The sequence below is a fragment of the Aegilops tauschii genome, chromosome 6 (assembly GCF_002575655.3).
Source record: "Aegilops tauschii subsp. strangulata cultivar AL8/78 chromosome 6, Aet v6.0, whole genome shotgun sequence".
NCBI classification, from domain to species: domain Eukaryota; kingdom Viridiplantae; phylum Streptophyta; class Magnoliopsida; order Poales; family Poaceae; genus Aegilops; species Aegilops tauschii.
In genome coordinates this window covers 306,051,377-306,195,555 of record NC_053040.3, presented here as the reverse complement: position 1 = coordinate 306,195,555, position 144,179 = coordinate 306,051,377, and positions in this window count along the sequence as shown.

Sequence of the window (144,179 nt, the reverse complement as noted above, 5' to 3'; positions counted from 1 at the left end):
CCCCCACCCTCGTGGATGGTGGGTGGCCCCCCTCTAGTACTTTCTTCACTCAGTATTTTTTATTAATTCCAAAAATAACTTCCGTGGAGTTTCAGGACTTTTGGAGTTGTGCAGAATAGGTCTCTTATATTTGCTCCTTTTCCAGCCCAGAATTCCAGCTGCCGGCATTCTCCCTCTTCTTGTAAACCTTATAAAATAAGAGAGAATATGCATAAGTGTTGTGACATAATGTGTAATAACAACCCATAATGCAATATATATCAATATCAAAGCATGATGCCAAATGGACGTATCAACTCCCCCAAGCTTAGACCTCGCTTGTCCTCAAGCGGAAGCCGATAACGATAAATATGTCCACATGTTTAGAGATAGAGGTGTCGATAAAATAAAATACAGACATGAGGGCATCATGATCATTCTTATAACAGCAACATATATATATATATATATTGTCATATAATTTCGTATGCTAAAGTAACAATCTATTCACAATGTCAAGTATGAATCAGAAACTTCATTGGGAACTAACAAACTATAATCTCGGTCATTGAAGCAATTGCAATTTATCATAACATCGGAAAGAGTCTATGTAAGAGCTTTTCAGCAAGTCCACATACTCAACTATCATTTAGTCTTTCACAATTGCTAACACTCACGCAATACTTATGGGTTTGGAGTTTTAATCGTACACAGAGAAAGATAGGGGCTTATAGTGTTGCCTCCCAACTTTTACCTCAAGGGTAATGTCAACAATTATAGTTCATGCTAACTTACATCCAATTGGATATATATATCATGATCTTTCCAACACAATGTGCTTGCCAAAGGATAAAATGTAAAAAGGAAAGGTGAAGATCACCATGACTCCTGTATAAGGTATGAGACAAGAATAAAAGATAGGCCCTTTGCAGAGGGAAGCAGAGGTTGTCATGTGCTTTTATGGTTGGATGCACAAAATCTTAATGCGAAAGAACGTCACTTTATATTGCCACTTTTGATATGGACCTTTATTATGCAGTCCGTCGCTTTTATTTCTTCCACATCACAAGATCGTATAAAGCTTATTTTCTCCACACTAATAAATCATACATACTAAGAGAGAAATTTTTATTGCATGCAACAATGACAACTTACTTGAAGGATCTTACTCAATCCATAGGTAGATATAGTGGACTCTCATGGCAAAACTGGGTTTAAGGATATTCGGAAGCACAAGTAGTATCTCTACTTGGTGCAAAGAGTTTGGTAGCATGAGGGAAAAAGGCAAGCTCAAGATGTTGGATGATCCATGACAATATACTTCATTTCGGATATAAGAAAACAATAGCCCATTACGTTGTCTTCCTTGTCCAACATCAACTCTTTAGCATGTCATATTTTAATGAGTGCTCACAATCATAAAAGATGTCCAAGATAGTATATTTATATGTGAAAACCTCTCTTTCTTTATTACTTCGTATTAATTGCAATGATGACCAAAACTATGTTTGTCAACTCTCAACAACTTTTATTCATCATACTCTTTATATGTGAAGTCATTACTCTCCATAAGATCAATATGATCTCTTTATTTCTTTTTGTTCTTTCTTTTTCCTTTATTCCCTCAAGATCATAGCAAGATAATCAAACCCTTGACTCAACACTAATCTTTATTATATATATAGCTCACGGACTTGATTACATAGAAGGATCACAAAGGAAAACTCAAAACTAGATCATACCAAAACTTTATTCTACTAGATAAAGATATTACCAAAAGGATCGAACTAAGAAAAATGGTAAAGATAGGAGTGTGATGATGATACGATACCGGGGCACCTCCCCCAAGCTTGGCAGTTGCCAAGGGGAGTGCCCATACCCAATACTCAGTTCTCCTTTGCTGGTGAAGAAGATGGTGGTGATGGTGGATAGTCACACATCGAGCGTAGGAGATCCTCCAATTTGCGGATAATGCCCTTGAGTGCGGAGATATGCTCCTTCAACAAAATATTTTCACATGTGAGATACTTGTTTTGTATACGAGCTAACTCAATGATCTTGAAAGCTTCAATCTCAGTTGAGGTAAGAAGATTGTGATGAGGTTGAAGGATGTCTTCTTCTTCTGCTGCCGGAGCTTGATCCTCCATGGCCTTCTTGATTCCATCATCTTTGTTGATCTCCCCGAGTTCTTCTCTCTTCAGCTCTATCTTCATTAGCCAAGCATCGTTGCCCCCATTGTTGGAGGGGGGGACGACATGATGCCTGGCCTTGACAACCCTGGCAGAAAACAACTCGAAACAAAAATAGAGGATATTTGCGTGATACGAGGGTCAAAACCTTCAGGAAATTATATAATAAATTTTACCGACCAAAAGAAGTATCGTGCAAGAAAACAAAGTCCGGAGAGCACACGAGGTGCCCACGAGGCAGGGGGCGCTCCCAGGGGGGTAGGGCGTGCCCTCCACCCTCATGGACGCCTCATGTCCTTCCTGGACTACATCTTATATTCCTATTTTCTTAAATATTCCAAAACAGAGAAGAAATGCTATTAGAACTCTTTTGGAGTCGGTTTACTTACCGTATCACATACCTATTCCTTTTCGGAGTCTGAAACGTTCTGGAAAGTGTCCCTTATGTATTCCTCTGGGGTTACGGTTTCTATAAGATTGGTTTCAACATTTATAGGATTACCTGAGATATAATGTTTGATTCTTTGACCGTTCACCACCTTTGGATTTGTGCCTTCGAAGTTTTTTATTTTTATGGCACCAGAACGATAGACCTCGTCGATAACGTAAGGACCTTCCCATTTAGAGAGAAGTTTTCCTGCAAAAAATCTTAAACGAGAGTTGAATAGCAAAACATAATCACCTACATTAAACTCATGCTTTTGTATCCTTTTGTCATGCCATCTTTTAACATTTTCTTTAAACAGTTTGGCATTCTCATAGGCTTGAGTTCTCCATTCATCAAGTGAGCTAATGTCAAAAAGACTCTTCTCACCGGCAAGTTTGAAATCATAATTGAGCTCTTTAATGGCCCAATATGCCTTATGTTCTAGTTCGAGAGGTAAGTGACATGCTTTTCCATAAACCATTTTACACGGAGACATACCCAGAGGATTTTTATATGCAGTTCTATAGGCCCATAATGCATCATCAAGTTTCTTGGACCTATTCTTTCTAGATCTATTAACAGTCTTTTGCAAAATTAATTGGAGCTCTCTATTAGTCAATTCTACTTGACCACTAGATTGTGGGTGGTAAGGAGATGCAATTCTATGATTAACATCATACTTAGCAAGCATTTTAAGAAAATTACCATGAATAAAATGTGAACCACCATCAGTCATTAAATATCTAGGGACTCCAAACCTCGGAAAAATAACTTCTTTAAGCATCTTAATAGAGGTCTTATGATCAGCACTACTACTTGGAATAGCTTCTACCCACTTAGTAACGTAATCAACAGCAACTAAAATATGTGTATAGCCATTAGAGGAAGGAAACGGTCCCATATAATCAAAGTCCCAAACATCAAATGGTTCAATAACAAGTAAATAATTCATAGGCATTTCTTGACGTCTACTAATATTACCAATTCTTTGACATTCATCACAAGAGAAAACAAACTTACGAGCATCCTTGAAGAGAGTAGGCCAATAAAAACCGGATTGCAATACCTTATGTGTAGTTCTATCTCTAGCGTGGTGTCCTCCATAAGCCTCGGAGTGACACTTGCGTAGGATCTGTTCCTGTTCATTCTTAGGTACACAATGTCTAATAACTCCATCTACTCCTTCTTTATAAAGATGTGGTTCATCCTAGAAGTAATGTGTTAAATCATAGAATTTTTTTCTTTTGTTGGTATGTGAAATTAGGTGGTATAAATTTTGCAACAATGTAATTAGCATAATCAGCATATCATGGAGTAGTACGAGAAGCATTTATGGCAGCTAGTTGTTCATCGGGAAAGCTATCATCAATAGGTAGTGGGTCCTCAAGAACATTCTCTAACCTAGATAAGTTGTCTGCAACGGGGTTCTCAGCTCCCTTTCTATCAATAATATGCAAATCAAATTCTTGTAGCAAGAGAACCCATCTAATAAGTCTAGGTTTAGCATCTTTCTTTTGCATGAGATATTTAATAGCAGCATGATCAGTGTGAACAGTTACTTTAGAATCAACAATATAAGGTCTGAACTTATCACAAGCAAATACAACCGCTAAAAGTTCTTTTTCAGTAGTAGCATAATTTCTCTGGGCACTGTCTAGAGTTTTACTAGCATATTGAATAACATTTATCTTCTTATCAACTCTTTATCCTAGAATAGCACCTACAACATAATCACTAGCATCACACATAATTTCAAAGGGTAAATTCCAATAAGGTGGCTGAACAATAGGTGCAGAAATCAAAGATTTCTTAAGTATTTGAAATGCTTTTACACAATCATCATCAAAGACAAAAGGAATATCTTTTTGTAAGAGATTAGTCAGAGGCCTAGAAATTTTTGAGAAGTCCTTAATGAACCTCCTATAAAAACCGGCATGACCAAGGAAACTTCGTATACCTTTAATGTCCTTGGGACATGGCATCTTTTCAATAGAATCAACGTTAGCTTTATCAACTTCAATACCTCTTTCAAAAAATTTATGCCCCAAGACAATACCTTCATTAACCATAAAGTGGTACTTCTCCCAATTCCAGACAAAATTAGTTTCTTCACATCTCTGCAAAACTCGATCAAGGTTTCTCAAGCAATCATCAAAAGAAGTTCCATAAACGGAGAAATCGTCCATGAAAACCTCAACAATCTTTTCAGAAAAATCAGAGAATATAGCCATCATGCATCTTTGAAAGTAGCAGGTGCATTGCATAAACCAAAAGGCATATGTCTGTAAGCAAAGGTACCGAAAGGTCAAGTAAAAGTGGTCTTTTCTTGATCCTCTTTTGACACAGTTATTTGAGAGAAACCAGAATAACCATCTAGAAAGCAGAAATGTGTATGTTTGGATAATCTTTCTAGCATTTGATCAATAGAAGGTAAAGGGTAATGATCCTTTTTAGTAGCCTTATTTAATTTGCGGAAATCAATTACCATCCTATAACCTGTAACAATTCTTTGTGGGATCAATTCATCTTTATCATTAGGAACAACAGTAATACCTCCCTTCTTGGGGACACAATGGACAGGACTTACCCACTGACTATTAGCATCGGGATAAATTATACCTGCCTCCAGAAGCTTTAGTATTTCTTTTCTCACCACTTCTTTCATCTTAGTTTTTAACCGTCGTTGGTGATCAACAACTGGTTTAGCGTCTCTCTCCAATTTTATTTTATGTTGGCATAGAGTGGGACTAATGCCCTTAAGATCATCAAGAGTATATGCAATGGCAGCATGGTGCTTCTTCAGAGTTTTCAATAATTTCTTTTCTTCATGCTCTGAAAGATTAGCACTAATAATAACAGGATATATCTTCTTTTCATCAAGATAAGCATATTTAAGAGTATCAGGTAATGGTTTAAGCTCAAACACAGGATCACCCTCGGGTGGAGGAGGACCCCCTAGGATTTCAACAAGTAAATTGTGTTTGAAAATAGGTCCCTGTTTAAAGAATACTTCATCTATTTCTCTTCTTTCATTCATAAACATATCATTTTCATGGTCTAGCAAATATTGCTCTAAAGGATCATTAGGAGGCACGACAATAGAAGCAAGACCAATAATTTCATCTTTACTAGGCAATTCCTCATCACGGGGTTGTCTACGAAATTTAGCAAAATTAAACTCATGAGACATATCACCCAAACCAATAGTAACAACATCCTTTTCGCAGTCTATCCAAGCATTAACAGTATTCAAGAAGGGTCTACCAAATATAATGGGACAAAAGTTTTCTCTTGGGGAACCAGGAACAAGAAAATCAGTAGGATATTTAACTTTCCCACACAAGACTTCAACATCTCTAACAATCCCAACTGGTGAAATAGTATCTCTATTGGCAAGCTTAATTGTAACATCAATTTCTTCTATCTCAGTAGGTGCAATATCATGCATAATTTCTTTGTATAAGGAATGAGGTATTGCACTTGCACTAGCACCCATATCACATAAGGCATGATAGCAATGATCTCCAATTTTAACAGAAATAACGGGCATGCCTACAACAGGTCTATGTTTATTTTTAGTATCACCTCTAGCAATTCTAGTAGCTTCATCACATAAGTAAATAACATGCCCATCAATATTATCAGCCAAGAGATCTTTAACCATAGCAATACTAGGTTCAACTTTAATTTGCTCAGAGGGTTTAGGTGTGTTAATATTACTTTTGTTGACCACAGTTGAAGCTTTAGCATGATCCTTTATTCTAACAGGGAAAGTTGGTTTCTCAATACACTACAAAAGAAGACACATCCGTGACATTTTGGGCCGAACGAATTTTTTTCTGTCATACATATGACACTTCTATGACGATAATTGTGACAAAACCCGGTATCATCATAGATGTGGTGGGCTCCTACTTCTATGACAAAAATATCATGACAGAAAATGGGCTTTTCGTCCTGGGCGGGCCGGAGACGCAGCTGCATGACATTCTTTGGGCCGTCCATGACGGAAAAAACCATGGTAGAAGCGAGGGCGAGGAAAATTTCGGCGAGTTCCCGATTACGGTGGGAGGTCGGGGGCCGAGCGATGCGTGTTTCTCTCGTACACATACGCGCATGTGTGCGAGGCGTTGGCTCTAACTGAACCCGAGCGAGGCGTTGGGCTCTAACTGAACCCGAGCGATTGCACTATAGGCTACGCGTTACTGAACCCGAGTGATCGATCGATGGCTGTTAACTGAACCCGATCGAGTGATTCCTTCGCTACTGGTGCTAACTGAAGCCGATCGATTGGATGAACAGTGAGCGTTGCGGGGGGGGGGGGGGGGGGGTTGGATGAACAGTGAGCGGTGGCTATGCCTCTGGATGAACAGGACCCCATGGTGTGGTAGAGGGCTGGATGAACAGTAGACGGTGGAGGGGTGCCCGTGGAGGGGTGGTTGAACAGGACCCCGTGGTGTGGAGGGCTGGATGAACAGTAGACGGTGGAGGGGTGCCCGTGGAGGGGTGGTTGAATAGGACCCCGTGGTGTGGAGGGCTGGATGAATAGTAGACGGTGGAGGGGTGGTTGAATAGTAGCCGGTGGAGTAGCGCGCGGTGGAGGCTGGATGAACAGGAGCCCGTGGAGGCTGGAGGAGGTCGACGGTAGCCCGTGGAGGCTGGAGGAGGTTGACGCTGGAGATGAACAGTATCCCGTGGAGTCCCATTTTGCGGTACGCCACACCCCTCCCGATGGACAGGACCCCCGTTTCGACCGTAGGAGATGCGTTTCGTCCGTTTTGCGGTACGCCACACCCCTCCCGATCAACAGGACCCCCGTTTCGACCGTAGGAGGTCCGTTTCGTCTGTTTTGCGATACGCCACACCCCTGCCGATCAACAGGACCCCCGTTTCGACCGTAGGAGGTCTGTTTCCTCCGTTTTGCGGTACGCCACACCCCTCCCGATCAACAGGACCCCCGTTTCGACCGTAGGAGGTCCGTTCGTCCGTTTTGCGGTACGCCAGACCCCTCCCGATGAACATGATCCCGTTTCAAACATGGCCGGTCGAACACAAGGCCGTTTCCTCCGTTGTGCGGTACGCCAGGCCTCATTTCCATCGCCTGTTCTGTCCAAGCCCTCCCGATGAACACGACCACGCATTCCGTTCCGGCCCAGCCGGTTGGCTCCCACGTGTTCCGTTGCCACCCGATGAACACGACGCATTCCGTTGCCTCCCCATGAACACGACGCCTTCCGTTGCCTCCCCATGAACACGACGACGACATTGTTTCTCCGTTCCGACCTACACGAGCCCTCGCCGTACGTATGCGCGAGTAGGCGTTCGAGACCCCGCCCGTATGTACACATACGTGTCCGTATTTTCTTTCTTGCACCCTGGCCGCTGTACGTACGTGTACCTGCTACGTGTGCGCCTCTACTATGACACGTGCGCGCCTCTACTAAGACACGTGCGCGCCTCTACATCCACCAGTATATATGTACGTACACGTTCGCGACCAGAATGACAACGCTACGTACGCTTCGACCAGGTGGGTCCCGACTGTCAGGCACTTCCTTGCGTGCGAAGATGTAGTTGGTGGGTCCCAGGAGTCAGGGGGGCAAATCATTTTTTTGCCCGGACGTACTTCCTTGCGTGCGAATATGTAGCTGGTGGGTCCCAGCAGTCAGGGGGGCGAATCGCTTTTTGTTGGCCGGACGCACTTCCTTGCGTGCGAAGGTGTAGCTGGTGGGTCCTAGTAGTCAGGGGGAAATGTTTTTTTCGCGAAATACAGTGGCCCGTCCGGTGGGTCCCAGCTGTCAGGTGGAGCAATCATTATTTTTCGCATAATAAGGAGGCACTTCCTTGCTGCGGCCGTGGACCCAGCTGTCAGCTTCTCCACATACAGTCCATGTTCGATGGAAGTCGTTCCTTGACCACGTTGACCACGCCGCGCCGAGAGCACCAGGGTGGTGGACGACGGCGAGGCCTAGGAAGGGGACGACGCGGAGCCGGGGAAGACGCGACAGTGGAAGCGCGCGCGGAGAGGAGTACGAGGGTTCACTGGTTCGGCTGCGGTGTGAGGCTGCCGTCGCCGCAGGGCCTTGCCAGCGGTGGAAATAGTAGGGGGTGGTTAGGCATCCGCGGCAGCACATCCGGCCACGGGAGGCAGGAGCATGCGGCACGACCGGCGCTACTTTGGGCGGCTGGAGCAAGAAAACCAGAGGTTGAAGAAGCACTACGGCCGTTGGATGGACATCGTACGGTCACTAGAGCTAGAATCGTTTATATTGACTAAGTTGACAAAGCCCTCCGTCCCCGTCAACTTAGTAGGCCCACAAGTCAGCCTCCCACCAAGGTGGGTCCCAGCTAGTAGGGGTATTCATTTTTTTGTGCGTAATAAGGAGGCACTTCCGGTGTGGCCGAGCTGACAGCAGGGGGAACGTTTTTTTCGCGAAATACAGTGGCCCGTCGGGTGGGTCCCAGCAGTCAGGGGCAAATGTTTTTTTCGTGAAATACTGGTGGGCGTCCGGTGGGTCCCTGCTGTCAGGTGGAGGAATAATTATTTTCCGCGTAAAAAGGAGGCACTTCCTTGCGGCTGCCGTGGACCCAGCTGTCAGCCTCTCCACGTACAGTATTCTTCTAATGGAATTCGGTCATTGACCACATTAACCATGCCGCGCCAAGAGCACCACGCCGGTGGACGACGGCGAGGCCTAGGAAGGGGACGACGCGGAGCCGGGGAAGACGCGGCAGTGGATGCCCACGCGGAGAGGAGTACGAGGGTTCACTGGTTCGGCTGCGCTGCCGTCGCCGCAGAATAATAGGGGGTGTGGGTGAGTGGAGTGGAGGGATGGCCTGGCCAGCGGTGGGAGTAGTATGGGGGCGGTGAGGCCTCCGCGGCAGCACAGCCGGCCACGGGAGGCAGGAGCAGGCGGCACGACCGGCGCTGCTTTGGTCGGCTGGAACAAGAAGACCAGAGGTTGAAGAAGCACTACGGCCGTTGGATGGACATCGTACGGTCAGTCGAGCTAGAACGTGCATATTGACTAAGTTGAAAAAGCCCTTCGTCCCCGTCAACTTAGTAGGCCCACTATACTGGGTCCCATCTAGCAGGGGGAGCATTCATTTTTTTGTGCGTAATAAGGAGGCACTTCCTTGCATGCAAAGATATAGCTGGTGGGTTCGAGCTGTCAGCGGCGGTAACGTTTTTTTCGCGAAATACAGCGGCCCTTTCGGTGGGTCCCAGATGTCAGGTGGAGGAATCATTATTTTGCGTGTAATAAGGAGGCATTTCCTTGCGTGCAGCCGTGGACCCAACTGTCAGCCTCTCCACGTACAGTCCACTTCGGATGCATGTCGGTCGTTGACCACGTTGACCACGCCACGCCGAGAGCACCAGGGCGGTGGACGACGGCGAGGCCTTGGAAGGGAACGACATGGAGGCAGGGAAGACTCGGCAGTTGTTTTTGTTTCCCACGCGGAGGGGAGTACGACTGTACGAGGGTTTACTGGTTCGTCTGCCGTCGCTGGAGAATAACAGCAGGTGTGGGTGAGTAGAGGGATGGCTAGGCCAGCGATGGGAGTATGGTGGGGCGGTGAGGCCTGCGCGGCAGCACAGCCGGCCGCGGGGAGGAGGGAGCAGGCAGTCCCGCCGGCGCTTGTTTGAGCGGCTGGAGCAGCAAGAGCAGAGATTGAAGAAGCACGACGGCCGTTGGATGGACATCCAACAGTATACAGGCCATCTGTGGAAAACAGCATACAACCCATCTGCCATTATTTCAAATAATTTACAGCCCATTTGCTAATTCTTACGGGTTTTTTGGGAGCCCATATTCTTTTTGTTAGCATTACAGCCCATATTGTGGCCACAGTTAAAAAATTATACGAAATTTTGCATATGTCAGTGCGGTCTGAACTGTTTTTAATCCCGAAATTTCGAGTCACATTCAGACTGATTTTAAAAAAAAATGTATATCAATATAAAATCCAATAAATTGTCCACGCATAAAAATCAATGCAATTTAAAATATCGAAATGAAAAAAAGATATTTGAAACTAATTGCCAGTTTGATGTGTTTTAAATGTACAACCCATTTCTCATTACTGATAGGCCATTTTCTCGGCCAGCCGAATGAAGCTCTCCTCGTCTTGAACGATTTGCAGCCCAACAGGCCTGATAAAGCGACTTACTTGACAAATCACAAAAAAACTGGGATAGCCATTTTCAGAAAGAAAAAAAACTACTGGGCTGGTCTATGGTAAACATAAAAGAAAAGGCTGTCTAGACAGGCCAGAGTGTCCCGCAAAGCCCAGTTGACACCCTGCTTCCGTCTCAAAACAAATTAGATAAATGCCACTCCAATTATGGCGATTCATAAAAATGCCACTGCAATTTCCAAACTTTGAAAAATGCCACTGCAATTTTTGCAAACTTTGAAAAACGCCACTAAAGTTTGCAAACTTTGAAAAACGCCACTCCAGACTTCAAAAAATGCCACTAGAAATGGCATGAAATGGCATTTTTCAAAGTTTGGAAATTGCAGTGGCGTTTCTCGGATACACCAGATTTGGAGTGGCATTTATCAAATTAACCCAAAACAAAAATAACTGGGTGAGCTGCTGGGTCCCTGGTGCCAGCCGCTCGTTGTGCAATTCTCTCGTTTATTGACTACGTTGACAATGGCATGGGACCCAGATGTCAGAAATCCACTAGGAGGAGCCATTTTTTTATTGGCTTGAAATAAGGAGGCACTTGCTTGCGTACTGCCATGACGTTGGCGGGTCCCTGCTGTCATCCTCTCCATGTAGAATCATCTCCTGATTGTGTATGCGTCAACTTGCTAGGCCCACAAGTCAGCCTCTAAACCCGTGGAGGACAAATACAACCCATTTAAAAAAATAACAGCCCATTCCATACGTTTAACCGGAAAGTTCAACATTCAGACCAAAGTATCAGGTCTGATCCACATATAGAGTACTGAACTTCCACGTTGACAACCATCATAGCCAAGTTAACTATCTATTCCCACTAACACTCTAGTAGCGTACAAGTACTAACTTACTCTTAGCTAACTAGACGATGCCGGCCGCCATCTGCTGTCCATGCTAAACGCCGGCACCCGCGTCCTCCGCCTCGCCTCTGACTTGCCAGAGGTGCGATAGGGCGCGTTGCTCGCGCGCGTTGGCCCTTTCCATGCCGGCGTGGTCCACCGAAGCTTCGGCTTCCAAGCGGGAAACTGTAACACCCCAAAATTTTGACCTTGATTTATTAATTACAATTTTGCCAGGAAATTAAATTTTTATTTTCTGGTTTTATCTTTTAATTTCACACCACTCTGTCCCTCTGAATTTTTGAGTTTTTCCTTCTAGGTGGAAACCTTTAAAAAATATTGAAGGACTTGTATATCTTCCCATTTCTTTTTATCAGTGGAAATATTTCTACAATTATTTTTCCTGAGCTTTATTTCTTTAAAAATGATTTTTCATAAGTTTTAGAGTTCCATTTGCACTACAACACTTTTAAATAATTCTTTAAGAATCCCACCATAATTGGGGGATGTTAGTAGTAGTGTATAATTCAACTTTATGCAAAACCCATTGGTGTTCTTTGAAAAATTTGAGCAAATCATCCTCATCTTCATTCTGGTCCAGTTTGGTGTTTTGCACTGTAACCATATTTTGTCTTGCTCTTGTTGCCTTGGGATTTGTCCTGCTTATTGACCACTCTACCAAACCCTTAAGTCCAGGAGATTGGACCCTTTGGAATACTTTTGGTCCATACAATAGTAGCCTTCATTTTCTGTCCAGATTTGGTTTTCTCAAAATTTTGCACTAACAAGTTTCTGGTTTTGCCCAAATAGCCTTGCCACCATCACCTACATCTAAAGAGAGTCTGATCTGGAGATTTTGGCCACCAGAAGGGATGCCCAGATGCCCATGGCATTCTGTCGAGCACCCTGTGTGCATGGCCAGATTTGGCATAGTTTTTAGTTTGCATTATGAACTTGATCCCCTGACCCAACAACCATGTCCACTAAACTCCTAGCTACCTCTAACCTGGCCCTGTTAATTCCCAGCCTCATCCAAGCCCCCTAGCATGCTTTAGCATTTTGCTGAACACATGGCGTGCGTGCTCTGGGTGCGGCGAGAACGCTCGTTTTGCACGTGTGTGCGCCCGAGACGCCGCGTCTCGCTGCCGCCCTCCCCGTGCCCGTTCTGATCCTTTACCACTCACCGCCAACGCGCCTGACCCCTCTCACGTCGTAGAGTCGCCCTAGCCCCTCCTGGCACCCCACATCGCCACCACCGCAAGCCGCAGCTGTCGTCCCGCCAGCCTCTGCCATGGACGGTGCCGCCCGAGCCACTCCAGCGCGCCAGCTGCCCTCTAGAACAGCTCGAGCACATCCACGAGCCCGTCTGCTAGCGCTCGTCGCCGCCACGTCGCCCTGGTAGCAACAGAACGGCGGTTCGCCGGCGTTCTGATCCGTAGCTGCGGGAACCGACCTCGACCGCCTATAAAAGGACCACCGAGCTCAACCAGACCCTCAGACGACCTCGGGCCACCCCTCTAGAGACCCCACAGCGAGCAATCGACGGAGGGAGGCCTTCCTCCTCGTCTCCGGTCAGTTCGGCCGCCACCACACCCCGGTCTCGTCCGTCACGAGCAGGGCCTCCCTAGTCCTTCCAGCGCCACCGTCCGACTCCCCTCGACCGTACGGAGCCGCCCAACCTCTCAGCTTCGACTGGGAGCCACCATAGGCCGGGACCCAATTGTTCCCGAAGATGTCGTCCGCCGCGGAGCTCGCCGCCGGCGACCCCCTTCGTCCCCACGACCCTCTCGACCACCGGGAGGATCGTCCTAGTGCGGTGAACCTGTTCCCGCCGTCGGAGCCGCGCGAGGAGCCGCCAATCGCCAACGTTGGTCGCCGGAGCTCCGCTCCGCTCGGACAGGGGAGGAAGGAGGCGCGGGCGACTGGTCAAACCCGACCAGTGGGCCCGATGGACCCACTGTCAGTGATACAACGACGGCCCGCGCTGGCTTAAGTGGAAACGTATTCCACCGAATACACCTTCGCTAGGGGAAAGCGTAAGCCCCCGAACCGTTTTCTTTTTCTGATTTTTTTTAAAACAGAATTTTGACTAAACTTTGACTGGCTATAACTTTTAAAATACAAGTCCAATTGATTTGATTCTTTTTCTGTTGTTTCTAAAATTTTGTCTAGTTTATTTTCATATTTATTTGAAAATTTTCCAAACAAATTTTTGTACTGTTTTGGAACTATGTGTTAATTCAAATTTTCGTAAAATAGGATTTTTGAAGAAGAAGGCAACTTTCAAAAAGTGCACCCCCACTTGCATACTCTTGAAGGCAAGCATTCTGAACCCCGGCATAATATTTATTGTGTGTCGTTCGATGCTAATACGACACCGCCTTGACATGAAGCGTTCGGTATTTTATGTGATGATGTGGCCATGTTCATGAGTGCATAATGATGATTCCTTACTATTAGACTTTGATATGCTTCCGATAGTAATCACCCTCGTATGCCTTTCATGCCTATTGGGAGGAATCCAGGGAAAGTCTCTGTCTTGGGTAGACACAAACTTGTCTCTAATAATTCGTTGAGACAATTATGTCCGGTAAGGCATGGTGAGGTATGATGAGTGGTGATTCTGTTTGCTGGTGTGAAATATATTTGTTATACTAATCCTGCAGGGAATGCCTTAACCTCCTGAGTCGACCGTAGATCGAGTCTTGTTCCAGTAACCCCCATACTTGTTTCGTACTACCACTTGTCCCTGCCATAGGTAGGGTATGGTTCTGCAAGTTGTCAACCCCCTCCTAGCACACACCGTACAGAGAGGCCATGGTGGAAGATACCGGCTGCATCCGGTAGGCATGCCACCTGGTCCGGGGGCATGGGTGTTTCCGGTTGGAGCCGAGGGGGTAGCTCCCCTAGTTTGCTCGCGTTATAAATTTTGTGATCCCATGCTAGTCGAGGTTGTAGCATCCCCACTTAGAGTTTTGCTTAACGGGTGTCGTGGGTGATTCTAGACACCGGTAAGTTAGGCTGGTGTGTGCGGTCAGGTGTGTTTTCAATTAAAAGACCGTAGACGGAATTAGTCCCGATGGACTAAAGGAATCCGTTACTCGTGGGTAAAGAGTACACCCTCTGCAGAGATTATATCTATTCGAATAGCCGTGTCCATGGTTAAGGACTACAGTCTGGGATGGGTCAAGTGTCGGTCTTAGTGTCGGTCTTCGGAGGAAAAAATTGCTAAACCAGAACATGGATCATGACTTGTGACTCATGACGATTATGATTACTATTATCATGGACTAACCATTTACATTATTTGAATTATTGAGTAACCCTGGGACGGTTCTACCTCCTGGATGTGCACTGTGATTATTCACTTATAAGCCCTTTATGTGGTGTCGCTCAGACGCCCAACTGTGGCATGCTTATTATTTAAATTATTTATAAGCCCTTTATGTGGTGTCGCACAGACGCCCGACCGTGGCACGCTTGTTATTTAAATTATTTATAAGCCCTTTATGTGGTGTCGCTCAGACGCCCGACTGTTGCATGCTTATTATTTAAATTATTTATAAGCCCTTTATGTGGTGTCGCACAGACGCCCGACTGTGGCATGCTTGTTATTTAAATTATTTATAAGCCCTTTATGTGGTGTCGCTCAGACGCCCGACTGTGGCATGCTTGTTATTTAAATTATTTATAAGCCCTTTATGTGGTGTCGCTCAGACGCCCGACTGAGGCATGCTTTATATTATTATCCTTTCAAGGCATCGCTTCAGACACCCGATCGGTGCATGCTATTTCTACTCCCTTATTGCATATTCATGTCGTATATGAATAACCTGCTTGCGTGCATCATGAATTTTTATTTCGTGACGGACGTTGTGATCATGAAATATTTCAGAGCATGATTACCATTCAGTATGTTATACCTGTGTTCATAATGTTTGTGAGTACATTCAAAGTACTCACTGGCTTGTCCCTGGCTATTTACTTGGCCAGATTTCTTGCATGGAGAGGAGCATTGCGATGACAGCCCCGGAACCTACGCAATGATGATAGCAGCCTCGCGAAGATAGGAGTGTTGGGGAACGTAGTAATTTCAAAAAAATTCCAACGCACACGCAAGATCATGGTGATGCATAACAACGAGAGGGGAGAGTGTTGTCCACGTACCCTCGTAGACCGATAGCGGAAGCGTTATCACAACGCGGTTGATGTAGTCGTACGTCTTCACGATCCGACCGATCAAGTACCGAACGTACGGCACCTCCAAGTTGTACACACGTTCAGCTCGATGACGTCCCTCGAACTCCGATCCAGCCGAGTATTGAGGGAGAGTTTCGTCAGCACGATGGCGTGGTGACGATGATGATGTTCCACCGACACAGGGCTTCGCCTAAGCTCCGCAACGGTATTATCGAGGTGTAATATGGTGGAGGGGGGCACCGCACACGGCTAAAATATCGTATATCAAGTGTGTGTCAAGCGGTGCCCCCCTGCCCCCGTATATAAAGGAGCAAGGAGGAGAGGGCCGGCCAAGGGGAGGTGGCGCGCCCAAGGGGGGAGTCCTACTCCCACCGGGAGTAGGACTCCTCCTTTCCTCGTGGGAGTAGGAGAAGGGAAGGGGGAAGGAGAAAGAAGGAAGGGGGCGCCCCCCCTCCCTAGTCCAATTCGGACTAGCCCATGGGGAGGGGTGCGGCCTCCCTTTGGGGCCTTTCTCTCCTTTCCCGTATGGCCCATTAAGGCCCAATACGAATTCTCGTAACTCTCCGGTACTCCGAAAAATACCCGAATCACTCGGAACCTTTTCGAAGTCCGAATATAGTCGTCCAATATATCGATCTTTACGTCTCAGCCATTTCGAGACTCCTCGTCATGTCCCCGATCTCATCCGGGACTCCAAACTCCTTCGGTACATCAACATACATAAACTCATAATAAAACTGTCATCGTAACGTTAAGCGTGCGGACCCTACGGGTTCGAGAACTATGTAGACATGACGGAGACACCTCTCCGGTCAATAACCAATAGCGGAACCTGGATGCTCATATTGGCTCCCACATATTCTACGAAGATCTTTATCGGTCAGACCGCATAACAACATACGTTGTTCCCTTTGTCATCGGTATGTTACTTGCCCGAGATTCGATCGTCGGTATCTCGATACCTAGTTCAATCTCGTTACCGGCAAGTCTCTTTACTCGTTCCGTAATACATCATCCAGCAACTAACTCATTAGTCACAATGCTTGCAAGGCTTATAGTGATGTGCATTACCGAGTGGGCCCAGAGATACCTCTCCGACAATCGGAGAGACAAATCCTAATCTCGAAATACGCCAACCCAAGAAGTACCTTTGGAGACACCTGTAGAGCACCTTTATAATCACCCATTTACGTTGTGACGTTTGGTAGCACACAAAGTGTTCCTCCGGTAAACGAGAGTTGCATAATCTCATAGTCATAGGAACATGTATAAGTCATGAAGAAAGCAATAGCAACATACTAAACGATTGGGTGCTAAGCTAACGGAATGGGTCAGGTCAATCACGTCATTCTCCTAATGAGGTGATCCCGTTAATCAAATGACAACTCATGTCTATGGCTAGCAAACATAACCATCTTTGATTAACGAGCTAGTCAAGTAGAGGCATACTAGTGACACACTGTTTGTCTATGTATTCACACATGTATTATGTTTCCGGTTAATACAATTCTAGCATGAATAATAAACATTTATCATGATATAAGGAAATAAATAATACTTTATTATTGCCTCTAGGGCATATTTCCTTCAGTCTCCCACTTGCACTAGAGTCAATAATCTAGTTCACATCGCCATGTGAATTAACATCAATAATTCACATCACCATGTGATTAACACCCATAGTTCACATCTCTATGTGACCAACACTCAAAGGGTTTACTAGAGTCAATAATCTAGTTCACATCGCTATGTGATTAACACCCAAAGAGTACTAAGGTGTGATCATGTTTTGATTGTGAGATAATTTTAGTCAACGGGTCTGTCACATTCAGATCCATAAGTATTTTGCAAATTTCTATGTTTACAATGCTCTAAACGGAGCTACTCTTAGCTAATTGCTCCCACTTTCAATATGTATCTAGACCGAGACTTAGAGTCATCTAGATTAGTGTCAAAACTTGCATCGACGTAACCCTTTACGACGAACCTTTTGTCACGTCCATAATCGAGAAACATATCCTTATTCCACTAAGGATAATTTTGACCGCTGTCCAGTGATCTACTCCTAGATCACTATTGTACTCCCTTGCCAAAATCAGTGTAGGGTATACAATAGATCTGGTACACAGCATGGCATACTTTATAGAACCTATGGCCAAGGCATAGGGAATGACTTTCATTCTCTTTCTATCTTCTGCCGTGGTCGGGCTTTGAGTCTTACTGAATTTCACACCTTGTAACACAGGCAAGAACTCTTTCTTTGACTGTTCTATTTTGAACTACTTCAAAATCTTGTTAAGGTATGTACTCATTAAAAAACTTATCAAGCGTCTTCATCTATCTCTATAGATCTTGATGCTCAATATGTAAGCAGCTTCACCGAGGTCTTTCTTTGAAAAACTCCTTTCAAACACTCCTTTATGCTTTGCAGAATAATTCTACATTATTTCCGATCAACAATATGTCATTCACATATACTTATCAGAAATGTTGTAGTGCTCCCACTCACTTTCTTGTAAATACAGGCTTCACCGCAAGTCTGTATAAAACTATATCCTTTGATCAACTTACCAAAGCGAATATTCCTACTCCGAGATGCTTGCACCAGTCCATAGATGGATCGCTGGAGCTTGCATATTTTGTTAGCACTTTTAGGATTGACAAAACCTCCTGGTTGCATCATATACAACTCTTCTTTAATAAATCCATTAAGGAATGCAGTTTTGTTTATCCATTTGCCATATTTCATAAAATGCAGCAATTGCTAACATGATTCAGACAGACTTAAGCATAGATACGAGTGAGGAACTCTCATCGTAGTCAACACCTTGAACTTGTCGAAAATCTTTTTGCGACAATTCTAGTTTTGTAGACAGTAACACTACTATCACTGTTTGTCTTCCTCTTGAAGATCCATTTTAATCTCAATGGCTCGCCAATCATTGGGCAAGTCAATCAAAGTCCATACTTTGTTCTCATATATGGATCTGATCTCAGATTTCATGGCCTCAAGCCATTTCGCGGAATCTGGGCTCATCATCGCTTCCTCATAGTTCGTAGGTTCGTTATGGTCGAATAACATGACCTCCAGAATAGGATTACCGTACCACTCTGGTGCGGATCTTAATCTGGTTGACCTACGAGGTTCAGTAATAACTTGATCTGAAGTTTCATGATCATTATCATAACTTCCTCACTAATTGGTGTAGGTGTCGCAGAAACTGGTTTCTGTGATGATCTACTTTCCAATAAGGAAGCAGGTACAATTACCTCATCAAGTTCTACTTTCCTCGCACTCACTTCTTTCGAGAGAAACTCCTTCTCTAGAAAGGATCCATTCTTAGCAACGAATGTCTTGCCTTCGGATCTGTGATAGAAGGTGTACCCAACTGTGTCCTTTGGGTATCCTATGAAGACACATTTCTCCGATTTGGGTTTGAGCTTATCAGGATGAAACCTTTTCACATAAGCATCGCAACCCCAAACTTTAAGAAACGGCAACTTTGGTTTCTTGCCAAACCAAAGTTCATAAGATGTCGTCTCAACGGATTTAGATGGTACCCTTTTTAACGTGAATGCAGCTGTCTCTAATGCATACCCCCAAAAACGATAGTGGTAGATCAGTAAGAGACATCATATATCGCACCATATCTAATAAAGTATGGTTACGATGTTCGGACACACAATTACACCGTGGTGTTCTTGTTGGCGTGAGTAGTGAAACTATTTCACATTGTTTTAACTGAAGGCCAAACTCGTAACTCAAATACTCTTCTCCACGATCAGATCGTAGAAACTTTATTTTCTTGTTACGATTATTTTCCGCTTCACTCTGAAATTATATGAACTTTTCAAATGTTTCAGACTTCTGTTTCATTAAGTAGATATACCCATATGTGCTCAAATCATCTGTGAAGGTCAGAAAATAATGATACCTGCTACGAGCCTCAATATTCATCGTACCACATACATCTGTATGTATGATTTCGAACAAATATGTTGCTCTCTCCATAGTTCCGGAGAACGGCGTTTTAGTCATCTTGCCCATGAGGCACGGTTCGCAAGCATCAAGTGATTCATAATCAAGTGATTCCAAAATACCATCAGTATGGAGTTTCTTCATGCGCTTTACACCAATATGACCTAAACGGCAGTGCCACAAATAAGTTGCACTATCATTATTAACTTTGCATCTTTTGGCTTCATTATTATGAATATGTGTATCACTACGATCGACATCCAACAAACCATTTTATTGGGTGTATGACCATAGAAGGTTTTATTCATGTAACCAGAACAACAATTATTCTCTAATTTAAATGAATAACCGTATTGCAACAAACATGATCAAATCATATTCATGCTCAACGCAAACACCAAATAACACTTATTTAGTTTCAACACTAATCCCGAAAGTATAGGGAGTGTGCGATGATGATCATATCAATCTTGGAACTACTTCCAACACACATCGTCACCTCGCCTTTTACTAGTTTCTGTTTATTCTGCAACTCCCGTTTCGGGTTACTACTCTTAGCAACTGAACCAGTATCAAATACCGAGGGGTTGCTATAAACACTAGTAAAGTACACATCAATAACATGTATATCCAATATACCTTTGTTCACTTTGCCATCCTTCTTATCCACCAAATAGTTGGGGTAGTTCCGCTTCCAGTGACCAGTCCCTTTGCAGTAGAAGCACTTAGTCTCAGGCTTAGGACCAGACTTGGGCTTCTTCACTTGAGCAGCAACTTGCTTGCCGTTCTTCTTGAAGTTCCCCTTCTTCCCTTTGCCCTTTTTCTTTGAAACTAGTGGTCTCGTCAACCATCAACACTTGATGTTTTTCTTGATTTCTACCTTCGTCGATTTCAGCATCACGAAAAGCTCGGGAATTACTTTCGTCATCCCTTGCATATTATAGTTCATCACGAAGTTCTACTAACTTGGTGATGGTGACTAGAGAATTCTGTCAATCACCATTTTATCTGGAAGATTAACTCCCACTTGATTCAAGCGATTGTAGTACCCAGACAATCTGAGCACATGCTCACTGCTTGAGCTATTCTCCTCCATCTTTTAGCTATAGAACTTGTTGGAGACTTCATATCTCTCAACTTGGGTATTTGTTTGAAATATTAACTTCAACTCCTGGAACATCTCATATGGTCCATGACATTCAAAACGTCTTTGAAGTCCCGATTCTAAGCCGTTAAGCATGGTGCACTAAACTATCAAGTAGTCATCATATTGAGCTAGCCAAACGTTCATAACGTCTGCATCTGCTCCTGCAATAGGTCTGTCACCTAGCGGTGCATCAAGGACATAATTTTTCTGTGCAGCAATGAGGATAATCCTCAGATCACGGATCCAATGCGCATCTTTGCTACTAACATCTTTCAACATAATTTTTCTCTAGGAACATATCAAAAATAAACACAGGGAAGCAACAACGCGAGCTATTGATCTATAACATAATTTGCAAAATACTATCAGGACTAAGTTCATGATAAATTTAAGTTCAATTAATCATATTACTTAAGAACTCCCACTTAGATAGATATCCCTCTAATCATCTAAGTGATTACGTGATCCAAATCAACTAAACCATGTCCGATCATCACGTGAGATGGAGTAGTTTTAATGGTGAACATCACTATGTTGATCATATCTACTATATGATTCACGCTCGACCTTTCGGTCTCCGTGTTCCGAGGCCATATCTGCATATGCTAGGCTAGTCAAGTTTAACCTAAGTATTCCGCGTGTGCAACTGTTTTGCACCCGTTGTATTTGAACGTAGAGCCTATCACACCCGATCATCACGTGGTGTCTCAGCATGAAGAACTTTCGCAATGGTGCATACTCAGGGAGAACACTTTTATCTTGAAATTTTAGTGAGAGATCATCTTATAATGCTACCGTCAATCAAAGCAAGATAAGATGCATAAAGGATTAACATCACATGCAATCAATATAAGTGATATGATATGGCCATCATCATCTTGTGCTTGTGATCTCCATCTCTGAAGCACCGTGCTTGTGATCTCCATCTCCGAAGCACCGTCATGATCACCATCGTCAGCAGCGCGACACCTTGATCTCCATCGTAGTATCGTTGTCGTCTCGCCAACTTTTGCTTTTACTACTATCGCTACCGCTTAGTGATAAAGTAAAACTATTACATGGCGATTGCATTTCATACAATAAAGCGACAACCATATGGCTCCTGCCAGTTGCCGATAACTCGGTTACAGAACATGATCATCTCATACAACAAATTATATCACATCATGTCTTGACCATATCACATCACAACATGCCCTGCAAAAACAAGTTAGACGTCCTCTACTTTGTTGTTGCAAATTTTACATGGCTGCTACGGGCTTAGCAAGAACCGTTCTTACCTACGCATCAAAACCACAACGATAGTTTGTCAAGTTGGTGCTGTTTTAACCTTCGCAAGGACCGGGCGCAGCCACACTCGGTTCAACTAAAGTGAGAGCGACAGACACCCGCCGGTCACCTTTAGGCAACGAGTGCTCACAACGGTGAAACCAGTCTCGCATAAGCGTACGCGTAATGTCGGTGCGGGCCGCTTCATCTCACAATACCGCTGAACCAAAGTATGACATGCTGGTAAGCAGTATGACTTATATCGCCCACAACTCACTTGTGTTCTACTCGTGCATAGCATCAACGCATAAAACCAGGCTCGGATGCCACTGTTGGGGAACGTAGTAATTTCAAAAAAATTCCTACGCACACGCAAGATCATGGTGATGCATAGCAACGAGAGGGGAGAGTGTTGTCCACGTACCCTCGTAGATCAACAGCGGAAGCGTTATCACAACGCGGTTGATGTAGTCGTACGTCTTCACGATCCGACCGATCAAGTACCGAACGTACGGCACCTCCAAGTTGTACACACGTTCAGCTCGATGACGTCCCTCGAACTCCGATCCAGCCGAGTGTTAAGGGAGAGTTTCGTCAGCACGACGGCGTGGTGACGATGATGATGTTCCACCGACGCAGGGCTTCGCCTAAGCTCCGCAACGGTATTATCGAGGTGTAATATGGTGGAGGGGGGCACCGCACACGGCTAAAATATCGTATATCAAGTGTGTGTCAAGCGGTGCCCCCCTGCCCCCGTATATAAAGGAGCAAGGAGGAGAGGCCGGCCAAGGGGAGGTGGCGCGCCCAAGGAGGGAGTCCTACTCCCACCGGGAGTAGGACTCCTCCTTTCCTTGTGGGAGTAGGAGAAGGGAAGGGGGAAGGAGAAAGAAGGAAGGGGGCGCCCCCCTCCCTAGTCCAATGTGGACTAGCCCATGGGGAGGGGTGCGGCCTCTCTTTGGAGCCTTTCTCTCCTTTCCCGTATGGCCCATTAAGGCCCAATACGAATTCCCGTAACTTTCCGGTACTCCGAAAAATACCCGAATCACTCGGAACCTTTTCGAAGTCCGAATATAGTCCTCCAATATATCGATCTTTACGTCTCGGCCATTTCGAGACTCCTCGTCATGTCCCCGATCTCATCCGGGACTCCGAACTCCTTCGGTACATCAACATACATAAACTCATAATAAAACTGTCATCGTAACGTTAAGCGTGCGGACCCTACGGGTTCGAGAACAATGTAGACATGACCGAGACACCTCTCCGGCCAATAACCAATAGCGGAACCTGGATGCTCATATTGGCTCCCACATATTCTACGAAGATCTTTATCGGTCAGACCGCATAACAACATACGTTGTTCCCTTTGTCATCGGTATGTTACTTGCCCGAGATTCGATCGTCGGTATCTCGATACCTAGTTCAATCTCGTTACCGGCAAGTCTCTTTACTCGTTCCGTAATACATCATCCCGCAACTAACTCATTAGTCACAATGCTTGCAAGGCTTATAGTGATGTGCATTACCGAGTGGGCCCAGAGATACCTCTCCGACAATCGGAGTGACAAATCCTAATCTCGAAATACGCCAACCCAACAAGTACCTTTGGAGACACATATAGAGCACCTTTATAATCATCCATTTACGTTGTGACGTTTTGTAGCACACAAAGTGTTCGTCCGGTAAACAGGAGTTGCATAATCTCATAGTCATAGGAACATGTATAAGTCATGAAGAAAGCAATAGCAACATACTAAACGATCGGGTGCTAAGCTAACGGAATGGGTCAGGTCAATCACGTCATTCTCCTAATGAGGTGATCCCGTTAATCAAATGACAACTTATGTCTATGGCTAGGAAACATAACCATCTTTGATTAACGAGCTAGTCAAGTAGAGGCATACTAGTGACACACTGTTTGTCTATGTATTCACACATGTATTATGTTTCCGGTTAATACAATTCTAGCATGAATAATAAACATTTATCATGATATAAGGAAATAAATAATACTTTATTATTGCCTCTAGGGCATATTTCCTTCAAGGAGTTATCCAGGTCAGCCGTTCCTGTGGGAAATGGAGTCCCATAGATGTTGATGAACCGCAAACCGCTTCCGCCATCAACCACTAGAAACCATTTGTTGTACTCATAGGCCAGAATGGTCTTGTACTACACATTTTGTATTTTTCTTGGAGTTTCTGTATCAAGTTGGTGTCTCATCAGCTAACAGTAATCCTGGGTCTGGTGAGCACAAGGGCCATTTTCTGGGAAATTAATATCCTGAAAAACCCGATCCTGACAACCTTGGTATCAGAGCCAGGCTGACCATCGGCTAATCCTATCTTTGCCAGGTCAATAAACCTAGGTTAACCAACCCACCAGACCTTGACCTAACCCCGACCAAGCTTCTCGTGTAAGATAGCCACACAGTGACCCCGACATCTTTTGGCAGTCGGTGCCCAACCTATCAGCCTGGCCTGTCGATCACGCGCCAGTGACCGACATCTAAATAGTCTCTTTCGCAAGCGTGCGAAGGAAGACTCCGTCCCCTTTTTCTATAAAAAGGGCACGCTAGCCTCAACCTAGCACAGCACAGCCTCTTCCCCAAACCGAGCTATACTGCCTGGCCCCATTGTGCACAATGAGACCACAGCAACCAACCTTAGAGGTTTTGTGACCGTGCTAGTAAACCTCACCCGCCGTGCCTTTGCATTAGAAGAGCCCCCAGAATATGTTGTGTACGAAGGGCCCATGAGCGGTGAGAGCCGTCAATTCTGGGCCACTGTGCACGTCTATGGTAGGGGTCTATCGCCAGAATGCCCCTACAGGTTCACCGGAAGGACAACTTCCTTTGAGCCATAAGCAATCCAACTAGCTGCTCGAGAAGCTATAGTTCAACTCCGGCACTTGTCGACCAGAGTTAACTGTCGCTCGTTCTACTACTACCCCAGCCGTGACCGGTATGGTAGGCCACCCCAGGTTGCCAATGGAGATCACGAGATGGACCCTGCATTGTTGCATCCGGTGCGCTATGTAAGGGCACTAGTGGAACTGTTCGATCAAATCACCCTTGATCTGATCGCAGCTCGTGGAGAACTGGTTTGCCGAGTCCCGGCAAGAGGAGAAGATGAGCCCGACGCCAACAACCCAGTCGTGCTGTTCGGACAACCGATCGAGTCCTTGAGGTCTGCCCCAACCATCGACCAAAATACTTTGGTGTCCCCAGAAGTGCTTCGTCGCCTTTTGGGAACACGCTCCAACGGGATTGTGGTCAACAACCCCCACGATGGTCATCATCGCTACCCCAACCCTGCAGCCCCTCAACTCCATTCAGCTAACCCCGATGGTGAAGCCCATGGAGAAGCCTCGACGTCCACAAGGCACGCCCGCTTAGATATTAACGAGGTAGACTAAGTCACTCGAGTAGTACCGAGTCTTAGTATGTCGACGCCCTGTAATTGTGTGATCTTGTATCGCCATAATTAAATGCAGCCTACTTGTGTGCCTCTGTTTTGAATAGTAGCCATGCATAAGTATGTTGGTGTACGGTTGCATTTTTAATCCCGGGCGCAGCTACCAAAAACCACCCCGACGATACCCACAGTAATACATCACTTTTGTGGGATTTGTGTATCTGTAGCATTGACCCCGACCCCATAGAGCAGATTCGACAAACTAGTTGCCCCTCACCGCGATCAATAACCGAGCCCCAATGCTATATATATAAAAGGCCACCTCGTGACCTTACCAAGTATCACTCACCTTGTGCACAACTCTCACAGCCATTCCTTGCCATGCCGAGCCCTATTATTTATCTGAGAACTCCAGATGCAACTCCAGGTAGTTTTGTTAAAATATTGTGGGACTTTACCTGCAGTACCATGAGTTCTACCCATCCACCCCAGTACGAGTTACTCAACTCGAGGGTCACCCCATCCACCTCAAAATATTGGGCAGTGGTGCACATCCCTCCCGCAAACCCAAACCAAGACCCAACGGAAGTCTCCTTCATGGGGAAATCTATGCCGACTCCGCAAATGGCCATAGAAGCTGCTGCGTATGAAGCGCTTGCTCGCCTTCGATTCGCGGTACCCTATGCCAGCGAACGAGGGTATTATTACTTCCCGAGTCGTGCAGCACCCGGAGCAGTAGAATCTTTTCCCGGTGGACGAATCGAGAGAGACCCAGTACTGGCCAACCTTGCCCAGTATGTCATCGCTCAAGAGTGTCTGACCCAACGAGTAATGGGTTATCTCCAGAGCCTCGCTGATTTAAATCCTCAGATCGCCATCGGCAGACCACTGAGGCCCGACCAAGAGAGACGCGTTCTTCGACTAGTCAACCCGCTTCCCCCGATAGAAGAGGATTGTGCCCCAGTACCAGAGACGTTTCCTCAGGACCCTGTCTATTTACCGTTTTCGTTGTAGACGTCACTGCTATGTTTATTGTCCCAGCATTTATTTACGTGTTGCAACTTATGCGTGGTATTCTGAATTTGCGCGATGAATTAAATATTTGGTTTCAATTAATGTGAGTAGTTTTTACTGCTGTTAATTTGATTAACTGTTTTCACTCTCGGTAAATTCTGAAGTGAGATTTTTCCCTGAGTTGTTGCAGCGTATATCTCTTCACGACATAGATTTTTATTCATGCAGCACCACGACAGTAGACGCACAACCACAACCACTCGACCACATGCACTAATTGCAAATCCACGTGCACATTTTGCACCTAACTGATCACCTCCCTAGCACACCACAGTCTCTGAAGGAGAGATTTGTGGGTAATTATTCGGGTGCAAGTTGCCTCCAGCACACTGACAACAGTTAGCACCCGACACCGCACTTAATCCTCATGATCACTGCCACCGCGGAGAGCTAACACTCGAGAGGCAGCATCACGACGATCATCGAGGATCATCACGCACAAGAGCACGGAGAACCCCAGCAATGCCGCCAACCCTCCGCACATCAGGATCATGTACCAGTCCAGCATCACCTTCGCCATTAGAGCCTCGTTTCGAGCTCCTGCAAACAGAAATGGAGGAGAACGAAGAAGAAGGAGAAGCAAGGCCAGGTGTGAGGGAGAAGAAAGGAGCACCTCGGACATTTTATAGCTCGAGATTGGTGTACGGTGGGAAAAGTCCACCAGCGCCGCTCGTCGCTCAATCACCGGTGTTCGGAGGCGAATCCGCGAGCAGTGGCGACAGCACACTGGCCCGCGAGGTGAGTGCACGCTGCACCGGCAGCTAGCGCGCCACGCACTACCGCAGTACGGTCTAGATGCCCTACGCGCTAGACGTCGCCGGTGGAGAAAAGCGCGGGAAAGCGCGCGAGAGAGAGGAAGAAGAGAGAGCCAGAGGTAGAAGAAGAGACTGACAGTGAGCCCCGGGTCCATCTGTCAGCCAGTGAGAGCACTGTGCTCTCGGGTACGACCAGCGTATTTTAGAAATTTAGAAGTTTATTCTAAATTTAGTGTAACCAAAAGTAGAAATTTCTCGTTTTGCCCCCAACCATAGATTTTTCCACGCAGCGCCAGTATTCCACACTGTAGTTTTACACCACTTAATTGCCCATTCACTGTAGCTACATTTTATTGCATGAGTAGGATGCTTATTTTTGTGACATTGCTTTGAGATAGTAGGAGTAATTCTTTTCAAAGCAGCCCTTAGCAAATCTCGAGGACGAGATTTTTTTTCTTAAGGGGGGTAGTGTTGTAACACCCCAAAATTTTGAACTTGATTTATTAATTAAAATTTTGCCAGGAAATTAAATTTTTATTTTCTGGTTTTATCTTTTAATTTCAGATCACTCTGTCCCTCTGAATTTTTGAGTTTTTCCTTCTAGGTGGAAACCTTTCAAAAATATTGAAGGACTTGTATATCTTCCCAAGACCATTTCTTTTTATCAGTGGAATTATTTCTACAATTATTTTTCCTGAGCTTTATTTCTTTAAAAATGATTTTTCATAAGTTTTAGAGTTCCATTTGAACTACAACCCTTTTAAATAATTCTTTAAGAATCCCACCAAAATTGGGGGATGTTAGTAGTAGTTTATAATTCAACTTTATGCAAAAACACATTGGTGTTCTTTGAAAAATTTGAGCAAATCATCCTCATCTTCATTCTGGTCCAGTTTAGTGTTTTGCACTGCAACCATATTTTATCTTGCTCTTGTTGCCTTGGGATTTGTCCTGCTTATTGACCACTCTACCAAACCCTTAAGTCCAGGAGATTGGACCCTTTGGAATACTTTTGGTCCATACAATAGTCGCCTTCATTTTCTCTCCAGATTTGGTTTTCTCAAAATTTTGCACTAACAAGTTTCTGGTTTTGCTCAAATAGCCTTGCCACCATCACCTACATCTAAAGAGACTCTGATCTGGAGATTTTGGCCAACAGAAGGGATGCCCAGATGCCCATGGCATTCTGTCGAGCACCTTGTGTGCATGGCCAGATTTGGCATAGTTTTTAGTTTGCATTATGAACTTGATCCCCTAACCCAAAAACCATGTCCACTAAACTCCTAGCTACCTCTAACCTGGCCCTGTTAATTCCCAGCCTCATCCAAGCCCCCTAGCATGCTTTAGCATTTTCCCGAACACATGGCGTGCGTGCTCTGGGCGCGGCCTGAACGCGCGTTTTGCACGTGTGTGCGCCCGAGATGCCACGTCTCGCTGCCGCCCTCCCCGTGCCCGTTCTGATCCTTTACCACTGGCCGCCAACACGCCCGACCCCTCTCTCGTCGCAGAGTCGCCCTGGCCCCTCCTGGCACCCCACAGCGCCACCACCGCAAGCCGCCACTGTCGTCCCGCCAGCCTCTGCCATGGACGGCGCCGCCCGAGCCACTCCAACGCGCCAGCTGCCCTCTAGAACAGCTCGAGCTCATCCACGAGCCCGTCCGCTAGCGCCCGTCGCCGCCACGTTGCCCTGCTAGCAACAGAACGGCGGTTCGCCGGCGTTCTTATCCGCAACCGCGGGAACCGACCTCGACCGCCTATAAAAGGAGCCCCGAGCTCAACCAGACCCTCAGACGACCTCGGACCACCCCTCTAGAGCCCCCACAGCTAGCAATCGACGGAGGGAGGCCTTCCTCCTCGTCTCCGGTCAGTTCGGCCGCCGCCACACCCCGGTCCCGTCCGTTACGAGCAGGGCCTCCCTAGTCCTTCCAGCGCCACCGTCCGACTCCCCTCGACCGTACGGAGCCGCCCAACCTCTCAGCTTCGACTGGGAGCCACCATAGGCCGGGACCCAATTTTTCCCGAAGATGTCGTCCGCCGCGGAGCTCGCCGCCGGTGACCCCCTTCGTCCCCATGACCCTCTCGACCACCGGGAGGATCGTCCTAGTGCGGTGAACCCGTTCCCGCCATCGGAGCCCCGCGAGGAGCCACCAATCACCGGTGTTGGTCGCCGGAGCTCCGCCTGCGCTCGGACAGAGGAGGAAAGAGGTGCGGGCGACTGGTCAAACCTGACCAGTGGGCCCGATGGACCCACTGTCAGTGATACAGCGATGGCCCGCGCTGGCTTAAGTGGAAACGTATTCCACCGAATACGCCTTCGCTAGGGGAAAGCGTAAGCCCCCGAACCGTTTTCTTTTTCTGATTTTTTTAAAAACAGAATTTTGACTAAACTTTGACTGGCTATAACTTTTAAAATACAAGTCCAATTGATTTGATTCTTTTTCTGTTGTTTCTCAAATTTTGTCTAGTTTATTTTCATATTTATTTGAAAATTTTCCAAACAACTTTTTATACTGTTTTGGAACTATGTGTTAATTCAAATTTTTGTAAAATAGGATTTTTGATGAAGAAGGCAACTTTCAAAAAGTCCACCCCCACTTGCATACTCTTGAAGGCAAGCATTCTGAACCCCGGCATAATATTTGTTGTGTGTCGTTCGATGCTAATACGACACCGCCTTGACATGAAGCGTTCGGTATGTTATGTGATGATGTGATCATGTTCATGAGTGCATAATGATAATTCCTTACTATTAGACTTTGATATGCTTCCGATAGTAATCACCCTCGTATGCCTTTCATGCCTATCGGGAGGAATCCGGGGAAAGTCTCTGTCTTGGGTAGACACAAACTTGTCTCTAATAATTTGTTGAGACGATTATGTCTGGTAAGGCATGGTGAGGTATGATGAGTGGTGATTCTGTTTGCTGGTGTGAAATATATTTGTTATACTAATCCTGCAGGGAATGCCTTAGCCTCCTGAGTTGACCGAAGATCGAGTCTTGTTACAGTAACCCCCATACTTGTTTCGTACTACCACTTGTCCCTGCCATAGGTAGGGTACAGTTCAGTAAGTTGTCAACCCCTTCCTAGCACACACCGTATAGAGAGGCCATGGTGAAAGATACCGGCTGCATCCGGTAGGCATGCCACCTGGTCCGGGGGCATGGGTGTTTCCGGTTGGAGCCGAGGGGGTAGCTCCCCTAGTTTGCGCGCGTTATAAATTTTTTGATCCCATGCTAGTCGAGGTTGTAGCCTCCCCACTTAGAGTTTTGCTTAACGGGTGTCGTGGGTGATTCCAGACACCGGTAAGTTAGGCTGGTGTGTGCGGTCAGGTGTGCTTTCAATTAAAAGACCGTAGACGGAATTAGTCCCGATGGACTAAAGGAATCCGTTACTCGTGGGTAAAGAGTACACCCTCTGCAGAGATTATATCTATTCGAATAGCCGTGTCCATGGTTAAGGACTACAGTCTGGGATGGGTCAAGTGTCGGTCTTAGTGTCGGTCTTCGGAGGAAAAAATTGCTAAACCAGAACATGGATCATGACTTGTGACTCATGACGATTATGATTACTATTATCATGGACTAACCATTTACATTATTTGAATTATTGAGTAACCCTGGGACGGTTCTACCTCCTGGATGTGCACTGTGATTATTCACTTATAAGCCCTTTATGTGGTGTCGCTCAGATGCCCGACTGTGGCATGCTTATTATTTAAATTATTTATAAGCCCTTTATGTGGTGTCGCATAGACGCCCGACTGTGGCATGCTTGTTATTTAAATTATTTATAAGCCCTTTATGTGGTGTCGCGCAAACGCCCGACGGTGGCATGCTTATTATTTAAATTATTTATAAACCCTTTATGTGGTGTCGCACAGACACCCGACTGTGGCATGCTTGTTATTTAAATTATTTATAAGCCCTTTATGTGGTGTCGCTCAGATGCCCGACTGTGGCATGATTGTTATTTAAATTATTTATAAGCCCTTTATGTAGTGTCGCTCAGATGCCCGACTGAGGCATGCTTTATATTATTATCCTTTCGAGGCCTCGCTTCAGACACCCGATCGGTGCATTCTATTTCTACTCCCTTATTGCATATTCATGTCGTATATGAATAACCTGCTTGCGTGCATCATGGATTTTTATTTCGTGACTCACGTTGTGATCATGAAATATTTCAGAGCATGATTATCATTCAGTATGTTATACCTGTGTTCATAATGGTTGTGAGTACATTCAAAGTACTCACTAGCTTGTCCCTGGCTATTGTCTTGGCCAGATTTCTTGCATGGAGAGGAGCATTGCGATGACAGCCCCGGAACCTACGCAATGATGATAGTAGCCTCGCGAAGATAGGAGTTATCCAGGTCAGCTGTTCCTGTGGGAAATGGAGTCCCATAGACGCTGATGAACCGCAAACCGCTTCCGCCATCAACCACTAGAAACCATTTGTTGTACTCATAGGCCAGAATGGTCTTGTACTACACATTTTGTATTTTGCTTGGAGTTTCTATATCAAGTTGGTGTCTCATCAGCTAACAATAATCCTGGGGCTGGTGAGCACAAGGGCCATTTTATGGGAAATTAATATCCTGAAAAACCCGGTCCTGACAGAAACCCACTTGACGAGCTGGTACTAAAAATTGGTGTCGCGAACGCGTGCGTGCCCGACAGCCTCCAGGGCTATTTGCCGGGCGCCGGCCTCCATGTAGTCGGCCCAGTTGTGGGCGCTCAGCTTGCGACTCAGAGTGTCGATGCGCTGCTGCTCCATGTCCCGCGGGCGGCGGAAATCGGTGATACGCTACTCCTCCGCCAGGCGATCGCGCTCCAACAACTCCTGCTCCTCTGCCATGCGGTCGCGCTCCAACAACTCCTCGATCTCCGCATTGCGATCAAAAGACAGATAGAATGCCTCCTCCCTCCGTTTGTCTTCCGGTGAAAACCCGAACACTAGTTCCGGCGGTGACCGCCTTCGGCGTCACCTACCGCGGACGGGCGGGGGCATGGTGGACGTGGCGAGCGACGTAGGGCCGGTGGGGGCTTATGAGGATATGGCGAGTTGGGTCACGGTGGCACCGGAGAAGGCCGGGAAATAGTACTTATGGGCGGAAGGTAGCGCGACGGTCATCGGAATTCAATGCATAATGGCTTAGCGCGCCAGCTTGTCGTGGAAAACTAGAGAAACTGAAATTATGACTGTGCCGTCCCATCCCGTCCCGTCTGGGTCGCACGCCGGCATGGCGGTCAAACGAGTGCACTTGAATCATCTCCCTCCTTGTCAATAATGATTCCACGGATTTAAAAAGCCCACAACAATTAATTCATATCTTTTTTCGCATCAGTTAGCTGCCTTAATTATGGTCGGCTGCATGGAGGCACTCAGAATCGCTCGCAGGCAGTACGCGAAGCAGCATGCAGCCACTTAAATCACTGGAATTAATTAGGCTTAAACTTCAGCATGCCGAGGGCACGCATGCAGCCACTTAAATCGCTGGAATTAATTAGGCTTAAACTTCTGCATGCCGTTAATTATTGCCATGCCTTGGTCTTACTGCTTTGCTCATGGGACTAATAAACCCGGACGGAGGGAGTACCTTGGTTGGTGAGAGGTTTGAATTAAGCCCTGCAAACCGGAAAGGAGGTACTAGTACGTGCGTGATCCGCTATTTATTCGTGTAGGATCGAGTAGGTCGTTTCTTGAATTGAGCCCTGCAAACCGGAAAGGAGGTAGTACGTGTGTGATCCGCTATTTATTCGTGTAGGATTGATAGTGTAGCTTGTCAGTTTCTTCAGAGGTAGGCATTTTTATCCGTGTAGGATCGATAGTGTAGCTTGTCAGTTTCTTCAGAGGTAGGCATTTTTATTCAAAAAACTGCCACTTCGCATCTTGCGTCGCAAATAAAACTGCCAGGAGCGCATTTGTAGGCTAGCTAGTGATTGGACAGTAACTTGTAAACACTGAGCGAACAGAAATAAGTAACTGTTACTGCATCTCAATGATTCACAGATCATATACAAATATGTAGCTCCAAAAGCAAAGATCAACCACTTCGGATCTTGCGTCGCAACTAAAACTAACTAGTACGATTCCCATACATAAGATCAACATGTTAATGCATCTCAATGATTTACAGATCATATACAAATATGTAGCTCCAAAAGCAAAGATCTAGAAAAAACATCTGTTCTTCCTACTAACATGGATGCTTCTCTTGGCCAACATTCAGTACAGACTGAAAGACAAATTTGTTTGTGAAGTCTTCAATTCCTCTTGCAAACGTAAGTGGTTTCACCAATAGCTGGAACCATGAGAATGAACCACACATGATGGAGGAACATCCACTGCAATATGATTTGGTCTTCTCTCAATCACACCGCGAGACTATTTTCGGAATACAAACTTTAACTTAGGCAAAATGATGCCCATTGTATAATCAGACCAAAGCAATGAAGCACCTAGTGTTGGCCAATAAATAGTACAGTACTACTTTTCTGCAGTCCATGAAGTGACTATCCAATCTTTCTGTGTCTATTTTCAAATGGTAATGCATGCAGTAACTATACTATTCTCTTGTGCAGTTCAACCAAAATTGCGGACACTTTGTTTGTTTGCCAAATAGCAACGGGCAGACATCTCTGTCTGCACAAATATCAAGAAGCTAGGAAACATATACCACACCTTGTATTTTCGGTTTAAACATGTGTCTTCCGCTTAGCATCTGTCATGTTTTGCACTGGACAATCTGATACAGTTATGTTTTGCCCTGGACAATTTCATATTGAATTGATTTTCTGGTTCAGAGCAGAAATATAGCGCCTATTCTTCATCAGACCAAGGATATCGATGTTCACAGTGATGGAAGAGGTGAAATCGATACAACCGAAATTGAGCATCCAATCATTGAATCCTGTCCTGCACCTCCAATGTAGGTCCACCCTGCCAATAAATTCACATGCAAACCACTAGTATTACTATCTAATGACAGTACAAAAAGAGTAGCAAGATAGTAGCAAACCATGTACCTTCGTAATGAACAGCTCATAGTGCCACCAATTGGATATAAAGGTTTGGAAAAAAACATGCTCCTAATGTTGAACCAGTTGGACTTTTTGTGCAGTTCCACTCAAATCGAGCATCCCTATTTGCATAGATATTGAAAGTGTGATTACTCTAAAAGTGGCACTAGTTGAAGCATAGACTCACAAATATAAGCATTCCAATTTCTTAATGGGAAAAGGTAGCAAGACTGTTTCTAACCACCTGTTTGAAGGAATAAATAAAGCAACAGCGATTGATGTCAGGAAGGCATACATAGTTTTTTCTGAAAAACTGAGCCATTCCTGACCTTTCCTCTTCTTTTAAGCAAATTTTGTGCAGTTCTACTAAAATAAAATGCCATCACCGCCTTGACAAATTCAGTGACACTGCACAAAAGGAAATGACTTAACATTACATCATGATGTCAGGTATGTAGTCGACAGGCATTAGAGACAAACATACAGACCTCCTCCGATAACATAATGAACATTAATTTTAAGAAAGGTGTGACTAGCTTTACCGGGATAATTTGAGTGAACTCTACACCCTTTGTTCCTTAATATAAGACGTTTTCGCGGTTCAATTTAAAGTAACCAAACGTCTAGTATTTAGAAAAACAGGTAGTAGTTTTCTTGAGCACATATCTGGGAAAGCTTGCCACACTTTATTTATGTCCATACGCTAATGCAACACCATTCGAATACTACAAATATACACTAATCCAGTGGCTAGTGCAACAGTAGAGTAGTTAGTTTATTACAGGGTACAGTACAATGGTTTTACTGAACAGATTTCAATAAACTCTAGCACTGGAAGGTTTCTATAAGAATTAACAATACAAAATGTAAAGGTAACAAGTTTCAGCATTGGTATACTAGTTGTGCATGAGCATTAAACCAAATACAAAAGTCTGAAGGTAACTAGCATTATTAACTAATGACAGTATAAAAAAATTGCAAACCATGTACCTCCAAGGTAAATATCATTTCGAACTTGGGGGGACCTTAAAAATTGCTATCCCAATCTTGATAATCGATCAAACATAAAAACTTGATCGAACGAATCAAGAGAACAGCCGGAGGAGGAGGTGCCCACTCTTGACCTTTCCTCTTGTCTTCATAATTGTCTGTGCAATTTCACCAAAATAAAATGACATCAGCGCCTTGGCATTTTGGTGACACTGTACAAAAAAATTAACTTATCTCATGAAAGTGAGGTATGTAATCTATAAGCATTAACAGTGCAAAAATCTGAAGGTAGTAACAAATTTCATCGTTGGTATACTGGCTGTGCAACAGCATTAGAATACCTTAGCTGAAAAATCTTTAATACATCCACAATCAACAGCTAACCTGAAATAATCCAGTGACATTAAATGGCATTGCTTAAATTTATCGGTGGCATTAGACTGAGAGCGGCATTAGTTAAATGTGGCATCACTTTAGCAGTAGCATTGCTTGACTTGACTGCTGGCTTTATACTAACAGCAAAAAAAGTGGCAATAAGAGCATGGGAGGCCCATTCGGATAGTGGGTGCACCAGTACGATGTACCTCCACGGACGCAGAGTGGTGAGGGAGGTATGGTTGCCCAGAGCAAGAAATATCCCGGCAGCATATGTGGATTACGTCTCATTTTTGTTCTCTTTAGCCACCTTTTTCCTATGCGAGGACAACAAACTGATCGACCTGGTCATTCTCTATTGCGTTGTCATGCCTTTCTACCCTTCTTCAACCAAGAGACACGAGACTCGTTCCTTAGCTACTGATTCCGCTTTTCAACCTAGATGCGGGTTCGATGCCTACTGTCTCGGACAGTATAGTCTCCCTTCCTTTCCTTATTCAACCCAGACATGGATTAGTCTGAATGAAGTAGGGTTTCCTTTAATAGTGCAAATTATGGTTTTCGCCTGCGTGGCCAGCAAAGCAGAGGATAGCAAATTGGGAAGATGGTGGAGTTGAAAAAGATCCACATGCAACGACGTGGCAGATGGGGCAATAGAACAAGGTTATGGTTCAAAAAGAGGTAGCATACCTGAGGGTCGGCGGGAAGTGGCTTCGCTCGTGGTCGTCGTCCTCCGCACACACTACGGCAGCGAGCTTGGGGACGGAGGCCATCCCGCGCGGGCGCTAGGTCTGAGAGGACGGCCTTGTCGTTAGTGCATGACCTCGCTTGCCGACGACGAGTGCGTCAACACTGCACGTCCTTTTCTTCCCCGGCGGATCTGTGACCACCGGTTAGGAGGGAGAGAGGGGCCGTCTTTTTAGATCTGGAGAGAGAGTGGTAGTGTGAGAAGCAAGTGGGCAGCCCTTAGCAAGAAAGCGCTGAAGCTCCAGCCTATATATATTTTTTATACTGTACTACTAGTACTGGAGGTGGAGTAGTGGTAGAGTAGTTTATATTTTCTCTGCGTACAGTACCAGTTAGTCATGCTTCAAAACTAATCGGCACGCCATTAAAAAATAAAGGTCGATAACTAATGCGGCACCTCAGGCCAACGCGGCCAGATCGCATTTTGCACGAGAAATTACACACCATGTTTCGTTGACATGTGGTCCCGTTCCAACATATCAGTGAGACGACGGCGAGTAGTAGGAGTATTTTTGAACGGACGTGCAGGCCGGGGCGCCTCTTCGTGAACCGTGGCAAACTCGCAACCGTCCACCGACTCTTCGCCTTTCCCTCTCGATTTGGAACTGCTGTCGCACGCTCTTCCTCTCCCTCCTCCATTTTCCTTCAGCCCTTCACCCTTTCTTCTGCAATTGTTCGATCATCTTCTCCATGGAGGGAACAGGCCGGAAACGACCCCGTTATTCTTGCCCCGATCGGAAAGATGACGTGGTGGAGGAACTCATTGATCGGTGTGACGTCATCACCTCGGCTAGCATGGCAGGTTCGTTCAAGCCCATACAAGGAACCCAAGAGTCAAGGAGCGGTTTGATCTCCCCTATCTTCTTCGCCGTGACCCTGATGACTGGCGCCGGCACGACGGAGGCCTCTCCCTGTGCAAGTTGATGCCGCTTGATAATGATACGTATGATGTTAAGATGCCATCGCTTGAGGGCAAGGCTTGGGCGGGCGCAAATGGAGATTGGGTTGTTTACATTGGGTCCAACTGCGAGTGGGAACTTGTGAATGTGTACACTCGTGACCGGGTTCCACTTCCAAAAATCTCAGCAGACTGCCCAGAGGTTGAGCACACCAGTATTGTACGCACGTTCAAATACGATCATGGTGACTGTCTTCTACGGAAGATAGCAATTTGTCGAGTTCCCAACCACTCTTGGAATTACAACAACTATGAAGTTGTTGCTATCTTCGACAAGCTTGTTGCCGTCCTTGGTGGTTTGACTCGATGGATATTGCTCAAAAGTCAGTTTCTATACACGGATGAGTACTGTGATGCAATTAAATACGAGGGCCTTGTGTTTGCTGCCACCACTCGTGGCACTGTTTTTGCATGGGATCCTTATAGTTTCAGTACGTTTGTCTTCCACTGTAATTATAATTGTTTCATCCACATGCATGCGGGTTAGCAAGTTTCCCTTTAATAATTAACCTTCTTCTTGTGTTTCCAAGATCCTGTGAACATCCCGCCACCTATACTTGAAAAAATTTATAACCAAGGGGGAGATGACGATGGTGATGATCACGAGCTTGAGGATGAGTAGCGCCCATATACTCTGTGGCGCCTGGCAACTAATTCTGATGGATCACCTCTTCTTGTGTGTATACAGCCCACTGATGATGTTACTTCTAAGCAAGCAGGTGTAGTCTCCCATGGTCGCACTCTCCGGACTTATTCCAACACCCGTTGCATGGTATTCGGGATGGATACTAGTGTGTTAGCGCCAACACCTTCTCCCTGGTACAGAATTGATAGTCTTGGAGAAAACTCGCTCTTCCTTGGACAAAACTATCTGATGATGGTGAAAGGCGATCCAACTGCTGTTGACACAACGTTACTAGTACCATTTATGAGAAGCAACCGTGTCTATACCTCGGACATTTGGGTAGTTCCCTACCCTGATACTTATATAGTAGCCCACTTCAGCCTGGATGATCAGTCCTGCATTGGTCTCCAAATCGACAATGGATGACCCGTCCCAGAGAATCACTTGTGGTTCAAAGCAAGCGTTTCCAACGCCGAGGAATGGTTGAGTTGAAGTTCATTTCATTGCTTGTTATTTGTTGTGTGGTGAAAACTTTAGTATTTATAATGTATCCTCGTTGTCGATGTGGGTTGATGACCTGCTGTATGTAATAAAATGATATGCCTGTGATAAACTTACTAAATTTATGAATGGCTTTCGAGTCGCTTCTCTGAGTGAGTGGTGCGACGAGGCAAAAAAGTATTTTCCGAATACATAATTGTACGTGCATTGCAACAGGTTATAGGATGAGGCCAATCAACAATAGTAGTACACTATTTGTACTCCCTCCGTCTAGGTGAGTAAGTCACCTTACGAAAATTAGATTTTCCCAAAATGTTTAGGCGTCGTTCATTAACTTTCCATCTCGATGCCCGCCCTGCCTTGTTCGCCAGTGAGCGCTTCCACCTCTGCCTCGTTGTCTCCCGTGGAAACCTCTTTCCTCCCTTTTTTTTGCTCGGGCAAGGATCAATGCATGCAGCACGTCCATGCGGTTATTAGGCAAGAAATAAAAGCACTTTGCATGCTATGAATTACGATGGCCTGCATGGGTAGCTAATAAGGCATCCTCTTAACTGCTGTGATTAAATGTTGTGTTTAGAAGAGAGAAATATTCTTTTTTTCCACCAATCTGCTTGCACCTAGGTCGTGATGCACCTTCTAATACGACTTATTCACCTAGACGGAGTACTAGCTTCACATGCTTCGCGCGTCGGGCGGGTGTTTTTACTGTAGCCATATGTTAATGTGTTCGTTGTACGTAACCAGCACCTCGAATCCTCAATACTAGTACTATATTATAGGAGTAATTAGTAGGAGTAGTAGGGTGGCATGGGCCAGAACAAGCATTCACGTCCAGGAGTACGGCACACGCCACCACTACGACATCCATCTGACACCATATTATTTCTTGGAGTCCGTGCTAGAGCAATCTCTTCATCCTCGTCGTTTCTCTAACTTCAGCCATCGCGCGGCGGACGAGGTGGGGGTTTGCCGATAGTCGGTTTCCTTAACTGCGGTCCCACTTGTAAGGCCAACTCCAATGCACGACCCCAAACGGACCTCCGTTTTGCATGAACTCCAACGATATTTTTGACTAGAAAAGCAAGACCAAAGAAAACAAGAACCACAAGAATACATTTTACTACTCCTATAAGTTGGATTAGTACCTTCTCGATGCATTCATTGTTGATCTGCGGAGGCTCGCTCTTGCGTGCTTCTTTCTTCTTCGAGTGTAAAGAAGTAGACGTTGCTTCCTCGCATCTAGTCTCATGTCTAGCCTCTATTCTAGTAGGAGTATCAACAAGTGCACTAATCTCATCTCTAGCCCCTGTGCTAGCTAAAAGTGATAGAACATCTACTAAATTGCGCTCTATCAATATATGGATGTACTCTTCTTCCCAATACAAAAACTTGCATCCATTCTACTCCCTCCGTTGCACAATACATGCCTTCTATTTGTCAAAATATATATGTATCTAGACATGTTTTAGTATATAGGTACATCCATTTTTGGACAAATGGAAGTCAAGTATTTTGGAACGGAGGGAGTACACAATAAAAAATTTAAGTTAGCACAACTAGTCTAATCCGAGAGCACAACCAAAGATTTGGTCGGGTTCTTCCTCCTTTTGCCGACACGTGGGACACCCAGCATCCAGGTCGTGTCATGAAAGAAAATAGAGTGGTAGTTGAAGCCATGAGATGTGCATCTTGGGTTAAACTGTAAATAGAATCTTACTACTCTTGACTAACTCCAAAAGCGGCCACCGAAGATCTTTATTGGATTTGTTTTTCATCACCAGCACGTCGAGGTGAAAGATGTGCAGGTTCAGTGGGTCCTCTTGCGTTTTCACTGACATGTGGGGCCGCATGTGAGCAAACAGACGATGGGCTCCGCGCGTCCGCTGGCTGGCTGAGAAGAGAGATAGAGGAGGGCTGAGCACGGACTGCAGGAAATTTGTTCGACGTACCTCGATATAGGCTCGATATAGTGGGGTGGCATGGGCCATAACTAGCATTGATGTCTAGCAGTACAGCACATGCCACCCACACGAGTCCCATCCGACACCAATATTCTTGGAGTCCGTGCTACAGCCATCTCTTCTCCCTCCTGTTTTCTCAGCCATTGCGCGGTGGGCGGGGTGGGCGTTTGCTGTTAGTCGGTTTGCTCAACTGCGGTCCCACTTGTAAGTGAAAATGCAACAACGCACGCATTCCCGCTTGAGCGGCGTGCCGGACCAACCGTGTGGGGGTGCGACGCGAACACGGTAGGCTTTTCCTTTCCGATAGATAGAAAATAACGATTTTGCCTAGAGTAATGAGAAGTTTGGTTCTGGCGCCGTTCATGCATGGAGTACGTACGAAAGTTATGAAGTTGATGCGAAAGGTAAGATAATTACTGTAGTATCATATACTACTACATGGATTTGACGGAAAGATAAAAATACATATGGATCCATGAACGACATCCTCACTCCCTAGTGCGCCGGGTCACCAACCGACGTGTGAGGAGCCGCGGCGTTGGTGGCGAGCTCAACGTGCTTTGGAACAGTGCCGTCCAAGGTTGCCCTATGGTCCAAGAAGGCTAGCGTCCTATCGTCCTCCTCTTGCATGTAGTAGTCCTTGTGGACGATTTGCGCGTAGACGTGGGTGATTATGTTGATGGTGTCTTGCTGCGCCAGGCACTGCGCGGTGAACGCGAGCTCGAGGTGGACATTCTCCGGCGCGACGGCGGGCAGTCGCAGGGTCACCAGTGCGTCGAAGAGGTTGTCACCATAGTGGCCTTTGAGGGTGGCGGGCATCGCAGAGCCTGGGCGCGTCGGCTGGAGGCTTACGTCAAAGTCGTCCGCAAGCTTCTTGACGACGGTGAACTTGTTGAGGAAACCGACGAGGACCTAGTCGAACAAGGAGACGAAGTTGTCGTCCAAGCGGCCCCCCGCCCTGGCGGCCTCAAGCAATACTACCTGGAGACGTTCCTCGGTGCCAGGCCACAGGCCGGCGTCATGGACCATTTGGCACAGCCGGCTGATGCTCGCGCTCATCGCCTCCATGGGTCTAGCTTAGCTTCTAGTCAACTGATCTTGCGATTCGAGTGATCACTCTTGCCCTTGGTTAGCGTGCGTAGGTGCGTAGGATTTCGTACTACTCCTCGGCCCTCTACTGCACCTGCCTTTGGCTGTAAGATAGGTGGGCCAGCCACCCCCTGGGCCCACGTGTCATTCACCCAAAGGCAGTTGCCGTAAGTCAATGAAGCTGCGTCCCCTCCATGCCAGTGCAGTATAGTCATCTCACCGGACCTCTAGTTGGGGCCAAACGAGAGAAGTTTGATGTTTACTGGTTTATTGGTCCCCTTTGCATTTTGCACCAAGTTTTGTCCTTTGATTTAACTAATAGAATGTTAATGCATGTAAACAAAAATGTTGTGTAAGTCACCTTACGAAAACCAAATAATCCCAAAATACGTAGGCACGGTGCATTAACTCCCTCCTTGTTTCTTATTTCATGACATATCAACCAATGAGAGATGTGGGCCGTGCATGCTTTCAATGACTTGAGACTACCAAACATGACATGCAGTGTTTAGTTCATTGCATGTAATCCTATTAGTACTCTAGTTAGCAAAAAAAATTAAGTTCTCTCGCTGATAGGAATAAAACACCATGTATTTATTTACAGAGGGAGTAGTACATTTTTTGTGACATGCATTACTAGATATTGCTAGTCAAATACTAAAATCCAGATGGACGTGGTAGTACTCCTAAATCCAGACGGTGGTGCTACTAGTACTAGTAGTAGTACTACCAATGTAGTAGTAGGAGTACTAGCACTGTACTACCTGTTGGTCAAATTATTACGTGCTGCTCCTCACAGTGAAGTGACAAGACCCTGCGCCAGAGATGACACCTGAGTATAGGCGCCGTGTTCGGCATACCATAGTCAGCCTCATCGTCTGCAGTCACTATCATCATGGTTGTAGAGCTAGCCTGCTTACAACTAGCCCTGTTCGACATAATTTCCCGCGTGTAGATGCCCGTGCATTCCACGGAACACCAAGATTGGGGGTGGACGGCTCCGGAAGCGGCCATCGCGCCAGATTTTCCACGGCCTTCTAGATGTGGTGGGGAGGAGATAAGGCTGATTGTGAGAGACAAGGAGTTGTTTGTAAATAGGGAACAAGTGCGGACATCTTTTTGCAAAAATGGAGAAGCTTGGTTTGTATGCGTCAGATCTAGATCCGACGGCTATTGGTGAAAGATGGGAGGCACAACATCATCACCAACTCAGGACCTATTTGATTCACAGGATTTTGAAAACGCAGGAATACGACATGGCAATATTACAAGTTTCAAACTGATATTACAAATGTTAGGAGTAATGCTGCACCTACGAAGAGGGAATTACTAGGAAGTTTACGTAAGAACTTTCGTTACTTTAGGTGGATGCAGCATTATCGTCCAAACTAAAATCCACCGCCCTGACAAGTCACTATTGGGCAAATAAGTTTTCGAGTCTCTGGCCACTTGATGTTTCAAAAACAAATTTAGCTTCTATGGAGACTTTGTCATTTAGGCTTAGACGCTTGCGGTGATCAGCACGCCATTCATTGTTGCGCCAGAGAATGCCAAACCTCATTACCTTGAGCACACTTGCCTCCAGAACAAAGAACCTGGCCAATTTAATCTCAGATGTGCTGCCTCGGTAGTCGATGAAATCAATTTCTGTAAGATGGAGATCAAGGCATTCGATGAGATTGTTATAGTGCAGCACATTTTTCTCTTTCGGGTCTTCTTTTATCTGCAAAAGAAGAGAACATATTAGAGCAGCTGGCTGCATAAGATTGTCATGTCATCAAGAGGTACCAATATCATTCGCTCATACGATAGGGTTGGCTGGCTAGTGATATTTTTTCACTCTCTCTCTCTCTCTCTTTTTCTGTTTCCTCTCATTTAACTAGGAGCACGTGAATAGCTTGGGCATTTGTTGCCTTCCACTATGTGGCCGATGCCAGATTTCACAAAAGTATGCCACATAATACGCATCGATGTCAAATCAAAAGATTTTGGCACCGCTCTCGCGATGTGAGGGAGTTGGCACCACTGTGCACACAGACCCACATGTATAAACAAATCAATCAAACCAACTACACCAGCCTCTCACTCTCCCAAACAAGTGTTTTTTATTGCCTCTGTCCTCTCTCTCTCCCACGCAGTGTTTTTTCATTGCGTGATTTAATTTGGCACCGGAGCAAAGTAGGTGATCCAGATTGGGGCACCAGGTGAGCAATGGAGGGGCATCGATGCCAAATGCATCACAAGTGAATTTGGCACATGTTTTGGCCTACATAGCCCACTTTTCTACTCCCTCCGTCCCAAAATTCTTGTCTTAAATTTGTCTAAATACGGATGTATCTAGTTACATTTTAGTGTTAGATACATCCGTATCTAAACAAATGTAAGACAAGAATTTTGGGACGGAGGGAATACTACCTCGTATTTAGTATAAAATTTTGACCATAGATTTACCTAAGAAAATGCCAATGCATGTCACTAAAAATTACACCATTTGCAATTATGTTCAACGAATCCAACGATATAGTTCTTAGTGACATGCATTAACATTTTGTCAGTTAAATCTATGGTCAAATTTTGATACTACAAAATTGGAAGAGTAAACCAGGTCGGAGGTAGTACTTGCTCTTAGGGTAACCATAGAGTTACTGGATTAGTCTAAGTTACTTTCCACAATGACTAGCGTAGGCTACTATAGTAGTACAGCATAAAAACAATGCAGGTGATCACGTGAGAAAAAAATACTAAAAACATTTCTTTCGGTGCAGTGCGTAGATGCAGTTTTCAACACTACACTTGTCATCGTAATTTGGGAAAATTACGAAAGAATTGAGCTACGTTGTGATTACCGTTTACTTATAGGAACGAAGTTTCACCTCAATGAGTAGCTTCTTTGTGCACGGAAAGCATGTAAGGAATCCAACAACTTGATCCAGATTGGGGCCGATAGAATTTAGTGCTAAGATCTTCACTGTGCGCATGGACTGGGTCAAGCTTGTGGGAGTCATTTTCTGGAAGACGGTCGTAAATACATCAAGAAGAAATTTAAAAATGTGAATTTCAAGAAGACGGAGAAGAAGATGAGTGCTGTACCTGAACGATTACGGATCAAATAAAGAGTTCGGAGAATTGGGCAGACGAGTACACCAACGCTGTCAATTTCGGCGCGTCAATGACCCTGATTTTTGTTGGACCTTCTAGATCCGATACAAGCAATCTCTCAAGGAAAGGCGCATTCTCAATGACCATAACATGGAACAGTTGGAGTGATCTCTTCCCAATTGATGTCTTGTTGCGGGGCCAGCAAGACACAGAAATCCATCGGAGATTCGTCGAGGCGATGTGGAGGCTAATGAACCCGTGGATCTACTCAAGACGAAGGTACTCGAGCGCAGTACAGCTGCAGAGCAGGTGCTCCATAGCCTTCTTCGAGATGACAACGTCGAAGAGGTCGAGCTGCTTGAGTTGAGGGAGAAGAAGGGCGGGCGCGACATTAATCTGGGGAAGATAGCAGGAGCTGAAGCTGGCGCGGCGCAACGTTGGCGTGAGGTGGAGCGCGGACGGCGGCAGAGAGCGACATCGTCTAGCTTCAAAGCTGAGCTCCTCGAGCTGATCTAGGGCGGGGGATAAGAACCACTCGTTGAACTTGGGTTGGACCTTGCAGTTGGTACTGAACATGCGGATGTCAAGGTGTCTGGCTGGCCCAGGGTGCGATGATAGGATCTTGGAGACTGCGGCCATGCGTTTGCAATCCCCGTCGCAGAGGCAGCTGTCGACAGTGAGGTTGAGGGGGACACAGCGCCAGAGGGGGCGCCACCGTCGGGAGAGCAGGGCGATCCGCATGGCAGATTTGGTGGGGAGGAGGCCGATGATGACGAGCAGCATGTCATCGGGGAGGCTGCTGATGAAGTCCAGGCTCGCCGGATGCGGTTTTGGCTCGAGCCGCCTTCGCTTGTTGGCTGCCTCGCCGTCCATCTCAACCGGCGGCGACGCCGGTGTACACATGTGCTGGTGTGTGTTGTGTGCTGGGTGTGCGCGAGTGCGTCCTTCTGTGCATGCCGTCGCGCAATGGTGAATTGTGCGCGAGTGTGTCCTTCACGCGCAAGAAGTTTGTCTTCAATGTGCCCTCAATTTACTAGCGTGCGGGGTGCTACCCCGAGTGGTTTCAACTTTGTTTACTTCACCGCGTGTCAGATGGGCCTCTAGTTTACTTATTTTCACCCACTGCCACATGGGCCAGCACACGAAGATACAGAACACGAGCTGACAAGGCAGCATGTGGATTGGTTGACCGGTCAACTAAACAATATACGGAGCTATACGCTGACACAGTGAGCGTATAATCTGTCGGTATAGAGAGTTCGAGTGAGAGGGGAGGCCCGTGAGAGATAGCAGAGAGAGAGAGAAAGAGCTACTCCCTCCGTTCGATAATGTAGTTCCAACACTTTTTTTAAGTCAAACTTTTGAAACTTTGACCAAGTTTATAAAGAAATTACTTATATCTACAATACCAAAGATAAATGATAGTATGAAGTAAGTACATGTTGTGATGAATCTAATGATCGTTCCAGATGTAAATGTTTTTCTCCACATATACCTGGTCAAACTTTTCTGAGGTTTGACTTTTCAAAACATCCATATGCTTATGGACGTGACAGAGTCCCTAACTAGAGAGAGAGAGAGAGAGTGAAAAAAGTGTGTGTGTGCATGTGTGAAAGAGACATGGACAACACACGATAAAAGTCTTCGAAAACGGAGGCAAGGTGAGGAGATAGTGTGTGGTTGTTTGGAACCGAGAGAGCAAGACCCCTAGCACGTGGACAAGAGGGGTCTGACAAACAAGGGAGAGAGGTCGAGAGAGACGTACGGAGAAAATGCAGACATGGGGAGGAGAGAGTGTATGTTTGTCATAGAGAGATCCCCTAGAGATCGTGATGGGACTACATGGGTGGGAGATCGAGTGACAAGGTGTGTGCATGATAGAAGATGCCCCGAGAGATATCGAGATAGACGTATGGATGGAAGGAGACAATACGTGTGTTCCTGATGGCTAGTAAGAGATAATCATACTTAGGAGGGGGAGTGCTTGCGCCTATGATGGAGTGAGGGATTATGGTACTTAGGGGGGTGCGTGTCACATGGGGAGAGAACAAGGGCGGAGAGTGTTGGATGGGTCTATATGTATAGCGCGAGCGAGACATGTGTATGTGTGAACCAGGGAGATATAAGGCCAGTTTGGCTTGCACCCTGAGCATCTTTTGCCTGGCCTGGGGTTGTGGCTGGATTTCATGCACGCTTGTTTGGTTGCTACCCTGTGAAAAAGAAAGCCCGCCTGGCCTGGGTTCCCTTGCACTTTAATTAGCCTGGCTGAACTCCAGACACTCCAAGTAGCCTGGCCCAGGCGACCGATTTCGAACGCCTGGCCGTGCCTGGTCGTGTGGCCACGAGGCTAACAGCAACATGGATGGATATTAGCATTAAATAATTGATGCATGGATTGATTGATGGGATGTTGATGCTTTGTCTGGCCCAGGCATGAACCAAATGCTTCAGCACCACACAAGCCTGGCCAGGCAGAAATATTTTACATCTCACGTCCACACCAGGCAGTACCGGCCATTAAGGCATGAGGGTCAGGTCACGAACCAAACTGACCAATAAAGTTTGAGAGAGATTGAGGAGCCCCGATAAGGCTGAGTGGTGCGTCAGATAGCTGAGAGGGGAAAAGAGATATTCCATCCGCTCGATAATGCAGTGCATGTAAATTTTTTAGATTTCAAACTTTGGAAACTTTGATCAGGTTTACGCAAATGTTATTTATATCTACAATACCAAAGATACATCATACAAAACTACATCTCATGGTGAATCTAATGGTATATGTTTGCCATACTAGATGTAATTCTTTTTCTCCACGTACATTGTGAAACTTTGTGATGTTTGACTTTTCAATAAATCTATATCCTATTGACCGAGGAGAGTGCCTCAGTCGAGACAGATCAAGTGCGTGTGAAGGAGAATGAGTAAGTGTGCAAAAAGAGTATGTGTGTGAAAGAGAAAGTGACAACAAACGATAAATTAGAGAGAGTGTGTGTTTTTTCGTTTCTTATCCGAACATATCACACATGCATCTCCGAGATGGAAAAGCGAGGCGAGGAGATACACGAAGATAGCTAGTGTGTGACTGTTTGCAACGGAGAGAGACACCCCTGTAGCACATGTCCAATAGAGGTCTGGCCAACAAGGAACAAAGGTCAAGAGGGACACATGGATGGCATGGACGCATGGGGAGGGAGAGAGGGTGTGTTTGTGATAGAGAGATCCCGTCGAGATCGTGAGTGGACTATATGGGTGGGAGATCGAGGGAGTGCGTGCGCGATAGAAAGATGCCCCGAGAGAAATCGAGATAGACCATGCACATGTTTGTGATGGAGACTAAGATTAGCTAGTCATATACATATAGGGGGGACTGCGTGTGCCTACAATTGAGTGAGAGACCATCATACTTGGCTAGCTAGGCATGAGATTGTGTGTGTGCGCATGTGAGATGGAGAGAGAACGAGGGGGAGAGATAGAGTTTTAGATGGGCCTATCGAGTGCGAGTGAGATATGCATGTGTATGTGTGACCCAGGTGGATGAAGAGTTTGAGAGGGGGGGGGGGAAGAGCTCCGAGACGACATAGTGGTGCGTGAGAGAGTTACGGCAAAGAGCCAAGGAATTTGTGTGCGTACGATGAGTGCACCCAAGATATCTAGCTTGGACTAGCTAGAGTATCATACATAGTGTGCGAGAGAGACCTATAGATGGTGTATATATGCATGCGAACTAGAAACCCCCCCCCCCACACACACACAAAGACAGAGAGAGAGAGAGAGAGAGAGAGAGAGAGAGAGAGAGAGATGGAGAGAAAGGGAGAGGGACCAACAAGGTTTTTGTGTCGGATGCGTGCGTCAGAATTGAAGATTGTCGGCGAGAGAGAGAGAGAGAGAGAGAGAGAGAGAGAGAGAGAGAGAGAACAGGAGTCCAGGAGAGGGGGAGGTCGCGTATTATGCATCAAAGACTGATATAAATCATGTTTCGATATAAACTTGCATTCAAATATTTAAATTGGAGAACATATTGTCTGCAATCCATAGATGAACGGATATATGCGTATATCAAACAAGTTCATTAATTTGACTTTCAACATGTTGATGGAGTACTATAATACTGTACAACATGCTACCCGATTGAGGTGTTCAATTTTGGATTTAGTTCACTATTTTGACCTACTGAACGAGCTATTTCATCGCATCGAGATATTTCATTTTGGGTTTGATTCGCGTTTTTGAGTGGGTCAACTATTTGTCATATAGTAAATCGCTAGCAAAGAGCATGTAAAAACACATTACTCCCGAGCATCATCTCTCCATCTAAAAAAGAAGTGGCAAGCTAATATTTCAAAATTTGATCCGAATCGACTTGGTATGGTAGACGTGGATGCTCGTTCTCCCAATATTTGAACGAACCGTTAAACATCCTCTCTGCTCGGTGGAATTCGCCCGAGCAAATAAATGGGAGACGTGAAATTACCGTCCTATGTGGGACACGCATCAATTGGCCCGTTGTACATCGAGGGTAGGTTCGTAACTTCATCCAAGCGCGCCTTCTCCTCGGCCGAAATGACATGTGCCGAATAATTCATAAACCATGGTCGGGAAAACACGCTCTCCTCGCCCGAAATCGCTCGCGCCCACTATTTCAAAACACGCTCTCCGTGCACGAAATCGCTCGCGCCCAGTATAGTTCAAAACACGCCCTCCTCGCCCGAAATCGCTCCCGCCCACTATTTGGGGAGAAGCAAAGTTACTCTACTATCCCCGGCCCTTAGTACACAGACCGAAGCCGAGAAGCCTATAGGCAAGGGTAGAACTCTAACTCCCCCTCACATTTCAGACAAATGCGTCCGTAAGACATGGTTCCACTCCCCTCCCAATTCCACCCCCCCCCCCCCCGCCCGCCCCCATTCATACCTCGTGGGCGCCAAATCACCTTCTCCCCGGGAAGCTCCCTTCTCCCGAGCCACGAAACCTCAGCCCCACCTCCATGGCGCCCCCCACCGCACCAATTTCACAGTCGCCCTCCTCCCTAATGCCGGAGACGCTGTCCATTTGCCGTCGTGCACTGGGTTGTGTGCCTCTTACTCCGTGCTGCTGGTGCTGCCTCGACGACGACCGCGTGAACCGTACCGGAGTGGATTCACCCCTGCCGTTGTTCACGGCGCCGGAGCGGCTCCAACTTCGGATCCGTCCAGAGTCCTGGCGCTGCTTCCGCGTAGCCGTCGACCGTCGCGACATCGCTCTTTCCCTGCCGCCGGTCACCACCGCAACTGCGCCGGCCTCACCGACTCGGCAGCTGGACCTGCCTACATCACCATGCCGCCAGATAGGTCACACCCTCATCTCAAATCACTTTATTTAGGCGTAAGTTGTCTGAATTTTTATTCTGGGCCAATCGATTCCCAATGGGAAGCAGCACCCCTCGAGGCAGCGGAGCTCCTAGGCTGCCGGTTGGCTGGTGTCTAACGTAAGGGTGCGGGGCCGCAAGTTCGCCGTGGAAGCAGCGCTTAGATGGCTATCTTTTAGAGTTGCGTGGGTTGAAGGTACTGCCGCCGCTGGATCTGGATGACGGGGAGTCTTTGTGGATTGGCCGGGGGCGGCGCAACCACGGCAGTGCGGTGGGGCGGGGAGCGGGGGTTTGGCCGCGGCCACGGACGACAGAGGTAGGCTGCTCTGTCGTTGGTCACTGGCTCTTCGGGGAAGATTCCGAACAGTGTCAGCCGGGAGCCACAAGACAGCCAGCCATCCTGCGTAGATCGGACAGTACCAAAATAAAATAAAATCGTGTGACCCCAATTTAGTCTTCAGTCAACAGACGTGTGACCACTCTCGTACCTTGTTGTTGATCTCTTAGTGTATTTCTTCAGATCAAAGAGATATGTCATTCTTAACATTATGCGTTATCTGCATCTTCAGACACACCGTCTTCCGACTCACCGCAACTGCTCCAACAAGGGAAGCATACACCAGAAGGGAGCTATAGTCCCCACTCAACAGTTCCCTGCATCGAATGCGCGTGCCCGACATGGACAGCCACAACAACTGCAGGGCCATCGACAAGTCAGCACATGATGCTCACTCCTATGGATGGCAGCAAGATAGGTTTGTACCCTCATCTTACTTGTGTGCAACATTTATGGCTTTGTTATTCATCTAAGCATGGAAAGTAGATCATCACATTTCACTGTATATTCATGCTGATTTCTTACGGGTCTTGTTCAGGAGTTAACGTTGTTCCATAGTTCAGCTAAGATACTTGTTCTTTAGGTAACGCTGTTCCATAGTTATCATCCATCAGCCAATGCTATCCCACAGGCTGGTGATTATAGTATTATACCACTTCTTGTATTACCTATGTTGTTCTTTAATACTTTTGTGTGCCATCTAGTTAATCTCGAGTACAAACGATACATATTCTGTAGCTTTCATCTGTGTTCTCCCTTTAGTTTATGAGACCTGTTGCTACTAGTTAACCCCAGTCCTACTATTTATGTTGTCTCCTACATGCACTCATTACATAAATCTAACTACTAGTTGTCTTCCATGCATGTCAGATATAATTGCACACACTGATATATCCACAAGAACCTCACGGAGCAATGTAAAGGCCAATAAACTTGATTTCAATGATACCCAATATGATGGAACATGTAAAGGCAGTTCTTCAGAAGACTTGCAGAAAGATGATGAATCCTCTTCACCCCACAAGGTCCTTGCTCTAACTTGTCTTGTGATATGGGTACAACATGCATATAATGTCCTGGAGTGTAAATATGTCATGCCTTCCTGTTTTTCAGTACCTATTCCATTCATGATAACATGTTTTCAAATTCAAGTACAGTCATTCTACTCTATCGCAATGCCATCTGCTTAATTTGGACATCATGCTTCTGAATATCTTATGCATTGTTATTCATCAGTATGTACTTCATCTGTCTACCATACCATGTTTTTTTACATTGAAGTGTTGTTCTAGTGCTCTGTTGCAATGCCATCTTATTTTCCCAATCATACACGTGTATGTTGCCTTAGTTATTTCTGTACGTATTCCGCTAGCATACAAATTTACATTCAACTAGTGGTTTTTTTGCTGTGTTGTCCCGTCCTATCCCTAGCTCTTACACCATACTCCCTCCGTCCGGATTACATGTTGCCGAAATGGATAAAAAAGGATCTAGAACTGAAATACGCCTAGACCCATCCATTTTTTTCCGGATGGAGGGAATACATGTCAATATGTCATGCCTTTCTATTCTTCAGTACCTATTCCATCTCTCTGCTATCGCATGTTTTATAATTAAAGCACCATTCTTCTATACAAGGCATGCAAGGGGAAGACGACTATGTTAGAATCTGAAGGGTTACAAACAAGGCCTTTGCAAAAGATCCAAACGCCAGGAGATAATAAGCCAACTCCAGTTTTTATAGCTACTGCTCCAGCACAGAGAAACCCAACTCCTACTAATAATAAGCAGATTCCAGTGGCCAAAGAACTAGTCCGCTCCAGTCCAGCAAAAATGTCAACTCCATTCTAAGAAGCGTGTGGGTATCCTCGCATCATGAAATTTTATAGCATTCTGATCATATTTTCTACATGTTTCTTACCCATCTCTCTTTTAGAAAATAAGGTTAAACGATACAAGACTTCCTCCATTGGGATCGTATTCGAGGAAAATATCTTGCGGGAATTCTCTGTGCTCCAATGCTGATGTAAGTACATGTTGTATATCACTATATTTTTACATCAGCATGTATTTTGTTAATCGGCGTGAATCCAACCTTTATCTGATCTAAATTTAGTTGTAGAAAAATGTATGATTAAAGGCCACAATGGTGATTTTTGCAAGGAAAACTGCATAGTAGTTTTGCATCCTGAGCTGCATGAGTGTACTATCTCATATCAGTGGGTTTGAATACTTTGGTTCTGCAGTGGGTTTTTTAGTGTTTTTTTACTGTGTTGTCCGGTCGTATCCCTAGCTCTTACATCATACTCCCTCCGTCCGGATTAAATGTCGCATAAATGGATAAAACTGGATGTATCTAGAACTGAAATACGCCTAGACCCATCAATTTATTTCCAGATGGAGGGAATACATGTCAATATGTCATGCCTTTCTATTCTTCAGTACCTATTCCATCTCTGCTGTAGCATGCTTTATAATTGAATCACCATTCTTCTATATAAGGCATGCAAGGGGAAAACGGCTATGTTAGAATATGAAGGGTTACAAACCAGGTCTTTGCAAAAGATACAAACGCCAGGAGATAATAAACCACCTCCATTTTTCATAGATACTGTTCCAGCACAGAAAAACCCAACTCCCACTGATAATAATTAAGAAGATTCCAGTGGCCAAAGAACTAGTCCGCTCCAGTCCAACAAAAGAATGTCAACTTCATTCTAAGAAGCGTGTGCGTATCCTCGCATCATGAAATTTTATAGCATTCTGATCATATTTTCTACATGTTTCTTACCCATCTCTCTTTTAGAAAATAAGGTTAAACTATACAAGACTTCCTCCATTGGGAGCGTATTCGAGGAAACTATCTTGCGGGAATTCTCTGTGCTCCAATGCTGATGTAAGTACCTGTTGTATATCACTATATTTTTACATCAGCATGTATTTTGTTAATCGGCGTGAATCTAACCTTTATCTGATCTAAAATTAGTTGTAGCAAAATGTTAAAGGCGCCAATGTTGATTTTTGTAAGGAAAACTGCCTGGTAGTTTTGCATACTGAGCTGCATGAATGTACTATCTCATATCACGCACATTACTGAATTGTAGTGCTTCTCTGGTTGCCCATTCATTCATTGTGTCAATGTTGCTTTCGTATTACCTTACCTAGCTGATGATAGCTATGCCATATTGTGTTAATTTGGTGTAGGCTAGTTGCCCAAACGTTCGTTGTGTCAATGTTGCTTTCCTATTATCTAATTGGCCAATGATAGCAATGCTAGTGTGTTAATTTTGTGTAGGCTTCTGAAGATAAGAAGACAAACTCTAAAAACAGCAAGGCAACCCCGTTGTTTCTTTCCAGTAAATCTAGGCCAGGTAATATGGCAATAACTCATGATTAATCTGTTTGGTTCTCGTCCTAATTTATGTTATGATGCAGTGGTCGAGACAGTGTAGCAAAGCAGCAAGAACTTGCCCACATGCTTATGGGCGTCATCTGTGCTGAGGTTGCAGATTGTGACGTTGTAGATGGTTAGGTTCTGCGCATTTATTTGCACTGGCATCAATCTTTGATTGCCCAGTGGATGTAATTTCCTGTAATATATGCTGGATGTGCAACGTTATTCCCTGTATGCCGTACCTTTGCTTGATCGGTTTTGGTCCTGTGCATAATTGCTCGTCGTAATGGGCTCAAATTATCTAATTTGGCCTAAAGACATGAACGAACTTTAGTGGGCCCATTAAGTTAATGGGCCGTTACTAGGCCGAAAGTTAATGGTCGGCCCTCTTACCTCCCGGGTCGTTAACAGGCCGACATCAAAGCGGGCAACAGGTGGCCCCAATTTATTTCACGGGCCGTTAATAGGCCGTTACTAAGTTTGGGCTACATATGGCCCAACTATACTGAAGGCCTTTAGCAGGCCGAAAGAGACAGCGGGCTTGTACTGGACAATGAAGACAATGGGCCGCTAAGAGGCCGAAAGTCAGGTCATATTGTAAACGGCCCAACTGTGTTGTGGGCCCTTAGCAGGCCGAAAGAGAAACCGGTCTGGTATTGGACCATGAAGGGCATGGGCCGCTAAAAGGCCAAAACTAAGGTCCGACTACAAATGGCCCAACTCATCTATGGTCCGTTAACAGGCCGAAAGGCACACAGGGCCGGGAATTGGCCCAACACTTAAATGGGTCGCTAAAAGGCCAAAACACAGGTCCGACTACAAATGGCCCAACTGATTTATGGGCCGTCAACAGGCTAAAAGTGACACCGGGCCAGAAATTGGCCCAACACTTAAATGGGCCGCTAAAAGGCCGAAACTCAGGTCCGACTACAAATGGCCCATCAGATTAATGGGCCGTCAACAGGCTGAAAGACACACCGGGCCAGAAATTAGCCCAACATTTAAATAGGTCGCTAAAAGTCCGAAAGATGTACATCCTGAAAATTGGCTCATCCATTAAATGGGCCGTTAACAGGCCGAAATCTCATCGAGCCGATATTGAGCCCAAATATATAGCGGGCTGTTAATGGGCTCGAACTGACGATGGGCTGCAATGTTGTCAAATCTTTAACGGGCCGAATTGGCACATCTTGTATGGGTCGTGGGCTTAAATGGACCTGACACAAAGTAGGCCTTATATGGGCCGGCCTGCTAATTTTTGCTGGGCCGGCCTTTTTCACAGGAATGGGCCTCTGTTGGGCCGTGCCACGTGTCGCCGTATCATAGGCGCCTTCGGTCCAATGAGCGGATGACATCTGTCCCAACGGTGAGCCGCACGTGTTTCCTCCAGCCAATGATGATTTTACACGTGGAAAATCCCCATTGGTCGGGGCTGTTAACGTGTTGTCGGATCCAAAACCCGACCCGATAGTTTAACGGTGTTTCGTTACGGTGGATGCCACATGTCAGTCACCCTTGACGAAAGAACTTCTGTGACGCGCGATTTATCGTCATGGAAGTGGCCATTTCCGTGATGATAATTTTGGCAATGTCATGGAACACTTCTACGACAGCACAGGTATGACTATCTTGATTCTGTCATAAATTTGTCATGGATGTACATGCATGACAGAAAACGCGACCTACCGTGACAAACACGTATCATCACGGAAGTGTATTTTTTGTAGAGATATAAGTAGTAGGAACAATAGGATCATTATAAGTGATTGGTTTTTCTTCAACTTTAATAGGTGCAACTACTTTTACTTCAATGGGAAGATTATATTTAAACAACTTCTCCTTAGGGAGATCAACATGAGTAGCAAATGATTCACCAAAAGAAGCTACTATCTCAGAGTCAAGTCCATATTTAGTGCTAAATTCAAAGAAAACATCGGTATCCATAAAAGATTTAACGCAATCAAACTTAGGTGTTATACCTGACTCCTTACCTTCGTCAAGATCCCAATCTTCAGAGTTGCGTTTAATTCTTTCCAATAAATCCCATTTGAATTCAATAGTCTTCATCATGAAAGATCCAGTACAAGAAGTATCGAGCATGGAGCGATTATTGAGAGAAAGCCGAGCATAAATTTTTTGAATAATAATTTCTCTTGAGAGCTCATGATTGGGGCATGAATATAACATTTACTTAAGCCTCCCCCAAGCTTGAGCGATGCTTTCTACTTTGTGAGGCCAAAAATTATATATGTAATTACGATCACAATGAACAACATGCATAGGGTAAAACTTCTGATGGAATTCCAATTTCAATCGGTTGTAGTTCCATGATCCCATATTGTCACATAGCTTAAACCATTTCAATGTATTTCCCTTCAAAGATAAAGGGAAGACCTTCTTCTTGATAACATCCTCGGGCATACCTGCAAGCTTAAATAATCCACAAACTTCATCCACATAGATTAGGTGCAAATCGGGATGTAATGTTCCATCACATGTGAAAGGATTAGCTAGCAGTTTCTCTATCATACCCGAAGGAATTTCAAAGTAAACATTTTCAGTAGGTTCAGTAGGTTGAGGAGCAACTCTTTGCTCTACTGGTCAGGGTGAAGATACCCTGAACAAGCCCCTCAAAGGATTACTTTCCATAGTAACAAGTGACAGTAAATTTCAGCACGCTATATAAATTTCTCCTACCAAATTCCACTTACCAAAGGCGCTTCACTCCCCGGAAACGGCGCCAGAAAAGAGTCTTGATGACCCACAAGTATATGGGATCTATCGTAGTCCTTTTGATAAGTAAGAGTGTCGAACCCAACGAGGAGCAGAAGGAAATGACAAGCGGTTTTCAGTAAGGTATTCTCTGCAAGCACTGAAATTATTAGTAACAGATATTTTTGTGATAAGGTAATTTGTAACAGGCAACAAGTAAGGAAAGTAAATAAGGTGCAGCAAGATGGCCCAATCCTTTTTGTAGCAAAGGACAAGCCTGGACAAATTCTAATATGAAGGAAAACACTCCCGAGGACGCATGGTTACTTTGATAATTTGATATGTGGGTGGACCGGTGCTTGGGTGCTGCCCTTTCTTGGACAAGCATCCCACTTATGATTAACCTCTATTGCAAGCATCTGCAACTACAAAAGAAGTATTAAGGTAAACCTAACCATAGCATGAAACATATGGATCCAAATCAGCCCCTTATGAAGTAATGCATAAACTAGGGTTTAAACTTCTGTCACTCTAGCAACCCATCATCTACTTATTAATTCCCAATGCCTTCCTCTAGGCCCAAACAATGGTGAAGTGTCATGTAGTCAACGTTCACATAACCCCACTAGAGGAAAGACAACATACATCTCATCAAAATATCGAACGAATACCAAATTCACATGACTACTTATAGCAAGACTTCTCCCATGTCCTCAGGAACAAACGTAACTACTCACAAATCATATTCATATTCATAATCAGAGGGGTATTAATATGCATAAAGGATCTGAACATATGATCTTCCACCAAATAAACCAACTAGCATCAACTACAAGGAGTAATCAACACTACTAGCAACCCACAGGTACCAATCTGAGGTTTTGATACAAAGATTGGATACAAGAGATGAACTAGGGTTTGAGAGGAGATGGTGCTGGTGAAGATGTTGATGGAGATTTACCCCCTCCCGATGAGAGGATCGTTGGTGATGACGATGGTGATGAATTCCCCCTCCCGGAGGGATGTTTCCCCGGCAGAACAGTTCCGCCGGAGCCCTAGATTGGTTCCGCCAAGGTTCCGCCTCGTGGCGGCGGTGTTTCGTCCCGAAAGCTTGCTTATGATTTTTCCAGGGTAAGAGACTTCATATAGCAGAAGATGGACACCGAAGGCCTGCCAGGTGGCCCACGAGGTAGGGGGGCGCGCCCAGGGGGGTAGGGTGCGCCCCCACCCTTGTGGATGGTGGGTGCCCCCCCACTAGTAGAAAACAGGGCTTTGGTTAGGGCCTGGCCAGCCCATTAGTTCCGGTTCAGTCATGAACCAGGACCCATGGGGGCATACGTCCCGTTTCGTTAGCCCAGGTGGCCGGCCGGGGCCTCGTGGGCATTGGTCCCGGTTCGTCTGGACCCATTTGTCCTGATTCCTGGCAAGAACCGGGACCAATAGGCCTCGCTCCTGGCCCACATACATTTGTCCTGGTTCGGGGCTCGAACCGGGACAGAAGGGTGGGCTTTAGTCCCGGTTCCAGCCACGAACCGGGACAAATGAGTTGCCTATATATACCCCATCGCCGCAGCAGAGCACTCCACAGTGCATTGTTTTTTCTGGCCGGCGAGGGGAGGGCATTTGGGTCCTCTAGCTCACCTCCTATGCACATGAGGTGTGCGATGAAATGCCCGAGCCACACTAGTTAAGCTTTCTCCTCTCGAAGCTCGACCTCCAAGCTCCATTTTCCCCAAGATTTGCATAGGTTTAATGGTCCGTCACGTCCTGTCCCCGTCTTCACCGCCGTCGATCGCCCACGCCGATCTCGTCGATGGCACCATCATGGTGAGCCTCTTGTTCTTATCTTCTTTCTGAAAGAAAAGAATTCTTACTTTAGATAGATACTTGTCTAATTATATATAATGCACGCAGATGAACCGGCAATGGATGTATGGTGACAGACACACCTCCGAGTACGTTAAGGGCGTGCATAACTTTCTCGAAGTGGCTGAGGCAAACAAGCAGAATGGTTTTATGTGTTCTCCATGCCCTAGTTGTGGGAATACGAAGTCTTACTCTGACCGGAAGATCCTTCACACCCACCTGCTTTATAAGGGTTTCATGCCACACTATAATGTTTGGACGAGGCACGGAGAAATAGGGGTTATGATGGAAGACATCGACAAAGAATAGGACAATGACAACTATGTGCCCCTTGAATACGCTGATGCTGCAACGGGGGAAGCTGCTGAAGATCAAGATCAGGAACCGGACGATGTGCCCGATGATGATGATCTCCGCCGGGTCATTGTTGATGCAAGGACACAGTGCGAAAGTCAAAAGGAGAAGCTGATGTTCGATCGCATGTTAGAGGATCACAAAAAAGGGTTGTACCCCAATTGCGAAGATGGCAACACAAAGCTCGGTACCGTACTGGAATTGCTGCAGTGGAAGGCAGAGAATGCTGTGCCTGACAAAGGATTTGAGAAGCTACTGAAAATATTGAAGAAGAAGCTTCCAAAGGATAACGAATTGCCCGACAGTACGTACGCAGCAAAGAAGGTCGTATGCCCTCTAGGATTGGAGGTGCAGAAGATACATGCATGCCCTAATGACTGCATCCTCTACCGCGGTGTGTACGAGAATTTGAACGCATGACCGGTATGCGGTGCATTGCGGTATAAGATCAGGCGAGATGACCCTGGTGATGTTGACGGCGAGCCCCCCAGGAAGAGGGTTCCTGTGAAGGTGATGTGGTATGCTCCTATAATACCACGGTTGAAACGTCTTCATAAACGAAGAGCATGCCAAGTTGATGCGATGGCACAGAGAGGGCCGTAAGAAAGACGGGAAGTTGAGAGCACCAGCTGACGGGTCGCAGTGGAGAAAAATCGAGAGAAAGTACTGGGTTGAGTTTGCAGGTGACCCAAGGAAAGTATGGTTTGGTTTAAGCGCGGATGGCATTAATCCTTTCAGGGAGCAGAGCAACAATCACAACACCTCGCCCGTGACTCTATGTATGTATAACCTTCCTCCTTGGATGTGCATGAAGCGGAAGTTCATTATGATGCCAGTTGTCATCCAAGGCCCTAAGCAACCCGGCAACGACATTGATGTGTACCTAAGGCCATTAGCTGAAGAACTTTTACAGCTGTGGAATGGAAACAGTGTACGTGTCTGGGATGAGCACAAACAGGAGGAATTTAACCTGCACGCGTTGGTGTTTGTAACCATCAACGATTGGCCCGCTCTCAGTAACCTTTCAGGACGGACAAACAAGGGATACCACGCATGCACGCACTGTTTAGCTGACACCGAAAGTATATACCTGGACAAATGCAGGAAGAATGTGTACCTGGGCCATCGTCGATTTCTTCCGACCAACCATCAATGTCAAAAGAAAGGCAAGCATTTCAAAGGCGAGGCAGATCACCGGAAGAAGCCCGCCATGCGTACTGGTGATCACGTACTTGCTATAGTCAATGATTTACACGTAATCTTTGGAAAGGGTCCCGACGGACTAGCCGTTCCGAATGACGCCGAGGGACGCGCACCCATGTGGAAGAAGAAATCTATATTTTGGGACCTACCCTACTGGAAAGACCTCGAGGTCTGCTCTTCAATCGACGTGATGCACGTGACGAAGAACCTTTGCGTGAACCTGCTAGGCTTCTTGGGCATGCACGGGAGGACCTGCAACGTTTGCATGAAAAAGGCGGCATGCCCCCAAAGCAGTACGAAGGTCCTACCAGCTATGCTCTTACCAAAGAAGAGAAGGAAATCTTCTTTGAATGCCTACTCAGTATGAAGGTCCCGGCTGGCTTCTCGTCGAATATAAAGGGAATAATAAATATAACAGAGAAAAAGTTCCAGAACCTAAAGTCTCATGACTGCCACGTGATTATGACGCAACTGCTTCCGGTTGCATTGAGGGGGCTTCTACCGGAAAATGTCCGATTAGCCATTGTGAAGCTATGTGCATTCCTCAATGCAATCTCTCAGAAGGTGATCGATCCAGAAATCATACCAAGTCTAAGGAGTGATGTGGCGCAATGTCTTGTCAGTTTCTAGATGGTGTTCCCACCATCCTTCTTCAATATCATGACGCACGTCCTAGTTCATCTAGTCGACGAGATTGTCATTCTAGGCCCCGTATTTCTACACAATATGTTCCCCTTTGAGAGGTTCATGGGAGTCCTAAAGAAATATGTCCGTAACCGCGCTAGTCATAAGGAAGCATCTCCATGGGCCATCAAACAGAGGATGTCATTGGGTTTTGTGTTGACTTCATTCCTGGCCTTAAGAAGATAGGTCTCTGTATATCGTGGTATGAGGGGAGAATGACTGGAAAAGGCACGCTTGGAGGGGACTCAATAATATGCAGGGACGGGCATTCTTGGTCTCAAGCACACTACACAGTTCTACAAAACTCTACCTTGGTGACCCCGTATGTCGATGAACACAAGAACAGTCTGCGCTCCAAACACCCAGAGAAGTGTGACGACTTGATTACATGTGAACACATCAGGACTTTCAGCAGTTGGTTGGAAACACGTCTGAGAGGTGACAACACTGTTTGTGATGAGCTATACTCGTTGTCCAGGGGACCATCTTCGACTGTATTGACTTACAAAGGATACGAGATAAATGGGAATACATTTTACACGATTTCCCAAGATCAAAAGAGCACCAACCAAAACAGCGGTGTCCGCTTTGATGCAGCGACCAAGAGGGGAAAGGACACATATTATGGTTACATAGTGGACATATAGGAACTTGACTACGGACATGATTTTAAGGTCCCTTTGTTTAAGTGCAAATGGGTCAATCTGTCAGGAGGCAGGGTACAGGTAGACCCACAGTACGGAATGGCAACAGTGGAGCTGAACAATCTTGGGTACACTGACGAACCGTTCGTCCTACCCAATGATGTGGCGCAGGTTATCTATGTGAAGGACATGTATACCAAACCGAGAAAAATAAAAGATAAGGGAGCGAATACATCATACAATGAGCCAAAGCGCCACATAGTTCTTTTAGGAAAAAGGGACATCGTGGGAGTGGAGGGCAAGACAGACATGTCTGAAGATTATGAAAAGTTTCATTAAATTCCTCCCTTCAAAGTCAAGGCTGACCCAATCATCCTGATAAACGATGAAGATTATCCATGGTTACAGCGCAATAAGCAAAGGACATAAGCGAAAACAAAGTGAAGACTGTCTCTCCACAACTATTATGATGATACCATGCCAACTTTCAACCTGATATCTCGAAACCAATTGTCCGTTTTGTACACGAAGTGCGTCCAGTTTGTTCTGTAACCCTCTCAACTTTTCAGCACTTGCTATGTGGGTGAAATGATGATACCATGCCAACTTTGAACCTTTTCGTAGTTCATTTCAAATGCTTTTCAATTTCAGGGTCTTATAGCTCAAAAAAAATTAGTAAATGCATGAAAATTAACAAATGAAGTCAGAAAGGGTTGAAAATTGATGATGTGGCTTTGAATGTTGCATTTTGAACACACAAGAAGTCCGGAGTTGTAATAAGTTATTAAAAATAAAAGAGAGGCGCAATGCTCACCTGCACGTTGCTTAGCTTCAGGCCTTGAGGAAATAGTGTAGACTGCATGGAGCTATGTTTAGTTTTCGTTCGAAACTCTGATAGCTCCGTGCAGTCTACACCACTTCCTCAAGGCCTGAAGCTAAGCAACGTGCAGGTGAGCATTGCGCTTCTCCTTCATTGTCTCTGCACTCAGGGCTTATAAACCGCTGCGAGTGCCTCTCGCTTGGCGAGGTGGGACTAAAAAACAGGTGCAAAAAGAATCAACTAAAACACTCTTTACCAGTTCATGCCACGAACCGGTACTAAAGGTGCTCGTGGGGCCCCAGCCTTAGAACCGGTACCAAATGAAATGCCTTTGTAACAGCCTTAGAACCGGTACTAAAGGAATCAACTAAAAAGCTTTTATAAACCTCTAGTATTATTGAAACTAAAATTATATAAAATTTATGCAACTAAAATTATCAAAGTATTTTCCATTCAAAACATTAAAAGTAAAAAGAATTTTCATAAAATAAATACAAAAAGCAAAAAATAAAATAAAATAAATTAGTATAAACAAAATAAACTTTTATAAATAAGTAGAAACAAAATAAAATAAAATAAATAAGTAGAAAAAATATAAAATAAAATAAAATAAACTTTTATAAAATAAATCAGTAGAAGCAAAATAAAATAAAATAAACTATAATAAAAAATGCCACCTACTTGGCCACCACGGCCTGAATAGGACTAGAAACACATCCATGGGCCAGGATTCAGGCCTGCAAAAGGCCCAGTAGGCCCATAGGCAGATACAGTGTGTTTAGGCCTGTAAGCCTACATTCGAGAGGAGCTCGAGAGGGCAGCGGGAGTGGGGCTTATAAACCACTCCGAGCCCCTCTCAACTAGCGAGGTGGGACAAAAGTTTTGGCCGCGGTAGCAGCACCCCCCTTTCGTCCCGGTTGGTGGCACCAACCGGTACCAATACCCACTTTTGGTCCCAGTTTGTGCCACCAACCGGGACCAATGCCACCCTTTAGTCCCGGTTCGTGCCACCAACCGGGACCAAAGGTCTCTGTTTCCCACCCTTTGGGCTGCTGAAAAGAGACCATTAGTCCCGGTTGGTGGCACCAACCGGGACTACAGGGGGCATTGGTCCCGGTTGGTGGCACGAACCGGGACCAATGCTCCGTCTATATAATCAACACTTGTGAAAAATTTTGTTCAGTTCTTCAATCCCGCCCAGACGCACGCCGCCAGGCTACCCCGCCGTCGCCGTCGTCGCCCCTGCCTCCGGCACCACCCCGCGCCACCCCTGCCCCGACGCCGCCGGCCCTGCCTCCTCTCGTCGCCCGTCGCCGTGCCCTGCTTCCTCGTCGCCCCCATGCCCTGCCTCCTCGTCGCCGTCCCCGTGCCCTGCCTCCTCGTCGCCCCCCCCCCAGCTGCCTTCTAGCTAATCAAGTTTAGATGTGTAGTTGTATTAATTTATATATGTAGTTGTATTAATTTAGATGTTTAGGTTTTGTAATTTGTTCATAAAAGAATATGCAAAAGTTATAATTTTTTTCTGTTCATAGATTTTTTTGACGATATTATTGTTGAATATGCAAAAGTTTGTATGTTCATATGCAAAGAATATGTCAATTTATTTCATAGAATTTGTATGATTTTTTTCTGTTGTAATTTTGTTCATAGAATTTTTATTTTGTTCATAGAATTTTTATGATTTTTTCTGTTGTAATTTTGTTCATAGAATTTTTATGATTTTTTTTGTTCATAGTATTTTGTTTGTCAATTTATGTATATGTTCATATTGTGTATGTATAGGAAAATTGTGTATGATCAAAGTCATTTATGTATATGTTCATATTTAGAAGAAAAAGCAGGAGAGGAAAAAGGAAAATAAGAAGAGGAAGAAGGAGAAGAAGAAGAAGAAGAAGAAGAAGAAGAAGAAGAAGAAGGAGAAGAAGAGGAGAGGAAGAAGAGGAGAAATAAATAAGAAGGTGAAAAAGAAGAAAAAAAGAGGAGAAGAAGAAGGAATGGAGGAGAAGAAGAGGAAATAGAATAATATATTATTCTATTTTTTCTTCTTCTCCTCTATTCCTTTCTTCTTCTCCCCTTTTATCTTCTTTTTTTCTTCGATCTCCTCCTCTATTCCTTTCTTCTTCTCCTCTTCTTTTCTTCTTCTTCCTCTTCTTATTTTTTATCGGGTATGTCGTTGTCGATATACCTCCCCTCCCCGATTTAATATAATTACTTAGAAAAATAATATAACTAGTTAAACTAGTTTATTTTTAGTAAGTACTACTTTATTTTATTTTTAGTAAGTGCTTAGTAGTTGAACTAGTTGATTTAACAAAACTACTTTATTTTACTATAGAAGTAGTTTAGTTTTAGTAAGTACTACTTTATTTTATTTATAGTAAGTGCTTAGTAGTTGAACTACTTGATTTAATAAAACTACTTTATTTTACTATAGAAGTAGTTTATTTTTAGCAAGAAAATTAATAGAACTAGTTTATTTTTTTAGTTCAAGCAATTATTCCCGCATCATCGTCGTCGATGCCTATCCCGCATCCTCGTCGTCGAATCGGCAGAGGAGGCCCGCTTGATCAGATGGGCCATGTCCGGGACTGGGCTCTGCCAGGCAGGTATTGGGAGGTGCTACCTTCCGGGGGGCGAAGGTTGGTGAGGAGCCAGCCTCTCGTTGACCCGATCCTTGTTTGGTGGCGGTTGCATGGGCCAGTGACGGTGCCGAGGCTTCCGGACACCGCGGAGGTGGTACATCACCGTGTCAGCGAGGAGGACGAGCACGTCCGCCGCTACATGGTTGCGTTGGAGGGCAGGTTCGACAATACCTAGTAGGTTCTTCTTGGATCTCACTGGAGTGATCCTGTGATGGTTCCTTCTCTTTGGGTGTCCACCGCCCGCTCCGATACCCGTCAGGCGCTACGGTTCTAGCTGTATTAGCGATGCTATATGTATGATAGTATTCGTGGTGTATTAGTGATAATATTCGACGATGTACAGACGCAAGAGATGATGTAGTTTGCTTATAATTGAATGCATGCTAATTTGAATACTACTTTATTTTACGATTTGGTTTTGCTTATTGAATGCTCAAATTGGAAAACTACTCCTACTTTGAATGCTAAAATTGGAGAGCACTATGCAAGGCGTATGCATTTGATTAGTTCATAGCTTATAGGGTTTTTGTTTTTGCAGAAATCTTGGAGCCCCTTCCATCATCCCCGCTGTCGTCCCCGTCACCGACCCCCTCCATCCTCGAGGTGAGACCAGCCAAATCTCCATGTCAATATGAGTCCTATAAGATATTTTGAAATGTTTTTGCTCATATTTTCAACCATTGAAATGTAATGGCCATCAAGTTTGAATGCTCATATGATGTAGATAACAACATGTATATTTCCGTTCCGGCAAATTTCAGGCGCTCGATATGTCCTTTTTTAGAAAGATAATTAAACGATATTTCGGGTTGACTTTAAGTCTGTCGAGTCTCCACCATATATGAGAGGACAAAGAATCCCGACTGTTGTCGTGGGGGTAGCTTCTCCTTCGTTCCCGTGTGCTAGACTATTTGGTGTAATGCACTCGGGAACGAAAGGAGGAGCTACCATCACCGACGGTCACAAATGTCAGAGAGGAATCAGTGATGGAGAGTCTCCACCAGATATATATGAGAGGCCGAAGAATCCCGACTGTTGTCGTGGGGGTAGCTTGTCCTTCATTCCCGTGCGCTAGACAACTTGGTGTAATGCACTCGGGAATGAAAGGAGGAGCTACCATCACTGACGGTCGAATATGTACACCACGTGAGATCATATTGTTTTCAAGAAAAGACTCGACAGACCGATAGTCAACCCGTGATGGATAATAATGATCTAATTTAGGTTTTTTTACTACATATATTTAATTGTACAAGTTTAATATTTGAATTATGAACATAGGAAATGTCATACTCGGACGACGAAAGTCTCCCGGGGGAGTGCGACTGGTGCCACGATGACCGAGGTCTGTGCGACATGCCTCACCTGGACGAAGATCGGCGCCTCAGCATTATGCTGGAGGAGAGCTTCGATGTTGAAATGGTACGCAACAACGACAAGTGTTATTTTTTCATAATTAAGCACGACTTCAAATATTTCAACGTGTACTTTTCATCTTTTACAATTCAACTAGCTTATCCCATGCCATGCAAGATGCTATGTCTTGGAGAGGATGGGTTTTGAAGACCATGAAAGTTCTGAAACAAAGAAAATTCACCTAAGGACCCCTCATGGTGTGGATTTTGAATTAAAGTTGTACAATTCTGAGAGCATAACCCATTTTGGTTGCAAAAATGGGAAGCACTTTGCAAGATGTATGGTTTTGATGAGGGTATGCTTGTCACCATGGATCTTGGTGATCCTGAAATCGAGCAAGACAATATGGACATTTGGGTCCTTGTTGATACGCCTCCAATTCTACCGCTATGTGAGTTTCTCAAACATAGTTATTAGATAATTTATATTGTTTGTTTCAAAATAGTTGACAGCTTATTTGCATTGACAGCTTATTTTCATTTCAAAGAATGTGCAGAAGATGGTAGACATAACCTACTACACCGAAGGCTCCGAATTAACTTATCAGGAGAAAAATCATCTGATCAAATTTTGTACTGATGTTGAGAATTACAATATCTACAATCAAACTCCTCGACATTATGGTCAAAACGTGCCACGTGCACGTGTTGAACTACGGTAACTTCCATGGGGATGCCCTGGTAAGATATTTTACTATTACGACGTCCGTGCATCTTTTGCATACTTCTAAAACTAGTACGTTATTGCTAACTATGAAGTTATTACTATGTTTTTCAACAGAGATTCCCGATGGCTTGTGTGCCTCATTTGATGTATCAGAATGGTAGCCTTGATGTTTTGAACATACAGCCAGGTCATCCTACGAATCTCAACTGTCCATACCAGATTTATAAAAGAAGTGGAGACATGAAAATCAAAGAATGGAAAAAATGTATGGACAGTCGTAAGAAGGTTCTTGGAAGCAAAAGGAAGTGAAGCGCAAGAACTGGAGACATGATGATCTCTATTCTCCATAATGGAGAGTCAGGGTCTATATCGTTTTATGCTATTTTACCTTAAAGAGGGTATTTAGGTCCTACCTAATACCAATGATCATGTGCTAAGAACAATTAAGTAGGGTTGGTTCGATGACTATGAGGATGATGATCATATGACTTGGTATTAATAACGAGTAGAAAGTTGTATGATGATGATTAGTAGGACTTATTATTATGATGATGCATGATGCAAGCATGAAGAGTTATTATATATCAGTGACTGAAATGAACATGGATTGGATTGAAGTGAAGGAAACATGCATGTGTGGTGCATGTCGAAAGTAGTACTAATCCAAACTTGATCAAGTTAGGATTAGTATTTGTTTCGACATGCACCACATGTTGCCTTCACTATAATCTAAGCCATGTTTAGGCATAGCAGTAGCGTTGGTAAACCAAGCACGGAGATAAGAGAGGACACTTCTCTCTATTAGCTAGCTAACACACCCTAAATTACCCCCTAAACCACCCCCTTTCAGAAAAAAACAAAAACCTCAGCTCCTGTCAGCAGCTGGCGCGTGGATGCCTATTGGTCCCGGTTGGTGCCACCAACCGGGACCAAAGGCCCTCCTTCCTGGGCTCACCGCACCGTCCACGTGGAGGCACATCTATCTCGGTTCGTGTAAGAACTGGGACTAAAGGACTAGGGCTTTAGTAATGACCCTTTAGTCCCGGTTCAGCAACCGGGACAGATGGGCCTTATGAACCGGGACAAATGGCCCTTTTTCTACTAGTGCCCTCCGGTACTTTCTTCGCTCAGTATTTTTTATTAATTCCAAAAATAACTTTCGTGGAGTTTCAGGACTTTTGAAGTTGTGCAGAATAGGTCTGTAATATTTGCTCCTTTTCCAGCCCAGAATTCCAGCTGCCGGCATTCTCCCTCTTCTTGTAAACCTTAAAATAAGAGAGAATAGGCCTAAGTGTTGTGACATAATGTGTAATAACAGCCCATAATGCAATAAATATCAATATCAAAGCATGATGCAAAATGGACGTATCAACGTCCCTCGAACTCTTGATCCATCAAAGTGTCGAGGGAGAGTTTCGTTAGCACGACGGCATGGTGACGGTGATGGTGATGTGATCCACGCAGGGCTACACCTAAGCACTACGACAAAATGAACGGAGGCGTAAACTGTGGAGGGGGGCACCGCACACGGCTAAGAGAACAATTGATGTGCTTTGGGGTGCCCCCTGCCCCCGTATATAAAGGAGGAGAGGGGAGGAGGCCGGCCCTAGGGGCGCACCAAGTGGGGGGAAACCGACTTGGACTCCTAGTCCTAGTCGCCCCCTTCCTTCTTTCGGAGGGGGAAAGGGGGAAGGAGAGGGAGAGGGAGAAAGAAAGGGGGGCCACGCCACCTCCCCTTGTCCAATTCGGACAGCCCATGCAGGGGGCGCGCGCCACCCCTTGCGGGCTGCCCTCTCTCTCCACTATGGCCCATGTTGGCCCATTACTTTCCCCGAGGGGTTCCGGTAACCCCTCAGTACTCCGATAAATATCCGAAACACTCTGGAACCATTCCGGTGTCTGAATACTATCATCCAATATATAAATCTTTACCTCTTGACCATTTCTAGACTCCTCATCATGTCCGTGATCTCATCCGGGACTCTGAACAATCTTCGGTCACCAAAACACATAACTCATAATACAAATCGTCATCGAACGTTAAGCGTGCGGACCCTACGGGTTTGAGAACTATGTAGACATGACCGAGACTCATCTCCGATCAATAACCAACAGCGGAACCTGGATGCTCATATTGGTTCCTACATATTCTACGAAGATCTTTAATGATCAAACCGCAATCACAACATACGTTATTCCCTTTGTCATCGGTATGTTACTTGCTCGAGATTCAATCGTCGGTATCTTCATACCTAGTTAAATCTCGTTACAGGCAAGCTCTTTACTCGTTCCGCAATACATCATCTTGCAACTAACTCATTAGTCACATTGCTTGTGAGGCTTATCATGATGTGCATTACCGAGAGGGCCTAGAGATACCTCTCCGATACTCGGAGTGACAAATCCTAATCTCGATCTATGCCAACCCAACAAGCACCTTCGGAGACACCTGTAAAGCATCTTTATAATCACCCAGTTACGTTGTGATGTTTGACAACACAGAAGGTGTTCCTCCGGTATTCGGGAGGTGCATAATCTCATAGTCAAGGGAATATGGATAAGTCATGAAGAAAGCAATAGGAAAAAAACTTAACGATCATTATGCTAAGCTAACGGATGGGTCTTGTCCATCACATCATTCTCCTAATGATGTGATCCCATTCATCAAATGACAACACATGTCTATGGTCAGGAAACTTAACCATCTTTGATTAACGAGCTAGTCTAGTAGAGACTTACTAGGGACACTGTATTTTGTCTATGTATCCATACATGTATCAAGTTTCTAGTTAATACAATTCTAGCATGGATAATAAACATTTGTCATGATATAAGGAAATATAAAATAACAACTTTATTATTGCCTCTAGGGCATATTTCCTTCAGTCTCCCACTAGCACTAGAGTCAATAATCTAGTTCACATCGCCATGTGATTTAACACCAATAGTTCACATCACCATGTGATTAACACCCATAGTTCACATCGGCATTTGACCAACACCCAAAGGGTTTACTAGAGTCAGTAATCTTGTTCACATCGCCATGTGATTAACACCCAAAGAGTACTAAGGTGTGATCATGTTTTCCTTGTGAGAGAGGTTTAGTCAACGGGTCTGCCACATTCAGATCCGTATGTATTTTGCAAATTTCTATGTCTACAATGTTCTGCACAGAGCTACTCTAGCTAAATGCTCCCACTTTCAATATGTATCCTGATCGAGACTCAGAGTCATCCAGATTGGTGTCAAAGCTTGCATCGAGGTAACTCTTTACGATGAACTCTTTATCACCTCCATAACTGAGAAATATTTCCTTAGTTCTCTAAGGATAATTTTGACCGTTGTTCAGTGATCTACTCCTAGATCACTATTGTACTCCTTGCCAAACTCATGGCAAGGTATACAATAGGTCTAGTACACAGCATGGCATACTTTATAGAACCTATGGCTGAGGCATAGGGAATGACTTTCATTCTCTCTCTATCTTCTGTCGTGGTCGGGCTTTGAGTCTTGCTCAACTTCACACATTACAACACAGGCAAGAACCATTTCTTTGACTGATCCATTTTGAACTTCTTCAAAATCTTGTCAAGGTCTGTGCTTGGTGAAAGTCTTATTAAGTGTCTCGATCTATCCCTACAGATCTTGGTGCATAATATATAAGTAGCTTCACCGAGGTATTTTATTGAAAAATTCTTATTCAAGTATCCTCTTATGCTATCCAGAAATTATATATCATTTCCAATCAACAATAAGTCATCCACATATAATATCATAAATGCTACAAAGCTCCCACTCACTTTCTTGTAAATACAGGATTCACCATAAGTCTGTATAAAACCATATGCTTTGATCATCTTGTCAAAGTGTATATTCCAACTCTGATATGCTTGCACCAGTCCATAGATGGATCGCTGGAGTTTGCACACTTTGTTATCACCTTTAGGATCGACAAAACCTTTTAGTTGCATCATATACAACTATTCTTTATGAAATCCATTAAGGAATGCAGTTGACATCCATTTGCTAGTTTTCGTAAAATGCGGCAATTGGTAACATGATTCGGACAGACTTAAGCATCGCTACGAGTGAGAAAATCTCATCGTTGCCAACACCATGAACTTGTCAAAAACCTTTTTGCGACAAGTCGAGCTTTGTAGATAGTAACACTACCATCTGCGTTCGTCTTCCTCTTGAAGATCCATTTATTCTCAATGGCTTGCTGATCATCGAGCAAGTGCACCAAAGTCCACACTTTGTTCTCATACATGGATCCTATCTCAGATTTCATGGCCTCGAGCCATTTATCAGAATATGGGCTCATCATAGCTTCTTCATAGTGTTCGCACATGAACATGTCACCGTGTACCCTCGACGCCGGGGGTGATGCACCGCAGCTCACGTTGAAGGAGACCCGGTCGGATGCGCGGTACGCAGGCAATCCGGCGGGCGCTTTTGAAGACCCGAAACCTCACACGCCCGGGAGGGACCCTGTCTGGACGCGCGGCGGCTATGGGCTTCCCTAGGTCGACCAGATCGCCCCTAGGGCCTCGAGGTTCGCTGCCCTTCAAGGAAGAAGAATGAACGAAGAACGAGAAGAAAGATACAAGGGTGAGCGATAGATGAGCACGAAAAAGTAGTAGATATGTTTGTTCGATTGTGTGTTGTTGTTCAATCGGCCGTCAACCCTTAGGTATATAAGAGGCGGCTGGACTTCCCGTGCAAGGAAAAGGCTTGGATTCACGTCCAAAACCCTAGTCAAACTCGGATTGGTTTTATCCGAACTTTCCAAAACTGTTCGGTTTAAACTAACTGGACCTTGCGGGTAATGTTTGAGGTGGTAAACGACCTCAGATGGAAACGAGCCCAAAAGCAATCTTGACCGTTTTGACGAGACGAACAACTTTCATATTGAATTTTTTTTTATAATAGACCATCTTGAGGGTCAAATCGCTCGGACAAAACAGGCTATTATTCGCGCTACCCATCAAACAGGGTGTTTGGTGGGGCGGGCCACTTTGGGCTCGTGATAGGGTTGTATTCGGATGACTGTAACTTTTGCATACGAACTCGGATTGGGACGATTTTTATATCAAAATAGACCGTTTCGACGAGGCGAAGAACTTTGCTATTGTAACGTTTTCCGTACGATGTCATCTTGATAGGGTATTGTGCCATGCAAAAATCTGGTGTCAACACATGCCCCTCTGTTTTTCGGCAAAGCTTGCGCGCCGAAAAAAACTTGGAATATGTTGGTATAAGGACGATGTCAACACTCCATCGGCCATTTATATGCGCTTAGGACGATAATTTTCTATATCGGCCATGTTTATGCTTAGGGCGATAATTTTATATCGGCCATTGATTTTAACTTCTTGTTCACATCATACCTTGTAACCGATTACCACCAATCGGCTTTAAAGAGATGGGAATGAACCCGTTCCTTGTAGTACTAAGGAAATCAAACTCCGAGAGGTCACGCCCTGTTAAGCAGGTAACATCGGGATGATTCCAATCCACTGATGCATCGGCCAAAGCAACACAAGCCGAATTATCCGCGTGAATGACTTCTACCTCATCATCGACCCATTGTATTAAGAATTGATGCATGGTAGATGGCACACATTGGTTAGCATGAACCCAATCGCGGCCTAATATAACATTATAGTTACCTAACACCTCGGCGATGAAGAATGTGGTGGCCAAAGTTTTACTTCTCACGGTGAGTTTGATGCACATCACACCTTTGGCCTCTGTCTTTTCTTTACCCTCAAATCCATTAAATACCATATTGGTCTTGATCAATGCATCATCATCTAACCCAACTTCATGAAGACCGAGTAGGGCATAAGATTTACCACGGCACCACCATCAATGAGCATCCTAGCAACCGGTGATCCGTTAATATGACCTTTGAGGTACAACGGCTTCAAGTGTTTCACCGGTTCTTTTGCTTCTTGAAGATAGCATTCTTAGGACCAAAATCCAGCTGGGCTACCTCCCCTTCTTCACCTATAGCATGACACTCGGCAGGCAAGTAATATACCATATTAATATCCATACCTTCCTGAACCGGCGTAGATTCATAATCCACCATCTCATCTTCATCTCCCAATGTGTATATTGGGCTTAAAGTTTCCTCAACTGAAGGGGATGTTTCAGGTGGTGTGGACGATGTAATAGGGGTTGCATCATCCTCTTTCGGTGGTGAAGGTATTGCTGCAGCTAATGTAGACGCATCTGTATTTTGTTTTTCTTTAGGCCTCCACACTTGTTTTGTGAGTGCCATGGGCCGAATTTCACTGAACAATTAGTCCCTTTGCCTCTCCTCTTTATGCTCTACCTTCTCGTGGTTCCTCATGCGTTGTAATCTCCTTTTCATGGTCTTAGTTAAACCGGGAGGACACGACTTAGGTTGACTATATTTGGGATCCCTTGGTTTGGTCTTGCTTGTGCTCGCCTCATGATCATTAACAATGGAACCCTGCTGAACAATAATAATATCACCATTAGAAGTAGCCACATTACCAACAACCGGCTTTTCGATCTCCTTTTGCTTGTCACATTCTGCAATTTCCGCCTTAGGTGACTTAACACGCCACACTTTTTTGTTGGCCTTACTTGGAGAAATTTTTGTTGGTCGATTAGCACCATAGCTCAAACGGCCTTGTGTGGGATAATGAAGCTTCTCGTGATCAGGCCTTCTAAGTGTTGCCCGCCCCATATGAAAAGCATAAGGAGCCATTGGGGGCTGCCCCCATCCTCCACTGAAGCCTCTCATGTAATATGGCGCATAGCAGGGTCGTGACATCCATGGTGTCGGTGCCCATGACCCATATGGCCTTGCATAGCGTCAAAACTCTTGCTCCAGAGGCAATCATGAACGCTTTGAATGTGATGGCCGATTAGAGATAGAAACGGCCGCTTGACTTGCATATTTGGATAGCAGCATATCAAAAGTTGGCCTGATTCGCTTGCGCTTAGCTTCACTCTTTTCCCACTTGCCAACTTCTGAATTCTTGGGCTTGATAAATTTGCCATCGGGTTGCTTATCAAGCACAACCTCTCGTCCCAAGACTTTGTCGCCCTCCTTGCCTTTCCTGGGTTCACCAATAACAACATTATCCTTATTAGCAGATTCGGCTATGCTAGGCCGAATCAACATTTTCTTTCCCTCCAAGTCCATTGTGTTTATCGGGAAAGGTTGTTTATCAACTTGCATCTCAGAAAAATTCAATCATCCGTCATTAATGGCCGATTGTATTTGTCATCGGAAAACATTGCAATCGTTAGTAGCATGAGAAAATGAATTATGGTACTTGCAATAAGCACGCCGTTTCAGCTCCTCAAACGGAGGTATGATGTGTGATATTCTAATCATCGTATCTTGCAAGAGAGCATCAAATATTTTATCACACTTTGATATATCAAAAGTAAACCTCATCTCGTCATCACGATTCTTGCGAATCGGCTTAAGAGCATTGCACATATAGGGTTTGGCCTTTGAGGACCAATCAAATTCAGTAGTATAGACATCAACCTCATCGTCCGAATTATCATCATTGTGTTCAACCATATGCATTCTAGGACGATCGGTTGTAGACCTATGAACCTCTTTACTTCGACTCTCTTGGGCCAAACCTTTCTAACCATAAGAGAATTGAGCCATGTGGTAAAGCAGCAAACCATGAAAATGCGGTACCAGTTAAAGACAAGGGAAATAAATGCACTTTCAACTCTTCTATGGAACCTGCTTTACCCAACTGTGCTAGATACTGACTCACATGCTCCCAAGTTGTTTTTGTACCCTCACCCCTAAATTTAACAAAATCAGGAACCTTATAACCTTGAGGGTAACAAACTGCATTGAAGTGTTCAGGATAAGGCTTTTGGTACACACGACTCTTTACTTTCGGCTCGTTTCCGAAAGTTTCTAGAAACATCTTATGCAAATCCTCCCTTAATTTAGCTAAAAATTGGATCTGAGGTAGATGAAGATGTTTGTGGTAATGACATAGGAGCAACCTGACTAGTAGCTATTGGTGCAACTTCTGGGATGGGCGTCGAACCATAATTTGGTGGAAGACCAAACATGCTTGCGCCTATGGGCGGTGTGACAAAGTGATTCGGTGTAGACGCCAAATTGGGCACACTCATAATAGGATTAGGGTATGTAGGTGCAGCCACAAGCTGGTTGGTTTGAGTAGGGTAAAAATTCAACGGCATATTATATTGTGGTTGCATAGGTGGTGCCGATGAAATAGGTAAAATTGGAGTAGGGTTTTCAGATATACGAACGGTACCACTAGATGATGGAGGCATATTTTTCTGAGCATTAGCACTAGCCACAAAAGAATTGTATGCCATCACATTACCCCTACTAACAAGACTTTCAATCACAACCACTTGCTGTGGAGAAAAAACTTTACTCACAATGATTACATCTTGTTCGTCGATGAGGGGAGGAAGATTGACGTTTCCAACCGGAGTGATGTTGCCTTGACGGACCTTCTTGAAACATGAAAGAAACTCTTCCAAATCCTCCTCCTCATGCTTCTTCTTGAGCGCCTCAATAGCCTCTTCACGCTATTTCTTGTGCGCTTCGTAGGCTTGGCGATGTTCATCCGATAGTTCATCAAGATCGGGCTTAATGATGTTATCAGCGTCAACTTCTGAGGGCTTGGGGAGATTAGACATGGTTGATGATGATTCTCGATGTTTGTTCCCCAGCGGAGTCGCCAAAAAGTGTGTTCGCACACGAACACATCACCGTGTACCCTCGACGCCAGGGGTGATGCACCGCAACTCACGTCGAAGGAGACCCGACCGGAAACGCGGTACACAAGCAATCCGGCGGGCGCTTTTGAAGACCCGAAACACCACACGCCCGGGAGGGACCCCGTCTGGACGCGCGGCGGCTATGGGCTGCCCTAGGTCGACCTGATCGCCCATAGGGCCTCGAGGTTCGCCGCGCTGCGAGGGAGAAGAACGAACGAAGAACGAGAAGAAAGATACAAGGCTGAGGGATAGATGAACACGAAAAAGTAGTAGATATGTTTGTTTGATTGTGTCTTGTTGTTCAATCGGCCGTCGCCCCTTAAGTATATAAGAGGCGGCTGGACTTCCCATGCAAGGAAAAGGCTTGGATTCACGTCCAAAACCCTAGTCAAACTCGGATTGGTTTTATCCGAACTTTCCAAAACTATTCAGTTTAAACTAGCTGGACCTTGCGGGTTATTTTTGAGGTGGTAAACGACCTCAGATAGAAACGAGCCCAAAAGCAATCTTGACTGCTTCGACGAGACGAACAACTTTCATGTTGAATGTTTTTTGATCAGAGGTAAGCTTGAGGGTCCAGTTGCTCGTGCAAAACAGGCTATTATTCACGCTACCCATCACACATGGTGTGTGGTGGGGCGCACCACTTTTGGCTCGTGATAGAGCTGTATTCGGATGACTGTAACTTTTGCATACAAACTCAGATTGGGGCGACTTTTATATTAAAATCGACTGTTTCGACGTGATGAAGAACTTTGCAGTTGTAACCTTTCCCATCCGATGTCATCTTGATAGGGTTTTGTGCCATGCAAAAAGCTGGTGTCAACACATAGTTTGTAGGTTTGTCATGGTCTAGTAACATGACTTCCAGAACAGGAGTACCGTACCACTCTGGTGTGGAACATGCTCTGTTCGACCTATGAGGTCCAGTAGTAACTTGATCTGAAGTTTCATGATCATCATCATCATTAGCTTCCTCTCTAGTTGGTCTAGGCATCACGAGAACAGATTTATCTGATGAGTTACTTTCCAATTCAAGAGAAGGTACAATTACCTCATCAAGTTTTACTTTCCTCCCACGCACTTCTTTCGAGAGAAACTCCTTCTCTAGAAAGGTTCACTTCCCGGCAACAAAGATCTTTCCTTCGGATCTGTGGTAGAAGGTGTACCCAATTGTTTCCTTAGGGTATCCTATGAAGACGCACTTCTCCAATTTGGGTTCGATCTTATCAGGCTGTAGCCTTTTGACATAAGTGTCGCAACCCCAAACTTTAAGAAATGGCAGCTTAGGTTTCTTGCCAAACCGTAGTTCATATGATGTCGTCTCAATGCATTTAGACGGTGACCTATTGAATGTGAATACAGCTCTCTCTAATGCCTAACCCCAAAATGATAGTGGTAAATCGGTAAAAGACATCATAGATCGCACCATATCTAATAAAGTACGGTTACGACGTTCGGACACACCATTACACTATGGTGTTCCAGGAGGCGTGAGTTGTGAAACTATTCCACGTTGTTTCAAATGAAGGACAAACCCGTAACTCAAATATTCGCCTCCTGCGATCTGATCGTACAAACTTTATTTTTCTTGTTACAATGATTCCCCACTTCACTCTGAAATTCTTTGAACTTTCCAAATGTTTCAGACTTGTGTTTCATCAAGTAGATATACCCATATCTGCTCAAATCATCTGTGAAGGTCAAAAAATAACGATACCCGCCGCGTGCCTCCACAATCATCAGGAAAAATCCAGTTAGCAACATAAAAATATTCAAAGGTTTATTGGCACTGTTTGGATTTTCTTTTGAATTTGAATCAGTGGCAAAATGAATAAATAAATAGAAAACAGAAGAAAAGTAAAACAGATCAGAACTTACCTCAGCCTACCTGCGCGGCCTGCTACTGTAGCCGGCCCAGCTGTGCAGCCCAGCCCACCTGGCCTTCTGCCAGTCATCTCCTAGCTCCTGCCAGGAGGACGACGCCGTGTCGCCCACGCACGCACATGAGGTTTCCACCTCCTGCTTCGTGCTGGCGGCCTCCCCTTTGGGACTCCGCGCCCGGAGACGCCCAGCACCCCCTCGCCCACTCCCCCCGCCTCTCTGGCCTCTCCCCACCGCTCCGGCTCTCTCTCCCGCAGTCGCGCGAACACACCCGAGAGCGCCGCCGATCGCTGACGCCGCCACCGTGCACGCCTCGCCTTTCGCCGTGTCAAAAGAGAAGCACGGCGACGTCCTCTTCGTCCCCGCCAACGGACGCAACCCCAACCGCGCTGCATCGCCCGAATCAGCATCTTCTTCAACCTCGGTACTCACTGCTGCCGGTCATCGATTCACGTCGTCATGGATGTCCCCGAGCCCACTGACCCTCCCTTCCGACGCGATGTGAGACTTCATTCATTTCCCCTCTGTTTTCCGCGTTGTTGCCGCCCTCTAGCTAGCCTCCTCGCCTGCCGGAGCTCTCCATCGCCATGCCGCGTTGCCTCGCCGCTGGTGCCCGTGCAGGTCGAAGCAGAGCTCAAACCCGAGCTCTTGGAGCTTCCAGGGCGCCGCTAAGTCCCTCATCTCGCTTCCCCGCGCCCTATAGCCGCGTCGCCGTCACATCCGCGCTGCTGCCGCCGCTCGAGTCCGCCACCTGCTCGTATACGGCCACCCCACGGCCTCCCATGAGCCCCCTAGACGCGCACGAGCCAGAGCCGCTTCCCAGTGCCCTCGGCTGGTCGCCCCATGGCCTCCCAACCGGTCGCCGCCGCGTTTCATGGTCGCCGGCGGCCTAACCCCAGTCGCGCCGACGTGGCATTGGCTTAATTAGTGTTTGTCACCCCTGAGTTAACCCCATCTCCACTGACATGCGGGCCCCGTCCGCTAACAGTTTTAGTTAGGGCTAATTTAACCATAACTAACCACCATGGTCACTGACCAATGGGTCCCGCAGGTCAGGTTTGACCTGGACCGGCCCCTGTTGACTGCTGACATCACTCAGGTGTCGTGCTGACGCAGTTAAGGATTTTCTGGATTTAACATAATCCAGGAAATTCCAGAAAATAGCTAAAACTTCAGAATTTCATAGAAAATAATCTATAACTCCAATGGAAAAGTTTTATATATGAAAAATTATCAGAAAAATCCAATCTATCCATTCATGCTACTTTCATGCATGTTCAACCAACTTATACCCCCTGTATAAGTGAAAACATGATAATGGCATTTTAAATACCCCTTATGGAGTTTGCATATGAACCCTTGGTTCATATGGACTTCATTTAAATTGTTGCTAGATGCTTTAATACAAATCATAGCATATTGCCATGTCATGATCATGCATCATATTGTCGGATTTGCATTGATTGGGTTCTTCTCTATTGCCGGTGCTTGTCCCCTCTCGGTAGGCGTATCCGGACGATGAGTTCGATGACACCGATGAAGAGCTATAATATCTTCAGAAGTGCCAGGCAAGCAAAACCCCCTTGTTCATTCCAATACAATCCCACTCTCTCGCTCCTGCTCTCTTTTACTGCATTAGGACAACATCGATTCAACTGTTACATGCTGCGGTAGTTGAACCCCTTTTCCTCTGCATGACATGTCATTGCCACAGTAAATAGATGAGACCCACTAGCATGAGTAGGAGTTGTTTGAGCCCTGATGTGCCTACTCATTCATGCTTGTTTGTCATGCCTGCTACCGCTTAGAGTTGTGTCAGGTCTGATTCATCGGGGATGAATTGGAATGTGGTGAACATGTCCTATTGTTGAGAGCTAAGTGTGTGAACACGATTTGGTAAAGGTAGCGGTGAGAGGCCATGTAGGAGTACATGGTGGGTTGTCTCATTGCAGCCATCCTCAGGAACTGAGTTCTGTGTTTGTGATCCATGAACAGTTACTACCACGCATTGGAATGCTTAAGTGCCCCTCTCGACTTATTAATCAACCTGATCTCTGTCCAGGAGTTGCAACTAGTTTCTGGTGTTTGTAGGTAGTGTTAGTAGTCTACCAAGTGGCACCCGGTACAGGTGGGCTTGGGACAGACTAGGCACAGTGGCACGGTGTACCAAGTGGCACCCGGATGGTGGGCTTGGGAACACTGCTCACATCATTTGGGGCCGTGAGCGACACCCCGGCCGGATCTCCTTGCGGATGTAACCCGAATAGGCGATAAACCTGGACTAGAGACTTGTGTGGTTAGTTAGGTCATGGCCGACTCCCTCGCTAGGCTTCCGCTTGAAGGTTGCCGAGATACACAACGTGTACATGGTGGTAAGTGGCAAGAGCGTGTGTGAAGAAGTACACCCCTGCAGGATTAACATCATCTATTCGAATAGCCGTGTCCACGGTAAAGGACTTCTGGTTTGCCTGTACAGTTCATAGACAAGTGAAAGTGGATACTCTAAAATACGCAAGATAAGCATGAGTGCTATGGATGGCGTTCTCGTAGGGGGACGGGAGCGGATCCATAGTGGTGTATTGATATGGTGAATATGTGGACTCGTGTGCGCCACCTCAAAAAGTTACTTGCAGTCGTAGTTCAGGTTAGCCACTGAGTCAAAGCTGGCTTGCTGCAGTTAAACTCCACCACCCCTTTGTTGATACCGATGCATATGTACATAGTTCTGATGTACGTCTTGCTGGGTACATTTGTACTCACGTTTGCTTATTTTATGTTTTGCAGAGAGACTTCAGTCTCGCTAGTAGTTTCGCGTGGACTTCGACGTTTAGCTTGTTACCTCAGCTACGATCTTGTACCCTTGGGAGGGTCTTGTGGATAGTCAGGCTTCTTAGCCTTTTTCATTTGTAGTTGTATGTACTCAGACAAGTTAAGCTTCTGCATGTGCTTGTTGCTTGTATGCTCTGTATGTTGGGTCATGAGACCCATGTTTGTAATATCTGGCTCTTCGGAGCCTAATGAATAAATACTTTGAGTCGTAGAGTTTTGTTGTGATGCCATGTTGTATTTACACATATCGAGCATATTGTGTGTATGATTGAAATGCTTGGTATGTGTGGGATCCGACAACCTAGTTGTTTATCCTTGGTAGCCTCTCTTATGGGGAAATGTAGTCTAGTGCTTCCACTGAGCCATGGTAGTCTGCTACAGCCCGGTTTACCGGAGTCCTGCTAGCCCAGTTACTACTGCTTCGGAACACTTAGACTGGCCGACATGTGATCCATTTCGTTCCTATGTCTGTCCCTTCGGGGAAATGTCACGCGGTGTCTTCCGCAGTCCTGCTAGCTTGCTACAGCCCGGGTTCCCGGAGTCCTGTTAGCCCAGTTGCTACAGCCCGGATTCACACGCCGATGACCGACACGTTTGATGCTGGTTCATGTATGCTTGTCCCCGTAAGTTAGTGCCACTTTGGGTTCACGACTAGTCATGTCGGCCTGGGTTCTCTGTCATATGGATGCTAGTGACACTATCATATACGTGAGCCAAAAGGCGCAAACGGTCCCGGGCCAGGTAAGGTGGCACCCATGGGAATACCGTGTGTGAGGCCGCAAATCGATATGGTGTCTTACATGCTAGATCAATGTGGCTTAGGATCGGGGTCCTGACACTTCGAACAGGTGGGTCCCGACTGTCAGGCACTTTCTTGCGTGTGAAGATGTAGCTGGTGGGTCACAGCAGTCAGGGGGGAAACGTTTTTTTGCAAAATACGATGGCCCGTCCGATGGGTCCCTGCTGTTAGGTGGAGAAATCTTTATTTTCCGCGTAATAAGGAGGCACTTCCTTGCTGCTGTCATGGACCCAGATGTCAGCCTCTCCATGTACAGTACTCTTCCGATGGAAGTTGTTCCTTGACCATGTTGACCACGCCGCACCGATAGCATCAGGGCGGTGGACGACGGCGAGGCCTAGGAAGGGGACGACGCGGAGCCGGGGAAGACACGACAGTGGATGCCCACGCGGAGGGGAGTACGTGGGTTGAATTCTTCGGCTGTGGTGTGAGGCCGCCATCGCCGGAGAATAACAGGAGGTGTGGGTGAGTATAGAGGGATGGCATGGCCAGCGGTGGCTGCACAGCCGGACACAGGAGGCAGGAGCAGGCGGCACGGCCGACGCTTGTTTGGGCGGCTGGAGTAACAAGACCAAAGGTTGAAGAAGCACTACGGCCGTTGGATGGACATCGTACGGTCACTGGAGCTAGAATCATTCATATTGACTAATTTGACAAAGCCCTCCGTCCCCGTCAACTTAGTAGGCCCGCAGGTCAGCCTCCAACTATGGTGGGCCCAGCTAGCACGGGGAGTATTCATTTTTTTGTGCGTAATAAGGAGGCACTTCCTTGCGTGCGAAGATATAGCAGGTGGGTCCGAGCTGTCAGTGGTAGTATTCATTCTTTTTGGCGTAATAAGGATGCACTTCCTTGTGTGCGAAGATGTAGATGGTGGGTCCCAACAGTCGGGGGGGAACATTATTTTTCAGGGTAAAAAGGATGCAGTTGCATGCATGCATCCATGGGTGTGGTGCGTCCCCACTGTCAGTCTCTCACCTGCAGTCATCTTCCGATGACTCTCGGTTGTTGACCACATTGACCACACCGTGCCGAGCGCACCAAGGCCGGTGGAGTCGCAGATGGGGAAGACGCGGCAGTGGAGTCGCAGATGGAGAGGAGTGGGAAACTTGACTGGTTCGGGTGTGCGGCAGCACTGCCGCACACGGGAGACAGGAGCAAGAACAGACGTTGAAGAAGGAGCACGGTTGTTGGATTAACATCCAATGGTCCAGCTGCTAGAATCATTTGTTGATTAAGTTGACAAAGCCCTGCGTACACGTCCGCTTAGTAGGCCCACAAGTCAGCCACCAAATCTGACGGGTCCCAGCTGTCAACGGGAGGAATAGTTTTTTCGCATAACAAGGAGGCACTTCCTTCCGTGTGAAGATACAGCTGGTGGGTCCTAGCTGTCAGGGGGAGGAAACATTTTTTTCCACCTTAATAAGGAGGAACTTTCCTTGCGTGCGACCATGGACCTCTTGGTTCCCGGCCGTCAGGCTCTCCACGTACAGTCCTCTTCTGATGACTCTCGTTTGTTGACCACGCCGCGCCGAGCACAGCGAGGCGGTGGACGACGGCGAGGCCCTGGACGGGAACGACCCGGAGATGGGAAGACGCGGTAGTGGAGTCGCAGATTCAGAGGAGTACAAGGGTTATAACTGGTTCTGGTGCGGCGTGGGGCTGCAGTCAGTGGAGAATAACAGGAGGTGTGGAGGGGTGGAGGGATAGCCTGGCCGGCGGTGGGGTAGCGCTTCACAGCGATGCGGGCTAAGCAGAGCCGCTAGCCGCCAGAGGCTAGACCAGGTGGTCCCGGCGATGCTGAAGGAAGAAGACGAGAGATTGAAGGTGCATGCTTGCCGTTGGATATAAATCCAATGGTTGCGGCTGTCACAATCATTTGTTGACCAAGTTGACAACGCCCTGCGTAGGCTTCGACCTGCAAAAATGTGGCATATATTTAGCCCATGTTTTCTAGAATGTACAATCCATTTGCTGGGCTGGGTGAACAAATAATTTCGCATCAATGCGGCCCATTTAATATTTTCTAAGAAATCCCAGCCCATTTGCACTTTCTTGAAATACACGGATTAGCTGGGCTCATTCTATATATAATGTAAGGTTATAAGGAGAAATTAATATAAAAAATAAATAGTTGCGACACATTTTATATATACAAATTAACAAATCAGCGAGTTATTGCTCAAAATAAAAATGAGCGCGTTATTATTACATTGGTCCTTAAAATCTTTCCTTGCCAACTCACTACAAAAAAATACACTTCCGTGATGATATGTGTTTGTTACAGTAGGTCACGTTTTCTGTCATGCATGTACATCCATGACAAATTTAAGACAGAATCAAGATAGTCATAACTGTGCTGTCGTAGAAGTGTTCCATGACATTACCAAAATTATCATCATGGAAGTGTCCACTTCCATGACGATAAATCGCGCGTCATAGAAGTGCTTTCGTCAAGGGTGACCAACACGTGGCATCCACCGTAACGGGACGCCGTTAAGCAATCGGGTCCGGTTTTGGATCCGATAACCCGCTAACAGCCACAATCAATGCCGATTTTCCACATGTAAAATTCTCATTGGCTGACGGAACCATGTGTCAGCTCCGCGTTGGCGCAGGTGTCACTCATCCAACAGGCGAGATGCGCCTATGATACGTTGGCACGTGGACCGGCCCAAAAGTGGCCCATAAAGATTAAGTGGGCCGGCCTAACTAAAGGCCCATAAGATTTAGCAGGCCATAATGGGCCGGCCCAGCTAAAGGCTCACAAGATTTTGCAGACCATAATGGGCCGGCCCAGCTAAAGGCCCCCAAGATTTTGCAGACCATAATGGGCCGGCCCAGCTAAAGGCCCACAAGATTTTGAGGACACTAATGGGCCAGCCCATTAACATGCTGCCATGTTTTGTGCCAAATGCCGGCCCATATTTGATCTGGTCCAGAAACAGCCTGCCACGTTCTAGGCCCAATAAAGGCCCATATGAGATCCGGCCCGATAAAAGCCTAACACGTTCTGGGCCAAATTACGGCCCAGATTAGATCCGGCCCTTTAAGAGGCTTTGGGGTAAATTATGACCCATATCAGATTCGGCCCATCAACTGGACTCTATGCTTTTGGGCCCACTTGCTAAAGGCCCATTTAGTAATTCGGCCTGATATTAGTTGCGGCCTGTTAAAGGCCTGTTTAACATTTCGGCCTGTTAAAAGCCCGTCATATAGTTAGGCCTAACTACGGCCCGGTTTGCGTCCGGCCTGCTCACAACCGATAATCTGATTGGGCCAAACAAGGACCGAGACAATTTTGGCCCGTTAACGGCCCGTGATGTGATTGGCACAATCATGGGCCGGGGTCTATTTCGGCCTGCTGCCGGCCCGTGAGTTGTTCGGCACGTTTGAGGCCCAACCCACTTTTCAGCCTCCTAAAAGCCCATTGAGTTTTCTTGCGAAAATAGGGCCGGTGGTTTACTCGGCCTATTAGAGGCCCAAATCTACTAGTGGGCCAGTTTACATTTAGGCCTGTTAACGGACTGTTTATGTAGTGATTAGCATGATAGCCCGATTATGTACCGTAATTTTACGGTTTGGCCGGTTTACTGCGAAGACAGGATATATATACAGTAAAATAACTGCAGCATCGTGAATAAGAAAAACCTAGACTATACAATAAAGAAATTACATCATATTACATCCACTGGGCATCAAAGTTCGCCAGTATGATAATAAAGCAGAAGCAGACAGCAGATTACATACACTGGGCATCAAAGATCGCCACCAGTGCAAAGAACACACCGACATAATATACAAAACCGACAGCACTTCAATAGAGTTCAAGAAAGGTTAGCCCTGCTCGGGAGCTGTAGCGCAAGCAGCTGAGCAAGTTGATGAGATGGCGCTTGTTTGACACTTATATCCTCCTCACTCTGAAAGATAAATAAGTAGATAGATGACAGGTTTTGCACATATAAGTATCAGTGCTGACAATTCATCACATTTCTTACTGACGAATAAAGTGACACAGTTTAAAAAAGCATTAACACAATATGGTATTGTTCAGGTTAAGACATGGCAGGAAATGACATTGTCAAGGAGTTGGCAGCTTCATGACACCACTGGATTACAAATCAAGAACTCATAAGTATCAACGGTTAGTGTGCTGTAAATTTATCCCATTTCAGATTGGCAAATAAAGAGATGGTTTAAATAATAGTAGAATGATATGACATTGTTCATAGTTAAGACATTGCAGAATATGACAATGTGCTGGAGTGGGTACGTTCACCACACCACTGGATTACGGATCATGAACAGAAGCATACATGCAGTGCAAAAGAAGATCACTTGCTCTGTATAGTTTAATTCACATGGTATGAAGAAGGAACTTGGTTGTACAACGGAAAACTTAAATTGAGAAGGACAAACTTTTGTTTATGAACTACATAATAAATTTTAAACATACAATTTGATGCAAACACCAAAAAAAAACAGCTGTTGCAGTCATGCCTAACCAAATATACACAACAAAGTTTGAAGGCTTGAGAAGGACAAACTTACATTATTGGTGAAGACAGGCTCTATAAAGCCCTTGTCCATGCTAATGGGGGGGGGCAATTCAAGAAGTTTACCACCGAATATTCTTCATAAGCATTGCCTTCATTCTACATTTTGTTAAGAGTAAATATAGATGTGATAATATAAGAAAGAATGGAGAATATTTAAGATAAGATGAAGAGTGATGCTACATGACCTAGTAGCTATAAGTGTAAGTACAACGATATAGGCAAAAGGTACAGCCAAGAGCAATGCAGAGCTAAACTTCTTCAGGACCATCGGTGTTATCCAACCTTATGGTAAGAGTAAATATAGATCTGATGCATAGAAAATGGAGGGCAAAGGAAAAAAAGACGCAGAGTGATGGTACATGAACAACTACCTGTCAATATAAGTACACTGATAAAGGACAGCAGGTACTTACAAGAACAATGCAGAGCTAAAAAAATTCATTGGCATTTGATATATTCTCCACTAATGTAACCATTCATACAGATCAGATAATTTGGAGCGAACAATTGATAAGCAAGCTATCATGCATATTGCTGAAACATAATGAACCAGGTATGAATGCAAGTACAGTGATATAGGACAACAGGTACTAACAAGAGCAAAGCAGTGGGCTGCATATTTGCGATATCCTGTCGTTCTTTTCAAACCGGAATTCTTCTTCAAGCTGATTTCCTGCAAAAAAGATCCGTAAGGCACATGCGAAAAAGTAGAAGTTCAAAATGTCATGTAATATCATAGACAGTACCTCGTCCTGGGAACGAGAACAGTGCATAACAAGGTTTTTCCATTCAATGTCTTGTAAATTTAGCACACGAGACTTCACCAGAACTTTGTTTATATACTTGCCACGAAAGTGTGATTTCCTCAGGTAACTCTGATACCGCTGCAATGCTTCCTTGAAAAGCGCAAGCAAGCTTTGCTCATCATGACTATCCAGATTGACTCTCGCCTACTTACAACAATGTAATGTAAATCATTGATGCGTTCAATCAGCAGAGAACAAGAAAATAATCACCATGAATAATAGCACTTACACGTAAGTGGGACAGGAAGATGTGAAAATGTTGTTTGTCTTCACTATAATCTTCCCATGATGGGAATATATGCATGTAGTCCCTAACAACATTGAAAGCATTGTCTTTAAAACTAGGAATAACTGGAGTGGGGTTCCAATCTGCAGGAATTGGCCGTCTCTGCAGTTGGGATAGGTCTTCGGCCGGTGGACTTGCTGTACTTTTTGCTGGAGTGAGATTTTTCGGTGGTACGGCTGGTGCTATGGCAACTGAAATCGGCATACCTATTGCTGGAGTGCAGGTCCTGTGTGGTGGGGCTAGTGGTGTGGCCAGTGAAGTATGGGTACAGTCTGCTGGAGTCGGTCCTACATTTTGTGTCACTGGTTGTACAGCCAATATAAGTGGGGTGCTGTCTGATTTCTTCGGCACCACCACATTTTCAAGGACTTTGCTGGTGCTCCTTCAGGTTCGGCAATCACCCTCTTCCTTTTTGATGTCTAATGCATAAGAACAACATTTGAGTGAAAAATATGGTATGATGATAGATGGAATATGTATTGATAATGGATGGGCATGGCCTCTTGACATATATGACGAGTGAACTAAGCAGATGGCGGTGCAACAAAGTAGAAGAAATGCAAGACAACATATGCAAGACAAGCGCAATCAATAAAACCTTGCCAAATTAAACAGGCACCTAGATGGATGAACAGGACAGGCCATCTGCCTTTGACTCCTCAAGGTTAGAATAGTCATTAGTATCATATTCTGAACAAGAATCTATAGGTGGGGAGCGTATGAGTCTCATTGCATCTAGAATGGCCCTCAATGCCTTGGTGCCAATTTTGTAAGTCGTTCCAGTGTTCCACAATATTCTTCTGATGCGTGATGTCTACTACACAACCTTCTTCTTGTAGACATTGTTGGGCCTCCAAGTGCAGAGGTTTGTAGGACAGTAGAAAATTTCCCTCAAGTGGATGACCTAAGGTTTATCAATCCGTGGGAGGCGTAGGATGAAGATGGTCTCTCTCAAACAACCTTGCAACCAAATAACAAAGAGTCTCTTGTGTCCCCAACACACCCAATACAATGGTAAATTGTATAGGTGCACTATTTCGGTGAAGAGATGGTGATACAAGTGCAATATGGATGGTAGATATAGGTTTTTGTAATCTGAAAATATAAAAACAGCAAGGTAACTAATGATAAAAGTGAGCATAAATGGTATTGCAATGCTAGGAAACAAGGCCTAGGGTTCTTACTTTCACTAGTGCAAGTTCTCTCAACAATAATAACATAATTGGATCATATAAATATCCCTCAACATGCAACAAAGAGTCACTCCAAAGTCACTAATAGCGGAGAACAAACAAAGAGATTATTGTAGGGTACGAAACCACCTCAAAGTTATTCTTTCGGATCGATCTACTCAAGAGTACGTACTAGAATAACACCTTAAGACACATATCAACCAAAACCCTAATGTCACCTAGATACTCCAATGTGACCTCAAGTATCCGTGGGTATGATTATACGATATGCATCACGCAATCTCAGATTCATCTATTCAAACCAACACAAAGTACTTCAAAGAGTGCCCTAAAGTTTCTATCGGAGAGTCAAGACGAAAACGTGTGCCAGCCCCTATGCATAAGTTCACAATGTTACGGAACCCGCAAGTTGATCACCAAAACATACATCAAGTAGATCATGTGAATATCCCATTGTCACCACAGATAAGTACATGCAAGACATACATCAAGTGTTCTCAAATCCTTAAAGACTCAATCCGATAAGATAACTTCAAAGGGAAAACTCAATCCATTACAAGAGTAGAGGGGGAGAAACATCATAAGATCCAACTATAATAGCAAAGCTCGCGGTACATCAAGATCGTGCCAAATCAAGAACACGAGAGAGAGAGAGAGATCAAACACATAGCTACTGGTACATACCCTCAGCCCCGAGGGTGAATACTCCCTCCTCGTCATGAAGAGCACCGGGATGATGAAGATGGCCACCGGTGAGGGATCCCCCTCCGACAGGGTGCCGGAACAGGGTCCCGATTGGTTTTTGGTGGCTACAGAGGCTTGCGGCGGCGGAACTCCCGATCTAGGTTATGTTCTGGGGGTTTCTGTATATATAAGAGGTTTTGGCGTCGGGAACAAGTCAAGGGGGTCTCCGGGGCGGCCAAGAGGTAGGGGGGCGCCCAGGGGGTAGGGCGCGCCCCCTACCCTCGTGGGTGCCTCAGGACTCTTCTGGCCTGTCTCCGATGCTCCGTGGGCTTCTTCTGGTCCAAAAATAATCTCCGTCAATTTTCAGGTCAATTGGACTCTGTTTGGTTTTCCTTTTCTGTAATACTCAAAAAACAAGGAAAAAACAGAAACTGGCACTGGGCTCTAGGTTAATAGGTTAGTCCCAAAAATCATATCAAATAACATATAAATGCATATAAAACATCCAATATTGATAACATAATAGCATGGAACAATCAAAAATCATAAATACGTTGGAGACGTATCAAGCACCCCCAAGCTTAATTCCTTCTCGTGCTCGAGTAGGTAAATGATAAAAACAAAATTTTTGATGTGGAATGCTACCTAACATATTTATAAATGTAATCTTCTTTATTGTGGCAGGATTATTCAGATCCATAAGATTCAAAACAAAAGTTTAATATTGACATGAAAACAATAATACTTCAGGCATACTAACAAGGCAATCGTGTCTTCTCAAAATAACATGGCCAAAGCAAGCTATCCCTACAAAATCATATAGTCTGGCTATGCTCTATCGTCATCACACAAAAAATTTGAATCATGCACAACCCCGATGACAAGCCAAGCAATTGTTTCATACTTTTGATGTTCTCAAACTTTTTCAATCTCCACGCAATACATGAGCGTGAGCAATGGACATAGCACTATAAGTGGAATAGAATGGTGGTTGTGGAGAAGATAGTCTCACATCAACTAGGCATATCAACGGGCTATGGAGATGCCCATCAATAGATATCAATGTGAGTGAGTAGCGTTTGCCATGCAACAGATGCACTAGACCTATAAGTGTATGAAAGCTCAACAAAAGAAACTAAGTGGGTGTGCATCCAACTCGCTTGCTCACGAAGACCTAGGGCATTTTGAGGAAGCCCATCATTGGAATATACAAGCCAAGTTCTATAATGAAAGATTCCCACTAGTATATGAAAGTGACAACATAGGAGACTCTCTATCATGAAGATCATGGTGCTACTTTGAAGCACAAGTGTGGTAAAAGGATAGTAGCATTGTCCCTTCTCTATTTTTATTTTATTTTTTTTGTTTTTTTTGGCCTTCTCTTTTTTTATGGCCTCTTTTTTTGTTTTATTTTTTTATTTTTCGTCCGGAGTCTCATCCCGACTTGTGGGGGAATCATAATCTCCATCATCCTTTCCTTACTGGGACAATGCTCTAATAATGATGATCATCACACTTTTATTTACTTACAACTCAAGAATTACAACTCAATACTTAGAACAAGAATATGACTCTATGTGAATGCCTCCGGCGGTGTACCGGGATGTGCAATGAATCAAGAGTGACATGTATGAAAATCATGAACGGTGGCTTTGCCACAAATACGATGTCAACTACATGATCATGAAAAGCAATATGACAATGATGGAGCGAGTCATAATAAACGGAATGGTGGAAAGTTGCATGGCAATATATCTCAGAATGGCTATGGAAATGCCATAATAAGTAGGTATGGTGGCTGTTTTGAGGAAGGTATATGGTGGGTGTATGATATCGGCGAAAGGTGCGCGCGGTATTAGAGAGTCTAGCAATGGTGGAAGGGTGAGAGTGCGTATAATCCATGGACTCAACATTAGTCATAAAGAACTCACATACTTATTGCAAAAATCTATTAGTTATCAAAACAAAGTACTACGCGCATGCTCCTAGGGGGATAGATTGGTAGGAAAAGACCATCGCTCATCCACGACCGACACTCATAAGGAAGACAATCAATAAATAAATCATGCTCTAACTTCATCACATAACGGTTCACCATACGTGCGTGCTACAGGAATCACAAACTTTAACACAAGTATCTCTTAAATTCACAACTACTCTATTAGCATGACTCTAATATCACCATCTTCATATCTCAAAACAATCATAAGGAATCCAACTTCTCATAGTATTCAATGCACTTTATATGAAAGTTTTTATTATATCCCTCTTGGATACCCATCATATTAGGACTAGTTTATAACCCAAGCAAATTACCATGTTGTTTAGGACTCTCAAAATAATATAAGTGAAGCATGAGAGTTCATATATTTCTTCAAAATAAAACCACCGCCGTGCTCTAAAAGGATATAAGTGAAGCACTAGAGCAAATGACAAACTACTCCGAAAGATATAAGTGAAGATCAATGAGTAGTCGAATAATTATGTAACTATGTGAAGACTCTCTAACATTTAAGAATTTCAGATCTTAGGATATTATTCAAACAGCAAGCAAAACAAAATAAAACGACATTTCAAGGATAGCACTCATCATGTGAAGAAGCAAAAACTTAGGCTCAACCGATACTAACCGATAATTGTTGAAGAAGAAAGGTGGGATGCCTACCGGGGCATCCCCAAACATAGATGCTTGAGACTTCTTGAAATATTATCTTGGGGTGCCTTGGTCATCCCCAAGCTTGAGATTTTGTGTCTCCTTAACTCCTCTCATATCACGGTTTCCTAAATCTTGAAAGCTTCATCCACACCAAACTCAACAAGAAATCGTGAAATAAGTTAGTATAAACCAATGCAAGAACCTTATCATTTTCTACTGTAACAAATAACTAAAATTATTATTCAACATTTCATAATAAATGCCTCTGCATATTTAATACTCCTATCCTCAAATAGAATCATTAAACAAGCAAACATATGCAAAACAATGCAAACATAACAGCAATCTGCCAAAATAGTACAGTCTGTAAAGAATGCAAGATTCATCATACTTCCCTAACTTCATACATTATGAAATTCTACCACACTGTAGAAACTTTATCAAAGCTTATTATGCAAAAAGTTTCAATATTTTATCATATTCTGGCTTTTCTAGGGAATTTTTGCAATAGCGATAAACTTTCTTTTTTGAAACGACAACATGTATACTTGCAAAATAAGCATGGTAAAGGCTATCCTTGACATTTTTATTGAAAATAAAGATGAAAAACATAAAGAAAACCCTAACAAAATAAATTGACGCTCCAAGTAAAACACATATCATGTGGTGAATAAAAATATAGCTCCAAGTAAAGTTACCGATGAACAAAGATGAAAGAGGGGATGCCATCCGGGGCATCCCCAAGCTTAGGCTCTTGGTTGTCCTTGAATATTACTTTGGGTGCCTTGGGCATCCCCAAGCTTAGGCTCTTGCCACTCCTTATTCCATAGTCCATCGAATCTTTACCCAGAACTTGAAAACTTCACAACACAAAACTCAACAGAGAATCTTATGAGCTCCGTTAGTATAAGAAAATAAAACCACCACTTAGGTAATGTTGTGAACTCATTATAAATTCATACTTGTGTAATATCTACTGTATTCCAACTTCTCTATGGTTCATACCCTCCGATACTACTCATAGATTCATCAAAATAAGCAAACAACACATAGGAAACAGAATCTGTCAAAAACAGAACAGTCTGTAGTAATCTGTATCATTCTAATACTTCTGTAACTCCAAAAATTCTGAAATAAATGGGTGTACCTGAGGAATTTGTCTATTAATCATATGCAAAAAGAATCAACCTAAAATCACTGTCCAGTACAAAATGGCAGCTAAACTCGTGAGCGCAAAAGTTTCTGCTTTTTACAGCAAGATCGCAAAGACTTCACCCAAGTCTTCCCAAAGGTTCTACTTGGCACAAACACTAATTAAAAGTATAAAAACAGATATAAACGGAGGCTAGATGAATTATTTATTACTAAACCGGAGCAGATAGCAAGGAACAGAAATAAAATTGGGTTGCCTCCCAACAAGCGCTAATGTTTAACGCCCCTAGCTAGGCATGATGATTTCAATGATGCTCACATAAAAGATAAGAATTGGAACATAAAGAGAGCATCATGAAGAATATGACTAGCACATTTAAGTCTAAGCCACTTCCTATGCATAGGGATTTTGTGAGCATACAACTTATGGGAACAATAATCAACTAGCATAGGAAGGCAAAACAAGCATAACTTTAAAACTTTAAGCACATATAGAGGAAACTTAATATTATTGCAAATCCTACAAGCATATGTTCCTCCCTCATAATAATTTTCAGTAGCATCATGAATGAATTCAACAATATAACCAGCAAATAACACATTCTTTTCATGATCTAATTGCATAGAAATTTTACTACTCTCCACATAAGCAAATTTATTCTCATCAATAGTAGTGGGAGCAAACTCAACAAAATAACTATCATGTGAAGCATAATCCAATTGAAAATTAAAATCATGATGACAAGTTTCATGGTTATCTTTATTCTTTATAGCATACGTGTCATCACAATAAGCATCATAAATAGGAGGCATGCTTTCATCATAATAAATTTGCTCATCACAACTTGGGGGACTAAACATATCATCTTCATCAAACATAGAATCTCCAAGCTTGTGGCTTTGCATATCATTAGGATCATGGGTATTCAAAGAATTCATACTAAAAACATTGCAATGATGCTCATCATTCCATATTTTATGCCAAACATTCTATGTAATTCTTGTTCTAGTACTTGAGCACAAATTTTCCTTCCCATCATTTTCAGGAAAGACATTAAAAAGATGAAGCATATGAGGCACCCTTAATTCCATTTTTTTGTAGGTTTCTTTTATAGACTAAACTAGTGATAAAACAAGAAACAAAAAGATTTGATTGCAAGATTTAAAGATATACCTTCAAGCACTCACCTCTCCGGCAACGGCGGCGGAAATGAGCTTGATGTCTACTACACAACCTTCTTCTTGTAGACGTTGTTGGGCCTCCAAGTGCAGAGGTTTGTAGGACAGTAGCAAATTTCCCTCAAGTGGATGACCTAAGGTTTATCAATCCGTGGGAGGCGTAGTATGAAGATGGTCTCTCTCAAACAACCCTGCAACCAAATAACAAAGAGTCTCTTGTGTCCCCAACACACCCAATACAATGGGAAATTGTATAGGTGCACTAGTTCGGCGAAGAGATGGTGATACAAGTGCAATATGGATGGTAGATATAGGTTTTTGTAATCTGAAAATATAAAAACAGCAAGGTAACAAATGATAAAAGTGAGCGTAAACGGTATTGCAATGCTAGGAAACCAGGCCTAGGGTTCATACTTTCACTAGTGCAAGTTCTCTCAACAATAATAACATAATTGGATCATATAAATATCCCTCGACATGCAACAAAGAGTCACTCCAAAGTCACTAATAGCGGAGAACAAACGAAGAGATTATTGTAGGGTACGAAACCACCTCAAAGTTATTCTTTCAGATAGATCTATTCAAGAGTTCGTACTAGGATAACACCTTAAGACACATATCAACCAAAACCCTAACGTCACCTAGATACTCCAATGTCACCTCAAGTATCCGCGGATATGATTATACGACATGCATCACACAATCTCAAATTCATCTATTCAAACCAACACAAAGTACTTCAAAGAGTGCCCCAAAGTTTCTACCGCAGAGTCAAGACGAAAACGTGTGCCAACCCCTATGCATAAGTTCACAATGTTACGGATCCCGCAAGTTCATCACCAAAACATACATCAAGTAAGTCACGTGAATATCCCATTGTCACCACAGATAAGAACATGCAAGACATACATCAAGTGTTCTCAAATCCTTAAAGATTCAATCCGATAAGATAACTTCACAGGGAAAACTCAATCCATTACAAGAGAGTAGAGGGGGAGAAACATCATAAGATCCAACTGTAATAGCAAAGCTCGCGGTACATCAAGATCATGCCAAATCAAGAACACGAAAGAGAGAGAGATCAAACACATAGCTACTAGTACATACCCTAAGCCCCGCGGGTGAACTTGTCCCTCTTCATCATGGAGAGCGCCAGGATGATGAAGATGGCCACCGGTGAGGGATCCCCCCTCCGGCAGGGTGCCAGAACAGGGTCCCGATTGGTTTTTGGTGGCTACAGAGGCTTGCGGCGGCGGAACTCCCGATCTAGGTTATGTTCTAGGGTTTATGTATATATAAGAGGTTTTGGCGTCGGGAATAAGTCAGGGGGTTTCCGAGGCGTCCACGAGGTAGGGGCGCGCCTAGGGGGGTAGGGCACGCCCCCCACTGAGGGAGTCCTGGATTACGTGGTCTCCGGACAGCCGGACTATATCCTTTGGCCGGACTGTTGGTCTATGAAGATACAAGATTGAAGACTTCGTCCCGTGTCTGGATGGGACTCTCCTTGGCGTGGAAAGCAAGCTTGGCAATACGGATATGTAGATCTCCTCCCTTGTAACCGACTCTGTGTAACCCTAGCCCCCTCCGGTGTCTATATAAACCGGAGGGTTTAGCGTAGGACAACAACAATCATACCATAGGCTAGTTTCTAGGGTTTAGCCTCTACGATCTCGTGGTAGATCAACTCTTGTAATACTCATATCATCAAGTTCAATCAAGCAGGAAGTAGGGTATTACCTCCATCGGGAGGGCCCGAACTTGGGTAAAAATCGTGTCCCCCGCCTCCTGTTACCATCCGCCTTAGACGCACAGTTCGGGACCCCCTACCCGAGATCCGCCGGTTTTGACACCGACATTGGTGCTTTCATTGAGAGTTCCACTGTGCCGTCACTGTAAGGCTTGATGGCTCCTCCGTTCATCTGTAACGATGCGGTCCAGGGTGAGGTTTTCCTCCCCGGACAGATCTTCGTATTCGGCGGCTTCGCGCTGCGGGCCAACTCGCTTGGCCATCTGGAGCAGATCGAGAGCTACGCCCCTGGCCATCAGGTCAGGTTTGGAAACATGAACTACACCGCCGACATCCGCGGAGACTTGATCTTCGACGGATTCGAGCCCATGTCAGGTGCTCCACACGATCACGACGAGCATGATTTAGCTCTGCCGTCGGACAGTGTTCGGGAGATCACACCTGCAACTGCTCCGGCCCTCAAACCGGAGCAAATTGCGCCATCCTAGGACGGGGTGATAGACCTCGCCATGGAGGCCGCACTCTCAGTGGCGATGGAGCCGGATACTGACTTCACCCCTTACGAGAGCCGTGTTGCCGAACCACTGGATTCATCTCCGGCCACGGACCCCGAGCCGCTTGCGTCCGTGCCTATCGAATCCGATTGGGCGCCGATCATGGAGTTTACCTCCGCGGATATCTTTCAGCACTCGCCTTTCGGCGACGTGCTAAATTCATTAAGGTCTCTCTCCTTGTCGGGAGAACCTTGGCCGAACTATGTCTGGCTAGAATGGGATTCGGACGACGAAGAAATTCGCTGCCCACCCACCACCCACTTAGTAGCCTCTGTTGACGATTTAACCGACATGCTCGATTTCGACTCCGAAGACATCGACGGCATGGACGACGATGCAGGAGAGGAACAGGAACCAGTGCCCACAGGGCGCTGGACAGCCACTTCACCACATGACATATACATGGTGGATACACCCAAAGAAAACAATGACGAAGAACGGCAGGATGCAGCGAAGAATAGCTCCCTCGAGAAGGAAGCAAAGCATCGGCGTAGGCGCCGCTCCAAATCCTGCCTCGACAAAAACAGCGATAACAGCGCAAGAGAAAATAACACTCCAATCGACTCCAGAGGAAACGACGACCACATTGACCCAGCGGCAGAGCACGATGAAACTGCAAGCGGCGAACATAGTACGGATCCGATGTCCGAACACGGCGACGCCGAGGATAAAGCTCATCAACCCCCTCTGGGGAGGAAAACAGTCTGGACGAAGATGCACACATCATCCCGAAAAGGCACTTGGAATAAGAGAACCTCTGCACAAGGCTTATTGCCACAGCGAGGAGTCTGAAGAAGCAGAAGCAAAGGCTTAAGGCCGCACAAAATACACTCAACAGCAGGTGGAACAAAGTGCTCGACAACGAAGAAAAGTATGCTGGAAGTTACCACACAAAGAGCTATGCAAAGCGCAAGCTATTACCTGAATTCGACGAGGAGGCCTTAGAGCCCACACAGCCGAAAAATAAAACGGCCAACTGGCCGGATCAACCACCTTGTGGCCGCGATAGAGCGGCTAATAAGGCCGCACATAAGTCAACACACGATCTACGTGAGGACTTGCGCCAAAAATCCAGTATGACCAGATCCATCTATGGATCTAGGAAGCGCGCTCCGGCACAAAATCAAAACCAAATACTACAACCATCCGAACGCGATGATACATCCAAATACAGGGGTGCCGCACACCCCCTATGTTTCACCGATGAGGTGCTGGACCACGAATTTCCAGAAGGATTCAAACCAGTGAACATAGAGGCGTACGACGGGACCACAGACCCTGGGGTCTGGATTGAGGACTTTATCCTCCATATCCATATGGCTCGTGGAGACGATCTCCACGCCATCAAGTACTTGCCCCTCAAACTTAAAGGACCAGCTCGGCACTGGCTGAAAAGCCTCCCCGAAAACTCAATTGGAAGTTGGGAGGAGCTCGAGGATGCTTTTCGGGCTAATTTTCAAGGGACCTATGTCCGACCTCCGGATGCAGACGATTTAAGTCATATAATTCAACAGCCCAGAGAGTCAGCCCGAAAGCTTTGGAACAGGTTTCTCACTAAGAAGAACCAAATCGTCGACTGCCCGGACACCGAAGCCTTAGCAGCTTTCAAGCACAGCGTCCGAGACGAATGGCTCACCAGACACTTCGGCCAAGAAAAACCGAGAACAATGGCAACCCCGACAAGCCTCATGACCCGCTTTTGCGCGGGCGAAGATAGCTGGTTAGCCCGCAGTAGCACCAGCGACCCAACCACATCCGAAGTCAGGGATGGCAATGGAAAACCACGACACAGTAAAAGCAAGTGTCGAAATAAAGAAGATAGCCCAGATAATATGGCGGTAAACGCCGGATTTAGGGGCTCTCGACCAGGTTAGCGGAAAAAGCCTTTCAAAGGCAGCAGAGATGGACCGTCCAGCCTAAACAAGATTCTAGACAAACTATGTCAGATTCATGGCACCCCCGATAAATCTGCAAATCACACCCATAGAGAATGCCGGTAAGCTAAACGCCGAACACAAGGGGAGGGAGACACCAAGTGAAGACGAGGACGAGCCTCGCCAGCAAAGCACTGGGGGACAGAAAAATTCCCACCAGAGGTTAAAGGAGTAAACATGATCCACGTGACGAAGAGGAGAAACAAACATGCACTCCGAGACACACGCGCCGTAGAGCCCGTCACCCCTAAGTTCACCCCCTGGTTGGCCTGCCCGAGCACTTTTGATTGCAGGGATCACCCGACAAGCATCTGGCATGAAGGATTGGCTGCCTTGGTGTTAGACCCAATAATAAACGGATACCATCTCACACGAGTCCTTATGGATTGCGGCAGTAGTCTTAATCTGATATATCAGGACACAGTCCGCGAAATGGGGATAGACCCGACAAAAATCAGCCAAAGTAATACTACCTTCAAGGGAGAATACCAGGCCCAGAGGCCCGCTCCACGGGCTCTCTAATACTAGAGGTTGTATTCGGTTCACCCGACAACTACCGAAGTGAGAAGTTAGACTTCGACATTGCTCCATTCCGAAGCGGCTATCAAGCACTACTCGGAAGAACAGCTTTCGCTCGTTTTAATGCGGTACCACATTATGCTTCTCTTAAGCTTAAGATGCCTGGTCCACATGGCACGATCACAGTCAGTGGAATATATTGAGCGTTCTCTACGCGCGGAAGAACGTGCGGCGGCTTTAACAAACGAACACTAGACGGCCTCACCAACCAAATATGCCTAAGATTGGTTTGATGGTTATACCCTCATAGACGGTACCAGGGGCTTCCCGCATGTAAACATGGCTAGCTCGGCTTAACCTGACTTATATTGAATTTTACTGGTTTACTGAGAATAACCAATTTTTGCACGGCAACTTTCACCTAAGTTCTTCTCTTTTACAAATGAAAAACATGCTACACCCGTCCAGGATACGGCACTACGGAGACACAGGCGCAGACGTGCAGCTAGGACCCGCTCAAAGGTTTCTTTTTAGATTAAGACCCTGCGTAAACCTTTTTTACTGTCTCTTGTTGTTCACATCCTCCGGATACTCAATACAACCGAGAAGGATGCTGACGTTATTGGCATTTCGCCACGTCAGACTATTGCACGTACCTGGACACTCGGGGTTTATTATCAAGGGCATTGTTCAGCCCGGCATATGTTATAAAGACTGAATACCTTAGGGAGTGTTCGGCGTCGCGAGTTTGGCCTTCTATGCATCAGCTCTGAATCATGTCTTTGGTCAAATGTTGGGTTTGCCCGGCTCCCGTGTTTTGCTACCTTACGTTTCGCTCTATCGGCTAAGGTGGCACCAGGAGAACTACTGTGATTGTGCCCTAGTTCATCCGGATGAGCACCTCAGTAGAGAAAGCGGAAAACTGACTGTCATGATAAAGCGCGAGACTGGTCAACCACTCGATGACTTAGCGGAATCTTCGGGATTACTCCGCATTAACGAAGGGCCGTTTCCCGGTCAGGTATGTACGCGCCCCATATTCGGACGAACGCAGAAGTACCAGGGGCTGTATAGTAGTCCTACCGTCAAACTCCTATGGCTAAGTGAAAGTGTTAAAGCAATATAGTCCGATTGCCTCGTTCGCTGCGCTATCACCTCCTTAATGGACCAAGACGTTGGATCAAGTGTGAACACGCGTTTTTTGTGAACACCCCCGTATTATATGCGTGGGGGCTGAAGCTGACGACTGCAAACTTTCAGGTTATATACATAAACGGCCGCACATGAGGCATCGTAATACTTTCAGGCAAAAGTATAAAGCAGCCTTTATAATTTGATAAATGTTGTTCTTACAATGGGAATACATGTTATTAGAACATAATATTCTTCGAGCACTAAGCCTCTATTGAACGAGCGCCTTCAAGGACTTCTTCAAAGTAGTGCTCGACAGATACTCGGCCCACGGCCGAACTCTGGGTTGCAATAGCGGTGGCCTCCATGTCTGCCCAGTATGTTTTGACACGGGCGGGAGCCATCCGCGCACCCTCTATGCACGCCGACCTCTTCATAGCGTCGATGCGTGGCACAGCACCAAGGAACTGTTGCACTAAATAAAAATAATTGTTCGACCTTGGCCCTTCCGGCCACAGATGATCCACAACAGACCTCATGGCAAGTCCGGACAACCTATGGAGCTCGGCCCACTCGGCCATCCACTCATTCAGCAGAAGCGGACGCACTGGAACATTGAATTGTGACCAGAACAACTTTTCCACTTCATGATCCTTTTGATCTTTGAAGTATTCAGCCGCATTAGCAGCACTTGCTGCCAAATCCACATATGCGTCTGCAGAACTCCATAGTTGATCAAGAGGAGCATACTTAGGATCTCCGAACTTCATCCGCAGCATAAAGGGCTTCCCAGCCGCGATATCCCCGGCTTGACGCAGCTCCTCCTTCATCACTCTGATTGTAGAGTGGGCGTCCTTGGCCGCCACCGTGGCCTTCTCCAGGTCTTTCATCTTCGCTCAATTTTTATTTTCATGAAGCTCGTAACGGTCGGTGGCATCCTTCAATTCCACAACCATCTTGGCTATCTCATCCTTGCTTCGGCAATGCGCAGCCTATTCGGCTCTCAGCTCTTCGACTGCCTTTAGAGCGGCCGCATCACTTTTCCTGGCTTGTTCCTTGGCTCGGGCAAGTTCTGCCCGAAGGGTCTCCACGGCGGCAGCCCCATCTGCAGTCACAACATATTAAAGATACTAGTATCATGCTCCTCTTACTATGTGTTGATCACCAGAGAAATAACAAACCCTGTGCCTCGTCGAGCCGTTTATTCACAAGAACGATGTCGGCATCCGGCACATCAAGTTGCCGCTTTAGCTCGGCAAACTCACCAGTCCGGCTAGCCACCGGACCTTCCGCCACCTGCATATGAAGGCGGCCTGATTATTACCTGGGACTGTGATCCTCTGTTTGTCGCCGTTCTCGACAGCAACCAGAGTCTTAGGGGCTACTATCTGCATAGGGCACACCTAACGTGTGCGGTACCGTAAAAAACATACACTATTTCACGTACCTCAAAGCCTTTCAGCAGACTCATAAAAGCTTCATGCAACCCGCTTTCGGCGGATGAAATTCTCTCAATCACCGTACCCATTAGCGTACGATGCGCTTCTGAGATAGCCGCTTGCTCTAGAAGATCCTTCAGTGCGTCCGATCGCACATCGGACGGTTCCGGACTCTTTCTATTGCTCTCTTTAGGAGCCGAATACTGAGGACTTCGGGTGGCCGAAGGATTACCCTCTGGCCTTGGCGGATCAGGAGAAACCCTCCGCGACGACACTTCAGGGTCGCCTGCCTCATGAGGCAGGGTGGCATGGGGAGGTGTTTCGCTCTCCATCATCTCCGGAAGAAGATCCCCCGAAGACGAACTCGGTCGAGAAGGGCTACGATCCGAACTACCAGATATATGCTTCGCTTATTGTCTTCAGAAGTAAAGTTGGATATTTTTACTATTAAGTACTTTTTGTTTACTTACAGCTCGGTAGAGGGCTGATCCCCTTGCGGGCACTGTGCGGCAAGGGTACCCTCCGAGGCAGGACCCTCTGGCGAAGATTTCTTCCCCCGTTTGGAAACCATTGTTTCCGGGTCTTCAGAGGTGGTCCTCTTCCTTCCTTGGGGAGAGGAACTTTCAGATTATTCTCCCCGGTTATCCTCCTTCACGGAGGCACTCCCCCGGTTTGGATGAATAGTGAGCGAGGCCCGCTTTCAGCCTCTTTTCCCCCTTTATCTTCCCCTGAGGGCGCTTGATAAGGCGCAAGCTCGAGCATCCTGGCCAGTACAGGATCCGGTGAGACCTCGGGAAGCGGGGTTGGACACCTGATCATCTTCGCCTTTTTTACCCAGTCCTGGTCAAAGAGTGACTTTTCAGAATGATGTTGTGATAAATAAAAAGACAACGTGTTCGGCCACAGGATTACTTACTTGGGTATCTGGACGATTGCAGCTCAGACCCGCATCCTCGGTGGTATCCGGACACCTTATTTGTGGTCCGAAGAACAACTTGTACATCTCTTCGAGCTTCATGCCGAGGAAGTGCTGAATAGCTCGCGGTCCTTCCGGGTTCAACTCGCACATACGGAGGGGTCGACGTTTGCAAGGAGGGACCCGACGAACTAACATGACTTGCATTACCGTGACCAGGCCGACATCTCTCTCTTGGATATCTCGGATGCGACTCTGCAATATTGGCACAACATTTCCTGGCCCCCAGTCTAGCCCTTGTTGATCCATGACGTCAGTTGTGGTGGGGGGCCCGAGTGAAAGGCAGGGGCGGCTACCCACTTGGTACCCCAGGGAGCTGTGATATAAAACCACTCCCGTTTCCATAAACTGGACACCTCCGGGAAGGAACCCTTTGGCCATGGAACATCGGCGCCTTTGCTTATTATGGCACCTCCGCACTCTACGTGTCGCCCCTCAATCATCTTCGGCTTCACATTGGAAGTTTTGAGCCACAGGCCGAAGTGTGGGGTAATGCGGAGGAAGGCCTCACACAGGACGATGAATGACGAGATGTGAAGGATGGAATCCGGGGCCAGGTCATGGAAATCCAGCCAATAATAGAACATGAGCCCTCTAACAAAGGTATCTAGACCGAGGCCTAGCCCTCGGAGGAAGTGAGAGATGAATACAACGCTCTCGCCGGGTTCGGGAGTGGGAATGACCTGCCCTCGGGCAGGCAACCTGTGCGAGACTTCGCCGGTCAAATACCTGGCCTTTCTTAGCTTCTTGATGTCTTCCTTTGTGACAGAGGAAGGCATCCACCGACCTTGAAGGTTGGATCCGGACATGGTTAAAGGTCTGAAGCGCCTGACCTGAGCCTTGGGTGTTGGAACTCGAGTAGGGGGGAGGATTCGATTGAGTACGAGAGGAAAAAAGGACGGGCCTTGGCCTCTTTATAAAGAGGGTGAATATCAAGCGTCCTCCTCGTGGCCGTTTGGGACTTGCCTAAAAACGAGGAGTCATACCAACGGGCACGATTGGGTTACCCACGTCCGTATTGATGAGAATCCCGTAATGAGGGGGACACGATCTCTGCTTCGACAAGACGTGCCAATAAAATCGCCTCGCGAAACGTGCGGTGGTAGGCTGATTGAGAAAAACGGTTCGAGTAATGATCAGGCCGTGGTGTGATGTCATGTTATGAAAGGTCGTCAGCAGATTAGATTTGTGGAAATATTATTCTCCCTGCGGTGGTATGTTGAACTTGTTTTGCAGAGCCGGACTCTGTCCTTGTGTTCAAAATCTTCTATGGAGTATTCGGAGGAAGAACCCGGCTTGCAATGCCGAAGAAAAATCTGCGCGCCGGACACATCGTCATTGAAGCCTGGTTCAGGGGCTACTGAGGAAGTCCTGGATTAGGGGGTCTCCGGAAAGCCGGACAATATCCTTTGGCCGGACTGTTGGACTATGAAGATACAAGATTGAAGACTTCGTCCCGTGTTTGGATGGGACTCTCCTTGGCGTGGAAGGCAAGCTTCGCAATACGGATATGTAGATCTCCTCCCTTGTAACCGACTCTGTGTAACCCTAGCACCCTCTGGTGTCTATATAAACCGGAGGGTTTAGTCCGTAGGACAACAACAATCATACCATAGGCTAGCTTCTAGGGTTTAGCCTCTACGATCTCGTGGTAGATCAACTCTTGTAATACTATATCATCAAGATCAACCAAGCAGGAAGTAGGGTATTACCTCCATCGAGATTGCCCGAACCTGGGTAAACATCGTGTCCACCGCCTCCTGTTACCATCCGCCTTAGACGCACAGTTCAGGACCCCCTACCCGAGATCCGCCGGTTTTGACACCGACACCCACCCTCGTGGGTGCCTTGGGACTCTTCTAGCCCGTCTCCGATGCTCCGTGGGCTTATAAAATAGCATATAAATGCATATAAAACATCCAAGATTGATAGCATAATAGCATGGAACAATAAAAAATTATAGATACGTTGGTGTCATATCAATCCGCGGATTCTGATATTCACTGTAATTCCATATAATATCTGAGAACCATGAAGACATAAATAGTAGTGAGATTATCTTTGTAATACCAAGAATATTCTAATATAGGGGCGCCCCTGTAAACCCTTGTGTGCTATCACTGGATTCTGATGAGAGAGCTCATGTGTGCTGTAATATGGTGCGTGCATTAGTATAATCTGGCACAAGTACACACAAAAATAGGTTCCAGAAGTAAGGATAGTTTGCAGATTATAGGTTCATAATATACTGTATAGAGAGTTTATTGCGAAACCCTGATAACAAGAGCACACATCAACTAGGCAGATCATAGTGTACATAAATGGGGTACACCATAACCACGATATATAAATCGGGAAAGTGGAACTGGCTGGAAAATACGGTGTTGTATTGCCGCTATTAATTGAAAGCCTATTGATTACACACCGGCTCTATTAGTTGTTGACTGCAGATATCCCTGCTCCCCTTCTGGACAAGGAACATACTATACGTACTAAATACGGTATAGAGAGTTTATTGCGAAACCCTGATAACAAGAGCACACAACAACTAGGCAGATCGTAGTGTACATAAATGGGGTACACCATAACCACGATATATAAATTGGGAAAGTGGAACTGGCTGGAAAATACGTTGTTTTATTGCTGCTACTAATTGAAAGCATATCGATTACACGCCATCTCTATCAGTTGTTGACTGCAGATGTCCCTGCTCCCCTTCTGGACAAGGAACATACTGTACGTACTAAATACAGAATAACAAAAGAGGAACATGTTAAAGAACAGAAGAGGAAGCATATTCTTGAGGTTTTGCTGCATTGCATACAGTGTTGGTTGCCCACTCATGATGAATCACAGCGCCCAAAGAAATGCAATTCCATGCTGTCTCTCTATATGTGGCCACATGCATTTGGAAAATAAAGTGGGAGCATTAGCTGACCAATTAAATGTGTGTCTGTTAACTAATATCAGTATCATATCACAATTAGTATTTGAAGAAGTAAGCTTTGGACTTATGATTGGTGTGTTGTTTAGCTTCAAGAGTGGACTGTTGCTAGTGCGACACATAGCAGCTACACATATCATAGTGTAGATATAACGGGAAAACCGTAAGCATCAGGAGTAAAATCAGCAAAGTGGAACTTGCTGGAATATATGTGCTAGTATTGCCGGTACGGCTAGAAAGCCTTCAGATACCAGCTCTCTTCAACTAAAGGTGCGGTACTGTTAATATTAGTGTAACTCTCAAAGGCGACACAGCTCCCCGCATTTCCTTGCTAATCTTATAGGATTCAAGTGGGCAGGCCACTAAAAATCTTATTACTATGTTTACAAAATCCTACGAATCAAAGAGGCCCGAAGAGTTCAAAGTGTCCATCACAATCGACCGGATAGACCTCTACACTGCAAATGTCCCTGCTCATCTTCACTACAAGGAACAAACTGTACTACTATCATACTCCCTCCGTTCCAAAATATAAGTCTTTGTAGAGATTTCCACTATGGAACACATACAGATGTATACAGATACATTTTAGAGTGTAGATTCACTCGTTTTACTCCATATGTAGTCCATGGTGGAATCTATACAAAGACTTGTATTTAGGAAAGGAGAGAGTACTTATTAAGAAGAACGGAAGAGGAACATGCTAAAGAAGATCAAGCAGATTTTGGATAATAAAATGTTCGTTGCACAGTGCCCACACATGATGAACCAGAGAGCATTAAGAGTGCAACTCCCTGCTGTCTGTCTATATGTGGTGCACGTGCTTTTCGAAAGTAAAGTAGGAACATTAGCTGACCAATTAAACGTTATCTATTTTAGTAATATCAGCATCATATACGATTCGTATTTGAGCAAAAAGTTTGGAATTATGAGTGGCACGTTGTTTAGCTTGATGGATTCAGGAGCAGTGCTAAGTAGGTATGATGATGGTACTGAATATAAAGGCATGTCTACATGCAAGTCGCGTGACTTCTGTCATTTGGGTCAGTCGACCATTTCAGGCGGTTGGATGAAGATCCTATGTCTCCTAACCCTTCTTGTTTCTCGTCTCTAATTCTTCCCATACAGAACACCGCACGGGCTGCCGGCCGAACCACCGACCCCGACCCCCCGCCCTCCCCTGAACAGCCCCCACGGCATGTGTTCCTCTGCCACCCCACCCCCACCCCCACCCCCACCCGCGTCGAGTTTTCTTCGTTCGGCGAGGCCCCACCACCGCCCCCCACAACCACCGTCCCCACATGATCCCCTACATTCGCACCGGCGAACTCCGGCGAGCTCTAAAAAATCGACTGACTCAATTTTGAAATTTAGTCTACTGTCATTTAACTAGTCTGGAATATAAAAGCGGAAAACCATAAGCATTGCGAGTATAGTGTTCAACGTGCCATGGCGGATCTGAAGGTGCAAACCGGACAAAGGCAACTTCACAACCAATGTTTGCTTTCTACTAGCAAGTAAGTGATGGACACGAAATCAGAGTAAAGCAGTGGCGATCTATTTTCTTGCTGCGATAAATAAGTTGAGCAGATACGAAAGAGTACCACCTCTGGTGCGGCGCCGTGTATGCATCTGCTGAGAATTTGACGTTGCTGCGGTAGCAATGGCTGTCAGCAGCGTGGAAGCAGATCTTGGAGGGTAGACGATGGCGGCGGGGCATGATGGACGAGATGATCGTAGGAGCGGCGCCGGCAAGGTGGATGACGGCGGGGATGAAGCGAGAGGACGGGATGCAAGGATCCCGGTCCGACGCCGCGGATGAGAGAGGTTGATCTCTTGGAATGGATGACGGCATCGGGGTATTAGCTCCGGCATGGTGGACGAGGACGGCGGTGGATGGGGTGGCGGACGGAGGAGGCTGGGGTGGAGAGGCTGTTTTGGCATCCACGGAGTACGAATGGGGAATGGAGGGAGAGAGGAAGGGGGAACCATGTCTTCAGGCCGCGCTTGTCACAAATGCGAGGAAATTTACAAACTTAGCCCCCGTTTAAAATTTCCTACATCACAGCAATATTAGTCGGTTGGGGATAGGACGGTAATCTCGCATACTCCAAATATTTGCCAACAAGAGTTTCTTTTTGGTGCCCACCGTGTATTAATCAGGGAGGGAGTCGATTTTGGCTGAGGAGACACTGTGTTTTGGCACCCACCGTGTATGAATCCGGGTGAGAGGCAGTTATGTCACGTTTGAGTGAAATTGCAAACCTACCCCTATCGAAACCTATAGAAATCGAGCCGATAGGCTTTGCGTGTCAGGGATAGGCAGTAATTTCCATCTCGTGGATTTTGGTTTCGGGCAGTTACTGCGACTTTCCCTGCTACGTTCAAATTTTTGCAGAGCAAGAGTGCACGTTTATCGTGCCAGCTCAATTCGAATCCAGTTTGTATTCTATTGTGTTCGGCCATGATCCATTTGTGATTCAAATAAAATTCTATATACATCATTTTTTATATATACTTTCAAAAGCACAACAAAGAATTATGCTCCTTTATATGTATAGAATATGATTTACAAATACAATGATCTCAAAATCATAAGGTTGAATTCAAAAAAAATTAAACCAAATTATGTTCTACTAAAATATATGGATCAGTAATATCTACATATTAAATAACATAGATGCGCGTGAATTCATATGAGTATGCATGTTTGATAGATCAATTTTGGTTCAAGTATGAATTACATGTATCATCATCTCGAATTCAAATATTTGAATCCCTTTTATGTTGACTCCTTTCACGCCCATATCTCTGGCATGCTCCTTCATGTAGCTATCATTCTCTTTTCTCCAGCTCACCCGCACGCTCACTTCATGTTTCTCCTATATTTGCAAACATGGTCTCTCGACGTCTCCCTTGAGAAGTATCACACTCTCCCTATCATTATACATTACACAATTTTCATTATCTCTCACGTCTCTACCGTTCTCTGGTATCGCTAGGTACCTAAGCTTTCTTTTTCACCGCCACACACACAGTCTCACTCGTCTTTCACTTTGTCTTTCTCTCTATGGGATTCTCTCACACACCATATATGTCTCTAGATATGACTCATACCACTAAAATTACTCTCTCCTGCAGACACAACATTTGTTGCGGTCTCCTTTCCGTCTCCATCCCAGTTATAAACTGACATTAGTCATTTGTTTACCGAACACACAAACTCCCCCCCCCCCCGCTCTCTCTCTCACACAGCTCCAGCTTCCACTCCCCTTCCCAAGTATCGTCTCCCTCACAAACACACAAAACTCTCACTTTCGCACCCCCGACTCGTATCTCACATCATTTATCGACTAGCCTCCAGATAGGTTTATACACCCGAACACTCGTGCTTCCACTATCGCGTACATGTCTCTCTCGCGCTCCTTGTATCTATGTAGATTTTTCGTCCCTTCTTGAGACATGCCCTCTCGATCGTGCACACACACTATCGCCTCATTTTAAGCTGATACCTCTCGCACACACACTCGTTGTGTCTTTTTCACACATGCAATCCGCCCTCCTCCTCTCTCCCTCTCTTTCACACACAGAACACACACACACATGGGCTTTTTGCAACAACTAGCAAGATGCCCATGCATTGCACGGAACATCAAGATGTATTTGTATGAGTAGTTTATCTTGTGGGAGAAAAGGATGAACGAGGGAAGGCCTTATTTGCAAATGTGGAGAGGGGTGTGGGTATCTTTTTGCAAAATTGCCATAGTTTCCTTCCTATCCGTCAGATATAAATCGGACAACCTATATAGCAGGATGGCAGGCACACCGTCATCACCAACTCTATTTTTTATCTCGAACTCTTATAAAAAGCATAGTCGGTGATGATGGTGTGCCTACCATCCTGCAATATAGGTCGTCCGATCTATATCTAATGGATAGGAAGGAAACAGTGGCAATTTACCCGCACTCCTCTCCACATTTGCAGATAAGGACTTCCCTCGTCCATCCTTTTCTCGCACAATATCTTGATGTTCGTGCAACGCATGGGAATCTTGCTAGTAAGAATAGAAATTAGAGATATACCACTTCTCGAATCTTGAAACCAACAACATTACATCCTTATCTCATCAAAACCGCCAAAGAAATATATTTTGAGTGAAACATAAGATATTTTTTGTGATACACGTATTACAAAACTAGACTCTTTTTTCTATCAAATCGGTGAATATGTATTAATCTACTTTGATTGTGTGGCAACGCATTGGCACATTGCTAGTAGTTATTACTACTGTATAATTTTTTGGACACCAGACAAACGGTGGAGTACATATACAAAGAGAAGAGGCGCACGCACGCAGTCGGTCTCTCGCTATCTCCCACGCATGAGAGTTATGTAAAGGCACCATTAACAAATAAACCCTAAAACCCTAGGTGCACTATTGCTGCATGCGCGGGTACCGGGTACGTGGTTGGCCGCACCTTTGTTGGAATAGTCAGCTCGCGTGATAATTTGATCCGTAGGAGCTGATGGTCGGGACCACAGGTGAACGACCTGGAGTTGGTGGCTCGCTAGTTGCCACAGATCGAGTAGCCATGTTTAAAATATCATTTTTTTAGTAGGGTAAGAGTTCCGATTTTCATGGGAACGTTATAAGTACTTAAGCAGTTTTTAGAACGAATGGTGTGGAGCGAAAATAGAATTCATAACTACTACTACCTCCTTGGTGTATGGTTGTACGGGTTTACGTTGTGAGATGTTGAACCTGGTAGTTCTAGGGAAAATACTATGGTTTAGATGTTGGTTTTCAGTAATGAAAATTGGAAGGGGGAAACCCTTCTTTGATAAAACAAACTACTACCTCCGTCCTGGTTTACTAGTCCCCATCGTATTTTGGGTCAAAGTTTGTCCACGAATTTTACTTGTAAAATGTGAATGGAAAATGAGATTTTGTTATACCAAAACAAAAAAGGACTGGAGGGTGTGTTTGCTCTGACACGGACGCAACCTCTCATAGCGCAGGCATTGAATCGGCGCGCCAGCCAAGAGGGCCCCACTTGCTGCAGGCCAGGCTGAACACGCCTCCTCGCCACATGCAACTGGCTTCAGACTGCCCCGCCTACCTCCATTGAATCCACGCGTGTGCCGGCAACACGTCCTTCCGCAAGCCAGCTGGCATTTTAGAACACAATGTCGGCGGCTGGCTGCTCTCGCCCGCTCGCTATTTAAACAAGGCCAGACGCCTGACAAGAACCGCACCACACCGCTGCTCCCCATATCCTCCTTGCACCATTTTCTCCACACTCTCCATAGCACCCGGTGAGCAAGAGTACGAGTTCTCCGGCATAAAAGCCGGCTGGGTGCCCCGACAAGCCAGGCAACTCGTTGCCCCACCTCCCTCCCCACCCCAGGCCGTCAGTACGATAGGCGAGGCTGTAGGTGGGCAAGCGGAGGAGCAAGCCGCCGCTCCAAGCTGGCCCCTGGTGCATCAACTCGACGCTCCAAGCCTGCTTGCAGAGGAGTGCCCAGTTGTTGCACGCCGGCACATGGGGGACCATGGCGTCCAGTGCACCGTGGTTGGCCGCGCTATCTGACGCAAACGTTTGCGGCCATCGCCGACACCGAGGAATAGTATACCATAGGAGCCGCCGCCGCTCTGAACCCACGAATGGTACGACCACCATGTCGCCGGCATAGACACCCGGTGTGTTGCCCGGTTTGGCTCAAAACATCGTGGACCCCAGCCACGGCCGGCATTAGAAATTGTACCTGCTTCTAGAAGTTATTCGAGATTAGTCAAAAAATGACCAAAATATTATTAATTACGCATGGTCTTGACTTTTTGTGCTCGCACTGGTAGTAGGAACTAGAGGTTTTTCTTTATTTATAACTCTCGTCACATTTTTTTGGCTTTCAAGTGAATCATGGTTGTGGACATTATCTATGAATGTGCAGATATCTGTGAACATGAGTTTGATGTGGAAGTTGAACTTGGAATGTTGGGCTTGCGTGTGAACTATACCATGTCCAATGCTTCGTCTGTTATTGTTTGGAAAGTAATTGTTGTTATTACATGACCCAAAAAAAATTTATTTTATGCCACATCAGTAGATGCACGGACATCACAATAGGCATGCTAACTGGATAAACATTTGAACCTAGCTATTATGAAGGAAAATTTGTATTGACAACAGTTTTAGATAGCAGGAGACGCCTAGCCTACTCTGCCTCTGCTAGGTTCTTTCTGGCTTCTTCCATCTCTTCTTTGGCTTGGGTGAAGAGGGCATCTGATTGCTCTTTTTCGCTTCTTTAGGAACTCAGCTACATTCTCAAGGGCTGTTGCACGCTTTCTTTCAGCCTCTACTAGAGCCACGAGGACACGAACAGTTGACGACTCCACCTGGCTTGTCTGTAATCCAGCATCATCTGGGAATTTGCACCTTGTGTCTAATCCAGCATCATTAGGGAACTGGCACCTTGTGTGTAATCCAGCATCATTTTGGAAACATGATCTCGAGGTCGACCATACTTCCCTCCTCGCAAGAACTACATCCTGACATGAAGTTACTTCTTTTTTAGATCAATACTTAGAGCAACCCAGATCCATTTAGTAGAAGCCAGATAAACAGGACTCGGAGAAGTGAATTCAAAAGGAAAAATATAAAAACAGACTACAAGGTGAGAACACCCACTTCCTACATCAAGCAAAAAAACAAAAGCACTAGGATGATTAAGACTCTTCTTATTACACATCGAAGAACACGAGGCTAAGGGAAATAGAAACTACAACATATACACATGGAAGAACACGAGACTAAACGAAAGTAATTGAAAGGGTGTTACTTACCAAAGCTCGTTTTACAGGTTCGGTGCAGCTCCTCTTTAACTTGCCACGCTCCTTGAAGATGTCCCCAATATCCCGTGTTTGGTCTTCATTGCTCCTCTGCATGTTCGCACTCGTGGTTTTAAAATCTCAACATGGCAAGAAAAATATACTAGTAATACTCACGCATCTTGTGGGCAACATTACAGCACTCGTCTGCCATGTTAGAGCATCTTCAACAGAAGCGCAACGCGTGGCGCTTTAAAAAAGCGTTTACAGTGCTGAGATCGAGAAGTAGAGATAGAGAGTAGAGACTAGAGAGTAGAGACATAGATAGTTCTTAGCATAGATATAGCATAGATAGATGAAAAAATAGATAGTTCAGCTACTCCTCGTCATCCGACTCCTCCTCGGTGATGTCCTCCTTCGATGTCTCAATGTAGGCGTGAAGATACCGATCATCGCCGGATTCTCAGGGCGACACTGCTCCTAGCCTCATGTTGAATTGAGCGTCAGCTTTTCACGTACGCCTTTCCTCGCGATAGGCGGCTCGCTCCACCCTCCTCTTCTCCCTCTCCGCCCTCCTTTGTGCGTAGAGCTCGCGCACGTTGATGATGTCCTCTGGGAAGCGTTGGCACCACAGCGCCATGGCTTCCTCATCCATCTCGGCGATGCCGAGACGGTGCTCCCGCCTCCGGTTGTCACGACGATCCTCGTCGGTGATAAGCCACGGCAGAGGCGCGAGCTCCTGCGCCCGCTCCCGTGTCGGCACATTGGGGAAGTTCAATGTTCTATGAGGCCACCGGAGGCGCCACGCCACCGCGTCATATGCGCGGGCGGCCTCGTTGGCGGTGTCGAAATTGCCGAGGCCGAGGTGCATCCTGCGGAACCGGATCTCGGAGGAGAAGCCACCGGAGGGGCGCGTGCAGACGCCGCGGTATCCCCAAGTTTCCCGGCGATGCGGCGGCATGGTGGCGCGGCGGTGGCAAGGCGAGAAAGAGCGGGGAGAGAGCAGTGGCGAGGCGCAGAGCGGGGAGAGAGTGTGGTGAGGCACAGAGCGGGGAGAGAGCGATGGCGAGGCGCAGAGCGGGGAGAGAGCGGTGGCGAGGCACAGAGCGGGGAGAGAGCGGTGGCAAGGCACAGAGCGGTGGGAGGGCGTTGGATTTCATAAAGCGCGCCGGACGCTGCGCACCAAAACTAGCGCGCGCCCGGCCGCTTTTTCCCGCGCTCTTCTCCACTGTTACATTTATTTTATATTTAATATTTATCTCTACTCTCTTCTCTACTATTATATTTATTTAATATTTAATATTTATCTCTACTTCTCTACTATCTACTCTTTTTTTCTACTTTTTGTTATAAAAAACAGAGTTAGTGATGATGGTGTGCCTGCCATCCTGCAATATAGGTCGTCCGATTTATATCCGACGCATAGGAAGGAAACTATGGCAATTTTGCAGAAAGATACCCACACTCCTCTCCAGATTTGCAAATAAGGCCTTCCCTCGTTCATCCTTTTCTCCTATAAGATAAACTACTCATACAAATGCCTCTTGATGTTCCGTGCAACGCATGGGCATCTTGCTAGTTCTAAAAAACTTTCCATCATTTGCCACACTAATGGTTGCAGATGAAGAACCTACCAAGCACAGCGCGATACATGAGCGACGCACAATTACAAGCTGATATTCTGTTGGACAATGGAGGGTAGGTATGAACAGAATTGGAACTGCACAGGTACTGCTAAGTGATTCAATACAAACATTACTAATTGAGGAGGAGAACGATGGTTGCGGCAGCCTCTGTGCATCATGGTCGGCAACGGGAGTTAGTTCATTGTCCACGACGGTGGTGCTTCTGCGCTTGGCATCGGCTTCCGGGAAGCAGATCGGAGACCGTGGAAGACGGTGCCAGGGAAGAGGCTCAGTGTATGACGACGACGGTGGACCGTCTAGTGCGGTGTACGAGGTCGTCGATGAGGCAGATGCGCTGCGGTGGACGAGTGCGCCGATGGAGATGGGGAGGTGCACGAAGGCTGCGGTGCCGTGGAGAAGTCTATTTTGGTGTGGGGATAGAAAATGGGGAGTATTCAGGTGTACTACTCTGGGTGCTAGGGTGGGGTTGGCTAGGTAGGGTGAACCTGAAATTACGAAAACAAGCCCCTACCAATTATAATCCGTAGACATGTTCCCAAGGTTATGATGGTAACTTTGCACTTCTCGAATTAGGGTCGCGGAAGATTTTCCCGCCGACCTCAAAATTTCGTGACACTGAACTCCCCGTGTGGCGTGTTGGGTGATTGGGCTAAGCAACTAGCGAGTAGTACTGGTAATTACTAGTACTCCCTCCGATTTTATTAACTGCATATTAGGTTTGACCGAAGTCAAACTTCCTAAAGTTAGACAAAGTTTAAAGAAAAATATAAACATTTACCATAACAAATATGTATGATGTGAAAGTACACTCAATAATGAATCTAATGGTATTTATTTGTTATTGTATATGTTAATTTTTTTGTTATAAACTTTCTGAGAGTTTACAAAACTTGACTTTGACCAATGCTAATACACGGACTTAAATAAAAACGGAGGAAGTACACATTTGTTTTCTTAGTTTGTAGTGAATTAATCATTTATTGTAATTGTGAAATAAATATATTAGGCTACTGACTTCGAATGTAATGGTCTATACAATTCAATAGTTACAATCATTGTTGAATTCCAAGATGTGTACGAGGTCTATAGTACTTCACAATATGCTCAAACTCACATAATCCCACTCAAATGAGAATCTACATGCATTTCATAGTTATTACTTTGTAGGATGCAACAAAACCAACCATAACTCTACATCATCCATTATAAAAGCAACATTTTGAACACATCCCAATGTGTGAATGAAACGTGTAGAGAGAGCTTGCGAAGATGGAGTAGATAGGGCGGTAAAGATTGTGTGTATGTGGACAAGAGAGTAGGAGACAAACCTAATGAGAGAGAGAGATAGAGAGAGAAAGAGACAGGAAGAAGTCAGGTCTGTGAGATAGATGGAGACATGTAATATAGTGAGATGTGTGTGCATCGGGATTATGTAGACGTGGAAGGAGAAGAGACAATATGTTTGATGAGAGAGCTGGAAAAACATGGACGAGAGGGGAAGGATCTCGTGGGTTGAGGGATTGATAATTTTGTGTGGGAGAGAGAGGATTGGTATTTTTGTGCGGGAGAGAGGGGGGAGGACTCAGTCAGCCATAGTCTCATCATTCTGCTTCCAAATGGCCCTACATTCTCTAGTGCAGTGTGGTCGCCGTCTTCGATCTCCTCGATGCCCTCTTTGAAGGTTGAGGTGTTGTGCAGGCTGGGGTGCAGAGAAGCACGTGGTCGCCATATAGCCTTGGATGGGGATGAATTGTGTGCTCAGGGGAGGGGAGTGTGTGTGTGCGGTGTGTGTGTGTATGTGTGTGTGTGTGTGTTTGTGTGTGTGTGTGTGTCAGGTATTGAGAGAAATCAAACCTATGGAGAGAAATGTCTGTGTATGTGACGGAGAGCTACATGCTAATTAGGGTTTTCACGAAGAGATTGGGCATGCGAGATAGAGAGCGATGTGCGGGCCTTGAGGTGGGCAGGGGCCGGGTGAGGGTGTCAAAATGTGTGCGTTGATGCATGTGTTACATGCAATCGTGCGAGGGACCGACAAATCCAGAGAGATGGTTGTTGTGTTACGGATGCTCCTCTCTCTCTCACACACACACAAGTCACACCTCTCTATGTTTCTATCACACGCACACCATCTCCACATTGCCCTTCCGCCACAACACACATATGGACACATACACACGTTCTCTCTCAGTCACACACACAAAATTAATATTAAAAAACTAGGGCGCACCTAAAACATCCAAATAAAAATAAACATAAACTGGAGCTAAATTCAAATATATGGAAATATTGTAGCATCAAGAACTTTTCCAGGAAAAAAAGTTGAGTAATATTCAGGGATTGTTTTCACACCCACAAAAAGGTTCGGTGGATTTCCTTCGAGGGCGACACGGTGACGCACCGTTCGATCGACCGCGCGGTAGCGGTTCACACGCTTGCACAGGATTCCGTATCGTGGATGTGGTAACTAATATAAGCGTTGCCTTAGTCTAATGTTTACATGTATAGTACGGTTTTCTTTTAAGTTTGACCAACCCTATATAAAACTAAACTAACCTCCCATAGGCGCACTCACCAATATGCCGCCGCCGCCGTTGCGCATGCCGGCGCCCGCCTGCTCCGGCCAACCATTTCTCGCCCATCACCGCCGTGTCGCCGCCATCCCTGTACCATGAAGCCGAAGGCTCGCCCGCTCACGTCGTCTGCAGTCCCTCCTCACGATGCCGCTGCGCAGCCAAGCACGCGAGCAGCTGGTGGAGCCGCGTCTATGCACGCAGCGTACGAAGAGGAGGACGAGCACGTGCTCCAGCACGCCGGCGAGGAAGAACTAGCGTGTCATTGTCGTCTCCGCCCGCACGGAGGAGGCGTGCATGGTGGTTGTCATAGCGGAAGCCGGTCACGCCCGCACCGAGCCCGCAAACCGGGTACGGACGCGGAATCTACCTTCGAGACCTTGAATGCCACGTGGATCCTGCAATCTGAAGGAGCAATTTGGGTCAGTCGACTCTTGTGAGCCGTTGGATGCCACATGGATGGCTAGAAGGGCTTCTCCAACCTCCGAAATTGATGCATTGTTCATCATCTCAGCCCGCCACACACCTAACTGCCTGCCGCTGCCCTGCCTCGCCCTCCCCTGAACCGCCTGCCACCGCCATGCTCCCCCCACCCCCGCCATCCGTTTAACCCCGGGCATGATCCATTTTTTCCGGCGAACTGCATTCCACACCCAACACTCATAAGATAGATCATGGGCACCCTGCTACCCTAATATAGATACTGGGGTAGCTTCTCTGCCGTCTTCTTCCTTCGCTCCATCTAACTTCTTTCACAAATCGACTGACCCAAATTATACTACCAGTACGAACGTATCAAGTATAGTAGGAACACGAAGATACGAGCAGTAGTACCAACTACAAGAAGAACAGTAGTAAGACATAGTACTAGTAATACTATACGTACTAAAGAGTTCAAATAACGAGAAAGAACATCAAGTTCAAATAACGAGAAAGAACATAAACATAGTTCTGCTGGGGGCTTAGCACAACACACCCCTGAAATAATACTAAGCAACTAGTCCGCTTGACACTTTAGTAGAACCAGCATGAGCGACGACACTGCCACCTTACTCGGATTCCGAGTCCACATCCTCGTCCCTCTTCCTCTTCCTGTTCTCCGTCGCTTCTTTGCTTGAACCGGACACTGGGCTCTGCTTCTTCATCTAACCCTTGTAGATATTTAAAGAAAGGTAGGCATCCATTGCTGCGTACAGGATGTGATCTTCATCTATTGTCTTCGACTCCCATGCATGATAAAACTCGTGGTGAGGTTTCTTCAGTTTAGCGTACGAAGGATCAACCATGGCTGCCGCCAGGGTCAGCATTGAAGGCTGAGAGGAGGACACCAGGCTTTCCTTCTGGAGATCGAAGGGCTTGCCTACAATGAGGCCTATCCGACCCAGGACATCCCTGTCGTTCCTAAAGTCTACAGTAACTAATTTCACTCTTTCGTCCTTGAGGAAGTTCTTAAAATCCTTGCACTCAACGTCGGCATGGCATATGTGGTAGACCAAGCACACGTTATGTACGTAAACCTGGATCACGACGGGATTCTTCTTCTCTACCTCCTATAGAATCTTCTCGCTTTCCAGGACTGTGGTGTACTCAACATCTAGCCCAGCGACCCACTCATCCTTTGAACTGTTGAACATGCGCTGGAAGCGAGCAAGGCATGCTTTCACCATCGCGGATCCATGGGTGTAGATGATGATGAACTCATCGCCGGTGATGGCTCTAACCTAGTACTCAGCGGCGACCATGGAGATTTGGGAGGCCATGGATTTTGGTGGAGGGTTAGGAGAAGTTGAACTGGTGTAATGTGAAAGGACGGGACGACTAGGAGCAAACTATTTTAAGGTAGAAGACATGGACGAGTAGGGCATGCGAACGTCGTGGGGTTGTTGGCTTGCCTGGTGGATAAATGGCTGCAAGCCCCAAAAGAGTTCTCAACTACTATGCAGGACCCACTAGATGTCATGTCTACTAGACCCATATCATAGGCCTAACGGTATAGCTCCTGCCTGTTCGCACGCCATGCCGGCGCGTGGATGTAACTTCACTTAATTCCCTCAACCGTCACGCCTCCCACGACCTTCTCCTCCCTCGCGTGGTTGCGCCCTTTGAGACTTTGACCGGCTATAAATGAGCAATTTTTTTCCTACTCCACATGCATGATACTCCCTCTGGTCCTTTTTTACTTCTGTTAACCGTTTGCAAAGTTTTTGACCAAATTTATACTAAAAATATCCATATCTACAATACTGATTATAATGAGTATAAAAACTATGTTTTATAATGAGTATAAAAATATTGATTTGACATTGTGAATGTTGATGTACATTTTTCTATAAGTTTGATCAAATTAGAGGTACATTGACTTCAGACAAAACTTAAATGCACAATGCAGACTAGTTCTTCCGTCCAGGTGCGTGCCATGTCCTATCTAGTCATCACAAAAAGGTTAGCTATTAGAGTACCACTACCTCCCTTCTAGTTTAAAGGGATCAATTCAAAAATTTCACCTACTCTTACCAAGCACTACAAAAAAATACAATTCCGTGATGATACGTGTTTGTCACAGTAGGTCACGTTTTCTGTCATGCATGTACATCCATGACAAATTTATGACAGAATCAAGATAGTCATACTTGTGCTGTCATAGAAGTGTTCCATGACATTACCAAAATTATCATCACGGAAGTGTCCACTTCCATGACGATAAATCGCGCGTCATAGAAGTGCTTTCGTCAAGGGTGACCGACACGTGGCATCCACCGTAATGGGACACTGTTAAGCTATCGGGTCCGGTTTTGGATTTGATAACCCGCTAACAGCCACGACCAATGCCGATTTTCCACATGTCACTCATCCAACGGGCGAGAAGCGCCTATGATACGTTGACACGTGGACCGGCCCAAAAGTGGCCCATAAATATTAAATGGACCGGCCCAACTAAAGGCCCGCAAGATTTAGCGGGCCATAAAGGGCCGGCCCAGCTAAAGGCCCACAAGATTTGACCATAATGGGTCGGCCCAGCTAAAGGCCCCCAAGATTTTGCAAACCATAATGGGCAGGCCTAGCTAAAGGCCCACAAGATTTTGCAGACCATAATGGGCCGGCCCAACTAAAGGCCCACAAGATTTTGAGGACACTAATGGGCCGACCCGTTAACAGGATGCCATGTTTTGGGCCAAATGCCGGCCCATATTTGATCCTGTCCATAAACAGCCTGCCACATTTCGGGCCCAATAAAGGCCCATATGAGATCTGGCCCATTAAAAGCCTACCATGTTCTGGGCCAAATTACGGCCCAGATCAGATCCGGCCCTTTAAGAGGCTTGGGCTAAATTATGGCCCATATCAGATTCGGTCCGTCAACTGGACTCTATGCTTTTGGGCCCACTTGCTAAAGGCCCATTTAGTAATTCGGCCTGATATTAGTTGCGGCCTGTTAAAGGCATGTTTAACATTTCGGCTCTATATTTATTTCGGCCTATTAAAAGCCCGTCATATAGTTGGGCCTAACTACGGCTTGGTTTGCATCTGGCCTGCTCACAGGTGATAATCTGATTGGGCCAAACAAGGACCGAGATACTTTTGGAATGTTAACGACCCGTGATGTGATTGGCACAATCATGGGCCGGGGTCTATTTCCGCCTGCTGCCGCCCATGATCTATTCGGCACGTTTCGGGCCCAACCCACTTTTCAGCCTCCTAAAAGCCCATAGTGTTTTCTTGCGTAAATCGGGCTAGCGGTTTACTCGGCCTATTAGAGGCCCAAAACTACTAGTGGGCCAGTTTACATTTAGGCCTGTTAATGGACCGATTATGTAGTGATTAGCATGATGGCCCGATTATGTACCGTAATTTTACGGTTTGGCCGGTTTACTGCGAAGACAGGATATATATATACAGTAAAATAACTGCAGCATCGTGAATAAGAAAAAACCTAGAATATACAATAAAGAAATTACAACATATTACATCCACTGGGCATCAAAGTTCGCCACTATGATAATAAAGCAAAAGCAGACAGCAGATTACATACACTGGGCATCAAAGATCACCACCAGTGCAAATAAACACGCCGACAAAATAATATACAAAACCGACAGCACTTCAATAGAGTTGAAGAAAGTTTAGCCCTGCTCGGGAGCTGCAGCGCAAGCAGCTGAGCAAGCTGATGAGACGGCGCTTGTTTGGCACTTATATCCTCCTCACTCTGAAAGATAAATAAGCAGACAGATGACAGGTTTTGCACATATAAGTATAAGTGCTGACAATTCATCACATTTCTCACTGGCGAATAAAGTAATACAGTTTATAATAGCATTAACACAATATGGTATCCTTGGCCGCCCAGCGCTGGCCAAGTTCATGGCGGCGTCCCACTACGCTTACAACACGTTGAAGATGCCGGGGCTGCTGACCATCATCACCGTCCGTCGGTGTGGAACGACACCTATGGGATGACAAGAATCCCTACTACGGTTGCCGGGGCGCGGGGTTGTGAGAAGAACAGGATTAGCAACCAGCACGAGGATCGTTTACCCAGGTTCGGGCCGCGAGGATGCGTAAAACCCTAGTCCTGCTTTGGTGGGTGTATTTCAGAGAGTTCTTGAGCTCTCGAACTAGCTGTGGTGAGTGTGTGGTTTGAAAGAGCCGAATCCTTCTCCAGTATACCATGGGCCTCCTTTTATAGTCGAAAGGGGCTGCCACAGTGGCACAGAGGAGGTGGAAAGGCGTAGAGTGCTACGAGCTTATCGCTCGTATTACAGGACAAGACACATTTAATGCGTAGCTTAGGTGTCCCCCTGCTTTATGGGGACGGGGGCGAGGCCCGTCCCGTCCATCGCCGCTCCTCCTTGCTTCGACACGCGCCCTGGCTAGCGACGCATGCGGCGCCACGTAGGCAGGCAGGAAGCTGAGGTGGCGCTGTGGTGGAGCCTGCACGAAGATCTGCATGCCGCCACACATGCGCTTGATGAGTTGGCCTGGGAGCTGCATGTTGCCACGCAGGTGCCCGCCCAGCTGGTTGGGCTGGCAGCTGCATGTGAATAGTGGTGGAGGCTTGGTTGGTGCGGGCCTGATAGTGTCCCTGCTGGCGTCCTCGGTGAGGGCCTTGCCGGGTAGCCCGACAAGGGTCTTGCCGTGGCGCGCTGTCGTCCCCGGCAAGGACCTTGGCGGGGGTCTGGTGGCCTTCCTCGGCAAGGATCCTGCCGAGGATCGTCGTCTTCCAATCCTCATCTGATCTTGAGTATTCCTTGTCTTCACAAAGATCTGCATGCCACCATGGTGGTGCCTCCCGAGTCCTGGCCCAACGTGATGTTGGAGACCGTGGGCTCAAGGGTGGCTCGCTCTGTGGGCGTGGGGCGAGCTGACCCGGCAAGGGTCTTGCCGGGGCTGCTGAGGCTGCCCCGGCAAGGGTCTTGCCGAGGGAACCTACTTCGTAGCTCTGCTCTTTGTTGCCTTGGCCTTGGCATCGCTCTGGTTATCTTGGGCTTCGGTCTTACCTTGGCTCACCTCCCCTGTTCTGCTTGGTGTGACCGTGGGCGCGGCTCCGACTGCCCGTGCACAGGTAAAGGGGTACAAAAGTGCGCCCCACCTTTTGTACACCGACATCGTCCCTTCTGACAAGAAAGACGCACTCATCTGCGCCGACCAACTCTACCGAGAGGTAGTTGCAGCAACTGTCGTCAGGGCACTTGCTCCTGCCACTGAAGCTCCAGGGAGGAAGAAGGCCGGCAGGGCTCCTTCCGGCAAGAACTCTTCTGGCAAGACCTCTTGCACCCACTCCGGGAAGCGCACCTCTTTGAAGGGTTGTGCTCCCGTGGAGAACGTGCCAGAGAGCTCCACCGGCAAGAGCAAAAAGTCAGACGCTGCACCACCAGAAACCAGGAAGGTGTCCGTCAAGGAGGACGGCACGGGCGGGGCTTTCACTATAAGCTCCACCCTCGACAGCAAATAGGAAAGCGCGCTCGTTGCCTTCCTGCAGGCGAATGTCGATGTATTTGCATGGCAAGCATCTGACATCCCCGGAGTTCCCAGGGAGGTGATTGAGCACCATCTTGTTATCTATCCTCACGCGCGGCCGGTCAAGCAGAAGGTCAGGAAGCAAGCTTTGGAGCGGCAAGAGTTCATCATTGAAGAGATCAGGAAGTTGGAGGCGGCAGGCCTGGTAAGAGGAGTACTCCACCCCACGTGGTTGGCCAATCCGGTGGTGGTGCGTAAGGCAAACAAGAAGTGGAGGCTGTGTATTGACTACACAGACATCAATAAAGCCTGTCCAAAGGATCCTTTCCCTCTGCTATGCATCGACCAGATTGTAGACTCCACTGCCGGGTGTGACCTGCTGTCATTCCTCGATGCCTATTCAGCGTACCACCAGATCTTCATGATGAAGGAAGATGAAGAGAAGACCGCGTTCATCACCCCATGTGGTACATACTGTTTTGTACGAATGCCTTTCGAGTTGAAGAGCGCTGGTTCGACCTTTGCCCGAGCAGTCCAGATTGGTTTTGTGCCCCAGCTACATAGAAATATGGAAGCTTATATGGATGACATAGTGGTCAAAACCAAGGACAGGGCCACGCTCGTGCAAGATTTAGAAGAAACATTTGCAAGACTGCATAAGATCAACCTCAAGCTCACCTATAGAAGTGCGTGTTTGGTGTCCCCTCCGACAAACTTCTCGGGTTCTTTGTGTCTCAACGAGGAATCGAAGCAAATCCCGACAAGATCAAAGCGATTGAGCAGATTGAGGCGCCGAAACGGGTCAAAGATGTCCGTAGGCTCGCCGGCTGTGTTGCTGCCCTGAGTAGGTTCATCTCCAAATCTGCTGAGCGCGCCCTCCCCTTATTCAAGGTTTTGAAAAAGGCAGTGTCGGATCACGGGTTCCGGCAAAACCCTTAAGGTTCGAACTCTGGGGTGCGCGCGAAGTTCTCTCCCCCTACCGATCCACGCCCTAGCTTGCCAAGATCTCGCGGACGAACTCAACGAACTCACAACACAGAAGACACAAGATTTATACTAGTTCAGGCCACCGATGTGGTGTAGTACCCAACTCCAGTGTGGTGGTGGTGGATTGCCTCTTGGGCTAATGATGAACAGTACAAGGGGAAGAACAACCTCCTCAGGTTGAGGTGTTCTTGTGCTCCGTGAACTTATGGGTGTGAGGATGGAAGATGGAATCGCTCCCCCTCCTACTGTGGTGGCTAGTCCTATTTATATGGGCCCTGGTCCTCTTCCCAAATATTGAGCGGGAAGGGATCCCACAACGGCCAGATTTAAGGGGAACATCTAGTACAGCTTATCCTGACAAAAGCGGTCTTCGCCTGCAAAAGGCTCTGGTGATGACGCCGCCTTGGGCTCCATGGTGACCTCCGTCTTGCCGTCCGGCTGGTCTTGGTATCATTGCACCAATATGGAAACCTTTGCCTGGCGCCTCGGTACTCCGCGACTGCGCTTGCCTCCTTAGCACCAAAGGGGAAACAAGGACACTGCGCGCGCTAGCGCCCACCTGGCGCCAGCCTGATCTTGATCGTCATGGCTCACGTCACGAGAACCTCGCGAGGTTTGCCCTGCCTTGATCTCTTTGCTCCTCGCGAGCTAACCTGGTGAGGCCGCTCCTGAGGAGGTCTTGTGTCGTCCGCCTCACGAGGCTTGGCCCCTCACCAGGGTCTTGAATGCCTTGTTGATGAAGATGGGCCATACAGGCCCATGATGAGAGCCACGCCGTGGGCCGTAGGCAGGCATGTCTGGGGACCCCCGTTCCCAGAACGCCGACAGTAGCCCCCGGGCCCAAGGCGCGCTCGGGCTTGGCTTCGAGGTGAAGCAAAAGGTCAAGTGTGGAGCGCCGTGGGCCCCAAAAGCCTACGGCCTTGGTCGACGCGCGGCGGTTGATTGGACGTGGGCGTCTCCGCTTCCCCACGCTGCCTCGGCAGCTGCCCGACATGACAAGTCCCTGCGACATGCAAGGAAAAACCATCATTACTCGTGATCGTGGGAGGCGCCAGTTGGCCTTCTGCCGCTATAAATGGGGAGGGGGGCGAAGCCCCCGTCGCCCTTCTCTTCCCAGTCCGTTTGCTTCTCCCTCTTTGCTCCTCTTCTTGAAGCAATGGCGCCCATCCGAAGGTTTTCGGCTGCGGAGAAGGGAAAGATTCCCCTCGACGTGTCGGCGCCGCTCCCGCCGAAGAAGAGGTTGGTTCATCATCACGACGCAGCGGCGATGCAGGTGGTGACGAGGCCTTTGTGTGAGTGGCCTCCTCCAGGGTATCCTCTACCCCTGTACGCCCAAGCCGGGGGCTCAGGAGGAAGGAGCGACGAGCGGCACCGCCCGCGCCGCGCCCGCGGTCGCCGCGCCATGGCGACACGCGCCGTCGCCCCTGGAATCCGTGCCGCGGACTCCTCCCACGAGCTTGTGCTGTGGGCGGCGATGCCCCCAAGCACCTGGATCCGCTTCCCGCGGTTCTTCTCCGACGTGATGCCGCCGAGGGGACCCCTCGAGCTCTGGTTGCAGCATGCTGACTGCAACGCCCCGGCGACCGGAGCAAAGGTTGAGGTGGTCTCCTCCATCAAGATCTTCATGACCCGCGGCTGGGGTGAGGTTGCGCAGGTTTGCCGCGCTGAGGGCGCCCTCGCAATCCACTTCGACTATGACGGCACCTCCACGCTGTTCTTCAAGGTCTTCGATGCGGAGGGCCGCCGCCTGGAGTGCTTCCCTGGAGGGGAGCGCCTGGGCGGTGCATGCCCGGCCTGCGGCTCCTCTAGTAGCGGAGACTCTTGGGCGTCCAACGATTCTCCTGAGCTCTACGAGACTCCGGAGACGAGCGACGACAGCTACGTGCCCCCGAGCTCCCGCCGCGCTAGGAGCAGGGCTGCGTCGTCCAACCGCCGCCGTCCCTGATCTGGCTGGGGTTGGCGCCGGCCTCCCGCGGCCCACTATTGATGATGGCGTCAACCACGGGAGGGTGTAGATAGGATTCCCCTAAGTTCTCGTCTTTTGTTCCCTGCGAGGAACCAAGATGCACCCCACAGGGGCATGTAAAGGGTCTGTAATGTCTTTTGTTGATACTATCCTTGTTATGAAGAATTGCGAATGCATGTCCTGTTTAGGCTCAGTCTCCCCTTTCCAACTCGTGATGGCTCAACGCTCTACGCGGACAGGTCCCGGTCCCCAGGCAAGCTGCAGCCGTCGCTGGTATGCCAGGTCGCGTGCCGTTGTCAAGGCCAGGAGGTGAGCGGCCCGCGGTCCAGTAAGAGCCACTGAGGCGCGATGCTCAGGAGGTCCCTTTTAGCACTCAAGCAGCCGTGGTAAGGTAAGAAAGGGAGGCGACGTTGCCGCAACAGGGCTGCGGTGAGCGTGACTCCTATGCTCCAGCGATTGGTTGGTCTGAGCGCGGGACTTATCTTGGTGGTCTGGAGTCGACTCCTTGTGATGTGCCATTGTAGAGCGTACCTAGGTCAGGCCCATGCGAGCGCCCCTCTTGTCCACGCTGTCCTTTATGCTCTACGTCCTCAGGTCCTGGCCCTCGAGCGAGCTCAGCCGCCGCTGGTATGCCATGTTGCATGCCGTGGTCAAGGCCAGGGGGTGAGGTCTGGAGAGCCAGTAGGAGCTCCTAAGTCGCGATGCTCTAGAGCCCCCCTTTTAACGCGCAAGCGGATCGCATGGGATAAGAGGGAGCTCACGGTGCCGCCTGCTGTCACTCTCATGAGATTCCTGCGAACCAGCACAAGGAAAAACACGGTTCGCCATTATGGTTGTCAGTCCGCCCGGTTGCTTCGCGAGGAGGCAAAGGCACTGAGGGCTTGGTGAGATGACGTGCGCAGGGCGTGCCGCGAGCCAGAGCTCGACTGCTCAGATTTGTCGATGTTGTAGGGACGGACCCATGCACAAGCGTTGTGCTGGCGTGAGCAGCCCCCGTGGGAGGCGAGATTCAAGTGGGTTATAGTCATAGATAGCTTAAGCATGGGAAGACACATGCCACTGGGTCAGGCCCGAGCAGCTTGGGGATGATGCAGCCCGAGGGGCGCCCCCAGCAAGGTAAGCTAAAGACATAAGAAAAAGGGATACATGCCATAGGGATGGACCCACACAGCCTGGGAATGGTGCAACCCGAGGGGCGCTCCCAGCTAAATAAACTTGGAAAATGTCACCTGGTTCTGACGGTGAAGGGGTGTCGGGGCAGCTGAAGGTACGCAGCGAAGTGGTCGCTCCTCATGATCCACTGGGGCCCTGAGCCTCGGGAGGCTCTGGGGGTCCAGGTGGTTCCTTGAGGACCGTCTCCATCTCCGTCAGGACGACGCGGTGCCTGGCCTCCTGAGATGCCAGGGTGTGCCGCAAGTTGCGCTGGTAGACGAACGTCACGCTCGGCAGGCCAAAAGGCATGCAAATGTAGCTATGCGGTGGACCCTCATAGCGGCCCACGCGCGAAGTCCAGAAGAGATCCTGAGATGCGGCCCTATTGAGCCCTGGGACGTCGATGCAGATGCACAGCCCGGCATCCTCGCCTGGATGGGGAGCTGCGCTTCACGAGCGGCGGTCGCCGCGTATGGCCCTTGCATCTTGCAGTTCCTGAGTGGTCTTGGTGATGAATTCTGGAGCGGCGGGCGCTCCTCGCCCTGTGTCCTCCTCAGGGAAACGTGCTGTGAAGCTCGCCTCCAAGTGGTGCCCGAGCGCCTCCCTCGTGATGTTGGCAAGGTCTGAGGCCCTCCAGAAGAGAGCCCCCGAGCCCTGCCCAAGATGGGCACCGGGCGCGCCTTCCTATGCGATGGAGGGAGGCGCCCCTGGAGCGGGTGCTGATCCTGACGAGGATCCAGTTGCGACGTCGTCCTCCTGAGGTCCTGCACGACGCAGCTTCTTCTTCTTCTTCTTGGGGGTGGCCTCAGGAGGGTGCTCGCTCTTGCTGTCGGGGTCGTTGATTGCTGCGGCTTGAAAGGCACGCTCAAGGGAGCACACCGCATCCCTTTCTTCGCATGGGACCGTGATGATTCCACCGCTTCCAGGATCTTGAGGACATTGTAGCCATGATGGGTCACCGCCATGAACTTTGCCAGGGCTGGATACCCGAGGATGGCATTGTATGACAGACGGATGTGCGCGACGTCGAAGTCGATAAGTTCGGTGCGGTAGTTCTTGCATTCTCCGAAGGTGACGGGAAGGTGGACCTGCCCGATCGGGGTAGTGGAGCCATCGGTCACTCCTGAGAAAGGCTTAGTGGGGCGAAGCTGATCACACGACACTTGGAGGTTGTCGAACGTGTCGACGGATAGGACGCTGAGCCCTGCACCGCCATCAATGACGGTCTTGGTAACTTGCACGTTGCTAATGACTGGGGAACAAAGCATCGGGAGGGCTCCTGTGGTGGCCGCGCACTTGAGCTGATTAGCCGAACTGAAGGTGATGGCGCACTGGGACCACCTGAGCGGGCGTGTGGCCTCAAGCTTGGGGAGGACTGCATTCACTTCATGAGCAAGCTGTTTGAAGATACGCTGCGAGGCTGGGGCCTGAGCTCCGCCCAAGATGCAAGCGATGGCGCGTGGTTCCTGGAAGCCCCCAGCCCCCTCGTCTTGATGGTGGTCATCATTCCTTCTCGGTGGTGGTGGCAGTGGAGGAAGGCCAGCGTTGCCCTGAGGACGATCCTCATGAGGTTGGTCCCTCCAGGCGCACTCGCGAGGCTGATCCTGCCAGCGGTCCTCACGAGGCCGGTCGTGCCACTCCTGGCGTGGGCCACGGTCGTCCTAGCGTCCGCCACCACGTCCTCCTCCTCGGCCGTAGCCCCAGTCGTTGCACTCGGGGCGTCGACCAAAGCGCCCTTCTCGAATGGCTCTGAGCTCTTGACAGTCGCTGGTGTTATGGGTATTCAGGTTATGGAAGGCGCAGAACGGTCGGCTGCTCTTGGATGACTCGGGCTGATCTCTGCCGCGCTTGGTGTCTGGCTCCGCTGCGAGCACGGCTGCTCCCTTGCGCTTCACCTCCTTGGCCTCGGCTTTCTTCTCCTCCGGGTCTACGGCCGGGAGCTCAAAGAGGGAGAGGCGCCCTTCCTCAGCTCTTGCGCACTTGGTCGCCAGGTTGAACAACTCCAGGGATGTGCACAGCTCCTCGTGAATAGCGAGCTCCTCCTTCATCTTGACATCACGGATGCCATCAGAGAACGAGAGAGGATGGCCTCTTACGTCACCTTGGGGATCTTGAGACGAACGTTGTTGAAGCGCTGGATGTACTTCTGGAGGGTCTCTCCAGGTTGTTGCTTGACACGGCGCAGGTTACCCGCAGCTGGTGGGCGGTCGCGAGTGCCCTGGAAGTTGGCGACAAAGCGGCCGCGCATCTCGTCCCAGGAGGAGATCGAGCCTGGAGGCAGGTTCAGGAGCCATGAATGGGCGCCGTCTTTGAGCGCCATGGGGAACCAGTTCACCATGACTTTCTCGTCACCGTTTGCGGCCACGATGCTCAGCTCGTAGAGCTGCAGGAACACCGCAGGGTCAGGGGTGCCGTCGTAGCGAGGAGGCAGATCTGGCTTGAACTTGCCCGGCCAGGCGACGCTACGCAGCTCGGTGGTGAAGGCGTAGGAGCTGGCCGTGGTCACTGGGGCCCATCTTGGAGGAGGATCTTGGTCTTGGCGCCCACGCGCCGCTATGGCGAGTGGCGCGGGGCCCTGCCGCGGCAGACGATCCTGGCGCTGTGGTGCGAGGAGTGGCAGAGCGTTCTCCTGCGGTCGAGGGACTTCTTGACAGCTTCTTTCTTCATGCGCGGGTGCCGGACGCGGTGGATCATGCCGTGGAGCCGCACGCCTTGGTGCCAAGGCGCCGTCTTGGTGCAGAGGTGGTGGAGGCGCCCCGGGAGCTATGTCGCCCGTAGCTGGCGGAGGGCGAGGCAGTGAGAGGGACGGCGCGGCGGAGCCCTCTACGGCGCTGACAAGCTCGGCAATGCGGTCTAGCCAGTCCTCGTAGAGGTCGTCGACAGGGCGGTAGCGCAGGAACTCGTGCGCCATGAGGAGCGCGGCGAGCGTGGACGACGAACCAGCGGGAGTCAGCGATGGAGTGGCGGTGCGGCTGTCCTGTCGCAGCGAGGGGTGCAATGAGGACGCTTGCTGCTCGTTCCCCACCGGGCCGGTGGCGGTGTTGGCGGCAGGCGATGGAGAGCGACGGGTGGCCCGCCGGGCCGTCTGAGCAACGCAGGTGGCGAGGGCAGCCCGGTGCTCGGCGCGGGCGCGGCGTGCGTCCGCCATGGAGACGATGAAGCGGCGCGGCGCGGAGCGACGGAAGGGAAGCTTCAGCGCACCCCTACCTGGCGTGCCAAATGTTGGATCACGGGTTCCGGCAAAACCCTTAAGGTTCGAACTCTGGGGTGCGCGTGAAGTTCTCTCCCCCCTACCGATCCACGCCCTAGCTTGCCAAGATCTCGCGGACGAACTCAACGAACTCACAACACAAAGGACACAAGATTTACAATAGTTCGGGCCACCGATGTGGTGTAATACCCTACTCCAGTGTGGTGGTGGTGGATTGCCTCTTGGGCTAATGACGCACAGTACAAGGTGAAGAACAGCCTCCTCAGGTTGAGGTGTTCTTATGCTCTGTGAACTTATGGGTGTGAGGATGGAAGATGGAATCGCTCCCCCTCCTACTGTGGTGGCTAGTCCTATTTATAGAGGACCTGGTCCTGTTCCCAAATATTGAGCGGGAAGGGATCCCACAGCGGCCAGATTTGAAGGGGAACATCTAGTACAACTTATCCTGACAAAAGCGGTCTTCGCCCGCAAAAGGCTCTGGTGATGACGCCGGCTTGGGCTCCATGGTGACCTCCGTCTTGCCGTCCGGCTGGTCTTGGTATCGTTGCACCTATATGGAAACCTTTGCCTGGCGCCTCGGTACTCCGCGACTGCGCTTGCCTCCTTAGCACCAAAGGGGAAACAAGGACACTGCGCGCGCTAGCGCCCGCCTGGCGCCAACCTGATCTTGATCATCATGGCTCACGTCACGAGAACCTCGCGAGGTTTGCCCTGCCTTGATCTCTCCGCTCCTCACAAGCCAACCTGGTGAGGCCGCTCCTCGGGAGGTCTTGTGTCGTCCGCCTCGCGAGGCTTGGCCCCTCGCGAGGGTCTTGAATGCCTTGTTGATGAAGATGCTCTGTACAAGCCCACGATCAGAGCCACACCGTGGGCCATAGACAGGCAAATCTGGGGACCCCCGTTCCCAGAACGCCGACAGCCGGGTCCAGTAAAATGGACTCCGGAGGCAGAGGCAGCACTTCAAGAATTGAAGTGGTACCTCTCCTCCACGCCAATACTAGTCGCACCTAAACCACGAGAGCCGTCGCTGATGTACTTAGCCGCAACGAATCAAGTGGTCAGTGCTATGCTGGTGGCGCAGAGGGAACCTGAGGGAGAAACAGCAGTTGCTGCAGAGCCATCGGATGGCGGGCCGGGATCTTCCCCGGCAGAGCCTGATGCCGGCAAACCAGAACCCCCAACAAGGCCCGAACCCGGCGAGGAAGAGCTTGAGCGGATGGGCGAAGGGGGACAGAAGAAGAAGATGGTGCAACACCCAGCGTATTTTTTCAGTTCCCTCTTGCAGGGGGCAAGGTCAAGATATTCTGGAATGTAGAAGCTGCTTTTCTGCCATCTCATGACCTCGAGAAAGCTGCAGCACTATTTCCAAGCGCACGAGATCACCGTCGTCACCCGCCTCCCTTTGCAACGGATTTTGCACAACCCAGATGCGACAGGGAGGATTGTGGAGTGGGCATTGGAGCTGTCAAGCTTTGGCCTCAGGTTTGAAAGCACTTCAATGATCAAGAGCCGAGCTTTGACAGAGTTCATAGTAGAGTGGACCGCAACGCCCGACGAGGAGATTCAAGAGACCGCCCTTCCCGGCAAGGAGACAAGCAGTAAGTGGATTATGTATTTTGATGGAGCTTTCTCACTCCAAGGTGCTGGTGCTGGCGTGCTACTCGTCGCACCCACCGAAGAGCACCTCAAGTATGTAGTCCAGATGCACTTCCCCCGGGAAAAATCAAGGAACAATACGACAGAGTACGAGGGGTTGCCTGCCGGTCCCAGGATCGCGACAGACCTTGGAATCAAGAAGCTCATCATCAGGGGTGATTCCCATCTCGTAGTGAAGCAAATCAACAAGGATTACCAGAGCCCGTTGATGGAGGCCTACGTGAATGAAGTGAGGAAGTTGGAAGATCGTTTCGACGGCCTACAGGCAGAACATGTTCCCCGAGCAAAGAATAACATTGCCGACGACCTGTCGAAACGCGCCGCCCTCAAGTTGCCTATGGATCCAGGTACCTTCGTACTTCAGTGAATGCAACCATCCGTAGAGCCATCAGCAGGGCAGAACAAGCGAAGGAAGACAAGCCCCGGCAAGTACCTTCCCATCGAGCTCCCAAGAGCCGCCGGCAAGGAGGTTGCCTGGTACCCCAAGCTTGTCGAGGGGCAACTACCTACGACGGGGCCCCAGGCCCTGACCGTAGAGGCAGCTGCCCCTGCGGCCGAAGATGTGCCTTTGGTCCTTGTCGTCGAGCCCCAGGCTCCGGCATGGGCGCAACCCATTGTCCTTTCCACCAAACAAGAGAACTCCCCGAGGAGCAGGAAGAGGCAGAGCTGTTGGCAGAAAGTAGCCCATCGGTCCAACATGTACCAGTTTGTGGATGATACCTTGTACAGAAGGAGGCCAAACGGAGTCAGGCTGAAGTGCATTCCTCGAGAGGATGGACTAGACCTGTTGGCAGAGATACATGGAGGTATGTGTGGCTCCCGCATAGGGTCAAGGGCCCTTGCCGGCAAGGCATTCCGGCAAGGTTTCTTCTGGCCCACGGCCCTCCAGGATGCAGCTGCGTTAGTAACCAACTGTGAAGCATGTTAGTTCCATTCGAAGAAGCTTCATCAACCAGCTGAAGCCCTTCAGACAATCCCTCTCTCCTGGCCATTTTCGGTCTGGGGGCTGGACATACTGGGCCCTTTCCCACGTGCTGTCAGGGGCTTTGAGTACTTGTACCTCGCAATCGACAAGTTCACAAAGTGGCCCAAAGTGGAGGCAGTGAGGAAGGTGATAGCACAGTCAGCCGTCAAGTACTTCAAGGGGCTAGTTTGCCGTTTTGGTGTGCCGAACAGGGTCATCACCGACAACGGCACACAGTTCACAAGCCGCACCTTCATGCAATACATCCGGGACCTCGGTAGCAAGGTCTGTTTCGCTTCGGTGCCACACCCACGGAGCAACGGCCAGGCGGAGAGGGAAAATGCTGAAGTACTGCGAGGCCTGAGGACAAAGACTTTTGACTGGCACTGGATTGATGAGGTTTCGATGGTTCTTTGGTCGATCAGAACGATGCCAAATCGAGCCACCGGCCAGACACCCTTTGCCCTGCTATACGGGGCAGAAGGAGTTCTCCCCACGGAACTCACATACGGGTCACCTCGAGTGCTCGCTTATGACGAGCTTTAGCAAGAGCAGTTGCGGCAAGATGACGCGACGCTCCTTGAGGAAGATCGCCTTCGGGCGGCTGTGCGAGCTGCACGCTACCAACAGGCCTTGCGCCGCTACCATAGCCGCAAGGTTCATGCCCGAAGTTTTGAGGAAGGCGACCTTGTTCTTCGGCGCATTCAGTCGGCCAAGAATTCCAAGAAGTTGACGACAAAGTGGGAAGGCCCTTATCGGGTAATACGAGTCACTAGGCCTGGCGCAGTCCGCCTGGAGACTGAAGATGGTGTCCCAGTGAGCAACTCCTGGAACATTGAACATCTTCGTAAGTTTTACCCATGAGGCGCAGGTTGCCGGGCCTCCCGGCAAGCCACCTTTTGTACAAACCTTGGCGACAAGGCATGTAACCCTTTGTACAAAGCCAGCCGCAGAACCTGAGCATAAATAAATGAAGTGCTAGCGCCCTAAGTTTTAGCATGCATGCTAGGTTAAGTCTCTCTTTGGTAGGGTTGATAGTGCCCGGGTGCAACTAACCCCTAGCATAGAGGTCGGGTGTGTGTCTTTCCGTCCTTTCCAGTCTTTTCTTTGGTTCGCAGGCTGCACAGGCGTTTCTGCTAAGCCATTTAAGGGCAGGGAGACGGATCGACATCCCCGACCCCGGCAAGCCATTGCCGAGGGGCTGCAGATTCAAGCGCCCGACCATGACAAGCCAAGGTTGTCGGGTGCTGCAGATCCAGATAAGTCCTTTTATCCCCTGTTATGCATTTCCGTGTGGAATTGGGACATATGAAACCTCGTTTATTCCTGGGCCACCGTGCTCCCCCTTTCCTGTGCCCAAGAACTCTTCCACCGGCCAGAACTTGGTTGTAGTTGCGGTGACAAAGAAGCAAATGAAGGGCCTAACCCTACTTCGCCCCTGCCTCCGCCGAGGGCATGAGTATGGTCGTGAGTGAAGTGAGGGGATGGCAAGGCCTGTTGCCGGGTGACAATGTTTATCTTAAAAATAACAAGGATTCATTCCTTGGCATGGGCCTCACTCACGCACAACGAACACGGCAAAACACCGTTTTTCATTAATACGTTCCAAACAGGTACAGTTTATATGGAATGCAAACGTGAGTGAGGGGATTACAAGGTTTAAATCTAACAAGTGTCTACAGGCTTAAAGACTAAAAAAGATAAGTGCCCCATGATCCCCGTTCTTGCTTCTTTCCTCCCAGGTGCGGCAGGTGAAGGCAAAAAGGAGGCGATGGGGAACGCGCTGATGGAGAGGTTGACGAGGAAGGCCCTCAGCAGGGCATGTGGCCGAGGGAGGAGGGCGACGTGGTCAGTCGGAGTCGGAGTCGGCGTCCTCCCGCTTGACGCCCTCGTCGTCGCTGTCGCTGTCCTCCTCGTCACTCCAGCTTGAGGAGGAGTCTTCATCATCGGAGGAGCTCTCCATGCAACACCTTAGCCGAGTTCCCAAATGCCCAAAGACCTTGACGGAGAGCAGGCCATTCTCCATTAATTTTTAGTGGAGAACAGGCCCCTCCGATAGGCTGTGGGCACGATCGGAGGTCTTCCATCCACGACGAAGATACATGACGTGAGGGGCGGGGAAGTTGACATCGACCCGCATGCTGCCATTCCCGCAGCCCCTCATACGCAACCTCAGAGCCTATGGTGGGTCGAGCTCCATTTCCCGAGCGAACGGAGTAGGGAGACGGAGACAACAGCACACTAGCCGGTGCAGCCTGATGACGAACTCGCGGGGCTGGTCCCCGATGTGGCCCGCCATTGGGGGAGGGGCCGCAGGTGGAGGCGAGGCCGGTGCACCGCCCCGTCCTCCTCTTCCCCGAGCGCCACAGCGATCTTGGCCTCGCCCCATCCCCCTTACTCTCACGGCCGGCTCCGCCTCCACAAGCTCTTGGGAAGGAGGGGCGTGCTGTCGAGCAGAGACCCTCGTCGCCGCCATCGGAGTGCCGGCGCGCCCTTTCGCCATAGCAGAAGGAAGGAAGGAGCCAAGGTAGAAGGAGATAAATGATGAAGGATTGGGGGGTGCCACCCCCTCCCCTTCTTATAAAGGGGCGGGGCCGGGGCTCGGCCGCCCCACTTAACCAATCCAGCCACCAGGGGTGCAGGGAATCAAGTACGACCCGCTGCTCCAACCAGCGACAACCCGGTTCCCCACCTTGTCATTTAAGGCCTGTGCCCCCGCGTCCAGCGCCTACCATCTTTGAGGCATGGGGTACACGTGGCGAGCGACCGAAATCGAGGAGACAAGTGAGGCGACCGTTTTCCACCCCGTGATCGTGGGGCACGGGCGCCTTGAAGGCCACGACTCCAGTCCACTTAGGAAATGAGCCGCGCCCCTGCGTCTTCCTCTTTTTTATGGCGAAGGCGCGAGCTGCCTCTTTACTACGATGTGATGCATGAGGGCAGCAACCGCCCCATGCATGACCCCCACGTCACGCACGACCCCCATGTTGCGCATTCAACGCGGGTCGTGGGGAAGCGCAGCGAGCGAGGGAGTTACTGCAGTAAAAATTCCACCGCACGCGCACCCGCACACCGTTCTGGGCCTGGCCCAATAACGCCCCGCGCTTATATGTGGCCCAGGCCCCGGGGCTCCTGTCGGTGTACAACAGTAGGGGTCTTTTTTGCACCCCTTTACTTGTGCGCGGGCAGTCGCAACCCCACACCCTTGGCCACACTGGGCGGGGCAGAGGAAGCAAAGGCACAACACGACTAGACCAACGCCAAGCCGGAAACACAAAGAGCAGAAGGGCGAGGTGGGCTCCCCCGGCAAGGCCCTTGCCGGGGGTGGCCTCCACAGCCCCGGCAAGAGCCTTGCCAGGGCAACTTGCCCAACACCAGCAGGGCTGCCACCCTCGAGCCTGAGAGTTTCGACGCCATCAACCACACTGTCGGTGTACAAAACTAGGGGCACATTTTTGTACCCCTTTACCTGTGCACGGGCAGTCAGAGCCACACCCGCGACCACGCCAAGCAGAGCGGGGGAGGTGAGCCGAGGTAAGACCGAAGCCCAAGACGTAGCAAAGCAACGACAAGGACCAAGGCCACAAAGATCAGATGGGCGAATCAGGTTTCCCCGGCAATGATCCTTGCCGGGGCGGCCCGGCAAGACCCTTGCCGTGGCAGCTCGCCCACGCCGGCCGAGCGAGCCTCCCTCGAGCCCACCAACACTCAACACATGTGTTGGGACAGGGCTCGGGAGGCACCTCTGTGGTGCCATGCAGATCTTTGTGAAGACAAAGAATAGCCAAGATCAAGTGAGGATGGGAAAGCAGCCATCCTCGCCGAAGGAACCCACAAGACCCTTTGCAAGATCTATGCCGGGGACGCCTGCTGTAACGCCCCAAGACCGACGCTTCAGAAGACTTCCTTATTTTCGTGATCGCCGTGTGTTTCTTTTGTGCTTGCTCTTTTATTTTTGCATTGCATCATGTCATCATGCCATCATGTCATTAATCTTTGCATAAAACTCAACTAAATAAACTGCATGGATCTTCGATCCATTTAAATCAAGGGAATCCACATGGTGATTTCTCTTTATAACATATCCTCCTAATATTTATGGAGCTATTATAAATATTCCATTAGTTTGGAATCAACCGGAACACACTTGCAAATTAATTCCCATGCCTATTTCCACTTCAAGTTTCACCTCCAAGCTTTGCCAACAATTCTTTTCCCTCTTATCGAGGCCCTTCCTAAATGTTCAACATTTTGGACACTTTGTAATCCTACTCCTTGTTCAAACCATTTGAATTAAATTCAAATGCATTCGATTTTAAACCGTGCAATCTTACCCACTCCGTTTTTCTTGGAGCGAACATATTTTGTGATGTCCGTGAAATTTATCTGCCTGCCCAAATTCTATCCCTACCTTCGTTCTTCTTCTTTTTCTTCTTTGACATTTTTCTATTTTTTTGGAAAAAGAAGAAGAAGGAGAGCAGCCGCAGCACGGCCTTCCCACAGCAATCGGCCCAGGCCACCGCGGCCTCCCGCAGCCCACCACCCAGGCCTAGGCCCAGTCGGTGCCCCACCTAACCCTAGCCCCTCACCACGCTCTCTCCCGATCCCCATCTCTCCCTCTCGTCCCTCCCTGCGCCGTCACTCACACACACGCACGCATCGAGCCAGGGAGAGGAGCTCCCTTCTGTTCGCACCCTCCATGGCGTTGCCTTGCTGCTCCCTCCAGTGCCCAAGCCTCCTCCTCTGCTTCGCCCCCTCCTCTGCTCCCTCAGCAATGGCGCTCCGCCGTCCCTTGTCTCGCCCGTGCCGGCAACCAGCCGTAGGTCGCCACTCCGTCGCTGCTCCTCCTCCTCGTGACCCGCAGCTCCAGCGAACCTCGCCGCCGGCGACCAGCTCCCCCAGGCCGGTCTCGCCTCCCTTCTCCTCCACGCGCTGCCCCACCGGAGCTCCTTCGCCCGAGCACCCATGGAGAGGGCCTCCCGAGCCCCCTCGCGCCGTGCCAGTGAACCCGCCGGCGACCTCGACCTTCAGGCCACCCCGTCGCGCCCCTGCCTCCTCGACCTCCTGACTCCCTCATGCCGAAGCCGCACGGGAGACGAGCTCCCCGCAGCAGCGCCCGACCCCGCGCTCGTCTCTTCGCCCGGACGGCCGCCTCGTCCGCATCTACCTCGCCGTTGCCGGAGTTCCAAGCCGCGTCGCTGCGTCCTCTGCTTCGTCCTGCTGCTGCCCGTTCCCCTGCTTCACCTGCTTGAGCCGCCGCTGCTCTGCTTCCTATCGAGCAGAGGAGCTCGCTCGTTCGCTCGTTCGCCTATGCATGGCCGCCCGGATGGGCCACATCGTCTGCCGTCCCCGCGCCTTGCTGCCTCCTAGAGTGCCACGCGAGACCGCCATGCCAAGTTCCCGCCACTGCCGCCAAGTCCCTGCTTCGCGCCCCTGTTGCTGTTGACGCCAAGTCCAACAGTCATCGAGCGTGGATTCGCCATGTACAACGACTGACACCCGTGGATTTCACCAAGTACCTCTACCGACGACCGAGACCCTGGTTTCGACAAATTCCTCACGGTGACCCTGAACATCTACGGGATATGTACGACTTCGAACCGTGTACCATGACGAACATGTACGGCTACACGACGACCCGCCAAGACCCTGAACAACTACCGCCGACATGTACCACTACTTCCACTACCGTCGCGAGAACAACTACTTCCCCTACGACACGTGAACAACTACTTCCACTTCTAACGCGTTCCACCCCGAATGCACGCTTCGATGGTATAACCGCCGAGAACGACGCCCGTGAACGAATGTGTGTGTGTTGTATGAGATGCTCATGGTTGCACCGTTTTCGAGAGAGGTCTTTGCACGTTCCTCGATTGCCATGCCACTAATCTGTGGGAACCCGGTAATCCGGGAGCACCCCACCATCTCTTGCGCGTTTCACACATCCGCACAATTCTCTTTTGCGCCGGTATCTCCATGAGCCACCGGAACCGATATGTTGCCGTGGCATCATTTTCGTTATCGTTGCCGTGGCACCTTTTTCGTTCCACCAGGGTAACAAATGCTTCATAACATGCTCTTGTCCACGTTTTATAAAATTGATTAAAACTTGCATTGTCATCCGCATCATGATAACAACATTTAAAATGCTTACAATTGATGTTTGCATTAAAATTGCTAAATGACATGAGGATTTTCCGGAATTATTGTTTGTTGTTCCGGCCTCATTTAAATTGCCTATAATAGGTAGTTTCCCTATGCTTCACCTCTTGCCATGGTTAACAAAATTTTATATTGTTGGGTACATAAATGGGAGAGAACTAAATAATTGATGTGGTGTTTCGTCAATATGCAACTCGTTGCATATTGAGCTCCACTTAATTTGTAGTGTTGTTTGTTGCACTTTGCCATGCCATGCCTCTTTAAATCTGCAATGCATCATACCTGTTTGTGCATCATGCCATGTGTATGTGGTGTTTGTTTACTTTGTTGTTTGTTTCTTTCTGGGTTGCTTCTCTCGTTAGCTTCGGTTTCGTTCCGGAGTTGTGAGGATTCGTTCGTCTACGTCCGCTTGTCTTCTTCATGGACTCGTTCTTCTTCCTTGCAGGATCTCAGGCAAGATGACCATACCCTCGAAATCACTTCTATCTTTGCTTGCTAGTTGTTCGCTTTATTGCTATGCTGCGCTACCTATTCACTTGCTCTTCAAGCCTCCCAAATTTCCATGAACCTCTAACCTTTGTCACCCTTCCTAGCAAACCGTTGTTTGGCTATGTTACCGCTTTTGCTCAGCCCCTCTTATAGCGTTGCTAGTTGCAGGTGAAGATGAAGATTGCTCCATGTTGGATTATGTTTATGTTGGGATATCACAATATCTCTTATTTAATTAATGCATCTATATACTTGGTAAAGGGAGGAAGGCTCGGCCTTATGCCTGGTGTTTTGTGCCACTCTTGCCGTAGTTTCCGTCATACCGGTGTTATGTTCCTTGATTTTGTGTTCCTAACGCGGTTGGGTGATTTATGGGACCCCCTTGACAGTTCGCTTTAAATAAAACTCTTCCAGCAAGGTCCAACCTCACCTAGCCTTTTTCCCTTGGGAGTCGCGCATCCCGAGGGTCATCTTTATTTTACCCCCCCCCCCCGGGCCAGTGCTTGTCTATGTGTTGGTCCAACCTAGAGCATCGTGCGGGACCATCCCTTGGTAACTTGGGTTACGTCGGTACCTGTACGCTTCGCTTATCGGGTGTGTCCTGAGAACGAGATACGTGCGACTCCTATCGGGATTGTCGACACATCGGGCGGCTTTGCTGGTCTTGTTTTACCATTGTCGAAATGTCTTGTAAACCGGGATTCCGAGACTGATCGGGTCTTCCTGGGAGAAGGTCTATCCTTCGTTGACCGTGAGAGCTTATGATGGGCTAAGTTAGGACACCCCTGCAGGGTATTATCTTTCGAAAGCCGTGCCCGCGATTATGTGGCAGATGGGAATTTGTTAATATGCGGTTGTAGAGAACTTGACACTTGACCTTAATTAAAACGCATCAACCACGTGTGTAGCCGTGATGGTCTCTTCTCGGCGGAGTCCGGGAAGTGAACACGGCTTTCGGGTTATCTTTGACGTAAGTAGGAGTTCAGGATCACTTCTTGATCATTGCTAGTTCACGACCGTTCCGTTGCTTCTCTTCTCGCTCTATTTGCGTATGTTAGCCACCATATATGCTTAGTGCTTGCTGCAGCTCCACCTCATTACCTCATCTTTCCTATAAGCTTAAATAGTCTTGATCTCGCGGGTGTGAGATTGCTGAGTCCTCGTGACTCACAGATACTTCCCAAATAGTTGCAGGTGTCGATGATACCAGTGCAGGTGATGCTACTGAGCTCAAGTGGGAGCTCGATGAAGATCTTGTTCGTTGTGTTGTTTCTTTTTCTTGTTGATCAGTAGTGGAGCCCAGTTGGGACGATCGGGGATCTGGCAGTTGGGTTGTCTTCTGCTCTTTTGGTTCCGTAGTCGGACCTATGTGTGTATCTTGAATGATGTATGATTTAATTATGTATTGTGTGAAGTGGCGATCGTAAGCCAACTCTTTATCCCATTCTTGTTCATTACATGGGATTGTGTGAAGATGACCCTTCTTGCGAGAAAACCACAATGCGGTTATGCCTCTAAGTCGTGCCTCGACACGTGGGAGATATAGCCGCATCGTGGGCGTTACAAGTTGGTATCAGAGCCATCCCCGACTTAGGAGCCCCCTGCTTGATCAAATCGCTGGCGTAGTTGAGTCTAGAACAAATATGTTTTGAGTCTTAGGATTATATATATCGGAGAGTAGGATTCTTTTTACTCCTCAGTCCCTTCCTCGCTCTGGTGAGGTCTCCTGACGTAGAAGTTTTGACTATTCTCTCCTCAAATTTCACGAAATTTTTTTTAGGATCACGCGGGTATCTTAGAATCGTTCCGATGGTTTTGTGACGAGAACGTTGTTCTTGGTGCCTCCTGACATTTAGGGGTTGTGGCAGTGTCCTGGGGAGTTGAGCTCCGAGGTGTTGTCGTCACAATTTTATCGTTGCAGTTCTGGAATACCTGAGTTTCGCCGACATCGAAATCTCTTTTATGCAGTTGTTGGTGAGATCACCTCGACGCCACCCAGTACTGGGGCGGGAGTTCGGGAGTATTGCCATAACTCGTATAACGGATGTTTTTCGAAGGTTGAGGTACACGATTTCCGAAGGTTTCTTGGTTATGTGTTGACGAATGGATACAGCTGGATCTAGGTATTGTTAGTTTGGGTGATATATTTTGTGTCCCCTGTATCCCCAACACCTGATTGCATAACCAGAAAGTTTCGGGAGTTTATAAGTGGGAATTCAAGTAGCTCTTAGGATATCTTTCCGACAGATGCATGATATGAGATTGGGGTTCGACGTCTAGTGGTCCGCCTTTCCACGGTTGGTTTTACAGTGGTCTCGTAGTGTCTTAAAGAGTCCTTGGCTATGCCAACTCGGGGACGCTTCGTATGTCATGTGCACTGCCTTGTACATGATGGTGCTGTACGATCGAGCCCGTGTGGGCCCCACCACGAAAACTTCGGACGAAATCTCTATCATATGTTTGTTCCGGCTTATTTTGCAAGCCAAATCCTTTGTTTTATTTTAAGTTGTGGTATTCGAGTTGCTTCAGTGTCAAGTGTTGATTCCATACCATATTCTAAGTGGTGTTCTCATATTCCTATGGGGATACTAATCCTTCTTGACCATCGAGTTTGTCATCCCAATTCTTTCCAACCGACGTGCTCTTTTTCAAGTGGATCCGATCATTTTAACATTCGCGAGATCAATTATCAGTTCTTTGCAACGGTGTTTGCTTCATCCGTCCCAAGTTGTCTTTGTTTTTTTTCCCGCCCTCCCACCCTTTTTCTTGAAACACTCAGATTTTTAATCAAGTATCCTTTTTATTGATGCAAAGTCTCTTCATTCTTTTCTTTCAATGTTCTTATCCGGTGATTTTCCATGAATATGCTCACGAAACTTCAAGTTCATCATTCTTCATTCTTGTATTCTTCTCCGGTGGATTAAATTCAAGCTTTGTCGATCATATCTTTTCCTCGTTTCAAATGTTTTCTCGTACCGGTGCACCTCTTAATCTTCCACTTCTCCTATTCAATTGTTCCGGAGTGATGAAGATATCTTAGAAGATTCAAGTTTCCATTCTCAATTCACTCAAGTTATTTTGAGGATGCTATCTCATTCAAGACATTTAATTCAATCGGCGCAATCTTTCTTTTAATCATTTCAACGGTGTTTCTTCTGAGTGGGCCCTAACCCACAGGTCTTTTTCCAGGATTTTACCTGACTCTTCTAAATCTTTCCGGAGTTATTCTCAAATTCTTTACAAAGTTTGACGTAAGAATGATTTATCATCAGTCATATTTATTTCTCCAAGATCTTTCAAATTCTTTTCATTGTTGATTCAACCTTTCTATTCTTCATGGTTCTGGAGTGCCTCATAAATTCAGGGTGGTGTTTCTCGTCATCATTCTCAACATTTGAAGACTGAAGAAGAGTTTTTCCTCCAAATCTTATCCGTTCTCTTGAAGATTCATAGTTCTAGCTTATGCCATCCTCTCATAGTTGTTTTCGATTGTGAGAATTCTTTTCATACCCATCCGGAGCATTTCATGAGTTGTTTTCATTTCTTGATCATCCAAAGGCCATCATTTCAGAAGATTTCTTCGTTCTAAGTTTTCAGCTTTGTTCTCCAATTACTCTCTTCGTTCATCTCCATATTCTCCCGGTGCATCGTTCAAGTATCCTCTAGTCAGCTCGTGATCTATTCGTTCTCATGTATCTATTTTCCCTCGAGTATTTTCGCGCGTTCTTTAATTCTTACGGTGTTTCGTCCACTTTTCTTCAATTGTTTTCAATTCTCACGGTGGTTCGTTCAAGATTCCTTTTCCTATGTCCTCATATTAATTCATTCGTTCTTTCCCAATCCTACCGGTGGTTCCATCAAGACCTTCTCAAGTTCGCGCTATATCTATGTTAATCCTTTCTACGAGAATAAGTAGTATGCAAGATCCGTTGCTTGTCATCAATTTAAATTGGTGAAGGATATGCATAACGTAATTCTTATTCTTGTTTCATCCAAGTGTTTAATCCCTTCTTTTGGAGTTCGTTCATGATATCAAATTCTCGGTTCCAAGTTCATCTTTTCTTTCCGGAGTTCCAAGCTTTCTGCATTATATTATTTCAGAGCTCCATCTAAATCATCGCAAGGCTTCACCTTGTGTTCTCGACTTCTCTTTCGTTTTATCATCCTTTTTACCGGAGTTCTTCATGGAGGCTCTACTTGGTGGTTCATCAAGGATTCTTTTCATTCTTCAATTGTTCTTCAAGATTTCTCCCAGAGTTAAGACACGTCAAGCCATACTTCAAAATAAACATGGTGTTCAACACATGTTTTGTTTGAGGAGTTCAAGCATTCTTCATCTTACATTCCGAAGTACAAATTCCCTCTATCAATATCTTTTGAGGTGGTGTTATGTCATTCTCGATAATTTTCCTTCGGGTTTCATGATTCACAAAGTTTTCAAGAGTGACATATTTAAATCCATCATTTTATCTTCGTTCAAGAGAATTTTTTCATCCAATCAATCTTTTTGTTGGAGTTGTATTGGGTTATATTTCACCTATAGCCTTCCCTAAGGAATGTAGCTATTTGGGAAGTTTATCAATGACCAAGTTTTCTCTTTCTCCTCTTGGTGGAAGAAGATTTCATCTCTTCGTTGATCTCAAGCAAGCAATTGCTTTCGTTAGTGGCAAAATTTTCACCTCATGTTTTGAGATGTCTCCATAAGCCCACGAGGATCATATCCTTTTGTTGTTGGGTTTTTTTCCAACAACTCCGTTATAATCTTCTTGGAAGGATGCTTTCCAAGCTCATTTGTGGCAGAAGTTGTCATTTGTTGGGTTGTCGAACATGTCGACGGACAGGACGTTGAGCACTGCGCCGCCGTCGATGAGAGTCTTGGTAACTTGTACATTGCTGATGACTGGGGAGCACGGCATAGGGAGTGCGCCTGCGGTGGCTGCGCACTTGAGCTGGTCTGCTGAGTTGAAGGTGATGGCACATTGGGACCACCTGAGCGGGCGTGTGGCCTCGAGCTTGGGGAGAACCGCGTTCACCACGCGGGCAAACTATTAGAAGATGCGCTGAGAGGCTGGGGCTTGTGCGCCGCCCAAGATGCAAGCGATCGCACGCGGCTCCTGGAAGCCCCCAGCCCCCTCGTCCTTGTGGTGGTCGTCGTTCCTTCTTGGTGGCGGCAGCGGGGGAAGACCGGTGTTACCCTGGGGGCGATCCTCATGAGGCGGGTCTCTCCAGGCGCCCTCGCGAGGTTGGTCCTGCCAGCGATCCTCGCGAGGCCGGTCGCGCCACTCCTAGCGCGGGCCACGGTCGTCCCAGCGTCCGCCTCCACGTCCTCCTCCGCGGTCGTAGCCCTGGTCGTTGCGCTCGGGGCATCGACCGTAGCATCCTTCTCGTATAGCTCTGAGCTCTTGGCAGTCGCTGGTGTTGTGGGTGTTTAGGTTGTGGAAGGCGCAGAACGGTCGGCCGTTCTTGGACGACTCAAGGTTATCTCTACCTCACTTGGTGTCGGGCTCCGCTGCGAGCACCACTGCCTCCTTGCGCTTCACGTCCTTGGCCTTGGTCTTCTTTTCTTCCTCTCCTGCAGCTGGCAGCTCGAGGAGAGAGAGATGCCCTTCCTCAGCTCTGGC